The 142368-nt window shown below is 41.4% G+C and overlaps 8 protein-coding genes across 11 annotated transcripts; all 8 read left to right on the top strand.

Moving 5' to 3' along the window:
- Positions 1 to 9363: 9363 nt before the first annotated feature.
- LOC141945364 (serpin B11-like) lies at positions 9364 to 14145 on the top strand. Its single transcript, XM_074873434.1, has 7 exons — positions 9364 to 9531; positions 10034 to 10096; positions 10721 to 10849; positions 12072 to 12189; positions 12519 to 12661; positions 13406 to 13573; positions 13741 to 14145. Exons 1-7 carry the CDS (start codon positions 9364 to 9366, stop codon positions 14143 to 14145), a joined length of 1194 nt encoding a protein of 397 aa, XP_074729535.1.
- Positions 14146 to 22247: 8102 nt separating this feature from the next.
- LOC141945348 (ovalbumin-related protein X-like) lies at positions 22248 to 28793 on the top strand. Its single transcript, XM_074873409.1, has 7 exons — positions 22248 to 22415; positions 23073 to 23123; positions 24378 to 24506; positions 25287 to 25404; positions 26166 to 26308; positions 26621 to 26776; positions 28392 to 28793. The coding sequence occupies exons 1-7, from the start codon at positions 22248 to 22250 to the stop codon at positions 28791 to 28793; spliced, it is 1167 nt and encodes a 388-aa protein (XP_074729510.1).
- Positions 28794 to 42226: 13433 nt separating this feature from the next.
- LOC141945339 (ovalbumin-related protein Y-like) lies at positions 42227 to 46755 on the top strand. 2 transcript variants are annotated; one of them, XM_074873396.1, is made up of 7 exons: positions 42227 to 42403; positions 43055 to 43113; positions 43702 to 43837; positions 44603 to 44720; positions 44956 to 45098; positions 45430 to 45585; positions 46354 to 46755. In XM_074873396.1, the coding sequence occupies exons 1-7, from the start codon at positions 42236 to 42238 to the stop codon at positions 46753 to 46755; spliced, it is 1182 nt and encodes a 393-aa protein (XP_074729497.1). In that variant the 5' UTR covers positions 42227 to 42235. The 2 variants fall into 2 exon arrangements, with proteins under 2 accessions (XP_074729497.1, XP_074729488.1); XM_074873387.1 differs by having other exon boundaries at positions 42236 to 42403; positions 43055 to 43105; positions 43709 to 43837.
- Positions 46756 to 62383: 15628 nt separating this feature from the next.
- LOC141945334 (ovalbumin-like) lies at positions 62384 to 70602 on the top strand. The gene is made up of 7 exons (XM_074873373.1): positions 62384 to 63084; positions 63738 to 63788; positions 64371 to 64499; positions 65167 to 65284; positions 68691 to 68833; positions 69011 to 69166; positions 70210 to 70602. Exons 1-7 carry the CDS (start codon positions 62917 to 62919, stop codon positions 70600 to 70602), a joined length of 1158 nt encoding a protein of 385 aa, XP_074729474.1. The 5' UTR covers positions 62384 to 62916.
- Positions 70603 to 82730: 12128 nt separating this feature from the next.
- On the top strand, positions 82731 to 89657 carry LOC141953950 (serpin B10-like). The gene is made up of 7 exons (XM_074892927.1): positions 82731 to 82898; positions 84226 to 84339; positions 85977 to 86111; positions 86515 to 86632; positions 87000 to 87142; positions 87714 to 87869; positions 88747 to 89657. The coding sequence occupies exons 1-7, from the start codon at positions 82731 to 82733 to the stop codon at positions 89149 to 89151; spliced, it is 1239 nt and encodes a 412-aa protein (XP_074749028.1). The 3' UTR covers positions 89152 to 89657.
- A 2373-nt stretch (positions 89658 to 92030) lies between these two features.
- Positions 92031 to 100589, top strand: LOC141945318 (heterochromatin-associated protein MENT-like). The gene is made up of 8 exons (XM_074873327.1): positions 92031 to 92136; positions 93458 to 93634; positions 94567 to 94650; positions 95043 to 95180; positions 95710 to 95827; positions 96542 to 96684; positions 97837 to 98004; positions 99072 to 100589. Exons 2-8 carry the CDS (start codon positions 93467 to 93469, stop codon positions 99480 to 99482), a joined length of 1230 nt encoding a protein of 409 aa, XP_074729428.1. The 5' UTR covers positions 92031 to 92136; positions 93458 to 93466; the 3' UTR covers positions 99483 to 100589.
- Positions 100590 to 108846: 8257 nt separating this feature from the next.
- Positions 108847 to 131981, top strand: LOC141953753 (uncharacterized). Its single transcript, XM_074892940.1, has 16 exons — positions 108847 to 108945; positions 110599 to 110775; positions 111846 to 111932; positions 113540 to 113677; positions 115623 to 115740; positions 116317 to 116459; positions 119016 to 119183; positions 120082 to 120482; positions 120880 to 120898; positions 121259 to 121478; positions 124235 to 124407; positions 125444 to 125581; positions 126691 to 126808; positions 127040 to 127182; positions 129612 to 129779; positions 130678 to 131981. Exons 2-16 carry the CDS (start codon positions 110608 to 110610, stop codon positions 131080 to 131082), a joined length of 2607 nt encoding a protein of 868 aa, XP_074749041.1. The 5' UTR covers positions 108847 to 108945; positions 110599 to 110607; the 3' UTR covers positions 131083 to 131981.
- Positions 131982 to 132705: 724 nt separating this feature from the next.
- On the top strand, positions 132706 to 141545 carry LOC141945322 (leukocyte elastase inhibitor-like). Of its 3 annotated transcripts, none has more exons than XM_074873349.1 (7): positions 132706 to 132757; positions 134340 to 134515; positions 136483 to 136620; positions 137475 to 137592; positions 138184 to 138326; positions 139043 to 139210; positions 139951 to 141545. In XM_074873349.1, the coding sequence occupies exons 2-7, from the start codon at positions 134348 to 134350 to the stop codon at positions 140350 to 140352; spliced, it is 1137 nt and encodes a 378-aa protein (XP_074729450.1). In that variant the 5' UTR covers positions 132706 to 132757; positions 134340 to 134347; the 3' UTR covers positions 140353 to 141545. The 3 variants fall into 3 exon arrangements, with proteins under 3 accessions (XP_074729450.1, XP_074729460.1, XP_074729443.1); XM_074873359.1 differs by lacking the exon at positions 132706 to 132757 and adding an exon at positions 132869 to 133451; XM_074873342.1 differs by lacking the exon at positions 132706 to 132757 and adding an exon at positions 132869 to 133825.
- The last annotated feature ends 823 nt before the right edge of the window (positions 141546 to 142368 follow it).

Genomic DNA, 142368 nt, shown 5'->3' with positions numbered 1-142368 from the left:
TGATATCAGGGGAGTTATTTTCACCCATGCCTGAGAACAGAATTCAGCCCCAAGTCTCCAGCTGAGTTGCTCAGACACCTGTGCATAGAAGGAAGAAAGAAGGGCCATCATGAAGTCCCATTTTACAAATGAACCCACACTGTTGTGTGTCTCCATGTAGCACAAAGGCTGACAAAGGAAGAATATATTTATGAGTACATCTTGTAGCTGATTTCCAAATACAGGGGGAAAAAATAAACCCCATCTTAACTACATAGTAAACTGCAGCTTTGTGAATGAAGACATGTAGTTGCAGGCTTTCCCCACTCTCAAGTGAGAAAGTTTGCTGGCGGGATCAAAGCTTTGAAGTCACCCCACAAGCATCTGATGGTGTTCCAGCTCCTGTTTACCTCCTGTGGCTCAGTGGTAAAGTTTACTTTGTACAAGATGGAGGCTTAGGAAAAGGGTCAAATGGTACTTTTCACCACCAGCAGCAGTGGTTGTATGTGTTGCTGTAGCACAGGGACACTGTTCCACTGGTCGAAAAATAGATAGTTGTGTGGGAAACATTGTGTCATGATTTCCCAAACACTCTTAATGTCCCTTCATCAGCATTTTGTGTTTAGATATCTGCCTTCATCTGGAACAGTGTGAGACACTTCTGTGAGTTAATAGATTTCACATGCGTGTCCCAGGTCAAATATGAAAGCTACTTGGCATCATGTTCTGTCAAGGCATTCTTGTTTGCATCTAAAAGCATGCAAGACCAAAATAGCAGGGACTACTTTGAGTATTCTGCATGAAATAATGGTTCATGGAAGTGTACTGCTTTAAAATCAGCTTTTCTCTAATATCATTTCTGTGTCGTAAAAGTATTTTGTTTTATGAAGGTTGTTGGTAAGTGATACTGGTCACAAGTTCTGCATTAGATTATACATAAATGTTTACTATCAGCAGGGATACAAGCATCTGTTATTCACAAGGTGATGTATCTAGGTTACAGGCAGGCCAGAAATGAAGAGTCTGTTAAATGTTATCCAGGATAATAAGAGAGCCACAATGTTATCAACGGTAAAAATCAGTGCAACAGAGAGAAAACAGAACTGGGGAGAGATGTAGAGAGCTTTATTTTCAGGACAGTTCAGTAGTCCTTTGTTACCCCAGGCATGTAGGTAGGGAATTTGAATTGCAGAATGATGAAATTATATATTATATGAATTCCATGGCAGGATGGGGAAAACATACCATCTGCACATCCACATTATTCCGTGGCCTAAAGAAGAGCCTTTTTCCATGGGAACAAATTCTCTTTTCACAACTCCTCTGGATCTGGCTCAGTTTATACTGGCTGAAAATTTGACCCTGTGTTTTCAAATTATGCACCTGCCAGTTCCTCACAGGGCTTGGCAGGTTGGGAAGGGTATTTCCAAATTTTATTCTGTTTTCAAAACTCAGTCACTAACAGTATATGCACAATATTGGCTATCACTTGCACTCCACTTCTGGACCACAATACATCTGATTTCACTAGCTGGAAGGTCTGGCAAGAACAACCTCAAACTAACTTTTTAACATATTAGGCTACCAAGCAACTGCATAATTTGACTAGCTGTGGAAATCATACCACAAGGATTGTCACAGGAATGAGGAAGAATAATTACTTTTAACATCCAGTCTGATGGCCAAAAACAATACCTTTCTCCTCAGAACTGTGAAAATTATATAATGCTCTACAGGGCTGAGCAGCCCTGAAGGGCGTCTCAGGTTTCCAAGTCCATAATTTGTTGAAGTAGCTCAGTAGATAACAATACCCACAGTGTTTTTGGTAGTGTGATTAGTGTAGTAATAAGTTCTTGGTCATGAGAACATCTACAATAATTACATTTTATGACCAGGGAGGCACTCCCAAATACTATGTCTTGTGCAAAGAATAAATTGACTAATAAGTGTTTGCATGACTTGGCCAGTAGCATATGTCAAAGTTGAAAGATGCTTGGATGTAACTGCTCTAATTTACAGTCAGGATGATTTAGGACAGAGAGGAGTTAAAACTCCAGGGATATGGAAGCACTGAAGCAACAGAGGTTTGGAAACTCTTTGTCTAGAAGCTTCTAAAAACAGATTCAACAAACACCTATCAACTGTAATCTAGACACCTTTGATCCTGCCTTAGGGCAGCAGATGCACTAGGCAATCTCAAGGCTCCTTCCAGCCACACATTTCTGTCATTTCCAATCAAAGATAATTAATGGCTACATGGAGTTGCAAAAGAACAACAGAGATTTGCTCAATGTATCTGTTCACAGTTATTACAAGATCTGTTGGTGGGAATAGATTTTTCATTCCTTTTTCATACACGTTACTCTTGGAAACTTCATTTGCCATATGGACAATAGATTTTATCATCAGCTTCATCTACACTAAAACCATCACCCATCCATTGTATTTCCCATGGTTGGGCACCAGAGCTCCAGAGGAAGGATTCTGCACACCATGTAGATTGTGGGCAATGGTTGAATGCAGATTTTACAGTAAGTCTCTCCCATTTCTTCAGGTACAAAATATTTACGAGCAGTCCTTTGTTCTTACAACTCAGCTCCAGGAACAATGTGAAAATGAACACTGATCTGTGTTGAAAGTGTTGTGTTCTCCAAAACGTTTAGGAATTCCTCACCAAATTTCATTTAAATTAGCACTGTATAAATTCTTGCAGTAATCCCCAATTCCCTGAAGATATACCTTGTCCTATGATATTACTTAAGCCTCTATAAGTGATGAAACAACAAATATTTGTGATGTGAGTTTATGGCTCACCAAGGTCCTCAGTAACATCATAAAAACCTTGAGGATTCTAAGGAGAAATGCTTAAGTGATAAAAGATGATGAATTTCCTTTTCACAAGTGCATAAACATGCCTAACTCCTACTTCTATCACTTGAAGTTCCCCAAAGTCCACCAGAATTATGGTAGGCAAGTTTCACTTTGAATTTGTGCTCTGAGTTTTCATCATCTTCTGGGCTGCAGAATGACAGGTTTGGAGGATTATCAGGGCCTCAGCAATGAAATAATAAGAACTGATGCCCAGAGAGGCCGCTGCAATATCATCTATTGACTGTTGCCTAGATTGAAATGCCAAAATCCTGATGTTTCATCTCAGCAGGATTTTCATTCATGCATACATTTCATTGCTAAAAAAAATGTAATCAGTCACGACCTTTGTAGGAATGAACTTCAAAATGCAAATCAATATCTTTTGCACTTTCAAAAACCCCAAACAACAGCTCTATTGCATGAAAATATCATCTTTTTCAGTGGTTAATCGATATAGAAAATCAGCCCTTTTTTAAAAATGCAAAGGAAGTTTCTACTATCTCCATCACTGCATCCCAAAATGCTGGCTGACAAGAAGGGCCATGTATTGAGATGGATGGAAGTTTAACTACTTGAGGTAGAGCTAGGAGAGGAATGTTTGTGGACATTCTGTATCTCTCAGCTTTAAAAAATGCTGCCTTTGTTAATTAGGTAAAAAGACCTGGCTTATAAACGATTTAAGTTGCCACAAAGAAATGATATCTTGAGATATTGGTAAATGAGATCAGTCACAAAACCTGGATCATCTGGCATTATCAAATAGGTTCATCATGCAGAAATATTTATCTGTCTAGCCATAACCACCTACTCTGTGGAAGCCAGTTAAGTAGACACATGCAGACATCCTTGCTTACAAATGTAATCTTCTGTTGTTAGTCATGGCTCTTGAGCAGGTGAGAAAGGGTGTGAGCAGAGAAGGTACAACAGGCAGAACTGGCTGCATTGCTAGAACTTTTTTAGGATGTCGATAAGGTAAGTGAATCAAAGATGAAGAATTTTTAGATGCTGTTTTGTGTCATGTCTAAATCTCCCTGGAGAGTAAAGGGGTCTATTGCAATCATGGAAAGACTTCTGGTGGAGAAAGAAGTTCAGGTGGAAGAAAAGAGTGCTGGGCTTACCTTCTCCCCAGCAAGCTGAATGAGCAATATGAGGTGGCTCAAGTCTCTGCAAAGTTGACACTCATCAATTCCTGCACTCTGTTGACAATAAATTCAGTGTTTTAGAGTCAGCAGACAGCAGTGAAATTTAGAAGGTGATACTTTTCACTAGGTCCTTGACTCATACAGCCTGAAAATCACAGGAATTAATATCAGACTTTGCTCATGTGGTGCTTCCCAAATGGGTTGAGACCATCAGCAACATCTGAAATCTCTCCCACTTCTTCATCAACTTCAAGAGGCATGTTTCTGTCTTGCTAAAGTCGCTGTGGATCACCACAGATGCTTTATCACTCTAATTGCTCTGATATGATGTGTAAAGTTTGTTATTTTTTTGTGACACTTACATAGCAGGTGTCTGGCAAATAGGGTGGGCCCTCTTGGTCCTTGGCCCAGTGAAAATGACAGGAGTCGTTGTTTTGTTCTTGATCTTCAGCAACCCTACTTATCCAATGGTACCTTTACTCACAGGCAACCTCAGACACATCAGGTACTCTGTAATTACCACCTGAGCAGTCTCAAAGTGGTAGCAGAATGTGCAGTTTGTCAGATGAAAGGGACAAGAAGAACCTTTACTGTCAAGCTTGAGATCAGCCTCTGGTTCCACAAGAAGAATCTGCTTCCCTGCTGCATCCTGAGTACGTTTTTGCTTGTGTTCTGCTAATTGACATCAGAGTGGATCTCTTGTTCCTCATTTTGGCCTTCCTATGCTTACCTCATCCATGTCATCAGAACTCTTTGTGATTTACAAATCATATGGAGAAGTCTTCATTCCCTTGGTCCTGGCCCCAAGGCCATCAGAAACAGTAATAGAAATGTACCTAGCAAGTGAAAAAAAAGTTTGAGACTTTCAGCCAAAATGACTGCAAACAGGTAAACGGTGCTGAACAAAACTTGTTCCTAAGGGTGTGGCACTATTTATAGTCTTACCTAAATGTGGGGAACTTTAGGGTTAAGAAAGCAGCTCTGTCTGTAATCCAGTCCTCTGTGCCTGAAAGCAGCTTTATCATGACAAGCATCTGACCACCAACTAAAAGGGCTGTCTTTGAAATCTGAGTTCTCTTCAGTGTAGTCTAACTATCTGAAACAAAATCTGTCACTTCTTTTGTACTTGCAGTGCTTTTACATCCTAATCTACCTTTCAACACAAGGCATCTCAGCAACTACTTCTCTAACCTTCCCAAAAAATCCTGTTATTTATCCTTTCCTGTTAGGAGGCTTATCCTTGGAAAGGAATAAAGAGTCTCCTGATTCTGAGACTACCATGACCATCTTCAATCTCTTAATTTTCCTCTGGCCAGCAACAAACCTTTCCATTATTCCAAGAGCAGGAAGGGAGTCACAGGGCTGACAGAGGTGTTGTGAGTCCTAGTCCAGCTTCATGTCCAAAGGCAGGATGAACTATAGTTTTGCCTTTCCCAGCAGAGGTTTGTGTAGTGAGTCTCTTCAGAACCTGTAACTCAGGACATCTTTCAATCTACCTGAACAAAAACTCCTGTGTTTCTCAGACATTCCTATTAGAGACCTATGCCTGTCTAAGCCACTCTCTAAACTTCATTATACTAACCTAGAAGATCAGAAAATATCAAAGGAAGCGACTAGAAGAGCAGCAGAAAATGTTCCTTTCATTAGCTATAATTTGACCACTGGCAGAAAACGATCCATGTGAAACAAACCTCCACCAAATGGAGCAATGGAGCAACAGTTAATCTTCAGGGTAACTCAAAATGTAATATGAACAGAAGTACCTAAAGAAATAGAGAAATAACAGACTACAACAAAGAAACCTGTTCATTTAGGACAGTTAAGACGAGCTCAAAAGTATCAAAACTAAACAGGGCTAGGAGTGTAGTGGTTCACTCTGCTGGCATATTAGATAACCTGAACTTTGTCTTGACAGATTCATACACAGAAGAAGGGGACTTGTGGCTCTAGCACACACCCCTGTGCCTAAAGGACACCATTTATTGTGCTCCAGGATTGTAATTTTTTCATTCACTGTATTAATTTGGATTCAAAATTGCCAGTACTCCTGAAAGAGGAATATGTAGTTGTGTCTTACTGCTTGAAAACCATCTCCCTGCTTCTGTTCTGGAAGATGACTGAATGCTACTCTGACTTAGAGCTGTTGCATCTTGCTGCTTCTACTTGCTCTTATATTCCTAGCTCTCTTATATTCCACATTTTTCCTCCAACTGTGCTATGCCTAGTGCCAAAAATAAGAATGCAGAGAACAGCTCACCACTGCAAGAAAGGGAACAGCATCTGCCTGGTTCTGCTCTGCAGTTTCCTTTAGGCAACAGCATGAGGAAAAGGCTCAGGGCCTGGGTTTTGAAGCGACTGTGTGGAGAGCAGCCACTTCCTCAGCAGAAACCAGCAAAGCAGAACAGACACTTCTTCGGGAAGTTTTCTTGCCCCAGCATTGAGCAAGTAAAAACAGACTCTATGGCTTTCTTCTCTTCATCCTAAGTCTGTGCAGGTCTAGCCCTCTTGTCCTCAGGGCTTGAATGAGCAACACGTTTTTAATTTCTATTTCCTCCAAGAAAAAGATATGAGAAAATTCAAACCAGAGAAGAAATAAACTCATGAGTATCTTCTGACTGATATGAAACTGCCTTCAGAGCTTCCTAAATACCAGAGAAACCTAGTATCTGATTGGGTTGATACGTAAGTATATGTTAGTAGCAATAACTAAGTACTTCTTACAAAACAGTGTTATAAGTGTCTGTGCTTGCATACACTCATGCAAATACTTGCCTACCCACACACTATATCAACCTAAATGTGAAGGAAGAATTTTTTTCAGGAAAATAACTCCAGAAACATAATACTTCTTATAATTATGTTGCTCTGTCCCTGCTGCCTATGCCTTGTTTAAGCAATATAAGGCAAGGACCAGATTTCCTCAGAGACACTGATAAAGATGAGGAGTAATGAGAAGTACTGGGATAAGCTTAGCTGATACATCACTGTCTTGTGGAAAGCCTGTCTGAAAAAACTTATCCAGGTTTCGTGTAAATACATCTGCAGAATGCAAGGTTTTGAAAGAAGACTATATGGACAGGGATAGCTTCTCTATGTTTTGCTCCTTGTGCCATAGATGTCTTCCCCACTTACAGTAGAAATCTCAGGAATCCCCAGGAGAGGAACAGGGCATATTTCCACCAGGAATACCTAAGGAAATGCAGATGACGCATGGGGAGCTCCCAAGTGCAGTGTCTCTGCAGGAAGCATAGCATCCCAGTGTACCAGAGTTAGCCTGCATGTGTTGTGTGGCTGATACGGATGCACACAATCTGTGCCGCATCAGTACAACAACTGCAGAGTGCTCAACTGCAGCGTAGCCAATGTACACACCTGGCACAGTTGTCTGTGTGTGCCTGCTCTTCCAGGTTGTCATGAAAATGAAAGCAAGCTACTGTTTGTCCAAGCTGTTGGATATTCAACAAACGCTGGAACAAGTGGCTGCATTTATCTTCTTCACTAAGGACAAAATTTCCGTTTGAGGAAGAAAACAGGTCGGGAAATCTCCCTAGAAGGGATCTTTAAGGGAGAAGTCTTCAGAGGCTCAGAACTGGAGCAGGCAAAGGGAACTGCCCTACCTCCACTCTGGAGCCACTGCCTTATGTCACAATTGGCCAAGTTTTATATTTTATATTTTTCTTTTCTCTGCTACTATGCCACCTGCAGAGCTTTTAATATTTGATTTCTATTACAAAATCATATGTTTTTGCATTTGATGGTGCCACTTCTGACAGCAACACACATCAAAGTTTAGAGAATTTATCTGTTTACAGGTAAAACCCCTGAAATCTCCTTTGTTTCTAGGAGTTTGCTTTCATTTTTATAACCAGATAGACTTTTTTTACATCTAAGTATGCATTTAAAATTGTGACTTCTTTCTGAACTCCTAGAGATAAGGAAAAATTCAAGATTCCATAGAAGGTCCCCTAATTAGACTAACTGATTGCAACAGACAGAAATGTGACTCATCATGAATGAAAATTATGCTGCCACTGGGAGTGGCAATGGGTTTATATCCCATTGCTCCAGAAGCCCTGTCATCAAGCTCAACAGTCAAGTTGACACCATCAGTCCTGAGGAGAAGGTAAATATCTCCCTGACTTTTAATTCTAACCTCTACATTACAAATAACATAACTATGAAATGTCTAAAGTTTGATATGTGCATTAGTGATGTGCGTATCTGCTTAGCACATATATACTGTATATAGCATACTTTGAAGAAGTGAGAATATTTTCAAGATGCTGTGCAGTGTTTTGGATTACATTAAAATGTATGGGCTGTGTGATGAACCTGTGCTTGACTTGTACAATGGCTTTACCAGGTGTGTTTCTAAAGATTAAAACTAAACCTTTTCCTACCTCTTCTGCATGTCCCAGATTGGTAATTTATGAGAGTATAATCTTTCTATACCATTTCATCTTTTAAATATTTATAGAGATAATTTAATTCTTCTTGTGTAATGGGGGAAAGGAATCTTCCACATCCATGGAGAAAGTTATTCAGACTCAGTAAGAATCAAAACAAAAGCGACTTAGAATGGTGGAAACTCTAAAATACTGACTTTCTAAAGGATCAGATGCCTCTACATCACTTTACTGGATGAAAACACTGTGAAAAGGCTTTCATAAAAAAGGAATTCTGTGCTAGGTGTAAGATGTGAAGAGTTTTGCAGGACATTCAAGATCACCTGCTAGTAATAATTGTGATCATAACTGATGTATATCTGGGAAAAGTGTTAAAGCTGTAGATAAAATAAAAAATATGGCAGAAAAAAATTTCCACTAATACACAGTGTGCCTTTGTTGAAAATCTTGCTAAGTGAGCCTATCTGTAGTTCAATTTTCTGTCAGGTGTTTGTTCAACAACCAGCTGTAGAAGGACACAGTATGTGAGGCATAGCTGATTAATACACACAAAGTTTTTAGAGACACAGAGAGTGAGGTATGATCAAGAGGTGTAATTAATAAGTGCTATGCCTAGAGGACTCAAAGCAAGAAAGATTGGGACATAAAGTGAGCTGGGACTGTGGTTAGGATAAAGTTAAGGCCAAGTGACAAAGCCATAGCTATTGCTTGAGCTGGAGAGCAGCTGAACTCAGAATACTGTTTCCGAAAATGTTTCTCACCTGCCATGCAGGGTGCTGGTTTTCAGATGCAGTGTGAAATCCCAGACGTGGAGAATCAGAAATCTTCTGTGAAGTGCTGAACAATTCAGCCATGCTACTGCAGGAAACATTACCATGCTCTACCAAGGCATCTAAGCTTAGCAGGCATAGGGATGAGAAGCCTAAATCTTTGTTTCCTTTGTTGCAGGCAATAGCAGTGCCACAATGTGCTCGCTCAGTGCAGCCAATGCCAAGTTCTGTCTTGACTTTTTCAGAGAGTTGAGCAAAAGAAACAGAAATGAAAATATTTTCTTTTCCCCACTAAGTCTCTCAGCTGCCTTTGGGATGGTTGTCCTCGGAGCCAGGGGCAACACACTCAAACAGATTGAGAAGGTGGGTTTCCTTTGCTCTGAAAAGGGGATGGTGGCAAGATATGAGCTGAGAGCCTGATCGTACCATCTGATATAGTTCCTAAGCATCCAAAGGAGTGATGCAAACAAAGGGCCCTTTAAAAATACCCTGTCTTTTGCTATTCCTAGTACCAAACTTTTTCAGACTAAACACTGTTACAGTAATTGATTACTCAATGAATACATCAGTGCTAAAGTGTTTTGGAGGTATCCCTCCACACTCCAGGGCTCAGAAGTGGTGATTCCCTTTGATACGGTCTTCTGCCTTCTCTGGATACCCAAAGTCTTCTTTCTTAAGAGGAAAGATTTCAAAGATTTCATGAGCTCTCACAAAAACTTGTTCACTTGAAAGTATCTCATGATAAAGGACAAACAGGACTTTCCCCATTGTCTGTGTCCGCTTGCTTTTTGGGATAGGCTTGCAACACTGCTTTAGTTTTAAGGTACTGTCACTCAGCTGCATTCACCCAACATTTACATTGCAGGTATTTCATTTCAGTGAAGTTTTGAACAGCACAAGTCAGGGAAACAGACACCTTTCTGAGAAGGTAAGACACAGTTGCAGCTCTGAGATGAAGCAACAGGTGCCGGTTTGTCAGCCCTTCTTGCAAATGATCACTTAATCAGAAAGCATGGCAGGGCTGAGCAACCTCTCTGTCTAGATTTGCAGACCTGCTTATTACTGTTCTTTTATTAGCTATTTAAGGGGCCTTGTGAGATCACACATTTCAACAACTAAGCCTTCTCATTACAGGTTTCTAACCAAAACAGCAGTACTAGTCTAAAATGTGATAAGTGCTTAAATTGCCACCTGCAAAGGCTTGTCTACAGGGCATACCGAAGCCACCTTGGAGCTTGCTCCTCCCGGGCTTTAAGCCAGCAGACTTTAAGCCAGCAGACTTTTTGCTCAGTGTGCACAGAGCCATCACTGTTGGATACAACGTGATTTGGAGGTGGAGTAGTGTGGGCCTGAAGGGGAATAAATTTGTCATTCTGTATGTCTGGTACAGGGGGGAGTTGGAGGTGGTGTCGTGATGCATTTATTCCAATGCCTGTATCAACTGGGTGGATTCAGGCTTCTCATACAGAGAGAGGCTGCAATTCACCCTCAGGTCCAGCTTTGCATAGGAAAGCTCAAGCCTAACATGAAACTTCTGTTTTCCTGTCTGAAGTGTGAAGAAGCTGGAGGAGTCCATTCCCAGTTCCAGGAGCTGTTGGCTGCAGTCAGTGAACCCAGACCAGGCTGCTCTCTCACCATTGCCAACAGGCTCTTTGGAGAAATTACTTATCCATTCTTTCAGGTAAGTGGTTGTGGTGTCCCTCTCAACAGCTTCTGGGAGTTATGAGCTCAGCAGAATTTCTTCAATCATAAAGTACAAAGGAAAATGAAACACAATGGCGTTGTCAGGGTGTGCTGCCAAATGCCTGCACTCCACAGGTCTTGCAGTCAGGAAGCCTTTCCATCTCAGCTGCCCAGTGGTTAGACGTGGGAATCAGCAGAGCACTGGGAAGCTGTGACTTAAAAGCTTTTATATAAAGAAACAGATCTACAGTAACAGCTCTCCCTGGGCATTCCAGAAAAATGTGAGAGCATTAATCTCTGTCAATATATCCTTGCCACGCACACCCAGCGTCTAACAGAGCTGGAGCTTGCTGTGTCATTTCTATGCAAGGAACAAAGCTCTGTGACTAGCAGAAAACTTTTTCTTTCCCAGTATCTTCTCAGTTTCTAATAAAATGATTGTACTCACTCTTCCACCTTTCCTTCAGAGTCTATGCAAAATAGGACTCTCTGATTCCTGCTGCCTTTTCAAACAAGGCTTAGAAGAAAGTAACATCTTTCAAATTTTTGTCAATTAATCTAATTTAAGTGGAATTGTCCATCTCAGAACATTCCTGTGGAACACTGACAGCCCAGGCAATGCAAGTGCATGCAAATAATTTCCTCAGGAAACTAGACTTTAGGTGTTTATAAAAGTATCTTATCTCTGTATTTTATCTCTGTAACCACCTTTCTCCTTTCAAGTCAAGATCTCACCTTGCTTTCAAAACTTTGCACTCTAGGTAAAAAGAGGTTTTCAGAGACAGAAAAAGGTGACCAGCAACCTGGAAAAGTTTTATGCTTAATACAAGTTATAAGTTTCACAGTGTATATATCTACACAGAGTAATATGCATATGTGCACACACACACACTGGGGGAAGACATGCAGCATAACAATGATATATAAGCTTAAAGAAAGGTACCATGTTTTGATCTTAGATATTTTTTACTGTGCTGAGACATTTCTGCTGTTCAGTACGGCTTGAAAATACAAAAAAAAATATTTGCAAATATGTTTTTTCTAAATAATCTCTCTCTAAAAACTGAATGCTTGAGTTATTTCAATGAATTTCTTATATATGCCTTTTTTACTCATTCCTTTCTTGCTGATCTACTACATGGAATTATCTTGAAGTCATGAAATTATCTCTTATAACAATCATCATGTTGTGATAAACTTCTGTTATTTGTACTTTCCAGCAATACTTGGATTCCACAAAGAAATTCTATCGAGCAGAGCTGGAACCAGTCAACTTTAAATACCCTGAAGAAGACGCCAGAGAGAAGATTAACCTTTGGGTGGAAAGTGAGACAAAAGGTAAAGAAGAAAATGTGCATATTGTTTGGTTTGCAATTGAACCAGTTAGGAATATCATGTCTGAATTTAAGTTTCCACCTTTTTTACCAAAGGTAGCACGATTTTTATATACTGAACACTTACTGCATTTTTTTTCTCAATAGGAAATAAATGTAGGGAAAGGCACAAAAATGCCTTGAGTTCCTGGCTTCAAAAGCTGTACATAAACTTTTTGTTATTTGTCTGACAGCATTATAGATTTTATATTTTTAGATTTATAGAAATAGTTATTAATTATTTCTGATTGCCCGAACCAAGCAGTAATTATTCTCAATTCATTATTTTTAAAGGTAAAATCAAAGACCTATTTGCTGCTGGGTTTATTGATCCCTCTACTGTACTTGTCCTGGTCAATGCTATATATTTTAAAGGAAAATGGGCAGTAGGATTTAAGAAAGAAGACACTAAGGAAACATATTTCCAACTGAACAAGGTACAGTATGGGCAGGAACTGAAACAGCTGGGGGATGGAAATCAGATGTCTGTCTCCTATAACAACAGATGGGAGCTTTCCTCTTTGTTATCCCAAGATAAAACACTAGTCTTCAGCTAGAACAATAGAAAGCTACATCTTCTCTCCAGTTTGATAACCAAATATGTAACTGTTTCTATCAATTCACATCAGAAGTGGGTCTTGTGCAGCTGAGATCCTTGTTGGTTCAGTCACTGAGCACATATGCTGACTTTGTTGGGGATTACACAACTAAGGATGCTGTTTAAAAAGTAGTCTGCTTTTTGGACTGCATTTGAGGATTCTGTTCCTCTGTGACTATTTACCAACAGAACAGTGTTTTGTTTTCAGGAAAAAATGAGCTAAAGACAAATTATCTCAGGACAATGTATACATTATTCATGAAGAATTTAGATTCATGGTTGCATCAGATGCATCAGTTTCCTCATCTGACATGCCAGAAAAAAGAAGGATATAATGAGGGAGTTGGGAGTAAAGTAATCTGGCACCAACAGAAATGGAAAAGTAGGTTTTAAGCTTCTAAAATGGATACCTTCGTTGGAGTTACAGTTAAGAGAGAGGAACACATCAATGCTACAAGTACATTAAACCCATGACCAGCATAAACAATATTTCTGGACTGAACTCTAATGTCAATACTGAAACCAATTAAAACCAGGGTGATAATTTCTGTATTTTCTGTTTAATATGTTTCATGTGTTCCAGAATGAGAGAAGGACAGTGCAGATGATGTTTCAAGAAGGCTATTTTAACATGGCCATCATAGAGGAACTGAAAATGAAAGTGATAGAGCTCCCATACTTTAATAATGAACTGAGCATGTTCATTCTTCTTCCTGAAGCTGTCTGTGAGGACTTTACTGGCCTAGAGCAGGTAATACTTCCTGTTCTCTCTAGTAGTGTATGTAAGGGGCTGCAAACAGAGCAATTCTTTAACATTGCTCCAGTGTGGTCAGAAGACAAGCAGGAAAAACTGACCCTTCTTATCTTTTCCTTCTGTTCATTATGGTGTCAATCATTATTATCAATACTGCCTTACAGATTGAATGCACCCTCACATATGAAAAACTAGCAGGATGGACCAGCTCAGCTAGGATGCAACAGCTGAGAGTGAAGGTGTATCTGCCTCAGTTCAAGATGGAGGAAAGTTACGTTCTCAACAAAACTCTCGAGGATATGGGAGTGATGAATGTTTTTGACTGGGGAAAAGCTGATTTGTCAGGAATCTCCAGGAAAGATGGTTTGGTTGTGTCCAAGGCCATCCAGAAGTCATCCGTGGAAGTCAGTGAAGAGGGGACTGAAGCAGTTGGTGCCATGGGGCTTGTTGCAGTGCCTCTGTGTCGCCCAATTTCTTATGAATTCAAAGCTGACCATCCATTCCTCTTCTTCATCAGATACAACCCAACCAACACTATTCTCTTCTTTGGAAGATATTCATCCCCTTAAGTGGAGTTTATTTTGGAAATTCGGTCTTTCTCTCCACTAACATCCCTACTGGCAAGCACTGAGGACAAAAAAGGATCACGTTTTCCACTAGGCTTTATCCTAAGAAGTTAATTTGCTGTAGAAAAGACTATCTGATAGGAGCTAAATTAGAGATAAAAATCTAAAAAACATTAACTATTTCCTTTCTAACATTAACTTCAGGCATGTTTTACTTTTAGGAAGCCTCACTAAAATGACATCTACCTTAAAATACACTATGTGATATTTGTCAAAGAGCTGTAGGCCTCTAGAGACATTTGCATAGCAAATCTTATTCTGAGCTTTTCCTAATGTAGTATGTCTCCAATAAACCCATGATTTTAGAGCCCTAAAGATGAGTGATACATTCTCTCACATGAAGGAGACAGGAGGATAGGGATCTGCATTAAAAGGATGAACTCAGGTACTCAGTCTCTTTTAGGTTTTCCTACCCAAACTTTGTATAGATCTCAAGGAAAATGCCACTTTGTATGGGAGTAGCAAAATATTCTTGTGGGACCCCTCATTTAAACATTGATTGGGGGTAATGGTTCAAGCTGGAACTCCGGGGGTTTGTTCTCAGAGAGCAGAGAAAGCAGAAGACTTTTCTGGTGTAATTTTGATTGTTCTCAAGCAGGGCAGACCCATTTCTTATTTATTTATGTGCTAGAAAGTTCTCCAACTTCTTCACAAACTTCCACGTAACAAAAACAGGGTTTCAGAATAACGGACGGAAGCCCTTTTCTGACAAGGTCTGATCTGTGATGGCTGTGAATTAGACACTTAATTCCCACATAAAAGTTTAAGCAGTGATCAGCCATTCTCACTTCTAAAAAAACAGCTCTCTTTGTGCCTCAGATACCATGAGTTTCTTGTTCCATCTGTTTTATTCCTCATTAGCATAAAACATTAATAAAAAAATCTATAGTAATGGTATTTAAGTGGGTAGCCTGTATTTGTTCCATTTATCTTAATAAAACCACTGCAAACTAAATATTAAATGTAGTAGTCTGCAGAATTAAGTAGACAGAGGAATAGTCTAATATAACATGTAAAAATAATGGTAATCCTTTCAAAAATGTGACAGTGAAGTCTACCTCTCACTTTTAAGTATTCATCATGCTAAGTTTAGATGCTGAACAACTCAACATTAGGATAGATAAACCCTGAACCTCACCTACTGCTTCTCTCTTGCATTTGATTTTACCAGAGAATTAAGAATGCAGTTTTAGGACATGGCTGAGCCACTCTAATACCATTGAGGATGCTGCTGCTGCTTCCTTTGTCTCCTTCCTTTTATGTGTTTCTGCTCCCTCCCTTATGTCACCGCTACTACTTGCCTGACTTGGTAGTGAACAGTTCTCTGGGACGTAAATCAGGAGGAAATTTTTTGGTAAAGTTAATTTTCTTGCTGATGACCTAGTTCCCTAAACCACCTCCTGGATGTTGTGGAGTAGGTTGGTGGGAAGGCATAGCGAGGGATTACAGAGAAGAGAGCAGCCTGCCCAGTTTGGCATCAGGCAATGTCCAAAATCCACAGATACATGAAAAATACTTGCTTTTAAAGGAAAAATATTCCACCCCTTTGATGACTCACTCTCCTTTTCCTGTTGCTCGCTGATGGGAAGAAAGCAAATGCTGGGAGCATACTAGTGCCATTTCAGAAATGCGGATTCAAAGGCCTCATCCAAATGCTGATATATACAGGAAAAATTACAGTAAATTACAGTACTCAACACAAATTTAATTGCTAAATAAAGAAGATTCATGATAGTCTGTGGAGCTATCTCACATGGCTGCAATTTCAGTATGAAATACAGACTGAAATAGTAAAATTACCAGTAGAGACAGTTTTTATATCAATTAGCTGGTAAGAGAAGAGAACAGAAAACACAGACTGTGGGCTCTTCTGATGAATAGGGTATGCAATAAATAGCCATGTGTGTTGTTCAATGACTGCCGTTAGTATTTTGTGTATATCTGGTGTGTCTCAAATATAAAATACTTATGTTAAAAAGAATGAAATGAACAGTATTAGAATATATTAGCTTGTATAATCAGACCTATATATTTTCAGATAAAATGTAAAAGAAAAACAATTAATGGCATACGTGATAAAGGAAAGTGCTGTAAAATATTATCCAGAAGAGCGCGACTCTTAGAACAGGAAAAGGAATTCTGTGCGTAAGCAAGGAGAAGCTGTGGCTGAAACAAGGCTTGTCGGTTTACTACAGCAGAAGTAGTCACTTATGATTTTTGTATTATTTTTTTTAAACTTGCTCTATGGATATCTAGATAATTTCAAAACCAGGAACAAAATACAGTATAAATAAAAAAATATCTATTTTCTCTTCACATAATCTTTTTTCTAATTGCCTTTTTAATTTGTAAAACATCTAAAAAATGTGGTGAAAACAACCAGGAGTTGAAAAGTAGCCTCTGGCTGCTAGTGTAGTGGAACCAGCTCCTAGTGTAGAGGGCAGTGCTCCCACAAAATCAGAGACATTTACTTAGAAATAAAAGGTAAACCCTCTACTCTGGCAGAAAGTGATTCTCCTGTGGGGAACTGTAGCTTGTAAATGTGCAATGCCAAACAACAGAGCTTGCAGAGCAGAGAAAAGCCAGAGACTGAGTGGTGCCTGGAGCAGACACGATCCCAAAGGGGATACCACTGCCTTTTCCCCAGGGACAGGCTTGATGCTGAGTGTTGCAGCAGACTGTTGAACCATGCCATCATACCTCACAGCCTACAAATACGTACGCTGCCAAAAAGAAAAGCAAAAGAAATCAAATATTTGCATGAGCGTCCATGGAAACATAATGCACATTTGTCCCACACTAGACAGATCTGTGTCTTTCCACAGTCTGATTACTGAGTAACTCTCAATTTGCACTGGACTCTAATCTCTCTGATGGTTGCAGTCCTCCTCAGTTTTCTCTGATATTTTGCTTTCCTTTAAACTGTTTCTTAGTACCTATGTATAACATTATTATTATTATATCCTCAAAAGATTTGCAATGGATGGACAAGAAGGGCAAAGGAAGATTTTTGGGTTGTCACTGAAAAAAACAAAGAGAGCAGTTTTGAGTAATACTTTTTTTTCCCCATATGAAGACTAGTACTTATTTCCTTCAAACTATAACTGGCAGAAGGTTTTATACCAGGAAGTCCTGTTATTTTATGATCCCATTAAAAAAGGCACTCAGACCCTGTAAGGTATCGCTTCAAATGCCGTTTGTTGGAGCTAATATTATAAAGAAAAAGAAGAAAGCAGAGGCTGCAGAGATGAGTTACTCAGCAGCTGTATGCACCAGGCAAAGAGCAGCACCTTTTGCCAGAGAGCACCATGTGCATGAAACTGTTGCAGTGAGTGAGATTTAGCTACCTGAAAAGTGGCACTTGGGCAAGCCTTTTCCTTCCCTTTGGTAAGCGTGTGCAGCAGAAAAAACCTCACTGTTTTACTGATGTTTTATTATAACAAATTGAGTTATTGCTAGAGCTAACTAGCAGTCAAGGGGCATAGAGGACTGGTGGATGTGCTTGGCCTCCTTTTACCTTGGGTTGCTGTGCAAACACAATACATGTTGACACACCAGCCACTATGAGCTCTGAAGGGGAAAGGACACGTTAGGCATTAACTTTACCCTGGGCCTGGCACACTGACTCTCTGAGGGGTTTAATACAAGGTGCTGGTTGTCTTAAAAGTGCTAGCACCAATATCAACAACAGTCTGCCTCAGACTGTGTGTGCACCACACTGAGTTGATCATGTCCAGCACAGCGAATACCATGACTGAATAAAAACCATCTGAAATCCTGTAAGTGGGACTTTTTTAGCCACATCTCAGTTCATTTAAGGTCATTGAGAAATGCCAGTATAGCCTCTGCTGAGTGTGATGCAGATGGAAGGGTCACCTAAAGTATAACCAAATATTACCCCCAAACACTGCCGTAGTTGCTGAGCAACCATAAGAAAATAAGTGTGAAAATCTGAGCAGAGAAATGATGGAAAGAGCTGTTTTTTCTGCTGCTTAATATCTCCTCAATTATGCCAACATGGGGTAATAGGGGCAAACACCATGAACTGGTTTAGGCACAAAGGGCAGCGGAGTCCTTGCTGACCTCTTTCTTGGGACAAACATGGATATGGAGCAGATTTTAACCTGTTTGTTTTGCTTTACAGTACTACACTCTTAGCTTTTGAATTTCAGGAGAAACATCTGATTTCCCCAGGTCCAATGCCCTATCTAGGAAAAGTTACAAAAGAGCACTTGTCTGCTGATGACTGCATATGGTAGCCCATTCTGATCAAAATTTTCAGCTACTCACAAGCTGTTTCTGCAACCACTTTTGCACTAACATTCAGTGTAGGAAAAAATACAAAAAACCACCAAACTCAAGGGTGTGTAGTGACAGACTACTCTCTGGAGAAGTTGTACTGCCCTGTCCATGACTACTGTCAGAACCAAACTTTCTCTTCCATGAGCTCATTTACTTTGGGTGTTTTAAACTATCTTGCCTGCCTTGTAGTTTTTCAGATTAGAGTAGCTAGCATAATTCAGAAACTGAGCAGTTATCAGACATACAACCAGATTGTGAAGAACTGTTGTGGTGATCATGCTGCTGCAAAGGTATGAAATGTAGAGTATACAAAGAAAGCAAATATATTGTCTGGGACAACACACCAGAAATACCTACATGCCCTCTTCTAGAGAAGCTGGTGCAACAAAATGTTTGTTGAGAAAATCTTGGACATTAGGCAAAGAGCTGCCTGGTTATGTCCTTCAGGTGCATAGGACAAACACATTGAACCAGAGAATACAAAGGAGTGTGAGTGCCCAAGAAAGCTCTCCGTGGAAGTTCCAAAGGCATGTTCAGGCAACTGCTGACTGCTCTAATGTGAATATGTGAAAATGGGAGAATAAGAGAAGACACACTACAGCTCTTTCCACATAAAACCTGTGCCCTCAGGCAGTAACGGTTTGGTAGGATAAAGTAAAAACTACAGCAGCCCGGCTTACAGAATAAGGAACATTGAACAAGGTGAGAGGAAAGCTGCTTATTGTCCTCAGTTTTTCCCATCCTCATTACTGCTATAACATCCTCAGATGAAAAGCTCCTTTTGAGTTGGGAAAGTGAAAGCCACTCCAATTATCAGGCTCTGCATGTACATGACTGCATTTCAGCAAAACAAAACACACTCTTAAGGGTAAAGTAACTCCCTTTCTGTTTCACAGAAAGCATACCTACTGCTGTGTGCTCTGTGAGTTAATATGTACAAATTTGATATTTCTATTATCCACCTCTATGGCCTTTACAGATGCCAGATTTGTTTCTTTACTGCTCATCAAGTCTATTATTCAATAAAGAGTAATAGCTTTTTACAACTGAATTATATTCAATATTGTGCATTATGATTGTCTAACAGACCATGAATGTTCCTGCAGACAGATTCTGTAGTTTATTCACCTGCCATAGTAAAAAGGTAGGTATGGAAGATCTATGAGAATGGTCTGTGCACATACCATGAGCCTTGTTGCCATGACCTGTGGAGAATGAAATTTAAAAGCTGATCCTCAATCATCCTTTAGGTCTTACTGACTGTTTAAAATACATTTCTGAATATCTGAATACTCTGGGGTCTGACTTACAGCCCAACAAATATGTAATTCCTGACTGTTCCTCAAATCTCTTCCTCTGCCATGCCCACCCTCAGACCTCAACACTGCTGCTCTGAATGTTTTAATCAAAATGAAGTTTTATCTGGGTTTGTTCTTACACGGAAAAAAATCATTTTAAAACTCTTTGAATAGAATGACCATCCTGCAGCTGGCTCTGCTTAGAATTGTATTATTTTGGCAACATCAGGTGGTCACTGTCCATGAGGAACTTCCCTCTGTACCACTGCACGGATGCTGTAGTGAGTTATTGCACATATATTAGTCCTTCGGCAGTTAGCCCAGTATCCACTTCTCCCTTCAGGCTTGGTGGGAGTACTATGTTACTTTGCTTTCTGTACTTACAGTGCCTCATAGGTGAGAAGAGAAACAGCTAAGTTTTCAGGGCCTGATGCACTTTTTGCACTCCCTGATAATACAAGACCCTTTCCTCAGCTATACCTGTGGATGGTCACAAATGATGGACTGTGGTGGGAACTGTTTGATTGCTCCCAGATCACTGCACTATGACTAGGTCTTATTTTCCTGTAATATTTTTGGATCTTTAGCTTCACTTGACTGTGAGAATCACCTGATCTGATGTTACAGCTCGGTTTATTAAAAATGTATTATGTTTTGCAGGATATATTTGTAACACTGTTTTTCCTCAGTTTTTTGCATTTCTTTTTCATTTGGCTCTAGTTACCTAGTATAGCTCAATCCCATTAATGTGTAAATTCAAAAGAACTTTATGAAATATAGTTATAGACTTGAACTCAAATTTCTTTGGTACAACCTTACAAGTTACAGTAAAAGCTTAAATAATTATTTTTTTTAATTGGGTTTTACTTCAATAAGTAAAGGTTGACTTGCTGCAGATAGAGTACCAGTCTAACATTGGTCTACTCAATGTTTCAAAGTGCAATGAATGAAAAGGTCATGACGAAAGGTAGTGGTTCAAAAGATGACTCCTTGAAGGCTAACAGTGGGAGTGTCTCAAATGGTACAATATATATCACCAAGACCTCAGAGAATCTGTTTAGATTCAACTGGCAAGCTTGTTTATTACGTGCCTCTGAAGGTTGTGGGGTAAGTATTTCTCCAAGTAAAATATAATTTCTAGTTTGTATTCTTTAATATGGAAAAAAAAAGTGATATTATGTTTAAGAACTTTAAGGTAAGTATAAGACAAATATGTAAAAAGATAGCATATACAGAATGCTTTACCTTGCCTTATCAATTTATCTTATACTGTTTGACTGTCAAATACTTTTAAGTGTGCAAAATATGAGTTTGTACACCACAGCTTTGAGCAGAAATACCTCTTTTTCACTGAAAATCTGGTGTCCAATTAAAATTGTTCTTTTATAATTTTAATAATTATTTTAGGAATAAAGGCATTTTTCTTTTCTCAGTCTCACTCTCTGGAGAACACAGGTGGGGTATGGTATGATGATTCGCAGAGTTTGTGGTTCCATAGTCATTAGTGCCAGATGCCTCTTGTCACATAATCAATCACATCTGCTCCAAACTATGGATATGCTGCTATTCCTCCTATTTTAACTGTCTTAGAGATACAAGAACAGTATGCAACTTTTTCAGTCTCAGATTCAAAAGAGAGAATGACTGCAGGTTTCAATGAATATCCTTAACATGTCACATTCATTTGCAGGCACAGGACTTGCACCTGACTGAATGAATGCAGGTTTACACTGTTTCAAGCTGTACTTCCAAAACCTGTATTTATGATATATATGCTTGTGCTTTTTCTCAATGAAAAAGCATCAGCAGAGATTAAATGTCCAAAATGGGACTACCAAAAAGACCCCCCCCTAAATCGATAGTTCAGTATCTAAGCAACTGGCTGGGTTTAAGGAGCAACTTACTCCGATTATACCTATAAACTACAAGAAAGCAACCTCCAAATTTGTGGCTGGTTGTACTAAGCAACAATAAGAAGTACACTAAGCTGTAGTGAGTTGACTACATTTGATATAAAGATCCAGATCATCATCCAGAGCAGTCAGAGGAGAAATGAAATATGAAGTTTGCATTGTTTCAAACATCATTCAGATTTCTCTGGATGGCCATAGGGAAACTCATCCATTCAGCGTTACATCTTTCATATTGAAGCATGGATGATGCTATTTATTTCTGAAAAGGCAAGTACAAGATACTGTCTTGATGATGAGCTAGTATCTTGCTGAAAGAAAACAAACATGCGTTCAGAGAAAAACAGGTCAAGAGTTACAGTATTTCTAATGATCACAGAACTTGTAGGCTTCACATCATTCATTGGTTCAGCACCACAAAACCAGAAATGAACTAGCAGTTTCTGGGTTATTGACAGTACTTTTTAAAACAGAAGCTACATTTCACCACTATACAGTCATATTTCTGTTTACTTCAGACAACACTGATTTCACAATGGGCTCCATCACTGCAGCAAATGCAGAATTTTCTTTTGATGTATTCAAAGAGCTGAAAGTCCACCATGCCAACGACAACATCTTCTATTCCCCCCTGAGCATCATTGCAGCCTTGGCCATGGTTTATCTGGGAGCAAGAGGTAACACTGAGTATCAGATGGAGAAGGTACGTTACATAAATTGATACAAACTCCTTTTGACCCAGTTTAACACAGCAACAGATTATCCATTTACATTTTTGTGACTTTCTCCAGTTGAGGGGAGAAAGTCACATGGTCACATTCGGCAGTGGATTCAAACCTGCCTAGAAAAAGAATGGCATTCCAAACCGTGAGGTTTGGATCTGGAGCTGGGTTTTCACTTACCATTGCTTTTCCCCATGAAGGGCAAGAATTGCCTTTGGTTTCCATCAAGAAAGAGCAGTCTTGAAGAATGGTTAAGGCAGGTCTACTTACTTCAGCTTATATTATCTCACAGACCTGATTCCTTCCAGGTGGAAAGGACAACTTGTAATATACAAAAGATGAAACATTCAGAAAACAAGCATCACAGTTATACATACAATAGAGTAAGGTTGTAGCTGGTTTATAGACTGAATACCATTAACTGGAAAAGAAGGGATCTAAGCTGAGGATCGTAATCACAAATTTTCGGTGTGGCACATGTAGTAAAAAAAATTATTTAAAGCTCACATGAAATTTCTCAGTTCATCTATGTGCTAATCAGACCTGGTTAGTTGACACATATAGTTTCAACACCAACATCAGTGACTCTCAGTGGACTTCATGCATGTAATTTCTTCTATTGCTACTCTCAATTGCAGGTTCTTCACTTTGACAAAATTGCAGGACTTGGAGGAACTATTCAGACCAAGGTACAGAAATCTAAGGTATATTTATTTACCTTTCTCTCAGATTTTTCCCCTGAGAATAGAATGTTCTGACTGTGCTTCAAGTAGGTTCAACACCTTCCCAAACCTTTGCTAATGCTCTTAATTAGAAGACGACAGGCTGCACATGTTGCACCAGAACGAGTGACAGGACAGGATAGGATGCTTTGGAGACCGGGCTACCTTCTTGTGTAGACGAGCATCTGCACACCTGCAAGTGCTGCTGGGACACAGCACGTGAAAGGAGCTCAGCATCTGCAACCAGGGCACAGCAGTCAGACCTGCAGCTGAGAGACTCCAAAGTGGGGCAGGAAGGTACTTTAGCAGAAAAGACCCCAGAAGCCTCAAAGGCTGGAAAGTAACCACACTCTTCCAAAAGCTACAGGGATTTTTCCAGACTCTGATTCCCACTGCTACCCCAAGAGCACCATGAGGGGTTCCAGTACCTTGATACCACCTATGTGCTTTCCTCCGTGTTAACCTGCTGCCTCTGTAAAGGTAATACAGGCCATTCTCTCTGGCCTGTCCTCATCCACTTGGGATCAAGCACAAGATGAGTCTTGCAAAGGACAAGAATATTTTTTTTTTAAAGAAAGAAAAATAAAGGTAATATCAGCTAGAGAATTTAGTGGCTGGTTAAGCATTTAGAAAGCAGTAGTTCAACACATTTCTCCTTCTCATAAAGTGAAGTACCACCCACTGTTTATCATTGTGCATTTTTCTTACATGCTCTTATCTTGTGTCACCTGGAACACTATTCTTGGGACATTAGACAGCTGATCCATTTTTTCACTATATTATGAATCATTTCCTGACTCCTTTGTCATCTAGCACTCTTCTCCCATCTGCAGCTTCAGCAGAAAGCTGCCATGAAAATGCAAGCAGAAGCTGGGAACTAGAGGCTCCATAACTATGACAACTCACTAATTGAAATAATTGACATCTGAATTTTCCTTTTGTCACCTCACTCCCGAGCCATAGGTTTCAGATTTATCACTGAGGTTTTCTGCTTGTTGTCACCTAGAATGAGTGTCATCATACACTGTGAATTAATTGTACATCATTACTTGCTTGTATTGAACATCCCTCCCATGGAGCTTTTAGAGTATAGTACATGTTCATTTGCAAATGTCAGAACACTGTGTGTTTTCCCATGTTATTTGTACCTTACAAATATAATTCTCTTCCTAGTAAAATAAGATAACACTATATCTTTTTATCTTTTTATCAACAACTCAGTGTGGCAAGTCTATGAATATCCACATACTGTTTAAAGAACTTCTCTCAGATATCACTGCACAAAAAGCCAATTTTTCACTCTACATTGCCAACAGACTCTATGCTGAAAAGACATATCCAGTCCTACCGGTGAGTTGTACATTAGAGTGATTTCTTGCTAAACCCTGTATAGACCTGTAATCCAGGAGGATTGACTGGAGTAGGTGATCTGTTAATCCAGTGGTCTCCACTGGTGTGGATTTCCATGTCTTTCCCTTTGCCACAGCCCTGACAATAGTCTGAATGGAAAGCAATTCCAGGCAAAAAGATGGTCCTATTCAAAAATGAATGGAGTAATAAACAAAACTATTTGGTAATGTAAGTTTCCCCTCCTTACTTGCTCCCCCAAAGCCTTTTCATTTTAATAGATTGTTCGTTATTTTTTTTTCAGGAAATAATTTGACTTCAGCACATTTCTCCACTTGAAAACCTCACCTCAAAAGCAACTTTTGAAAGTGTCAAAATATTTCATTTGACATTTTCAAAACAAAAGATACAAAAATTCTAAATCGAAGGACCATTTTATCTCTCAAAATAAGGAAAAATACTTTAAAAAAAAAGGAGTGGATATAATGAAAATAAAACTCTAAAATGAACCTGAAAAAGGGTTTTGGATCAGGCTTTCTTCAAGAAAATATTTAAATATTTCTAATATATACTCTTAACTAGTCAAGTAATAAAAATGTCAGATCTGAAAATGTCATGAATCAGAATAATTTTTATTTTAATTTTTAATTTTAGCAGGTTCTTCCAGGAAGTAAGCAATGACCGTGGCATCACTATAAAAATCCTTTTAGCCATATTTTATTTCACCTTCATAGTGTTTTTAAAAAATTACTAGTTTAGTGGCTACAATTGCTGTCTTTACAGATCTATGCAAAATGCGTGAAGAAACTGTACAGAGCAGGTCTGGAAATGGTCAACTTCAAAACAACACCAGATCAAGCCAGACAGCTCATTAATTCCTGGGTGGAAAATCAGACAGATGGTAAGGTTAGACAAGATTTTGAAATATACTTCCTCTCACAACTGTATTTGAACAACTTCTGGAAAGACTAAATACTAGAGAAGAAATTTCTTCCTCCCATCCCCATTAGTGGATATTTCACATGGAAAGGGATGACTCTATTGCACCTGTGTGGCAGTGACAGTGTGTTTTAAACTTATCTGGCAAAAGCAGAGGTACCACGATATGCACACTTTATATTCACACTTTTTGTGTCTGGAGAGCTTGACTCATGAAAGATTAGTCCCGGCTTCTCTAGAATATTGGCATAATTTTACAAGGATGTGCTGGATGGGTAAGAAGTGGGCTTCCAGGGGAAAAAGCAACGTGCGCACTAGGCTGATGGTGGGAAGGAAATGTTTCAGGAGCTTGTGTGCATTTATCATGCTGAGGTGGGAGGAAAAACAAGAGTGGAGTGTGAGGAAGCAGCACATTGAGAAACAGAAAATCTATATCACTGCTTCCCTCTCCTGTTCCTTCTTTTCTATATAAGCCTTTTGCCAAGCACTGGTGAGAAATATTGCTGGGGATGTATACCACTCTTGAACCTACCTGTCGTCTTGCAGAAATGTCTGGCTAGGTGCCAGTCGTTCTGTATTAAATCATCCTCATGAACCTGAATTACACATGCAGACCTTTGAAGAAGAGGAAGTCAAGTCAAGCAGCAGGATGTCAACTGACCTCTAAAATGCAAGACTACTGCTGTGAAACTTATCACTCTCTGCCCTGCTTCTTCCTTAAAGGACAGATCCAAGATTTCCTTGAACCAGGCTCTGTTGATCTCTATACTGCGCTGGTCCTTGTGAATGCCATTTACTTCAAAGGGATATGGAAGACAGCATTTAAAGAAGAAGACTCTCAGAAATTTCCCTTCAGTGTGACAAAGGTAGGAGGGCATAGACACGGCTTCTGGCCAGGAAGCCAGGTTGTTGGCTTGCACAGCCAGTAGGGTGGGTGTTACATATACAACATGCTGTGGTCAGTGGTCGGGTGATTTAGATGGGCCCCTCACTGTCAGGTTTGCAAGAGCTGTGTCTAACCAGGCTTCCAGGGCACACCAGCAGGCAAGAGAAACAGCTCTTCTCCAAAGGCAATACACTTGAAGATTGAGTCCTGTCCCTTTCAAAAGACTTGTACATTTGCTTGCTTAAAAAAAAATGCTCCCCAGTCACATCATCTCATATATCTGTTTTTGCAGCAAGAAAGCAGACCTGTGCAAATGATGTGTCAGAACAGTACCTTCAAAGTGGCAGCGGTGGCTGCAGAGGAAATGAAGATCCTGGAGCTTCCATACGCCAGCGGAGAGCTGAGCATGTTGGTGCTGCTGCCTGATGACATCTCTGGCCTGGAGCAGGTATGGCCCTGGCAGGGGAAGCAGAAGAGTTACCACTTCAGTGGGACTTGGCTGCCGTCAGACTTTTTGCTGTCCATTTACATCCCAGCTGCCTACACCACGGCTGTGCTGGGCAGGCAGGGGAGCACAAAAGTCCCCCAGGGGCTATGAGGTGCTCAGGCAGGGACTGGCTTCTTAGGAGAGCCCTGGACTCAGTCCAATAAAACAAAAGTAAAGGAGGATAGTGCTGCTGTAGCCCTACAGAATAAGCTGTATGTATGGACAGACTTTTTTTTTCATTGAGAGGCAATGTCACACCCCCACCCCCCCCAAACTGTTGAGGAAATGTTGCTAAAACTGATGATAATTAGGCATTCTTTGGAGGAATCACTAACGATTCTTTTTTAAAAAAATCCTCATTAAACATCATAAATGGTTTGCTTTCAAAAATTGCCCTGATTATAGCTCATCATAGAATGAAAACCAAAGTTAGATAAAGCATGTTCTTAATGAAATATTATTGATTTTAAAAAGGTGAAACCAATCAAGCTAAACTAACTGATCAGTAATGCTTCATCAGTTAAGTCTCCAGAGAGTCTTAAATATAGAGATGAGAAGGAAATACATGGAAGATATTTAGAAATTACACGTCAGAGAAAACAGAAGAGAGTTCGGTCTAATGAGATCAACATTAACAGCAGAAAGAATCTCTGAACATACAAGGACAGAAAATGAGAACAACATAGAAAGTAAAAGAAAACATCAAAACTACTTTAAGTCAGGTTGAGTCAGTTTTTGCCAGATGTATGAAAACTAGTAATAAAAATGGTTTTGCCCTTTGAAGAAAAAAAAGAGAAAAGTGGCATCAGTATGCAGTGAGGCAAGAATACAAATATAATCTACTGACTGTGCAAAATTAAATTAAACTTTTGTCTTGGCCTTGTAAGAAAACAAAGCTAAACAACTGAATGAATGCAGGACACTAACGGCAAAGAGGAAATAAAAACAGACAGATGCAAGGAAGAAACAAAACTTGAAACCTTAATTTGCCAAAGTCAGGTGGACTGTATTATCTTCATGCAGGATTTCTGAAAGAAGTAACAAAAAAATTGGAATTCCAATGTCAATCATTTAAAATAAAGTTATCAAGGTGTTATCAAATTGCCTATACGTACTCAGGAAAGGGAAAAAGTGATGCAGCCTCCATTATATAAGCCATTATTATTATTTAAGCAGTTTTTTGGGAATTATATTATAAAGTAGAGTTATTAAAGATGTAGAAGAGTGTACATTTGTTAGGTACTATCAACAGTAGGTAAATTTTCATGGCTTTTTTTGCAATCTCTTTCACAAGCTGCCTAATTCGCTAGGCTGTGAAATCATTGGGTTGTACCTCATGAGACACAAGATTAGTTGGCTGGAAAGGGATGTGTCAGGTGGGTGAGGAACTGAATAAAAAGAGAGTGACACAGGCAGTACTGGAGAGGCAAACAATAAACTACAAGAAGGATGTTGATAGGATGCACTTCAGGAACCATTCTGGTTTGCTTTTTTTATGATAGCCTTGATTAAAATGAACGGTAGGAAGAAGTTGTATTTGCATCCCAGACATTTCATTCCCTGCCTCTCTTTGCAGCTTGAGAACAATATCAGCTTTGAAAAACTTGCAGTGTGGACCAGTCCCAATGTGATGGAAAAGAAGAGAGTGAAAGTGTACCTCCCGCGCATGAAGATTGAGGGAAAATATAACCTGACATCTGTCTTAATGGCCTTGGGTATGACCGACCTGTTCAGCCCTTCGGCCAATCTGTCTGGCATCTCTTCAGCAGAGAGCATGAAGATATCTGAGGCCATCCATGAGGCGTACATGGAAGTCAGTGAAGAGGGCACTGAGATGTCTGGCTCAGTGGATGTGATGGGAGACATCCAACATTCCTCTGAGTTTGAAGAGTTTAGGGCTGACCACCCATTCCTTTTCTTGATCAAACACAATCCAACCAACAGCATCCTCTTCTTTGGTAGATATTGTTCCCCCTAAAGAAAGAAAGAGCTGGAAATAATGCTTGCCTTCCTCTCAGAAACAGACCCCTTTTACTGTAACATTGTAGTGTAATCTCATCTCTTCATTATTTTCTCCAAGTGGAAAGCCTAATCTAAGAAATGCCCATTATTGAAGCTTCCATAGCAAAGACATACCTGCAGGTGAGGAAACAGCAGCAAACATGTTTACTCCTTTCCCTTCTCATACTGGTTTCAGGATTGCTTTAGTTGAGCAAAGACTGAGTCAACAGAGACTAGAGGTACCCACCAGCCAGGAAGGGACAAAGTGATTTTCACTCAAGGAACAACTTGCAGGCATGACTCCAAGTTTTTGGGAGTCCATTACATAGAAAGATATGGGCTGTTCTCATCCCATTCCCTGGCAGCAACCTGCTGACAAACCCATGTCATTGTTCCTGAAACATGGGCTTTGAGACCTCCAGTCTGAAGGAGATGTTTATGAATAAGATTCTGCTATGCAGGTTATTGACTGGTGCCCATGAATATTTTAACCTTTTTTACTTAGATGTTGGGAAATGGTGTACATGTCCACTATCCAGAGGCGTCCTCTCACCATGAGTTCCTCACCTGATTCTGAATTTCTTGCAGAGGTTCTCCAAACTCATGGAGAGTCTCCCTTCTACTTCAAAGAATGCGAAGACATCTAACTTTGTGTAGGTGCTGTTATGCCTTCTCAGGCAGTGTAGATTCAAAGCCTGAAACATGGATATACGGATGATCCAGATGATCCAGAACTCAGTGAGAAATGCCAGGCAAAAGAGCTGTCTGAATTCTTGTTTAAAACATTGGAGGACTCTTCAAATTTGAGAACATTTTGATTTTTGTGAAAAATCCTGCAAGTGGTTATAAAAAATCTCACTTCTCAATGGGAGTTTTGTGAAAAACAGCTTTCAAAATAACCTCTGTCTTTGTTGAGCTTGCTTAGCAAGCAAACTTCAATTAGTCCCCAGAAAGCCCTCAGGTGAAGTTCAAAACTCAAGCACATTATTTTTCCATGAATGCAACTGGGCTTCTTTGTTCCTATGATATTTCAAGGCTATATGTCTTGTTTTTAAAAAGTACATGAGAATCCTAATATTCTCTGTCTTTTTCTTCTTATGTGTCCATTGCCATCTGCAAATATGGATATACTGGCTCAATACTATGTCCTGTTTTCATTCTAATCATACATTAATGATTTTGATGCATGCAATTGATTTCTTTTTTTGTTAACATAATAAAAGAAAATCACAAATGCTTGTCATGAGAATTATATTAATTTTCTGGACCCCACACCCTTAAAAATAACATTATATTGGTAACTGTTGTGAGTAAAATAGGATTTAGTACAAAATCCTATTTTTAGAATGAATAAAGCATATAGATATGTTTTCTAGGCATTTATGAAATACATAAATGCACGCATCTAGAGTTTGATTCATCTCTGTACTACAGATTACCAAGAAATAACCCAATCAAATACTAATTTATTCTTACATATTTTTCAATACAATTCTAATGGGTATTAAAGATGCATTGACAGTTAGTCTGGTAAGTATTTCAAGGAACAACTATTCCAGCAGCTTTGTCATTTTATATGATTAAATAATCTGAAAATCATGTAACTCAAAAGACAAAAGAAAAAAAGTAAGTACATTGACAACTATTAGGCAAAGCATTTCTCCACTGAGAGTCTTGAGACAAGGAACTCTGTAATTAATGTTGGCTGTTTCCACATTAGCACATAGTGTGGTATGATAAAGGCAGATATGTAGAGGAAAGCAGCTGGTGCTACGAGTCTGACATTCATATTATTTGAATATCATCAGGATGTTTGTGATACAGACTCAGCTGTTGTTCAGCAGTAAACCCAGCTATTTTACCAAGTATACTTTAATTTTTGTTCTTTAGAAATGAAAGCAGTCATATGAACAGTTCCAAGAGATGCAAAATTTCAACATCTCAATGTTTATCATAAGCAGTTTATTCACCTTTCGCATCTCTTGTAGCCAGAAGCAGTCGATTCAGTCTCATAAATTTAAAAGCCCATATACTTAAACAATAGGACTTGAAAAGGGTTACATTTGCAAACTAGCCTTCCTATGATTATTAAACCGGAAAGTGCTTGAAGTTCAAAGATATGCCTCAGTGACCAGTGTTGTTTCTTGAATGACAACAAAGGTCAAAATGAAGGAATGGGAAAAAAGCAAAGGAGCCATGAGGTTACAAGCAAGTACAGAGCTTCCCCTTTCTCCAAAGGGGAAACAGGAGGCAGCAAAAAGCGCAAATTCAGCAATACTGGACCAAATCTGCAAGCAAAAGCACCAATGGCTAGGTGGCCCTGGCCACCACAGAGCGGGTAGGAGGCATGATATTTAAAGGGCAGTGGAAAAGTATTTCCCGTGAAGGGGGTGGCAGGCCTAGCCAGTGGGATGATGAATGCCTGCTGTGGCATCTGATCTCTCCAAAACCCTGTGTAGATTTGGGAAAAGCAGCCCTTCCTGTGTCCCAGAAAGACAGGGTCTGTGGTTCAGCCTCGCTGTCCTCTCACCCACCAAGCGAGCATGCAGTGGAAAGGTGCAGGTGCTCCAGGAGCATGGCTGCACCCCATGCACTGCCTGAGCACCTCTGCGCTTTCACCTGGCAGGTTTCATTGCCTGGGCATGGTTCTGGTTCTCATGCCAATAGGCAGCTGAGCATATTTGCTTTAAAAATACAAAACGGCCAAAATTTTAATAATATTAAGTGCTCCAAAAGTTTTTATTTTAAAAAAGACAAAAATAAATAAACCTTGAAAACCTCCTTGTTGCTACTGGTATTTTTGTCATAGCCTTCCAAAGGCTTCTGGCATTTGTTTTCTGAAGAACTGAGACCCTGTTTCTCTGGCAGACTGCTGTGCAGCACCAGACAGAAGTATTGGCAAGTAACACATGTGGGGCAAGACAAAGCCTGAAACCTTCGGCACCTCTTGGAGCAACACACCTCCAGAAAGCACAGAGAGAGGTCCAAGGGCCTGCCAGTGAGAGGCAACATTGTTCCCTGTACAACTTAGAAACAGTAGTCCTCTGTGGGACTTGCCATATATTCCCATTCCAAGTGCCTCATCTACACCACAGTACCTTTTTGCATGTTAATATGCAATAACCCTGCTGTCTCCATCTCCCTTAAGATTTTCCTCTACATATAGCACAAAATCACAGAACAGCTGAAATTGGAGGTGATCTCTGCCAATTGTCTATTCCAAGTTTCCCCCTTCAAGCAGGGTCAGCTACAGCAGGTTGTTTCACAGAATCACAGAATCATCTAGGTTGGAAAGGACCTTGAAGATCATCTAGTCCAACCTTTAACCTAGCACTGGCAGTTTCCAACTACACCATATCCGTCAGCGCTATGTCGACCCTACTCTTAAACACCTCCAGGGATGGGGACTCCACCACCTCCCTGGGCAGCCCATTCCAGCGCCTAACAACCCGTTCTGTAAAGAAATGCTTCCTCATATCCAGTCTAAACCTTCCCTGGTGCAACTTGAGGCCATTACCTCTTGTCTTATCACTCATTACTTGGTTAAAGAGACTCATCCCCAGCTCTCTGCAACCTCCTTTCAGGTAGTTGTAGAGGGCGATGAGGTCTCCCCTCAGCCTCCTCTTCTCCAGACTAAACAACCCCAGTTCCATCAGCCGCTCCTCGTATGACATGTGCTCCAGACCCTTCACCAGCTTCGTTGCCCTTCTCTGGACACGCTCGAGTAATTCAATGTCCTTTTTGTAGTGAGGAGCCCAAAACTGAACACAGTAATCAAGGTGCGGCCTTACCAGTGCCGAGTCCAGGGGTAAGATCACTTCCCTGTCCCTGCTGGCCACGCTATTTCTGATACAGGCCAGGATGCCATTGGCCTTCTTGGCCACCTGGGCACACTGCTGGCTCATGTTCAGCCAGCTGTCAATCAACACCCCCAGGTCCCTCTCTGACTGGCAGCTCTCCAGCCACTCCTCCCCAAGCCTGTAGTGCTGCTGGGGGTTGTTGTGGCCCAAGTGCAACACCCGGCATTTGGCCTTATTGAAGCTCATACAGTTGGCCTTAGCCCATCGCTCCAGCCTGTCCAGGTCTCTCTGCAGAGCCTCCCTACCCTCGAGCAGATCAACACTCCCACCCAACTTGGTGTCATCTGCAAACTTACTGAGGGTGCACTCGATCCCCTTGTCTAGATCATCAATAAAGATATTAAACAGGGGTGGCCCCAAAACCGAGCCCTGGGGGACACCACTCGTGACCGGCCGCCAACTGGATTTAACTCCATTCACCACAACAATTTTGGGCCCGGCCATCCAGACAGTCCTTTACCCAGCAAAGCGTGCGATCATCCAAGCCTCGAGCAGCCAGTTTTGCCAGGAGAATACTGTGGGAAATGGTGTCAAAGGCCTTACTAAAGTCAAGGTAGACAACATCCACAGCCTTTCCCTCATCCAATAAGCAGGTCACCCTGTCATAGAAGGAGATCAGGTTTGTCAAGCAGGACCTGCCTTTCATAAACCCATGCTGACTGGGCCTGATCATCTGATTGTCCCGCATGTGCTGTGTGATGGTACTCAGGATGAGCTGCTCCATGACCTTCCCTGGCACCGATGTCAAGCTGACAGGCCTGTAATTTCCTGGATCATCCTTCCGACCCTTCTTATAGATGGGCGTCACATTGGCCAATTTCCAATCTGTCGGGACCTCCCCGGTCAGCCAGGACTGCTGGTAAATGATGGAAAGCGGATTGGCGAGCACCCCAGCCAGCTCCTTCAGCACCCTCGGGTGTATCCCATCCTGTCCCATAGACTTGTGTGTGTCTACGTGATGCAGTAGGTCACTGACTGTCTCCTGGATTGCGGGGGGGTCGTTCTCCCAGTCTTTGTCCTCTGGCTGAGGAGGCTGGATTCCCTCAATACAACTAGTCTTGTTATTAAAGACTGAGGCAAAGAAGGCATTAAGTACCTCAGCCTTCTCCTCATCACTTGTTACCATGTTTCCTCCTGCATACAGCAGGGGATGGATACTCTCCCTGGTCTTTCTTTTGCTGTTGACATACTTATAGAAACATTTCTTGTTGTCCTTGATTGCTGAAGCCAAGGTAATTTCCAGCTGGGCTTTAGACCTCCTGATTTCTGCCCTGCATAGCCTCACAGCCTCTTTGTAATCACTGTGAGTGGCTAGTCCCTTCTTCCAAAGGCTGTAAACTTTCCTTTTCTCCCTGAGTTGCAACCAAAGCTCCCTGTTCAGCCAGGGGGGGTCTTCTCTGTTGCTGGCTTCTCTTACAGCACCTGGGGACTGCCTGTTCCTGAGCCATTAACACTTCCTTCTTAAAGAGTGCCCGGCATTCCTGGACCCCTATACCCTTCAGGACCCTCTCCCAAGGGATCCTGCCAAGCAGGTGCCTAAACAAGACAAAGTCAGCCCTTTTGAAGTCCAGGATGTCAGTTCTGCTTAACCCTCTCCTGGCCTCTCTAAGAATAGAGAACTCTATTATTTCATGATCGCTGTGCCCTAGTCGGCCTCCGACCGCCACATCATCTACCAGTCCTTCTCTGTTCACAAAGAGGAGGTCCAGTAGGGCACCTTCTCTGGTTGGTTCTCTCACCAGTTGCGTCAGGAAGTTATCTCCCACACATTCCAGGAATCTCCGGGACTGGTCTCGCTCTGCTGTGCTGTATTTCCAGCAGATGTCTGGGAAGTCAAAGTCACCCACAAGAACAAGGGCAAGTGATCATGAAATTTCTCCTAAATACCCACAGCATATTTCATCCACCTCTCTGTCCTGGTTGGGTGGCCTATAGTAGACTCCTACTACAACATCTGCCCTGTTGACCTTCCCCCTGATTCTAACGCAAAGACACTCCACCCTGTCTTCGCTACACTTGTGCTCAAGGCAATCATAACAGTCCCTAACATGCAGCGCCACCCCATCACCTCTCCTTCCTTGTCTATCCCTCCTAAAGAGCTTGTAGCCCTCAACAGGTGCACTCAAGTCATGGGAGACATCCCACCATGTTTCTGTAATAGCCACAACATCATAATTTTCCTTTTTCATCATGGTTTCAAGCTCCTCCTATTTGTTACCCAAGCTGTGTGCATTGGTATACATGCACTTCAGATGGGCTGATGTTTTCCCCCCTTCGCCCTTCAAATCTAGTTTAAAGCTCTGTCAATGAGTCCAGCTAACTCCTGCCCCAAGATCCTCTTCCCGCTCTGGGACAGGTGCATCCCATCTAATGCCAAAAGGTCTGGTGTCCTGTATACCAACCCATGATTGAAAAATCCAAAGCCCTGATGGTAACACCAGTCTTGGAGCCACAAGTTCATCTGTTGAGTTCTCCTGTATTCTTTTTCATCCATCCCCCCAACTGAAGGGATGGAGGAGAACACAATTTGTGCCCCCGACCCCTTAATCACTTTCCCCAAGGACCTGAAATCTCTCTTAATTGCTTTAGGACTTCTCCTAGTAATGTCATCACTACCTACTTGAAAAACCAAGAGAGGGTAGCAGTCCTTGGGTCTCACTAGAGAGGGGACTTTTGCCTTGAGGTCCTTGATGCGGGCCCCAGGGAGGCAGCAGACTTCCCTATGAAGCGGGTCCGGTCTGCATATGGGGCCTTTGGTACCCCTCAGAATGGAGTCACCCACTACAATGACTCTTCTGGGGTTCTTTTTAGAACTGGTTTTAATACCTGGTCTAGAATGACCCGGCCTTGGTGGACCTTGGTCTTCCTCCTTGTTTGTCTCATTTCCTTCCTCCTTCTCTTCCTCACTCAAAAGTTCCAGGGCCCCGAATCTATTGTGAAGGGACACCATGGAGGGTGAATTTGAGACCATGTTCTGCTGGGTTTTGAATATTTCCAAGGATGGAGACTGTACAGCCTCTTTGGGCAACCTGGCTTTACGTCCCTCCCTGTAAACAAATGTATTTTCTTCTGTTTAAATGGAATTTATGCTATTTCAAGTTGTGTTCATTCCCTGTTGCCTGTTCACTGGAGAAAGTCTGGCTCCATCTTCTTTTCACCCTCCCATCAAGTAAGTTATGCACATGGATAAGATCCCCCCTGCACTTTCTCCTTTCCAGGGTAACAAGTCCCATCTCTCTGAGCCTCTCCTCTCATGACAGATGCATTAATCACTTCATCATCTTTGTGGCTCTTCTCTGGTCCTGCTCCAGTACATCCACACCTCTTTTGTACTGGAAACTCAGAGCTGGATGCAGTGCTTCAGCTGTGGTCCCACCAGCTCTGAGCAGAGGGGAAGAATAACCTCCCTTTACCTGCTGGCAATGTTTTTTCTAATACAGCCCATGATGCTGTTGACTTTGACACAAGGACACATCGCTGATTCACGGTCAACTTGGTGTCTGCTAGGACACCCAGTTCTTTTCTGCAAAGCCAACATGATGGTATGGAACTTTGCACAGTGATATTTCTCCTTCTCTCCTTTTCTGAAGCAGTCTTCTCCTGCAGAGGAAGCAGGAAACATGCCAGGAATATTATTAAGAATCTCAGTAGGTTACTAGTCAGAGGAGAGGAAGGCTTCATGGAAGGATGTCTGTGTTGAAACACTCCAAGAGATTAGTTTATCCTATTTCATGCAAAAGAAAAATGCGAGTTTTCCTGGGAGCATGTGCCAAGATAACTGGAATGCTGGGGAGCCTTCCAGTGAGCAGTGGGAGGTAAAGTGGCAGGCATGGTGCCATGAACAATGTTAGTCACAGGCTGCCATGAACAGTCTTCTCTGTGGGGAGAGAACCTGCTAACTAAGCTCCTGTATGGCACAGCCAGTCAACTAGTTGTGCCAGTGTCAGTGGCCACCTATGCTGGGTGTAAGGTCCTGACTGCCATGCTGCCTCCTTAGGACCCAGTGAGGTAAGACCATCCACAGCCTCACCCTGGTTGTTGGCTGTTCCCAGGGACTTGAGGGATTAATAAGGGGCTTCACATGTGATGCGGTGGTGACTGATAAAGGGACTGCTGTGTGTGCTGGCCCAGAAGCTGTATAGCAGCAGACCCTGGATGCTCTGTGAGCTTCTAATCAAATGCAGTAAGTGTGAGAGACTGGTGAGGAAGGCCATCATAGGATCCTTCTGAAGATGCCTTCACTGGAGAAATCCCCTCTGCCAACACTGAAGTACGCACATCCCTGTCACAGTCTGTGAATGATCAAGGCAGCACTGCAGGCAACAATGTTCATCTCTTCAGAATGACACAGCGCTGCTGCAGAAAGGTGCCAGGCGGGTTACGAGCTTCTGTCTGAAGAAGCTTGACCAGACACCTCATTTTCTTTAGACTGGGGAAAGAGCACAGTTCTACAGGATGATTGAGACAGAAACCATCATTGATAGCTACAGCACCAAGGTCTGCAATGGCAGCTAACTAAACAATCACTGGCAGTCACTCTGAGCAAGACAAACATAAAAATCAACATGCTCCTTCCTGCTGGCAAACGAGTAGCAACATGGAAGAGAACAAAATCTTGAGTTCTGCCTGGGTTGCTGTGATTGGATGAGAGGCTTCGGTCTGTGAACTGACCTGGACTTCATATCCTTTTGGAAAGGCTCAAATGTCCAAGAGTCTGTTGGTTTAGGGACAGCTCCACAATGAAATGCCCTGCAGAGCAAAGGACAGCAGAGCCTTAGCTGACCTCTTTCTTGGGACAAGCATTGTCGAAACAAGGACTTGTGGCAAAACACATCCTTTTGTGTTTGTGCTGCATTACACAGCTGTGCTGGACAGGGCAATCCATTATCTTTTATTCCAGGAAGCCTTTCAACTACAGAAGATCTGCTTAATCTTACTAGACTCTACAACAGATCTAAAGTCGCCGAGTAGACTATGCAGTACCTCTTACATTATTATCATTCTGCACCAAGGGCTGATCATGATCAAGATTTTTACTTGTGGAATGATTTTGTTGCTTCTGCAACTTGCTTTACATTAATCATTCATTTGACCAATAAAAAATAGAAATGCTAACAAAACCATTAACCTGGGTTGTGTATTAACATGCTTCTGGAGGAGTGTATTGTTCCTTCTCAACTGCAAAACAAAAAATTCATTTCATTAACAATTATATTCAACTCAGAAGTGTTTTGAAAACCATGCCATTGCTAACACCATTAGTGCTGCGAATTGGTTGTTGTGAAACAACTGTACTGACTCACTGGACATCTTTGTAGCTACTAAGTTACAGACTGTCTATAATGATCCAAATGTGACTCAGGTAGATGGTGCACAAATGCCAAGGTGGCTCACAGATGGTAAGCTGGAGTGTACCACTAGACAATTTGATTGCCAAGGAAAAAGATTCAAGTAATACTCAAAAGTTAGAAATGACAGGGTAAAACATATTGGATAATCCTTTGACTTCTGACCTGTGAAGTATACAACAATGGACCATAACCGTTGGTGTTAAAGCCTTTTTGAACAGAAACAAAGCAGTCTTAATCAGGAAAGGCAGAAGGGGCAGCAGCCACAGGAACAGCTTGTAGTTTAGGGAGCACTCCCAGTGGGGTGATTAGAGGTATTTACCATGTATAGACACATTCACCCATTTGATTCGTCTTTCCACCAGCATGGTGATACCATTTTCAGCTAAACATGACTCACAACAGTGGTCACCAATTTACATACCATTCCTGTGAGAGAATAGTGCATTCTCTTTACAACAGATTTGTGGTGATGGGCCACCAACATGTGGCAAGGCCTAAAGATCTTTCATCAAAAGCACTGTTGCTGCATAGCAATGGCTGTAGCAGACTGTCCTGGGCTACACACTATGCCATGTAAAGTACTACTGGTATGTTAAGTGCACCAGTCCGGACTGAGCTCTTCACGGTTATTATTGCACTAGCATCTTCAGGTGAATGGGACTAATAAGGACCGTATGAGGGAGAAAGGTATGGATGATTCAGAGGCTTTCTATTTGCACAGACAACTAAGGGTTAAAGAGTCCACCTCTTCTCTACAGAAGCATAATTTGTTCTAGACAATTTCAGAGCCATTTTGTGTATTGACTTTGGATTTCTATTTTAAAATCACATGGCATTTAGAGAGGTCAAAGCAGTTTCTTTTATTGTCTGTTCATTCTTTTATTTCAAAGGAGTTATGTGACTGCTTTCTGCTTGCTATTGTACATTATAACTGTTCTGCAGACCATGAATATTTCTTCAGCTGGTTTGTTTACCTGATGTGCCATGAAGTTACTTGTGGAAGATCTGTAAGAATGGTCTCTGTATGTACAAAAAGCACATTTTGAACCTAGCGTGTGGTGCAGTGACATATGGAAAAGGAAAAGAACAACTCACCTTAAACTACACTTCAAAATTTTAGCAGTGAGTTCAAATCCTTTTCTGGTAGCAACTGACTGGGATCTAAATATCCCGTTGCCCAAATTTAAAAAGCAACAGAAGCATTGCCTTCTTTGCTCAACTCCTCTTTCCCCAACACATCTTTCTTCAGCTCTGTAATTCTTCTCTATACAGATGCTCTGAATATTGCTTTTGAAATTAAAGTGTACTCCCACAATATGCTCACTGAACGTTTTGTTCCACTGATGTGCTGCGCAGACTGTGACTATGTCTCAGTTCTCTGAGCTAGATGAAAAACTGCTCTGTGAAACACTATGTCTGTTGTCTTTTACAATGCAGGCTGTAAATGACACTAGGCAATTACATACAAGTTTTTGCAGCATATTTCAATATTATTAAATTTGGCAACTAAGATTTGAAGGGTGTGGTCTTTCTCAAGTTCCTTGGTAGCAGAATTTTCTCCATTCCTCAGTAAGAGCTATGGATTCTGATGGGAAGAAAGACTAGTGATATTGGTAGTCCCACCAACAATGGGAGAGAGGAAAGTTGCAACAAGTATAGTGTGGGCATATCATAGCAAGCAATCCTGCATGTGCTGATCTTACCGAATTTTTGAGGTCACAGAATGGTGACTCTGAGAGGGATCTGGCCTACAAGTACTCATTACAGAGGACTAATAAGGAAATTAACTCAAAATTCCTTGGAGACATTCTGCAAGACCGAATTTCTCACTTTTTTTTTTGTTTTATTTTCATGAACAAAATTTATTTTCATGAACCACACTATTTGGTGCCATAATCTAATTATACTTACTATTCAAGTTCTAATGAATAGCTTTTAACATTACTTTTGCTTCAGCCATTTCAATAGGTTCCTTCCTTCTCTGCAAGGTTTCACATGCTATGATGAATGAATCATTTTAAGGTAAAATCCTTTCATTCGGGCATTTATTTTTTTTTTTTTAAAGAATGGATTTATTCCAAGTAAAAGTGCATGTCTGACATTGAGTTCCATCCATCACTTTATCTGGTAAACACAGAACAGGCAGCGTGGGGCGTGTCACAAAATTACACAAGATATATTTCAAGGAGTTCGGCAAGTCTGCCCCAAGTACAGCTGAGAAGCTGTACTGTTACCTTCACAGGTGAAGCTGATAAGGTAAGCATTTCTTTCAATTATGATTTAAGTTCTAATCTGCTATTTAAAAAAAAATAATCTGTTACAAAAATTACAAAAAGATTGATGTAACCTCATGTTTATGATATTCAATATCAGTTAAAGACACAAGTGATTAAAGGATGCTTTCTGCAGGAACCTCATCTCACCTTCATATGTGTGTTCTGCATTATTTTATTGTTTCACATTCTGACATGCATAAAGTCAAAGTATTTGTTTGTATGAATTAAAGCTTTGTTTACTACCTCTTCCACATTGAAAAACTAGTGATATGACAGCCTTTCTCCCTTCTTCCTCTATCCCTTTAATTTTGCATTCAGAATTAAAAGACAAAATTGAATTTGTTTAAATTCCAGAGGATGTGACTAAAGTTCAGTTGCAGGGTTCATGGAAGACATTCTCTGAATGAAATTAAGGAATGCAGCATATTCAGGTGACCCCAGCATACTGCAGCTCTGTGTTATCTTTAATAGTTACATTTTCTAAGATTTTTTTAAAAAAAGCATTTGCTTCATGAATATATTTCTTCACCAAGACCATAAATGGAGCTTAAAGCCTAAAATATAATAGCTAGCAGAACTGGTAAATAATAATAAAAATTTACCTTATAGCAGCTATATAAGTGATTCAATTTAGAGAGAGATTGAGCATCCATTCTAGCAGGAAAACAGCTGGATGCACTGTTGTTCAAATTATCCCACCTTAAGAGATGACTGTCACATGAGTGAATTGATTTCATAGGGACTCTGATACATATGGCAGACTATACTGGACTTTTTTCTCTAGCAGCCACAGAGGGAAACAAATTAAAGTTTGCACTGCTTGAATATCCCCAAGAGCTAGGGGAATCTCCAGCCTAGCAAGGTTCTCTCTGCTTGCGTCAACATGTGGGAAGTTATAAGTGGTATAAACACTATATTGCTGCATTAGACTTTACAGTACCGTATTTTCTACTCTGTGTTGCTGTCTTCACTAAAAAATCCTTCTCTTCAGTGTTAGATGAAATGCAGGTTACTGAAACTACAGGGAAAATTTTACAAGAATATCAGAAAAAGGGCAGAAAAAATATTTAAATATTGAAGACGTGCAGATCTCTGCAAATTAAACACAAGCCTAAACAAGCACTGTCTTATTAAAAGATGGATTTTATGGAAAAGGTGATAATAAAAATTTTAGAACACTTTTTGAAAACAGAGTGAGATATAATTGAATCAACAATGAATGGAATATACTAGTTAGAGATGTTTGTCATAAACTAAATGAACTTGGTAAATCATTTGCAGTCTCCATTGCTGTGCCTTCAGTATTGTATTTAAAAAAATGAATGTAATGTTCCTAATATTTGAGACCTCTGATAAAGTACGTGGTGTAAGAACCTAGCTTCCATTTTCACTAAGCTGAAGTTAGCATAAATTTAGCAAAACTTATGCTATTGCTTCAGACTTGCACATTGTATACTGGAATTAACTGTAGTTCGGATCATAGAGGGCTGATCTGATAACTGATCTTAAAAGTGATGTTAAAAACTATAGTGAAGAACCTGGTTTGGAGTCTCAAAAAAATGAAGATTCTGAGAACAAATCTATGTGTGTTTTTTTCTTTAAAAGATGAGAAAAGACTGTTGGTGAGCTTCCTTCAAGGTAACTAATATTCTTCACAACATTTTCAACAACATGGTATACATGTACAGGGAAGGAGATTTCAAGTTTCAAATAAAAGAATCATCTGCCTATACAAAACTGGTAGCTATCCAGCATTTTGATTGCTCATGAATCTAAAAGCCTGTCTGCCTTTTAAATCCACACCACTGGATTCTGTTCGCTGAAAAAAACCTGTGAACCAAGTTCAGGGATTCAAGGGACTTTGCGTTACAATTAATATATTTCATCATAATAAGTCTCTTTCTGTTTGCTTTAGAAAACACTGATTTCACGATGGGCTCCATCACTGCAGCAAATGCAGAATTTTGTTTTGATGTATTCAAAGAGGTGAAAGTCCACCATGCCAACGACAACATCTTTTATTCCCCTCTGAGCATCATTTCAGCCCTGGCCATGGTCTATATGGGAGCAAGAGGTAACACTCAATCTCAGATTGAGAAGGTAAATTACTTACATGGATATAAAGTGACCTCTACTTGTGCTTGTTGTTCCTTCTAAGTAACATCACTGAAGTATATTATCCACTGGTAAGGTTCTCACCTGTTTTAATGCCCAAGAAATAAGCCAAAGTCACAAAATGGAGAACTGGATTGAGATGGATTTAGATAAAATACTAAAAAAACATATATTGTTTTCACTATAAGGGACAGCTAGTTTTGATTTAGAAAAAAAAAAGAAAATCTCAAGGACAATAACGAAATGGATTACCAGTCAGAAAATTTTGTTATATGATTTTTTTTCTGAATTCTGACATATTCCAGATAATGTGATCAGATTTTTTTAAAAAAAGATTAATCACAGGAAGAGAGGAAGACAGAATATTATTAGCAGTACATAACACGTAACTCAGTTTCTAGACATTCATTAGAAAAAATATAATCTAAGCAAAGAGTGGTATTTAGTTTCCAAGAACGCCACAGAGGGTATAAATCAGTTGCAAGCTTACTTGTAGATTTTTAGTTCAGCTGTTTTCTCAGTTAGCACTGTTTTTTCTGAGCCAACAGCTTTACCTCAAGCACCGTATGTAAATCTCAAATTCACATCATTTTTGGTCATGCTTGTCATTTCTACCATTGGCATTTTCTCTTGCAGGTTCTTCACTTTGATAACGTTACAGGAGTTGAAGACACTGCTGATTCCCAGGTAGAGAAATAACTTGCTCTCCCTTTCTGTCTTATTTTCTTCTCAGAACAAAACTAGAAACTGGCAGTTTCAAACTCTGTCAAAAACTAGGTAATGTTCTCAAACCAAGGAGACCTGTGGAGGGAGGGAAGGAGGGCATAACTCACCTATTTGTTAAAAACCAGGGAAAGAAGTCAGGTTGCATATCTTGCACCAGAACAAGTGACGGTATGGGGCAGGATGCTTTGGGCACCAGGGTGCCTTCCTGGGCAAGTTCTGCTGGGGGACAGCATGTGAAAGGGGCTCAGCACCTGGAGCCAGGGTACAGCAGTCAGACTTGTAGCTGAGACACTCCAAAGCAGGGCAGAGAAGAGCTCAGAAGTCTCAGTGACAGGAACACAAATACATGCTTACAAAAAGAACATTTCAGGGCACTTCTCCAGGGTCAGCTGAATGTACCATGACTATAACACCTGTTGTCCCAAAGGTGGCAGCCCTATGTCTGTGGAGGAGGATTCCACTGCAGCATGACTTAACTGATAGAGACAATCCTTTAGGGTCTTATTTCCTAGATAAGAGGAAGCTAATGCAAAGTATCTTCTTATTTTCATGTCATCACCTCAGTGTGGCACTTCTGAATACATCCACGATTCATTCAAGGATATTCTCTCAGACATCACCATGCCAAATGCTACATACTCACTCAAGATTGCTGACAGACTCTATATTGAAGAAGCATACCCCGTTCTTCCGGTGAGTTGAACTGTGACCTGACTTGATCAAGATTCCCCATAAAGGCCCCTGTGACTCTACCCTAGGGAAGCACCACCACCAATAGCCCACTGTTGACGAAGGGATAGTTGTGAGCCATGAGGGAAACTGGTTCAGAAGGAGTTTGAACCTTCCTGTGGCTCTTGGGTGGAGGTCAGGCAAAAGTATAATGGCATAAAATGTGTCCATGTTGCAACAATCACACAGAGTAGTCAAGATTGCTGTTCGTTTGCTAGAAAACGGCTTTTAATGAAAAATTAAACTTTTAAGGGAAATGAAATACATTTTATGACTTGAAAGCATGAAGGCTGAAATTGTTGAATTTGGATTTTTTCAAAGCCAAATATCTAATCTTCCCAGTGAAAGGAAACTTTGTTTTTGAAACCTAAGAATGTAAGAACACAGTATTCAAAATAAAAAGTGGGCAGAAAGAGAAGGAAACAAACATTGTCTTTCCTTAAAAATGCTTGTTATACTGAAAGTGTTTTGGTAAAACAAAGACAATATTTCATAATTTTAACTTAGAGTCCTATCTGAAAAAAAAGTGCCAGACCTAAATATGTGAAATAACCTTTCTTGTACAGCTTTAAGATTCAGTTACAGGAACACAGCTGTGACTGACAAGTTCAAACACGGGAGTAAAGGTTCATTTTTTTAACCATTCTGTTTCATTTCACAACCTTGCATTTCACATTCATACATTTCCAATTCTCATCAGTCTGACAGCTGCAATCCTTCTGCTTACAGGAATACTTAAAGTGTGCAAAAAAATTCTACAAAGCAGAGCTGGAAGAAGTTAACTTCAAAACAGCTACAGAGGAAGCAAGACAGCTCATTAATTCCTGGGTGGATAAAGAGACAAATGGTAAGGACAGAAAAATAGGTAGCAGATATTTCCCCCTACCTACCATAATCTATACCCTTGTCTTCCTCACCTCGTAACATCTAGAAAAAGTGGGTCAAGCAAGATCAGGTTGCTTACTGCTATGAAAACAAAGCACAAAGCAGCACCCCCCACCTCCATGCCCCTCAGTGCAGGCATTTGTGCACACCAGAGGACTTGTATCTTACCACTCTCTGCCCTGATTTCTTTCTTAAAGGACAGATCCAAGATTTCCTTGAACCAGGCTCTGTTGATCTTGATACTGCGCTGGTCCTTGTGAATGCCATTTACTTCAAAGGGATATGGAAGACAGCATTTAAAGAAGAACATACTCGGGAGGTGCCCTTCAATGTGACAGAGGTAGGAGGGCACGGACACAGCTTCTAGCCAGGACAGCAGTTGGCTTGCACAGCCAGCAAGCTGGGTGTTATGCATACAACTTGTTGCTGTCACAGGTTGGGTGTTTAGACAGTTCCCTCACTGTCAACACCTGAGCCTAAGGCCAAGGAGTGTTTGCAAGAGCTGTGTCTAACCAGGCTTCCAGGGCACACCAGCAGGCAAGAGAAACAGCTCTTCTCCAAAGGCAATACACTTGAAGATTGAGTCCTGTCCCTTTCAAAGGACTTGTACATTTGCTTGCTTAAAAAAAAATGCTCCCCAGTCACATCATCTCACATTTCTGTTTTTGCAGCAAGAAAGCAGACCTGTGCAAATGATGTGTCAGAACAGTACCTTCAAAGTGGCAGCGGTGGCTGCAGAGGAAATGAAGATCCTGGAGCTTCCATACGCCAGCGGGAAGCTGAGCATGTTGGTGCTGCTGCCTGATGACATCTCTGGCTTGGAGCAGGTATGGCCCTGGCAGGGGAAGCAGAAGAGTTACCACTTCAGTGGGACTTGGCTGCCGTCAGACTTTTTGCTGTCCAGGGGAGCCCAAAAGTGCCCCAGGGGCTACAAGGTGCTCAGGCAGGGAGGGACTGGCTTCTTAGGAGAGCCCTGGACTCAGTCTAATGAACAAAGGTAAGGGAGGGTAGTGCTGCTGTAGTCCTGCAGAATAGGATGTTTCTATGTGCACCAATCTCCCTCAGGTACCAGAAACAGATATGCTAGCAGCATTTTTTTTTCTTTTCAAGTGATTTCAATCTTCCAGGGGAGTACTCAATGGTTTGCTAAACAAGAAGAGTTTATCCAAGGGGAAATAAAAAGCAGAAGTGATGAGGAAAGCATTCCAGGAGCTGACTAAAAGGAAAATGGGAAAAGTAGCATTAGAAAGGAAATAAAATGAGGGAAGAGATGATTAAAACACATTCCAGGAAGCACAGGTTTGGGGCCAATTTGATTTGAAGATTTCAATAACTGCATTTTCACCAATAAAGCCTTGATCTGATGAAGAAATTTTCAGATGTCAAAGTTTTAGACAACTTCATCAAGACAGATGAGATATAGGCCGTAATCAGAAAGAAATATATAAGATAAACAAATACATTTAAGATTAAGTATCAGTTCTATTGTCTACACAAAGTAAATGGAAAAAAATAATAAAAAGTGGTATGAAGACAGCTGTTAAGACCATTACACTCTTTGTCTCAGGCATTTCATTCCCTGCCTCTCTTTGCAGCTTGAGAACAAAATCAGCTTTGAAAAACTCATGGAGTGGACCAGTCCCAATGTAATGGAAACGAAGAGAGTGAAAGTGTACCTCCCACGCATGAAGATTGAGGGAAAATATAACCTGACATCTGTCTTAATGGCCTTGGGTATGACCGACCTGTTCAGCCCTTCGGCCAATCTGTCTGGCATCTCTTCAGCAGAGAGCATGAAGATATCTGAGGCCATCCATGAGGCGTACATGGAAGTCAGTGAAGAGGGCACTGAGATGTCTGGCTCAGTGGATGTGATGGGAGACATCCAACATTCCTCTGAGTTTGAAGAGTTTAGGGCTGACCACCCATTCCTTTTCTTGATCAAACACAATCCAACCAACAGCATCCTCTTCTTTGGTAGATATTGTTCCCCCTAAAGAAAGAAAGAGCTGGAAATAATGCTTGCCTTCGTCTCAGAGTACTGTAGTATTGTAGTGTAATCTCATTTCTTCATTATTTTCTCCAAGTGGAAAGCCTTCAATATCTAGGGAGATATTCTTGACAAAGTGTGTGACTTTTTGGATATTTAGGTGCAAGTATTTCTGCTCACACAGCTTGTATTCAGGATTTATTGCCAGGATTGAATGAGAATTTCAGAAGGTAGCTTAGGATCCCCATCATCATTGAATAACTTGAGAGACAGGGCCAGTGTTTTGATTTTTGTGACAAATCCTGACACTGTTATTGAGTATCTGTCTTCTCTATAGGAGTTCTGTGAAATAAACACAGCTTTCAGAATAATCCCGTTCCTTTCTTTTGAATTTGCTGGGCAACCACCCCTGAATTGATGCCTGGACAATTTACAGATGAAATTCTAAACTTCAGCAAAGCATTCTTCTTCCAGGAATGCATTTGGGCTTCTTTGTGCTTCATGTACTATAAGGCTGTGTCTCTTGTTCTGAGAGAGCATACAGAAAGTCTGCCATTATTTCATAAATCATCATCTCCAAATACAACATCTTCCTGACTGATATAATTTCCCGTCTTCATTCCAGTGATGTATCATTGATTTTGCGAATGTTAATTGTTGGTCCTTCTATTTATTTTAATAAAAGCATTGCAAACTAAACATGCCATTACCTATTCTGGGTTACTGCACCATGCAACCTGAAACATGTGATATAGTGGGTAGTGATTATTGACAGAAGTGGTTTAGATTAGGATTTAGATCCTATTTTTAAAACCAGAATGTACCCGTATATAAAGTCACTAAGGAGCTTAAAAACTTTTTTTTTAATTTTTGAGCTTAAGCAAAGTAAACCCTACAGCTCCTATTCTTACCTTGAGCTTATCTCCACATGGCATATCAAATAACTAAATTTTTTGAATTTGCTATTATATTTCCAGATAGCTTTAAAAGATTTCCTCTAAGTGTCTTCAGTTAATATATCAAGATGATGCCTAAGGGATATAACTTCAAAAACATGAGAAGAGTGTTTGTCTTAAAAGATGGACTGCTTCGGCTCTCTAATACCCATAAGAATCATATGAGGAAATCTTTTTTATTGCCTCTCGATGTAATAATTCTCTAGAGATGTTATTTCCTATTTCACAGTCTTTAGAGGAAAGATTCTTTAGGTTACAATTTATCCAATTAAAAATATTATAAAGTCTGCCAAAAGATTATTAGTGTTAATTGCTGAATTAAGCAATCTTCATTCTGCTGGGATGCACACACAGAACTGCAAATTACAGTATCAGTACTTTAAAAGTGCTTAAAAAAGGAGACACATGGTATTTGGAGCTGCCTCAACCATTCACAATGTCAGCATTAAATATAACTTGAAATGATGCTGGCAGCAGGGAAACACATTTTCATAGCTCCTATGAAGTCTATGGGAGAACTGTAAATACTGGTCTTCCCAAGACAGTCATAAAGGATTAGCTACGGTTAACACAAGTGTTCAAGTAAGAAAGTATTTCAAGAGATATGACATTTCAAGGTTTACTGTGTACATTATGTTCTGCTTCCCTTATAGTCAAAAGCAGTCAACAGAGTTTTGCTGCAACTAAAAAAAAAAAAAAAAAAAAAAGGCAGGATTTGTAAAATATTGTCCTAAGAAGCAGAGTGTGTAAGATTCTTAAACAATTATAAAACTGTTATTAAACTGAAATAAGCACGTCTGTCACTCTGCATTTTCTACGTACAATGACAATAAAATATCAACATTTAAGGAAGTATTTATTACCTAACATGAAAGAAAAAAAAAGCTATTCTCTTGTTTAATTGTTCTTTTGCTTGATGGTTATTTTAAAGCAAAGAAATGGAGAAAATGAAGACTGAAATGGCGTTTTCCTAAAACTACACACAATAGAGGTTTTCAAGGCACAGAGCCCACCTCATGTCCTCACTATGAAACAGAACTATTTGACTCGTTTTAATTTGGCCATTAGGTGTCACTAGGGATATGAAGTGATGTCTATCGGTCTCCTGAAAGACAGATATATGTTGAAAACTAGGTTTGGGAGCTTAATGTAGGTTCCAATTTTGTTCTTAATTTAATTTTTGTGCTAGCAGATGATTTGGATCGATATACTGAAAATGTAGACCATGGCACTGTGTTTGGAAGCCTGTAATTTTTTAAGAAAAAGACAGAAATATTATTTGGTGAAAGTCCAGAGGTATTTTAAGATGTCTGTGTCCTGATTGAAAAAATATCAGAGGCAAATACTGTAGAAGAGATAGATCTCTGTTGTTTATGAAGGAGAAAACATCCTCCATAGAGGCTAAAATGAGAGATAAAAGCTCAGATTCAGCAAAGTTGAATAAAATCTATACCTCCATATCAACGTCTGGGCTCAGAACTGTGTCTGTGCATGGCTGGTCTGGGCCAGCAGGACCTGCTGTGAAGGTGTTGCCATGCTGAATGTGGCTGCTGCAGCCCCCGTGGGAAGGAATTCTGTGAAGAGCAGCATGGAGGGTGTTAACAGCCATGAAGGGAGCAAACACTGACTGCTCCTTCTGATCTCTAAAGTCCAGCAAGAGTTTAAAAACACAAATTCCAGTTCCTGTGAAGTCTGGGTATTGTCCGATAATCCTTTTTGTTCCCTGGCAACATGACTGAAGTTGGTATGTCAATAAATTGCTATCTGTCCATCCGCTACACTCCATTTTCACTATGTGCTGTGTTGTTTGAGATACACAGTACTGCTAGGGTCTGTGGAATAGAAACAGCCACATGCAATCACATTCTTTTTAATGCTGCATAGGACAGCATTAGAAGTGCTCTGCTGTCTAAGTGTGCCTTTCCTTCTCATGTCATTTGGCGAAGGGTTGGAGCTTACATATATTCTCTGCCCTTTGGGGAATATAATTGTCTGAGACCATTCCACACTCCTCTGTACATTTCACTTGCAAGAAAAGCCCACCTTCTCCTAAGCAAACCAAATCCAAGGCTGAAGGCATAAGACTTTGCAGGCAATATGCTCTAATCATAATCATCAGAGGATGAGCGCTCAGACAACCTCCTGGACTCCAGGAGAAAAGCTGTCCTGGACTCCCAAATGATATTTGAGAAAGCACAGCATGCTGAATAAAACCAAAACTTCATATCTGTTGGGAAGGCCTTGACACGGAGCAGTGGTTTAGTTTTCTGTTTCCTGTGGCTAGTGAGCTCAGATTCTTCAATCTGGAAAAGAGACAACAGAGAGGGGATTGTCAAGGAGGCAAGGGTGAGGTTGCTCAGCAAGGGAAGGGGACCCAGGGCAGCAGGTAACAGCAAGGCCAGCAGGGCAGAGGCCTCCCTGATAAGGTGTTCAATGCTATAGTTCCTAATACTACTGCTACAGTCCAGTGATGCTCAAACAAGTCTGTAGCGATGAGGTAGGTCAAATATCAAGCCTGGAGGTTATGTCCACATGTCAGGGTCTGCAATGGTCCTAACCTGAAGACTGTTGTATATCAAGGAGTTAGTGACCCACATAAAAATTGACCTGAACAGGCACAGGTGTGTGCTGTGCTGTGCTATGTTATGCTGCACATATCACTTGGCCTCCAGGCCTATACTGTGCTGAATATATCATGTGGTTGAGGGATAAACTTTGCCTGCTAATCATAATGGGGGAACTTGTAGATTGTCCCGAACTGGCACCTGGTGATGATGCTGCTGGTACATCTTTGTCTTTATCTTGAAGTGAAGCAGCATGTTTCTATATAAATATACTTTTATTTGACAGTAAAAATGGTAAACAGTTTTACTTCTAAGAACATACCTATAAAAGTTGTAAAGGTCACACCACCAGTGAACCTCTGCATGCAATGGGATATGCAGTGTGATAAACATAAAGATCCATCCAATGCTGCACATCTTGGAGTTCCCATCATCTGAAGGGACATGAAATTATCTATGATATCTCCTTTTTCCCCTCTCATGTTATCTCCAATAAATTGCATTTTAATCATTTTCTTACTAATGTCCAAAACAAACACTTGCAGTGGTGCATTACAGGATCCATCTTGGTGAGGTTCATAGCCAGATACAGGCATGCAAGGTAGCAAGGACCACAATCAAGAGACTCAGGTTAAATTTTTCTCTCAAGTGAGGGGGATGTCAACCCCCATGGAGACATCTCACAGCTCTATCACAAACAGCCCTCTGATTCAAGGCTGGGCAGTTTCTTCAGATGTGCTTGAGCCCAGGCAGCCAAACCTCTAGAAAAGGGATGATGTTCTCAAGAGCAGGGGTTTCTGAAGTCCTGGGTGATATGGAGACAATGACAGAGATTGACTGTTCAGTATCTCTTCTGACACAGGAACTTAAGAGTATTAAAGCAAGTTAGTAGAAACCAGTTAAAAAACCCCACAGAGGTAGCTGACAACAGGTAGCTGAATGATGGACCTCATGGTCAAAGGATGCTGGAGATGATAAAATTTTACATAGTTTTAAAGGGGATCTGGACAAAACCATGGAAGAGAAATCTAATGAGAGGTAATAAATATATAGAAAATCCTATTAGCTAGTGAAGTCTGAGGACTGAAAACAGCCAATGTTAAGACCCTGACAGCATGACCAGCCTCAGCAGGAGCTTTCCCCCACACCCTCTGTGCATGGACCCAGTAGCCTGTATTGGACAATAGCACCATTTTGGTACTAGGGGTGGTCTTTGTGAGAGGAGGACATGAACTGTCCTCAGTCAGTCACAGACAGTTGCAGCTGGCCCTGTAATGAATGAACTCTTTGTATGCCAAATCCTCAGACAGTCAGAGGAGCACATGGCATTTCTGCTCAAACGTAATTAAGAAAGGGTGGCAGAAATGTGAGATATGTTTGGAGAAACAAAACAGAGGAGACATATGGAAGGAAGTGTTATTGAGACCACAGCTGAAGGCACACTCTTGGGAGGAGGTGCTCCATGCCAGAGGAAGGACTTCTGAGGGACTGCAACTACAGGGAACCCATGCCAGGACAGCGACACACCAGAGGGAGTGCAGCCCGCAGGTGACCAACACTGGAGCAAGGACAACTTCAGCCCATGGCGCAGACTAGAGCACAGGAAAAAAGTGAGCAGCAACAACAGGCAGATAGAAACAGTTATACACCAACCCCAACCTCTTGCATTGCCTGCTGCTTCACTAAAGGGACTTGGAAGCACTGAGTGTAACAAGAAACTAGGAAGTGGAGAAGAACACTTTTTGGACTGAAGTTGAGTGTGGGGAAGTGGGATGAAAGGTTTAAGTTTCATAGTTTGTTACACTGGTTTTTGACAATACCTGAATCAACCACAAAAATTTTATCTTAATCAGCAAGAAATTATGTGAAACCCCCCAAGTCAAGACTGTTGCCCACAACAGAAGCCCATTTCAGCTGAGCCTTGGCATTTCAGTCCCTGCCTGAAGTACACTGTAGGTGCCTGTCTCCAGGCATGCCTCCTGATGGACCTCAGACACAAGCCTTGAAACATTGTCTCTAGGCCCATCTCTTTTGCTTATAAGTGGCTGACAGGGCTCTGAGTGCACTAAATCTTTAATGGTCCTGACTAGCCAGCCACACATGGAGCCTCTACCCACACCTATGGGACCAGGAGCTCTAAGATATGCCCTGGACCTTCAGTCCCTCTCTGTGCCACATCAGGTGCGTCAGTCTCCAGCTCAAACACAGCTGTGCCCATGCCTGGCCAAGGACTCCTAGTGTGACCTTGGTCCTACTTGTGATCACTGGACCTGAGCCTAGCTCTGACTAGAATTGACTTTGTGGTTTGTCTTTGGACCTGCCTCATAGCCATGACATTGTTTTATGATCTGGACTCTTGGTTGGAGCTGTCCGTGATCTCTGGGCCTTCTCTGCTCAGGTCCCATGGGACTGAGACCTGGCTGGGGAGGCTCCTGCCCTGCTGGCTGTGGGATCCCCCTTGCCTCCTGGTTTGCCTTTCTTTGGGGAGAAGCTGGCCCTTGCTGCTCCCTGACAGTGAGCTCAGGCCTCCTGAAGACCTCTGCTGAGCACTGAGGAGCCTAGTCTCTGGTCACACAGGGCCTTGTCCTTACAAAACTTCCTGATCTCCCCAGAGCACTTGCCCATTACTCAGACCCAGGCTCCTGACTGAACCCCCTTGAGCCCAGCCAGACCCTCCCTCCCCCCCGGCTTGTGCCCAACCAGCCTCCGGGGACTGTTGTGATGGCCTGCCCTCTCACTCAGCCCCCAATCTCTCATGCCATGTCCCTTTCCAATCCACTGTCCCTGCCCTGGTTCTATGTCCCCTGAAACAGCACACTAACACCCCGCTGCCACTGAGTCATTCTAACGCAAGTTGCTCCTGAGCCCAGGTCTCTGTAAGGAGCAAGGATGCACCTTCCTCAGAGGGGAGGCTGCTGTGTCTGAACCCTGAGGGTGCTAACAGCCCTTGCTGTCCCTGACCTCCCATGCGACCTCTCCCACCTGCCCACAGCCCAGGACCCCATGTTACCCCCAGGGGCCATCAGCCTCTGCCCCAGCAACACCGCATCAGGGCCGATCTCCAGCTCCCCACAGCCCTGCCCTGCCCGACCATGGGCCTTCTTGGGCCAACTTGTGGACTGATTTCCTGGCTTGACCTTGGCCCTGCTCTGTCACTGTCATGACCCGGGCTGGAAGCCCAGTGAATCGCAACAGTTCTGTGATCCCCTCAGGTTAATTAAGGTGAAACGATACTAAATGACTGGTTAAAATGTTTTACTTGCAGTAGAGAACAATTTAAACTTGGAAAAGGATAATAAGCAATGTCTCTTATAAATCTAAAAGAAGGAAAAGAAAGGATAGGAAAGAAAAACAAAGGAGAGAAAGAGAGTCAAAGAAATATGAATCATCACCCCTGGATCCAGCGTTGTCTCAGGTCCAGTAATCCTGGGTGGTGGGTGCACACGGAGCAAAGTTTTCTGTTGCCTTTTTAAGTTCATCGTATCCGCTGATTAGCATATTTGCCCACCTTTAGTTTTTTTTCTCTGGACCCACAGGTTTTGCTGCATACAGCTTCTGGGGCAGAAAGCTTGCCTCTTGCCTCTTACCTCTTATCAGTTCATTAGCAATGCATGCATGGTGTCTTATCTAAGGGGGGGGTGGTGGTGTGTGCATCCTTCAATACACTCCCGCTTCCTTGGGTGACATTCCTTAGACTAATCCAAAGGCCACAGCTTGCCCTTGAGGTTTTCTGTGTCAATGAATGTTTGAGGCATTACTTCTTTCAGTTCCTTACAGTCACTATGATCTGCCTGGTGGTCACTGGACCTGATCCCAACCCTCACTTATGGATGGACTTCCTGGCTTGGTTTTGGACCTGCCCTGTCTCTATATTGCCTTATGATCTGAAGACTTGGTTGGATCTGTCACCATTTCAGTCTCTGTTCTGCTTCTCTTGCTCTGGTACCATGGGGTTGGGCCTTGGTCAGTGAGTCTTTCATCCCACAGGTAGCAGTCAGCTCTCACTGTTCCCTGACCCTGGGCTCTGTAGATGGACCCTGGCCCTGGTCCTTCTCTTGCTGTGTCCATGGCTGTTGATGGACACTGTTACTGGCATTTGGTTCTGTCCCGCTATGGTCAGATCTTGTGGTGTGGTACTGGCTGGTGAGCGCACTGCCCACCCTGGGGCGGCTACCCTCAGCCCGGCTCACTGTTCTCATGGAGGAGTCCTGTGCCTGCTGCTTCTGCCAGTCTGGCTAATTTTCCACCTACAATACTGTCTGCTCACTCAGTCTATAGCTCTCCAATCTGACTACAAGGATATTCTTGGAGATCATTCTGAAGGCCTTACTAAAGTCAGGGTGTACAATATCCTCTGCTGTCCCCTTGTTTATAGAACAAGCCATCCCATCCCAGAAGACAATGAGGTTGTTCTGGAGACATTTGCCCTTGGTAAATCTGTGTTGGGTTTTCTCATTATGTTTTATTCCTTCATGTGTCTCAAAATGGTCCCAGAAGGCTTTGCTTTGAAGCCTTCTGTAGTGATTTGAACTTGAATACAATTGTACATCAAGGAGTTAGTGATTCACGTAACAGTTGACATGAGAAGGCACAGGCCTGAGCTGTGCCAAGTGTATGGGTTGGCTTCCCATCCTGTGCTGTGCTGCACATACCCCTGGGCTGCAGGGTAAACGGGTGATTACACCACCTGTGTCCTTGTGTTTATTGTAAAGTGAAGCAGCATGTTTTCATGTGAACATTCTTTTGTTTCACAGTAGAAATGAATTTAATTGTTTTCTTCTTAAGAAAATCCTGCAAGAGCTCTAAAGACCAAAGTGTCAGTGAACATCTATCTCCATGGATGGGACCTGCACTGGACTTTGACTCGTGGTCTGTCCAGTGCTGCACAACTTGGGGTTCCCTGCATCTGAGGGAATTTAAGATTATCTATACTCTCCTCTTTTTCCTTTTAATGTTAGTTGCAATAAATGGTATTTTAAGCAACATCTTACAGAGTCTGAGTGCCTTTCTTAAGGCAGATCATAAGGAACAGTAGCCCTAGTGCCTTGCATCGGTGCGCTACACCTTTCAGCAACTGCAAAGATGTGTAGTCTCCTGAATTTTTGTCCTTTCCCATTCTGAACATTAGTCACTTTTTCAAATCATCAGGAACCTTCCCTGATCATCCTGACTTTTCCTTAGTCATCTTCTTGATGTTCTACCTAAAGAAGCTTTTCTTACTGCCCTTCACATTCCTTGTTAGTTTTCCCTACAGCAGGATTTTTGCTTTTCGAATTCCATCCCTGCATGCACAGGGAAAGCTCCTACACTCCTGCCTGCTGGATTCTCCTTGCTTCCAGTCTCGTACACTTTCTTTTTGCATTTGAGCTCAGTCAGAATGAAGGCACCTTCATCATCAGAGGCAGCCTGTATATTGTTTCAGCAGCAAGATACGTGGCATGTATGGGAGCAAGTAAAAGGCAGTGCATGTAGGTGGACGATCCTCAGGTTCTGTGTCAAATACTCTCATCCAACCTGTTGCTGGCTGTGGAATATGATCATTGAAAGTTATGCCATGAAGGCCACATCAACCTGTCAGATCAAATATCCATGGGGAAGCATTAAGAAATCATCAGCTGTACAATGAAGGTTTAGTCCATGTCAGGTTAAAATGAATGTAGGACCTAATATGGGATATTACAATGACAATTAAGACCAATGACAAATGCTCCTGTCGCAGTCTGTGAACGATCAAGGCAGCACTGCAGTCAACAATGTCCATCTCTTCAGAATGACACAGCGCTGCTGCAGAAAGGTGTCAGGTGGACTACAAGCTCCTGTCTGAAGGAGCTTGACCAGAGACCTCATTTTCTTTGTACTGGGGAAAATTCTCTCTGTGAATGACTGCTCTGTCCCTCATCAGAAGACAGCTTCCAGATTCACAATGTGGAATGAAGACAAACACAAAATAATTAACATGGTCCTTCCTACTGGCAAAAGAGCAGCAGCATGGATGAGAACAAAATCTCGAGTTCTGCCTGGGTTGCTGTGATTGGATGAGAGATTTTGGTCTGTGAGCTGACCTGGACTTCATAACCTTTTGGATAAAAAGTGCCTTTTATACTCTCAGGTGTCCAAGGCTCAGGTACTCAAGAGTGTGTTGGTTTAGGGACAGCTCCACAATGAAATGCCTGGCAAAGGAAAGGGCAGCAGAGGCTTAGCTGACCTCTTTCTTGGGACAAGCATTGTCAAACAAGGATGTGTGACAGAACTGTTTGTACTGCTTTGCACAGCTGTGCTGGACAAGGCAATCCATTACCAGTTGTCCCAAGTAGCCTTCCAACTGCTGGAAGGTGTGCTTACTCTCTCTAGACCCTATGTCAAGCAGACTATACAAGACCTTTTGTGTGTCAATGCTATGCTGATGGCCTGTTCTGATCCAGTTCTTCATTGGTCATGGGTAGATTCTGTTGCTTAAAACTAGCCTTGCACTATCAGTTTGAGCACAGAAAACCAAAACAGGCCTCTTAAGAAAGAACACAGCATGTCTTTCTCATACACTATCAAAGCAGAGCTTCTTATCCTCCATGTCACATTGTGGGTATGTTCTGAACCCAAAACTCCAGTTCTTGGAGAGAAAACATGGCTTTTGAATAACTCATGAAAAAAAGCTCGGTATCAAACACATTCAAAACTGTTGTGCTGGTCTGGAACTAGGACACTACACAGAAGTCAGATTCACCAGGTATAAAAAAACCAGCTCTGGGAACATTTTTATTCTATACTTGCAGTGTGATGATGTGAAAAAATGATCACTGCAAAACTGCAGCAGCTTCCTGGATATGTTTGTAGGTCCTAAAATACACGCCATTTTTGATGACCTGGGCCTGTGACACAGGTCTGGACACTTATATAATTCGTATAAAATAAATCAGATTAAGGGAAGTGTTGTTTAGGATAGAGGCTTGAGGGACAGCTGGAAGGCAGATTTGTCTGACTTAAATGTACTGTCCAAGTATTATATGCAGCAATGCAAGACCAGTGTGATAGAAATAGAAATAAACCCCTGTGAACACAAGATGGCCCTGAAAAAAAAAGGAATAAAGAGTGAAAATAGTGGCACAAATCTGAGCTTCACTATAAACTGTGTGAGAAAACAGCTTATTAGGTGTAAACACATAGGTTCATAGAATCATAGAACATCTCAAATTGGAAGGGACCCATAAAGATCATCAAGTCCAACTCCCTGTTCCTCGCAGGACTACCTAAAAGTAAACCATATGACTAAGAGCATTGCCTAGATGCTCCTTGGACTCTGACAGGCTGGGTGCCGTGACCACTTCCCTGGGGAGCCTGTTCCAGTGACCAACCACCAGTGAAGAACCCCTTCCTAATGTCCAATCTGAACTTCCTCTGATGCAGCTTCATTCCATTTCCTCAAGTCCTGTTGCTGCTCACCAGAGGCAGGACATCAGCACCTCCCCCTCCACTACCCCCTTAAGGAAGTTGTAGACTGCAGTGAGGTCCCCCCTCAGCCTTCTCTTCTCCAAGCTGAACAAGCCAAGTGACCTCAGCTGCTTCTTGTAAGTCTTGCCCTCGAGGCCTTTCACCATTCTTGGTTGCCCTCCTCTGGACACACTCTAACAGTGTGATGTCCTTCTTACATTGAGGCACCCAAAACTGCAGACAGTACCAGAGGTGGGGCCACACCGGTGCAGTGTAGAGTGGGACAATCACCTCCCTCGACTGGCTAGCTGTGCTGTGCTTGATGCACCCCGGGACACGGTCCTGGCCCTTTTGGTTGCCAGGGCACAGTGTTGTCTCATATTCAGCTTGCCATCAACCCAAACCCCCAGATGTCTTTCTGCAGGGCTGCTCTCCAGCCTCTTATCCCTCAATTTGTATGTATAACCAGGATTACCCCATCCCGGGTGGAAAATCCAACCTTGCTCTTGTTAAATTTCATATAGTTGGTGATTGTCCAGCTGTCTGCCTATCCAGATCTCTCTGTAAGGCCTCTCTATCCTTGAGGGAGTCCACAGCTCCTCCTAGTTTAGTATTGTCAGCATATGCCCGCTTCAGCATGTTCTGTTCAGCCTTTTCATCTTCAGCTTTGAAGAAATCCTGAGAACCATTATTTTGTGGGCATGAAGCTTAAAAGCAAAGCAAGGTGTGATACACTCCCTGTGGCTCTCGGGGTCCAGGCACACCTCCCAGTATTTATTATGTGCCAGATATTCTTCTGGCCACCTAGCACTGGAAAGTACTTCTGCCTCTCCTGATGTGTGTGGTATCACGTCACCTCCTGAGCTACACAAATGAAATGGGGGCCCACTCTGCCAGTGGATGCAAAAGAGAGAATGTGGGTACTTGTGTTAGTGTTCAATGCTTTGGCTCACTGGTACACCAGTGGTGTTGGGTGAGAAACACCCTGTTGTTAGTCACCACTCTTAAGACAGGTTATGGTAAAGTGTTAATAAAAGCATTTATTCAAAACATCCAAAGGAGGTAACACTGAACTATATTCATAAAAATGTAAGTAATAGAAAAAGAAAAAAGAAAAAAGAAAAAAGAAAAAAGAAAAAAGAAAAAGAAAAAAGAAAAAGAAAAAAAGAAAAAGAAAAAGAAAAAGAAAAAGAAAAAGAAAAAGAAAAAGAAAAAGAAAAAGAAAAAGAAAAAGAAAAAGAAAAAGAAAAAGAAAAAGAAAAAGAAAAAGAAAAAGAAAAAGAAAAAGAAAAAGAAAAAGAAAAAGAAAAAAGAAAAGCTTAATTATATATGCCAGAGTTACTCTGAAAACACCTTGCCCTTACTGACCTGACCTGGTGTCTGCTCAGACAAAATGACTGACAGTTTTCTGTAGTGGAGAGACAGAAATTATTCAGGATACTCCCTGTGACAACTCAGCCAAGGATAAAGATTCTCCCTGAGAGTTTTCATTATAAAAGCACCATATTCTCCTAGTTTCACAATGCTTGTTCACCCTCACAGCTGCTCTCCCTCTGAACGCAGGGGAGGGTGAGCTAGGAGTTGAGGCACTAGCTGAGCTGCCCAGTCCCCTGGCTGTATCCATGTGACGTGCTCTCAGACCAGGCCTCTAGAAAGATTGAAATTTTCCTACTAAAACTGCCTCCTTACTGCCTTCCTCTCAAAGAGATCTTCAGCCATTCTTCTCAGCTATGGTAGTACTGTCTTAATGCTTTAAAATATCTGGAAGCACCCCTTTGAGGCTGGATGACTTCTCCAGCACCTGTCTGGCTGGTAAACTGTTCCTTGACTCAGTGAGAGGCAAAACTTCTTTTCCTTGTTATTTCACCAGGATGTTTCAGTATGGCAGGACCACCTGGTATACATTGATCTGTATATTAACGAATGGATATGAAGAGCTAAGTAGAATACATGTACACAACTCGTTACTGGTGTTTGATTGACCAGATGGTGGAGAATTTTTGATTAACAACACACATGAAAGACTCATTCTCCACTTCCTTTCTCCATCAACATACTAATTAATATTCTATAGGTAGGGATAATGCTTACTGAGAAGCACTTCTATCATCAGAAAAAGCAGACAAGATTTTCAGGCTTTCTTAAAGGCTGAAACAGAAGCAGCAGACCTGACTTAAAATAAGAATGAGAATTATTCTGTGCATAAGTATAGATATGTATATGTCAGACTATTTGTGGGAAAACAAAAACCCCAACCCAACCCAAAACACTTGGCTGATACCTGTGGAGTAGAAATCTAACAAAAAATAACAGTTCCACTACAGTCTTGTCTTGCTTAAGTCCTCGGACTGCCCTGGTGACAACAACTCAGCAAGGAGAATGTAGATTTGTACGGCACGTTTATTTTCACAAAAGGAAGAAGACTGAGGCAAAGACAACTGCACTGTCTAAACTTTTGACAGCAGTATAGGAGCCTACCTCTTCTCCTTAACAGAGATCACATCTCCATATATGTTCTAAAGTATTATGTCATACTGACTTTGAGATTTCCCCCCTCCCTTTTTTTTAAAAATCACATAGTGCTTTACAGAGGTCAGAATGGTTTCTTTACTGTTTGTCTATTCTATTATTATACAGAACAATAGCTTTTATAACTGAAATATATATGCCATTGTATATTATGATTGTCCCACAGACCATGAACACTCCTTCAGCTGGATTTCACAGTTCCTCTGTCATCTGCCAGGCCACCCATGGAAGACCTGAGAGATACATTGCAAGTGCATATCACAAACACATTTGGATATTACTACTTTTTACTTTGTCTGGGGCTATGTTTTGCAATTACTCCCTGAGAATAAAATAGTTTGCTATAAAACCTGCACACTCATCAAAAGATCTTTTTTAAATATCCCAACTTTTTAAAGAAAATGTACCTGCTTTTGACTTTCATCTCAGCTGGTTTTCTCACATGTACCCTTCTTTATTTCCCCAGTTTTGTTAGTAGAATGATAGACCAGGTCCTGCTCTCACTTATCTTCTGTTTAGTATGGCTCAGCTGCATTTTGTACATTTGTACATTCAAAAAGGATCAATTGAAAGAAGAGTCTGTTACTACAGTGATTGACTAATTATTGACAGATTGACTAATTACTGCTAATTATGTTTTCCATCACTAAGGTTTTCAGATTTTTTGTTTTTATTAACATCCCAGTATCTAGTTGCAAATGAGGCTTAAAGGAACGTGAGCATTATTTTCCAGGCTTTTCTCCAATCCAACACTTTGGTGTGGTGGAAAACACTTTGTTATACAGAATAAAAAACCAATATTTGCTCTTCCTTGAATCAAAACCGGATCCACTGAAAATAAAATCTGACCTAATCTCATTAAATTATTTTTATGGTGTCAAAGGTCAAACTTCTGAAGGGCAGCAGTGGGTAGTTCACAATTCAGACTGTATAAATTCCCAAGGGCTCAGCCAGTCTGTCTACATACAGCTGGAAAGCTGTATTGCCCTTGGTGCTGAAGCTCAAAAGGTAAGCATTTCTCTATAAAAATTTACCTTCTCACTATATTATTTCTTGTTTATGCCTAAACTTAGAGCAATTACTGTGTTGTGTTTGGTATCTTTAAGGACAAAATATTTACATGATATTCTCTACAAATCTTCTCATCTGTGTGTATGCGTTCTACATTATTATGTGTAAAACCTGAGTACTTGTTTTCAGGAGACTTTTAAAAAGTTTATTCTTTGTGCTTAAAATATTATTTTATTTCAGAGCAGCTTATCTTCTCTTTTGGCATCTTATAAGTTTGATTTTGGCAGCCAAAGAATAAGTCTGCTTGATTGACCTCCGGTTCAACAGAGTGCACTGAGGGCAAAACTGTGGCATTCAGTGAATTTGCTAAGTTTATTTCAGTGGGAAATTTCTCTAACAGTTGCATCCCTGGAAAGTACAGCTGGTGAACACTACACAAGATAAAAATGTGTGAGGGTGTACAGACATATTTTTACAATAATTTATAAATGTGAACTCATATACATAAAGGAAAGTGGGAGAAATGTGTGTGCGAGTGTATGTGTATACTCATGAGCATGGTCATTAAAAACCTTGGTTGAATTTAATACTCCAAAGACAAACTTGAGATCCCAGTATTAAGCACCTATATAAGGGCATGGATTTTGAAAGACAATGAACTTTCACAGTTTTCTGTATATCACAGGAAGGAAACTAGATTCATGGTGATCTCAAAAGTTGTGCTTTATATAAGCACAAAGACTACACAGGACTTATACTGTCCAGCACTTTACAGCAGCCTCAGACAGAAACAAATATAAAGCTTCTACTGGTCTATGCCACAAACAAATATTCATTTAACAGTGCTGTATTATGGTAGATGTTGCTATTTTATCATGTCTGCATTTCTATTCTATCTGAATGTGACTAACAAAATTTAATTTGTCAGAAAGGTTATAGTGTAGTATATATAGATATATTTAAGCAAAGCAAGTTACATCTGAAAGCACAGTAGGGTGGAATATGAATTTTGTGTATCAGTCTCTTTCCTAGGTTAGGTGACCTTAGACATATTATATTTCCTATCCATGCTTCCATTATTAAAACAAGGGTAAAGATATAAGCATTTGAAGATCTACTGACAGTAAGAACTGTGCAACAAATAGATATTTTACTGCATTTATTTATTTTTACAGAATAAAAATAGTCAGTCAGCCTCTGCTTTTACTTTTATCTGTCCAAACCTAGAGCAAGACTACTAAAATTTACACTTTAAATTTCCACCTTTTCAAGTGCATCAAAGACAGCTCATATTTTATTGTTTTCATCAAAGGTACTATGAAGTACCAAGGAATTCTAGACTCCACTGAATGAAAATAAGTGCAGGCAATTGTTGTTTGACTGCTTTGAAAAGGTAAACAGAAATCACATACATATTTAAGACCTCTGAGGAACTGTACTGCCAAAAAGGCAAATGAATACAAATGCAGAAATAAAAAGATGTGTGAATATAGAATTTCTAGCATGCACGATAGGTGAGCATAGCAATAGGCATGTTACTACAGAATGGCTTCAAAGCTAGTTGCTTATTTTTCATTGCCTAAAAACTACTATTAAAATGCATTGCACTGTGTTTGTACGGTATTCGATCATTACATTGTCATTGTACTTCTACTGTTTCCTCTAGACAATACTGGTTTCACAATGGTCTCCATCAGTACGGCAAGCACAGAGTTTTGTTTTGATGTATTCAAGGAGCTGAAAGTCCAGCATGTCAACGAGAACATCTTCTACTCCCCCCTGAGCATCATTTCAGCTCTGTCCATGGTCTACCTAGGTGCAAGAGAAAACACCAGGGCTCAGATAGATAAGGTGAGGCTACAGTTAATGATTTACACCTTCCTGCTGCTCAATAGAATCATAGCACTTAATATGATAATGTCCCTTGTATAGCTCAGAGGCTAAAAAATCTGGATCCAAAGTTATCAAAAGCTGTGGCCACCTCAAACTCCCATAGCGCTAAACAAATGCATCAGCCAGAAATCTTGAAACTGGATTTAAATTTTAATTTTATCACTGTTAGCGGTAGGATTCTCAAAAAGAGAATCATTCCAGTGGTCCATACATTTCAGTGGTCCTTTGTTTACAGTAAGGGAAGTAGATAAAATCTCCAGGGAAAGAGCCAAAACATGTCTCCAGACTGTAAACTGTTTCACATGAGTTTCCTACAGCTCTCACTTCCTTCACAGAGAGTGGCTGGCTTCTTATCTGGAAGAAAGTTAATATTATTAATAGCACACATTGGAGCTGATTTCTAGATGCTCAATAGAAAAAGAGATCATCTAAGCCGGCAACAGTAGGCACCGCTATTCACAGATGGTACAGATGAATTGTGCCTTTTGAGTCATCCAGCTTCTCAGCCAAATTAGCCAATAGGTTTACTTCAAACATCATGTGTTAACCTCAGTTGTATAACCCTTCTTTGTCATACCTGCTATTTCGACTACTGTTATTTCTATTTACAGGTTGTCCACTTTGATAAAATCACAGGATTTGGAGAGTCTATTGAATCTCAGGTATGGCAATAATTTCATCTCCTTCTCTATGTCACTTTCTCCTGGGAGCAAAATCTAGAAGATAAAGCAGTCTCTTAGCAGTTCCAACCCCTCCTCAATGAGCAGTTAGTGCTCTGCATCCAGCATTGGGGGAACGCTTCATTCATAAGAATAGAGAGAGAAAGGAGGTAACAGAGGATTCAAAATAAGCATAAGATGAAACTCAGCACCGTAATATTGGGAAAATAGGGAAAATTATAGATATTTGTATGCTTAGGCAAGGTAGCTGGATGTTGCTGGTTAAATGGGACTGGTTGGGAGTGGAGGAAAGCCTACCTGATCTGCTGGAGCTAGATTACTGTAGTGGGTAATCAAGTCTTCCGGAGAGAGGTAAATTACAGTAGGAAAAACAGCATAGAATTTTACATATTAGAAAATTACTACATCAGTGTAGTTATAGCAACAAGACATACAGGATGAACGACAGTTTTGTGAGCAGAAGTGTCTTCTCTACTCTTCTCATGTAGTATGAAAAACCTACCAAGTACTAAAACTAGAATAATATCATCTTTCTTTTTATTTGTATTCATGCCAAAAATTCAGTGCGGCACATCTGTAAGCGTCCACACGTCACTTAAAGACATGCTCATCCAAATCAGCAAACCAAGTGACAATTACTCATTCAGCTTTGCCAGCAGACTTTATGCTGAAGAGACATACCCAATCCTACCGGTGAGTTGCTCTAAGATCTGATTGGAGTGTATTCCCATGTCAAAGCTGTACCATTCTGTAATCCAAAAGCATTGTCAGAAGTCTAGGTTCTGCTGAAGAAATTTTCTTCCATATGGAAGACAGGATGCACAACTTCTCTCTATCACAGCCCTAACCCTTTACAGTCTTGAGAAAAATGTGCCTAGCCAAAAAGCTGTGCAAAGTACAATCATGATCCAATCATGTCAAGGTATAATTGATAAGGGTAACTTTTGTCAGAAAGAGTTAACTCCAACTGTTTTCTCAACTTGTAAAACAAACCTGAAAAACAACTTCAGGTTCTCAAAAATATTCCAAGTTTTCCTATTGAAAGGCATGTTCAGTTTGAAATTAAAGGAAAATACCATTGCAAAATACAAAAAGTTAAGAAGTGGGCAAAATGAAAAGTACTTCAACTGAAGTGAATGTCATTTTCAGATCAAACTCAGTTCTGGAAAATATTTTTAAAAATTTGAGCGCATACTCTTGCTTGAAGCAATGAATCTTAAGATGCTTATGAGCTAGAATCATGCCTTACTGATTAGCCTTAATAAAGCAGACTATTCATATCTGTTAATTTCAGTTTTGCATTTCATATCTATAAAATGCTGACGTTCTGATCTGAAAACTGCATATTCTTTCTTTGCAGGAATACTTACAATGTGTGCAGGAACTGTATAAAGGAGGATTGGAAAGTATCAGCTTTCAAACAGCTGCAGATCAAGCCAGAGAACTCATCAATTCCTGGGTTGAAAGTCAGACAAATGGTAAGAACAAGCCAACTATCAGCATAGGTATTTTCCCTTCTGCCACCATGTTTGAACAGCATATGAAGAATGTCAGGAGACAAAAAAAACAGAACCTCTTCCTCTGTTCCTTCCTTAGTAAAACTGCCACCTTAGACTTCCGGAGGGCTAACTTTGACCTGTTCAAAAGACTGATTAACAAAATCCCTTGGGAGGCTGCCCTGAAGGATATGGGAGTCCAGGAAGGCTGGACATACTTCAAGAGCGAAGTCTTAAAGGCACAGGAGGAGGCTGTTCCCGTGTGCCGAAAAATAAGCAGGCGGGGAAGGAGACTGGCCTGGCTAAACAGGGACCTTTGGCTGGATCTCAAGAACAAAAGGAGAATCTGTTGCCTTTGAAAAAGGGGCCAGGTGTCTCATGAAGACTATAAAGATGTAGTGAAGTTATGCAGGGAGAACATTAGGAGAGCCAAAGCACAGCTAGAGCTCAACTTGGCTACAGCAGTTAAGGATAACAAAAAATGTTTCTATAAATTCATTAACAGCAAAAGGAGGATTAGGGAAAATCTCCCTCCTTTACTGGATGCAGAGGGAAACATGGTAACTAAGGATAAGGAAAAGGCTGAGGTGCTCAACGCCTACTTTGCTTCAGTCTTTAGCAGTGGAACTGGTTGTTCCCTGGACACCCAGCCTCATGAGCTGGGAGATGGGGAGGGGAAGCAGATTGAGGTCAGCACAGTTGAAGAGGAGATGGTCAGAGACCTGCTACACCACTTGGATGCACACAAGTCTATGGGACCGGATGGGTTACACCCAAGGGTGCTGAAAGAGTTGGCAGATGTGCTTGCCAAGCTGCTTTCGATGATTTACCTGAAATCATGGCTAACTGGGGAGGTCCCAATGGACTGGAGGGTGGCAAATGTGACACCCATCTACAAGAAAGGCAGAAAGGAGGATCCAGGAAACTATAGACCTGTCAGTCTGACCTCGGTGCCAGGGAAGGTCATGGAGCAGGTCGTCTTGAGTGCCATTAAAAGTCATATAATGGACAACCAGGGGATCAGGCCTAGTCAGCATGGGTTTATGAAAGGCAGGTCCTGCTTGACAAACCTGATCTCCTTCTACGACAGGGCGACCTGCTTATTGGATGAGGGAAAGGCTGTGGATGTTGTTTACCTTGACTTTAGTAAGGCCTTTGACACCATTTCCCACAGCATTCTCCTGGCAAAACTGGCTGCTCGCAGCTTGGATGGGCACACGCTTTGCTGGGTAAAAAACTATTTGGATGGCCGGGCCCAAAGAGTTGTGGTGAACGGAGTTAAATCCGGTTGGCGGCTGGTCACGAGTGGTGTCCCCCAGGGCTCGGTTTTGGGGCCACCCCTGTTTAATATCTTTATTGATGATCTAGACGAGGGGATCAAGTGCACCCTCAGTAAGTTTGCAGATGACACCAAGTTGGGTGGGAGTGTTGATCTGCTCAAGGGTAGGGAGGCTCTGCAGAGAGACCTGGACAGGCTGGAGCGATGGGCTAAGGCCAACTGCATGAGTTCCAATAAGGCCAAATGCCGGGTGCTGCACTTGGGCCACAACAACCCCCAGCAGCACTACAGGCCTGGGGAAGAGTGGCTGGAGAGCTGCCAGTCAGAGAGGGACCTGGGGGTGTTGATTGACAGCCGGCTGAACATGAGCCAGCAGTGTGCCCAGGTGGCCAAGAAGGCCAATGGCATCCTGGCCTGTATCAGAAATAGCGTGGCCAGCAGGGACAGGGAAGTGATCTTACCCCTGTACTCGGCACTGGTGAGGCCGCACCTCGATTACTGTGTTCAGTTTTGGGCCCCTCACTACAAAAAGGACATTGAATTACTCGAGTGTGTCCAGAGAAGGGCAACGAAGCTGGTGAAGGGTCTGGAGCACATGTCATACGAGGAGCGGCTGAGGGAACTGGGGTTGTTTAGTCTGGAGAAGAGGAGGCTGAGGGGAGACCTCATCGCCCTCTACAACCACCTGAAAGGAGGTTGCAGACAACTGGGGATGAGTCTCTTTAACGAAGTAACAAGTGATAGGACAAGAGGTAATGGCCTCAAATTGCACCAGGGAAGGTTTAGACTGGATATTAGGAAGCGTCTCTTTACAGAATGGGTTGTTAGGCGTTGGAATGGGCTGCCCAGGGCAGCGGTGGAGTCCCCATCCCTGGAGGTGTTTAAGAATAGAGTCGACATAGCGCTGAGGGATATGGTGTAGTTGGGAACTGTCAGTGTTAGGTTAATGGTTGGACTGGATGATCTTCAAGGTCTTTTCCAACCTAGACGATTCTGTGATTCTCCTGGATAACAGATCAGTTCCCAGATATGGAACTACCATTTAATGATTGTTTTTTTCCTCAGACATATCCCTTTTAGAGGACTTTCTACCTGTAGATGCGTTGTGGGTATATAATACTTCCAGCCCTGATGGAAAGGACAGCACTAGAATATGCTTTGTACACACTGACAACTGGTTTGACACTAATGTTGAGAATCTTGTATCCTTTGATCAGTGCGGTTTGCCCTCAAGCTTCCCAGAGTTGTTGTGTGCCTGTTGAGTAGGGCATGAACTCATAAGGTACTTGAGAAATCTTAACAGGTAAAGGGCTATGGAAAACCCCAGAGTTAAGGAATGGTGTATGAAATGCATAGAAAGAAGTATACCACAATTGGGATTTTCACTCTACTGTGTCTCCATGTGGTTCCTCCACTCTTGCATTCTCTTCCAGGTCCCTTCAAAACATTCTTTTCCCTCGTGCTTGAAATACATGGCCTGAAGAGCAAACACAGAAAAAAGATGATTAATTTTAACTGAAATGAAAATATTCACACTCACACAACCTCGGGTGTAGTGTCATACTTTGAAGGAGAAAAACAGGCCATGATTACCCTTGTGGTGGGAAAGGACTAAGGGAGGAGTTTGATGTGTTCATGAGGGCTGCAGAACAAACAAGAACACAGTAGAAGAAGAAAGCAGAGTAAAATTCTGGTTTCATTTCCTGCTGTCTTCTTTATACAAACATCTCCTTTCAACTTTGGTTTGAAGCAAGAATTATTTATGTTTACCATTTGCATTGGAGACCATCCTGGGATAAAAGGTTCCAATGGTTCTTCCCATTGTCACAAAATATACAGGTTTCCTCACTTAGTAACAAGTAAATCTCCAGGTTTTATATTACTCATTATAATTCTTTACAGTGAGAGAAATAACAGCTATTGCAAACAGCAGTGAACAAATCAACCTCGGAAGTGCAAGATTACAGCTGCAGAACTGAAACAGTGTCCCTGCCCTACACCCTCCTCCTCACAAATCTGATACCCTTCATTTAACATTGTGATTGTCAAGATGTGTTATACACAGATGTGTTATATACATGTGTTCTCTTTTCTGACACATTCTTAAAGGAATGATCAAAGATATCCTTCAGCCGAGCTCTGTGGATCCCCAGACTGAAATGGTCCTTGTCAATGCCATTTACTTCAAAGGAATGTGGGAAAAAGCATTTAAGGATGAAGACACCCAGGAAGTGCCTTTCAGAATGACTGAGGTACACGGGCATACATCACCTTAAAGGTGTCATCTTCTACAGTTTATGAGGAGAGTAGACAAGTTGTTTTACAATCTTCCTCAACAAGAGCAGTCAGTAGTTTTAACCATAAGTAGACATTTCTACACTCTAAGAATAATCTTTATGAAAACTATATTATCTTATTTGGTTTTGCAGCAAGAAAGCAAACCTGTGCAGATGATGTATCAGATTGGTTCATTCAAAGTGGCAGTGATAGCTTCTGAGAAAATGAAGATCCTGGAGCTTCCATATGCCAGTGGGGAGCTGAGCATGTTGATCATGTTACCTGATGATGTCTCTGGCTTGGAGCAGGTATGGCCCTGGCAGTTAAGTTTCAGAAAAACCATAAACACAGTGAAATTTAGGTGCTGCAAAGCCCTTCACAATAAAGCTATCCTAAAACACTTCACCAGCACAGATCTGAACACTGACAGCATGGGATTGTTGCATAGAAGCATGCAGCTGTCTCAATAGTCCTGCAATAGTTTGTGCTGAGCATTTAAGGAACTGCTTTAGTGGGTTAAATATTGGTCACTGCAGAACAGATTCTTCTCAGCTAAGCAGCTGTTACTCCAGCAGCTTGAACTTCAAAGGTTTTGTATCTCAATTTTTGCACACTGATGAGCTTCCTGGGAAGTTCATGTTAGCTTTTCTAGTTGTAATTATTGTTTGGTTTGGCAGTGCTTAACATGCTTTTTTCATACCTTCAAAACTTAAACTATCTAAAACTTGTTTGAATATAAGAGGTACTGGAATGGTTAAAGCAATTTCAGAAAATAAGATGTGCATGGCATACTATTGTTGATACGAACAGAATAACAGGAATGGGATAGTGTCATTAGAAGGACTGTAGTTAGTCTGAACAGGAAAAGTTATGTAATAAATGAGAGTTCATTGAAATGTTTGTACACTAACTCAAAGAATCTAAATTATAAAAATGAAGAGGTGTTTGAACACAGCTAAATTTCCTCAGTAGTAACTAATAACACCTGGTTACTTGCAGGTCTTAAATGTAGATAGAGTTTACAACTTAAAAGCACAGAATGATTTCTGGAATACATTTCCCAAGCAAAGAAGATAAATAGGGAAGCACTTTAGGCGAAATTTGCTGAGTAGCCATCTCATTAAGAAAATTAATTGGCAGTGCACCTATTGAAGAAATAGAAAGCAGGACAGATCAGAGAAGAAAAAGTCATAGTTTGCTTTCCTTTCCTAGATACATCAATCTGTATATACCTAGAAAAAATGCCATGCCAAGAGCAGTCAGTTTAAAAAAAACGTAGCACTAGTACTGCATTGCCACAAAGTAAGTTGTGCTCTCATCCTAGAGATCTCATTTGCTTGTCTCCTTGCAGCTTGAGAAGGCAATCACCTTTGAAAAACTCATGGAGTGGACCAGTTCTAGTATAATGGAAGAGAGGAAAATGAAAGTGTACCTCCCCCGCATGAAGATAGAGGAAAAATATAATCTCACATCTGTGTTAATGGCCCTGGGTATTACTGACCTGTTCAGCTCATCAGCCAATCTGTCTGGCATCTCTTCAGCAGAGAGCCTGAAGATGTCTGAAGCCATCCATGAGGCATTTGTGGAAATCTATGAAGCAGGCAGTGAGGTGGTAGGCTCAACAGAAGCTGGGATGGAGGTTACAAGTGTCTCAGAGTTTAGGGTTGATCATCCTTTCCTCTTCCTGATCAAGCACAACCCAACCAACATCATCCTCTTCTTTGGTAGATGCGTCTCCCCCTAAAGAGAAGAAAGCTGAAAGAATTTCTGTCCCTCACAGCAAGACCCAGAGCACTGCAGTATCAAGGGTAAAAAGAAATGCATACTCTCTCTTTCATCCATATTTTCTAAAACCAGAAGGCTTTATTTAAAAAAAAAAGGTTAAGTCAGAGAAATTATACCATGAAAACAGAGGCCCTTTGCCTTTCCTTTCTGCAGAGTAATATTATTTAGTCATGGATGAAGAGTTAAGGGAAGGAAAATTGGACCCAAAGAAAGCATGAGCGTGAACAGAAATGTTCCTGGTGCAAGTTAATAATAATAGTGTTGAATCATCACACTGAAAAACACAACCCCATTTATCACCAGAAGTTTTATGGAAAAAAATGCAGGCTTCTAATTAAGCCAGGTTTCTCTATGGCCAAACTTTAAGGTGACCCCTCTGGAATTAGTCACTCAAAAGCTCCACATTAAACTCATAACTGTCACCAACTATTCCTACTCTGACAAGGCAATTGCTTTTTCTTTGTGCTTCTGATACTGCAAGGCTCTTCCTCCCTTTCTGAAGATGCATTATAGAAATCTTATAATTCATATTTCTCCTTAAATCTTTTTGGCTCAATTGTCATGACCAAATATGGCATGTTACTATTCAAATTCTTTTCAACATATCCATATGTAATAGGTCTTGTGGTTGTACTCTTTTGCTCCTTTAATCATAATAAAAACATGTTTAAGCAAATTAATTTCATTTGGAGTATTTCAAGTCCACCCATCCATGGGGTAATCCTGGTTATACATACAAATTGAGGGATAAGAGGCTGGAGAGCAGCCCTGCAGAAAGACATCTGGGGGTTTGGGTTGATGGCAAGCTGAATATGAGACAACAGTGTGCCCTGGCAACCAAAAGGGCCAGGACCGTGTCCCGGGGTGCATCAAGCACAGCACAGCTAGCCAGTCGAGGGAGGTGATTGTCCCACTCTACACTGCACTTGTGCGGCCCCACCTCTGGTGCTGTCTGCAGTTTTGGGCGCCTCAATGTAAGAAGGACATCACACTGTTAGAGTGTGTCCAGAGGAGGGCAACCAAGATGGTGAAAGGCCTCGAGGGCAAGACTTACAAGAAGCAGCTGAGGTCACTTGGCTTGTTCAGCTTGGAGAAGAGAAGGCTGAGGGGGGACCTCACTGCAGCCTACAACTTCCTTAAGGGGGTAGTGGAGGGGGAGGTGCTGATGTCCTGTCTCTGGTGAGCAGTGATAGAATACGAGGAAATGGAATGAAGCTGCATCAGAGGAAGTTCAGATTGGACATTAGGAAGAGGTTCTTCACTGGTGGTTGGTCACTGGAACAGGCTCCCCAGGGAAGTGGTCACGGCACCCAGCCTGTCAGAGTCCAAGGAGCATCTGGGCAATGCTCTTAGTCATATGGTTTACTTTTAGGTAGTCCTGCGAGGAACAGGGAGTTGGACTTGATGATCTTTATGGATCCCTTCCAATTTGAGATATTCTATGATTCTATGATTCTTTTATCAGAGTTGGTTCATTGCTTACAGAGAGATAAGGAATGACCATCTGTCCTAACTCTGGGCTAAACACAATATTGAGACCAATTTTCTGCCAGGAAGGGACCAGCATGACCCATAATCCTTCATGCATTCAACTCAAACTAGTCAGATATAAGGCTTTCAGCACAAACCATGATTCATCCAGTCTCTCTGAAAGAGGAGTTGACAAGCAGTTTGGAAGGCAGCTGGATACGTGCAGAATCTACATCCTACTGAGACACAACATTGCCTCAGAGAGCACATGGGAATGGAAAATGGGAAAGAGTTTTCTAGTTATCTTTGTGGTGTGTTCATAAAGCCGTATAGGTTCTTATTTTGTAACTAAAGAGAATAATCCTGCTAAGAGAAGCAATGTCTATGACAAGTTATAGTTTCTATCTGGAATGAATTATTCTTCTCTTTGTCACTGAAGCAAGAAAGGAAACAGACCTGTGAGGAACTGTCACAGAGAAGTACCAGAAGAGTGAAAGAGAAAGGATTTGGGGAGTGAAGTTACTGCAAGAAAGCTATGCTCTTTCCTGACCCCAGTATGCACAGCATGCTACCAGTGCTGAGGGTTCTGTGGTGAAATGTTTTTTCAGTTTCAGCACACAGTATTTTGCTCGTTCTACCTGTTTTGGCTTCCCCCATCCCCCAAGATAACACATACTTTGGCAGGACCTAGAAGGCATAACTTGCTGGTAGCAAACATGATCTTGAAAAAGAAGAAAGATAACATGACACCACCTTCAGTGGTGTGTAAATAGTTCAAATATTTTCCTTCACTTTCCTGTATCTTAATCAATTGCTGGTCAGGAGATAACAAACAGGGGAATTTATTGCAAGAGGGTAAACAATATGTTTACTATTGTGCTGGAGTTTCTGTTGATTTGGTCATGGAAATAGGGCATCTAAAATCCTCAGGACAATTAATTTTCAGCAGATTTGTTCTAAAACTGCACTATTTATACACTGTTGTAGTTCTTACCAATTAAAACATACTTCTTCACAAATGGAAGATGGTTCCATATGCAGACAGATAGATTCAGTGCTGCCTCCTGATTTCTGCTGACTTCTCCTGCCAGCACATGAATGAGAAGTCATATTCTTGTCCTTAGTAGTCACTTTAAGCAGCTGTGCAGTCCATCCATCTCTAATAGACAAATGAAAAAAACCCCAAACAAACACATGCATTCTTAGTCCTACGTTTTCAGAGACTGAAAACTTTGTAATCATTTGAGGACTTAGCAAATCACACACCCACCAAGGAATGGATGCTGGAGTCCTCAAATCTCAGACAGAGAAATATTTGTCTAATAGCTAAAAACTTCAACTGCCTTCCGCACCTAAGGCACTGTAGCTTCTGTAATAACAGGTACCTAAAGAACAGACCTCTAAAGGACAGTCCTGGATGTAGCCCCAGTTGGGTGACAGATATCAGACCTCCATCACCCAGCATGGAACAAGTGCTCTCCTTTGTGCCAACAGAGGAGGCCACAGTTTCTTCTCTCCATCCCCAAAGAAGCAAGATAGTCAGCACCATGTCCCAGAGACTTTGGCCCTCTGCTGTGTCATGAAGTACAAGTGGATTACCCTCTATTCTACCCCCAGTATTTCCTTCAGCACATGTATGGAAGAAAGCTCAGACTCACAGCTTTAGGACCCATCATAAGAGTCTTTTACTGTTCTGCCACCTGTTGTGGTTTGAGCTCAGAGGGCAACTGAGCACCACACAGCTGCTCACTCCCCCCTTCCCCCCCAGCGCTGAGGAGAAAATAAGCAAAGATGTCACTCACTCCTCCCTTTTCCCCCAGCACTGAGAAAGAGGGAAGCAAAAGGCCCAGGAACTTGAGATAAGGACAAGAAGGGATGATCTTATCCTTTAAGGCACAGGCAAAAGACAGACTCGTTAGGGGAAGAAAAAAAAAGAACATAAATTTAATACAGATGCTTACAACAACAACACTTAACAGACAGAGTAGGACTGTGAGAAGCATTACCATATCTTGAAAACACCTTCCCCCATCCCTCCCTTCTTCCCAGGCTCAGCTTTTCTCCTGATATCTCTGCCTGCCCCCCAGCAGGGAATGGGGGGTGCAGTCAGTCCTGCTACTTCTTCCACCTTGGAGGGGGAACTTCTGGCATTCCTCCCCTGTTCCAGCACGGTCCCCCTCTCACAGCAGACAGTCCTCCACAAAACAGCTCTGACATGAGTCACTCCCACGGGCAAGTGGGTCACCCTGCGTGTTGCAATCCTCCCAGTGCCGAACTACAACAGCGGGGCCTTCTTCCCATGGGGTCTGGCCTTCTTCGGGCACAGCCACCTGGTGTGGCATGGGCCCCCCCACAGGCTGCAAATCAGTATCTGCTCCACCATAGACCCCCACGGGTGGCAGCAGGGGGTGGACCTGCTGTCTCACCACAGGACACAGGGGAGTCTCTTCTTGGTGCACCTCCACCCTTCTCCTCCTTTCTTCCACTGACCTCAGTGTTTGCACAGATGTTCTTGCAAATTCTCCTTGCAACTCCCACAACTCCTCCCAGGTTCCCCTTCTTAAATACGTTATCACAGAGGCACAGCCACCGTTGCTAAATGGCCCTGCCTTGGTGCAAAGGTGAATCTGACTTGAAGCCGGGGGAGCTTTGAGAAGCTTCTCACAGGGGGTCACCACTGTAGCCCCCTCCTCACTACCAAAAAACCCCCGACACTCACTCAGACCAGGACACACCACACCCCATAAATGTTTTCAATTTCACATGTTGAAAAGAGACACAATTAATTCAAAGGATTAATGAGTTGTACAAGACCACACTTGTTTGCTTGCCTGCAGTCTTACAATGGGAAGGTAATTCATGTAATGAATTTCCATAAAGATGACAGACTTTGACCCTGGGGCCCTAATGTTTATTCCACTCCTAATTCTTCAAATACATAAGAAAGCACATAATATTGCTCAGTTGAACAAAGTCAGTTATTTGCAAAAATTGGTGTCCTGAAGTTCACAGAGTTAAGAGAGTAACTTGGGTTGTAATGGGCAGCTGACAGTCATCTGGTCTGAACTTCAAAGATATGCTAGGCTGCTCAGGGCCCTCCCCAGTTAAATGTTGCATACCTTTAAGATTGGAATACTCTGCTTAATTTGATTTTAAACATAAATCCAAATTTCACTAGCGTAGAAGTAGTGTAAGACAGCCAGCCAGCGTAGCTTTCTCTCACCAAATTAGAGTTGGCCGCATGTGAGAATAAGCCCCACCAGTTCCTTCATTTTGATTCTCCTGTGGTCAGCCCACAAAGCTCTCACTGTTTTTCCTCACTTTTAACCCTCTTGGAACCAGGGTCTACTGAATACCTCTGTAAATCCCAAGCAGTGCTTAGTCACCCTGTGAACAGCAGATTCCTAGGATAGGAGCAAAGGTGAGATAATACATAGCTTCATGCTACACATTTTTAATTCCAAGTAGCATAATTTATACTTTTGTCTCCATTTTATTATATGTGGATATCAATGGGCTATCATTTGTACCTGGCCTTCCTTTCCTCACTCTTATACTGTTAAACATCACAAGATAAAGACTTTAACACCATATGGCCTAACTGTCTTGTGACATGAGCAAATGCTCACAATTGCATGCTACTCCTGGGAAAAAAAAGATTATAAACTAATATTGAGGTTTTATTTTTTCAAGTCACACAGCACTATCCTACTTTTTCTAAATGTCAGCAGTAGCAACCCACAGTCTAAAATCAATGCAGGTAAACAATTAACTTCTGTTAGTGGCACCTTACGGACAACAGGACAGGATCCTGGAGGTGAGCAAATCCTTACAGTGGAAGGCTGACTTCTTAGTCACACAGGTAAAATTCCAGTGTGGTGGCTCTGATAAGAGGTCAATATGAAGTGGGAGAATAGTGAGGTATCAGATGAGTTCCTGTAAGGAAGGCAGAGATATGGGAATTACAGATGAACAAAGGGGGTGGAGGAGGAATCCTTAACCTTCACAGGACTGTGTATAAGAGCAGTTCCTCTTTCCTCTCCCCTCTTTTCTCTTTCATTCTGCCTCATTTCCCTTGGGCATGGTTCATTGCTACCCAGTAACCCTCTTTCCCCAAGGTCTTGACTATTCCCACCCTCACCATGTCCTCCTTTATCAACATTGCCCTTCAGCAATCTCTACTTCTTGGGGCAGTGAGGGAAGAGGGCAGGGCTGGGGTCAAGCCTTGTTTCTAAGAGGAGAAGACTAGAGGAAGAAAGTGGGAGGAGAGTCTTGCCAATCCTACTGCCTAGAGGGATCACCTGCCATGCAATAAGGCTGTGTCAACTACAGAGTCCAAGCTGCATCTCTGCTGCATCTGCAGGAGGTGGGGTGAGGGGCCATTTCTCCAGCTCCAGTGCTCTGCCTCTCCTTACACATACTCTGCTAACTTTTCTTAGCCTGATGTTGCCTCTGCACCACTGAATTCAAATTAGACTTGGTCTATGGCTTGGTCTATGTTCCCAGACAAGGAATTAGCAACCACAGAAGCAAGGGATATGAAGAAAGCCTCAGAGGATAAATCCAAATGAAGGGAGATAGACCAAGAAGAAAGAAAAGTCTAAAGCAAATGAAAGGGGACAATCACCCTAATTTTAACATACACAAAGAGAGTTCTGCTTTTGGCTTTGAAAGAGCTAAAAGAACACAAATACCAGTCCAAAAGATAATGGACCCATGAAGATCTGCATACAACTAAATCACAACTGGAAAGGGCAGTTCCAAAGAGCTTGGAAATGCTTTGGTAAAAAAGACCAGATGATCATGAGGATATTTTAAAAGAAAGACCTCAGTTCAATACCCTGCAAGTTCACACTTTTGCATCTCTCACAAAAGCCTGAGGAGCAAAATCAAAACTTTCCATTTCATTTTGTCTGACAACAGAGAGGAACACAAGATCATCTTGTCTTACTTGTCGTGTATCACATCATTTATTTCTACTTGGTAACTTTTATGAAAAGCTTGCTAACTTGAACCACGTAAACAGATGTCAGGTCTCAAGAGACTGAGCTCCTTTGTGCAACAGGCAGGGAACATGAGAGATTAAAAGATGGAAGAATCTTGCAATGGCAAAGTCGTTGGTAAGACATGTTCAAATGATGCTAACAACATTCCAGCTCACCCAAGGTCCTTGTCAGTCTGAGGGGGAAATGCCACTCCAAGCGCCCTTTTTGGGGTTACTCTCTTCCAGGAAAAAGGCTTACTGCCTTTGTACGTGAACTTAACCAGGTAGTTCAGAGCAGTCCCAAGGGTAGCCTAAAAAGAGTGAAATTACAAAGGGCCAGCAGGTGCCAAGCAGATCAGTAAATAGCTAAGATTTCCAGTACATTTCCATGAGTCAGTATCAGGGAAATTCTTCTGATGAAACTTCTGAAAATGCCAACTGCCTTGTGAAACCCCTGTATGAAAAAACAGTGAATGTTTAAATGGGTTTCTTTAAAAAGAGCCCTTCCTCTATACCCTGCTCTTGCACACCAGCAGGGCTCCTATTTAGGATGCATTCTTGTTTAGAAATGTGTTTTGAAGATACATTGACTTGATATTCACATTCTTAATCCCACGACATGGCACATTTTGCACTATATCACTGCAGCCTGGGAAACTCCCATTAACACAAAGCAGGGATCAGCTTTCTGATTCAGTAGTCGTGCAGTTGACATACAGTTACACCCTTTGATAGTTTTCTTCAGCAAAATGACAAGTTTCGGCTAAAGTGCATAGAAGCTGCACATATGTCATTACTCATAATGCAATACTGTGTATCATGATTGAGAAAGCCAGGCCACTCTTCATATTTTTGATGTTAACTGCTACCTGGGATACTTTTAAAATGCTCACTGCCTGAGTCACTCAAAGGAAAACTGCACCCTTGCATATGTGAAAATAGTGTGCATATTCATTAACAGATAAACAATCTCTTTTCAGATATAGAGATCAATCCTTTCTCAGAAGTGCTGTGCTTCTTAACAGAACTGAATTTCTCAGGATGAACACTGCCTTTATTAATTACAGTGTCTAAGCCAAAGCATGTAGAAGTAATAGTAAAGTATGATGAATTGTGCCAGTACTGTCCGATTTCACCACACCTTTGCTTTCTGCAGGTGTGGAGCAAAATGCCTCAGTAATATTTATACAGGAACTTCACCACACCCTCTGGCAACTCATAAGATTTTAAATACTGTTAGAGTATGTCAGCAAGGATTGCTTGGCAAGGGAAGGCTTGCAAACTTACTCGTAGGAGGTACACAACAGATAGCTATCTATCTACTCTGTTTCAAAATAAAGACACGTGTATTCTCAACCAAAGCTTTAAAGGGAAAAAAGATACTCAGAGAAGTAATCTCTCTTACACTTAAAAATTATTTGAGATTTCAGGTTGATACAAACTTATCCCACATAAAAATCTGTTACAGCGCAAATCAAAATCTGTTATAGCCAGTCTAGGTGATGTATATAATTTTTTTTTTTTTTAAGTTGACAAGGTTAGGAAAAGATCATGCTGGCTCTCAAGTATACTATGAAGAGGCATCACCCAGAAGAGTCCTCCTTAGCACAGAAAAGTTCATATATTTAGTCACTCAGCACCTTTACTATTTTCTCGGTTTCTGTGTCCCTGTCCTACTTAGAGTTTTTAACTTTAAATCCCACAGAGATTTAAAAAAAAAAATTCATCAGACCTCTGAAGGGATTAAAATATTCTCAGATCTCAAACCCCCTTTTCCTCCCCATGCTTCTTGTACCTCCTGAAGTCCTTTTAAAGGTCTGGGGACATTTAAAATCCTTTCATGTTTAAAATCTACTGGCCTGCTCTGGCTGAGTCAAGAACCTGAACAGTCCTCTGCTGACCAAACCAGAAATTCTTCCTTCCTAGGAAAATAAACAGTGCTTATACTGGTAAAAAAATATCTGAAATGTCAGGGAAACTGAACAGCTTTCCTTCAAACATCACTTTTTCTTTTGATCTACCTGAAATATAGAACATGTTAATTAAATTGGATTTCCATGAGCTATACAGAGTTCATAGCTAAACTAAGCTACCAATGAATATGAAAACCAGCCATGGAAAGCTGTATCCTAAAATACTATGTGAAAACAGAAGCTATCATTTTTCTGTGACAGAAAGTTTTTCTCTCAAGACTCTCAAGAACCTTTATAGAGCATTTTATAATGTTCTGTTTAGACATCAAGTATTTCACCTACTCCTGAACCCAGGTGCTAATGAACAGAGCAACATACTGTGTAGAAAATTCACAATGGCTTGTGCTAAGTACACTGAAACTGGAGGAAAATGAAATGCATTTATATAGCTGAGATCTGGCCAGGGCACTGATCTGCTACCAATATTTGTCCTGACCAAATGGAAACATGGATGACTACAGTGAAAGAGCCCACAGGTTTACTTCCCACAGGAAGGATACTATTAATACAAATATAAGTCTTTTAGTGTGCTGCTGTATTGACTTAGTATAGAGTGGGAGTGAGAGTACCACTGCTACTGAGTCAGCAGTGGCACCACCCATTGAGCCGTGTCCTCTGGTGGTGCTAATTTAAAAGGACATTGGAAAACGTTATCAATCCATCACATTGATTTAGCATATGTTGTCCTTTGAGACAAGTATAATTTTAGTTACTTGGTAGGCTTTTTTTTTTTTTTTTTTTGCTAATGACCAGCCATGCCATTCAAGAGGTGTTTTATAAAGGTAGCTTTTAAACCTTGTACAAAGGCACAAGCCTCTCATTCAGTCTAACCCAGCATTTCTGCATAAACAGAACACCTCAGACACTTCTTGTAAAGCAGCAAGCAGTATTACAAGTTAGCAAATTAAATTCACCCCTGCTTTAAAACCAGAAAATCCACAGCAATTGCTTTAAGGGGTGAAGTCTATCCAGTGTATCTATCACTCATTCAACAAGATGGCTAAATTTGCAAAGATTACACAAATCGTTTAGGCTTTGGAAATCACTTAAGACCAATGTAAACAGATTAAAACTTTCCCAGGCGCAATGGAAGCAATTAATTCTGCAGTGAACACCTCTCCTACACTATGCTGCTCTCTGGAAAATGTAACAGATGCATCTAATTACAAGTCACACTGAAACATGCTGGCTTTGTGTAGCTACAATTTCAAAAGACCGGAGGGCCAGGAAAACACCATCTGATGAAAGTCCTGCAGTTTGCATAGGTAGGAAAGCAACTTTCATAAAGCTTTCAGTTCCCAAATTATATTGACGTAGAAGGTTCACCATTAGCAAGGGACCCTCTGAGTTGCACCCTCCTATGCCCTACACCAAATTTTGCAGGTACTCCCACAGCTCCTTCCTCATTACAGGATCCTCTGTGCCAGCCACTGGCCTACAACAGAAGTCCATGTTAAATGTATGCTCATAGACAACAGGTCAGAAGAAAGCTCTCAGAAGGCAGTTTATGCCAAGGAGATAGAGCTTGTGAGTGAGTCTTGCTTAGTCAAGGAGGCAGCCCTGGAGAGGCAAACAGCTCCTATCCAGGTTTTCAAGATGGTATTAACAGTGCAGAGAGGTAAAGAATGAAATGAAGGGCAAGGGTAGGATTACACAGGGTGTTTCAGTTAGGGGTCAGGGCGGGGATGGACAGCTACAAAAAGGACATCAGAGGAAGGGACAGCATAACTGCAAGGAAAATCAGGGAAGGAGGTATTTTAGTAGCCAAGGCAAGAAGAAAAAGAGCATTTGACAGGATATCCATTTTTGGAATAGAAAATAAGCACTAGATCTCTGAGGTGCTACATTGGTCAAACCGTAGCTTTCAGATTAGGGTGGGGAAACAGAAGCAGAAGAAAAACTGTCTAATTTAAGACCCACACCAGGTTCTAGTGATGTCGCTACTGATAACAAAAGCAAGAGTCTGGTACCTGTCTCTCAACATTCTCTATCTCACAGTGACAACATTTCCCTGGTTATACAGTCTTAGAATCCTCCAAGATTAACAAAAAACATTTTTCTAAAACAGAAACCCACCATGAGTGACAAATACTTTCTCAGTAGGAAACGGACAATTGAAAATCTCACACATAAGAAGTCACTGTCTTTTCTTTGTTCTTCAAAAATAATTTCTACTAGTTGAATTGTAAAAGAAGTAGGTCAACAACTACTTTTTTTTTTTAAACCGTCCAAACCACAAAAGAAGGGTTGTTTAAAGTAGTATGGGTTCAAGTTGTTACTAGCCTGTTGCCACAAAAGTGTTTATAGAAATACTTCTGCAGTCAGTTTTGTAAGGTTCTTGTATGGTATCATTCTCACCATCACTTCACATCCTACTCTGAGATGATTCAGTTCTTCCACAGGGATGGGGCTTCCAGGACATACTAAATTGCACAGGCATGAGTCATAAGTACCTTTGCAGAACTGGCCAGACACACTATAAATTCACTGTACCCTTCATGTGAACTGCAGAAACCTTGGAGACACCCAGAGCAGCAGTGTTTCTCCCTACACAAAACAAGGTACTGTAATGATTTCTAGAGATTTTTATTTCATATACTCTTGGATGATGTTGCCTTGTTAACAAATGCATAGAAAAAAAGGATGCAGGGATCTGAATTAGAAACAACAAATGCTTGGGAAAGTAATTTACTAAGATGACACAGGCACAGTCTAGAAGGTGGAAGTTTTAAAAATGTACAGGAAGAGCAATTTATTGTACAGAGTTCTACAATTTCTAGAGCTCACTGGCTAGCACATATATCATAGCAAAGTAGGAAACAATGTGTTTACTTAAGTCAGCTAATTTGTTCTTCTGCTCTTTAGTTCTTACGAACATCAGGTCAGGTCCTGGTTTGCAAACTACTCAGGACACAAACTTCCTTTATTCTAAGGCCTTCCTGTACCAACCTGAATAGCCCTTAATCCCTGCCTAGAGCACTCAGCTAAACCTGTAATGCAATTGACAAATAGCAGCATTTGTGGTGTACTGAATATGGAAACCTTGTCCTGCAGAACTGTGAAGCTAGGACCTGGGCTAGTGCCGTAAGACAGAGTTTCAGGACATTTTGAAAGTCAAAAAAGAAATCCAGCATGCTTAGCATGTAATAGTTGGGGTGGTGCTTGCCCAAGCATTGGAAGGAGTATTTTGTCCTGTTCTAAGAGAATAGTCTGACTGTTACTGTTTCCAGAATATTTGTTCACTACAATTGTGAGCATCAAAAGGCTTTTGCACAAATTGAAGCATAGAAGTTGTCATAAGAGGTGGTCTCTCAGTATCCTTTAGCCCAGGCACTGGTGAGTAACATTATCAACTGTCACTCCAAGATGCTGTAAAGGACAGTGCAATAAATGTCCTGGTGAACAAATACAAGGTTGGAGGCTGCTTTTTCTCTAACCTAAATGATAGCTGGTGTCATCAGTGAAAGAGGACATGATAAAACTTATATGACTTTATAACAGTTAATCCTCCTTGTTCTTCACACAGATAAATATTTTTAGAAAGTCTTTAAATCACAAAAGAAACTTCAAAAACTGAAGAGAAACTTGCAGGCACATAGCAGTCATAATTAGTGGTTCGCTAATAGTATGTTTTCTCCCTTTCTGTGCAGGTTCAGAACAATGGAAGCTTTGAATAAAGCAAACACAAGCTTTGCTCTTGACTTTTTCAAACATGAGTGTCAGGAAGATAGTGACAAGAATATTTTGTTCTCCCCTTTGAGTATTTCATCTGCCCTGGCTACTGTTTATTTGGGAGCCAAAGGTAACACTGCAGATCAGATGGCAAAGGTGAGTCTGGCCTTCAAATGGTAGCTGTCTGAAAGGGTTGATCTCTTGGAATAACATCCTCTATACAAGAAATTTACTGTGATGGAACAGAGGAAAGCCATAAGCAGAAAAATTACTCTCATCAGAACTCTACACACATATATGCCAGCTCCCATTTCATCCCTGATGTGCACTGCAATAACTAGACCAGTTCTCCATTTGTGCAGGTCAAAGAACTAGTCTACTCTAGCCTCTGGAAACAGGCCCCCTACAAATGAGAGAATTGGCACTAGTGACATTGTCTCCTTTTAAATCCTTTTAAACCTTTTAAATGCTTTAAATAAATTAAAGCAGAAGTAAGGGATCTTTATCACAAAGTTCAGTAACTTGAGCACTCACTAGGGAGTGGGAGACCTGGATTCTCCTTCTATTCCGCCACAGACAATTCCCATCTCACGTCTTACCTCTTTGGAAATGACGCCCCACAAAAAGACTCTCCCCTGTAGTTATTAATAAGTTTTGCACTTTACTAAACATAAATCCACATCCATGAGATCAGAGAAGAAACACGGTGAGACTGCAACCCTTTCTTTGGGGTATTTTACAGGCACAATCACTTACTGAAATCCCTAAATTGTATTTGTGCAAAGTTCATAGCTTCATCAGGCGGCAGTGAGAGCAGCTCCAACGCAGTTACCTAGCTTCTATCAAACGAGGTGAGGCCTGTGAGTTTGCACGTGCTAAGGCAGAAGTTGTCCCACCTGCTAAGGCAGTGATCTAACTCCTGATTTACAGGACAAAAGAGGGTCAGTAGGGGAACAAAGAAAGGAGTGAACTTCTGTTAGAAAGAAGGGAAAACAGTAAAAAAGGCATAGCTCTTCTGAAAAATGTTCCAAGGTTGGATGCACCCCTCTGTAGCCTGGGTAAGGTGCATGTGCCCAGAGCAAGGGATTTAAGGCATGAAAATACCTGCACCATTTTCATGCTTTCTGACACATAGCAGCGCTCCATTTAGACTTCTGCTTTGGTATTTCCCACCTGGAGATACTTGTGTCTTCCCAGGTATTAAAAGGTCAGCCCAGGGCATAACTCAAAGCAGGCAGATTCCTCTAGAAAGGCCAAGTACATGAGAGTTTTGCCCTGCAGCCCTCAGCTTAGTGTGTGCAAGCCATTTTGTATACACGGGCCTCAAGACCTAACCAAAGATTTCATATTCAGTCAGGACTGGACACAAGAATAAAATCTGAATTTGACTCTCTTCATCACCAGTCCCATGATGTCACTGAAAGATTTTACCGAAACAGAAAATTTTCTTTCATTGCATTTATTATTGCTTTTTCCACTATAGGTACTTCATTTTAACAAAGCTGAAGGAGCCAGAAATGTCACCACAACCATAAAAATGCAAGTCTATTCCAGAATGGAAGAGTATCTATCAAATCGATGTGCTTGTTTCCAGAAGGTATCTCAGCAAGTGTAGTGATCAAGCTGTGGGCATGGTCACATCTTCTCTTCCTTGTTTTTTCCTTCCATATTTGCATTTGCTTATGTTTGCTTTCCTCAGTTGTAGTGTACACAGTTGGTTGGTACAGCATCCTGTGATACTGTCACCTAATGCAATACCTATTACATGCTTCCCCTTTTTAGGCAGAATTGCAAAAACTAACCTCAAATTTGCAAAATCTAAAATTTAATGTTACCATTTTCTGTCAATAGATCTCTTGATCTTTTTCCTTTCCTGGCTCTGAGGAGAGATTTCTTTCTCAAAATATTATTGTTGAATAGCTAGCTATTTACCAACAACATGTTCTTTGAACAGGCACAGTTCCTACTTCAGAGAGCTAACCAAAAGAACAGAGCTGGCCTTCCACACATTTGATTGCAGCATCAAGACAACAAAAACCAGAATATTCACTTTTCCAGGCTACCTATGCTTGATATTTTTCAGGAATTAGTCTTCATTTCAGTTGAATAGTTAAGAAAATTGACGTTGGAATTTCCCAGGGTAGACCAGTTGCTTGCAATAAATCTTAGAGAAATGGAAATCATTATATTCCTGAGATATTTATTTGACATCTTATACCAAAGTATACTTAATTTAACATAGCAGAAAAATACAGAAAAGCAAATGTAATCCTCCTGATTGCATCAACTGAACAGTCAGTAAAGGCTGTTTTTCCTCATTGACAATATGGTCAAGCTCTTCTCCCTGCTCTTTCCCATAATCCTTATTCTTTGTGGGAGTGAGCCATTTCCCTGCAGTCTGCCCACAAAGACCCAGCAGCCACAAGTTCTGATGAATGGGAACTTGGATCCACATCCCACAGCCAAATCCCGTGGTGGGAAGATATATTTTAGGGGCTATGTCAACAACCCATTTGCACTGCATGAACAGGAGAGGGATTGTTCCTCATGAGTAATGCTTGTCCAAACTGTAAGAATTACCGAGCGCTGTGGGTAGGGCAAAGGGACTGTTCTAACAGTTTAGAAATGTAAGAGTCTGTTTGTATCTCTGATTCTGATGTAATGACAAGATGAATACAGCACAGGTCCAGATTTTTAGTTTACTAATTCACAACTTAACTTCCTTGAGGTCATTTGAGCCCACATTCTTTTAATCCTGTTACTTCAATTACTGCAACATAAAAAAAATAAATCACAAAATATTAACATTAAGAGCAAGATTAAGAAATTTAGGGGCAAACTTTCCAAGTAACACACTTGACTTTCATGAATGAAAGGAGTCACCCAGCCAAATCTCCATGTATTGTTTAACAATTACAGTTCGTCTCTCATTCTCTGGATATACTTAGTTTCACAATCTCCACTTACGAACCCTTAAATGTTTTACATAGTTCAGGCTCTTAACGCTTGTATTCTGAGACACTTAAGGTGCCTTTACCACATCTGCAACTTTTAAAACTTTCAAATGATCGTTTTAATAGCTATCCAGTTTAGAACACCTCTTACGTTGCAATCCAGGTAACAGATCGCCTGAATGGAAATACTTTACTTGGAACTCCATGAAAGAAAAAAATTAGAAATTTTGAACTATTTTACACAACAGATGAATAAGGTCTTTTCTTCCTTTTCTCCAAGACAGAAATTGGCAAATCAGATAATATCCATAGCGGATTTAATGCACTCAACTTCGAAATCAACCAACCCACTAAAAATTACCTGCTTAAAAGTGTCAACCAGTTATATGGAGAAAAATCATTGCCTTTCAGTAAGGTAGGTAGGCCATTTATTCAGATTATGTAGTGCCATTTAACCTTTATGGTCTATCTGTGACAACATACCATAAACCATGTACTTTTAAATATTTTTCATTGCATCTGCAAATCATGTTGTTATCCTTAACATAAATGTTTTCTATGAGACTTTTCCTAAGACTTTGGACACTAAAATTTTAGTTTTATGGGATGTCTATCTAATTTCAGAGTGATTTGGAGATGAAGTTAGGTGACAACATTTAAATTGAGTATTTCCACTAAAAAAATACTTTGTTCCTTTGACAAAATGCTGTGCTTGTAGTCGATGTAATTTTTATCATGTTTTCCCTCTGTTTGGCTGTAGTTATTTATTAGCATTCATATTGGCAAGCAACAACCATTTGTGTCTCTCTTGCATGCAGGAATACTTACAGTTAGCCAAGAAATATTACAATGCAGAACCACAATCAGTTGACTTTGTGGGAGCAGCAGATGAAATCAGAAGAGAGATCAATTCCAATGTCGAATACCAGACTGAAGGTAAGTTCCAGTCTCTCCTCTCCTGATTCAAAAAGAAGCTGTTTCAGCTTTGAACAAAGTCTCTGTACCCAAGGGGCCCAAGGCAGGTAAACAAATTTACCTCAGAAAGGTAAATCAGATCAGTTTTCCTAAAGTAGTCATCTACTGACAAGCCTTACTAAAATTAGTGTCCTCCATCTGAATGTGGGATGGGAATCTTTGTAAATTGAGATTACCCCAGTAACCACATACTTGCAACTAATCTCAAGCTCGATGCATGCTATATCGGCACTTACAATTTCCCAGGCTTATATACGCAGAAATTGCACCACTTATGTCAAAACAATAAAACTGCACAAATGTGTAAAAGTCCTTCTGTTTTCTCTAGGTAAAATACAAAATCTGCTGCCTCCTGGATCCATAGATTCACTCACCAGGCTAGTCCTGATAAATGCCCTCTACTTCAAAGGAAATTGGGCAACAAAGTTTCAAGCTGAAGCTACCAGGCAAAGGCCTTTCAGAATAAACACGGTATGGGAATATACTGCCCAATATCCTACACTGCAAGTGGAAAAAAACATGAAAAAGATAGGGGAGAGAAATTCCTGTCAATCTTTAAATCCATGAGGCATGAAAGTTATTTAATTTAAAGCATACAGTATATTTTCTTCATCACATCTTCAGCAGAAATACTGCATACACATACTACTACCTGAGCCACAAGTAAAATTGTCAGAAGCTGACTTGAAACAAACTTCCATTCTCTGAAGGCAGGGAAAAAAAGAGGTGAACAAAACTGTATGGGTTAGTTCTTTACATTTTAATTTTTAGCCATATGACAAATCAGAGTGGAATACAGCTTCCTATAATGGGTGTCATCTGAGACAGCTTAGATACCCTGCCTAGCCTCCAAGTGCCTTTCCAAAAGACCAGTGGTCCTGTACAGATCCTATGTCCTACTGCTTGGAGCTATAAGGATGTCTCAGACACACTGGGCAGCTTCTACAGCAAATACAATAAACATCCAGTGTGCTACTTTAACTCAGTCCTTTACTGTTCAGTCAGAGTACAGATGGCAAACATTTAATTTGATTTGTTGCAGCATACAACTAAACCAGTGCCCATGATGTACCTCAGTGATAAATTTAACTGGACCTACATAGAATCAGTACAGACTGATGTTCTTGAACTTCCATATGTCAATAATGACCTCAGCATGTTTATCCTGCTACCAAGTGACATCACCGGCCTCCAAAAGGTAAAGCAACTGAGAATATAAATAATCTGAAAAAAACAAGAATATCATTATTTACTTACTTTATGCATGTGTGAGGTAAAAGACCAGACTGCAGTCATGTTTCTAGGAAGAAGGGTACTAATCAGGTTCAAGAAAAGAGCAAATCCCAAACTCGGTCTAGCACTGTGAACTTGAACCTCTTGGAGCTCAGACTAGATTTCTTACTCTTGGCAGCTGGTACTTCTGTGGTTCCTAATCTTGATCAGTCCTAGAAACGGGTAATCCAAACCTCACAAGACTGCCTCTTCTTCCAGCTGAACAAAAGGAAGAGGACAGAAAGACAGCCCTGCTGAGGTGCACTGTCTGTACCAATTGAGAAAGATATGATTTAATGAAAAAAAACCCCAACAAAACTCTAATTGGGCAGCCTCCATTACTTTCCAGGATGTCCAGAGCTGATACATATGGACACTGTCACCTTCTGTAAAGAAACCAATCCTGCCTTTGGATAATAAACTTACATTCTCACTTACGTTAGTGGGTGTTCTGTAGAAAAAAGCTCTTTTCAGTAAATTCTAAAATGTAGGGAAGACAGAAATGTGAACAGCAAATCAACAAGACTATTGTTACTTGACACTGATGTTTTTGTTCTACAACTATTTAATCCTGCTATATTCCCTGACAATTAATGAGAACAGTTCAAATACTGCATTGACCTACCATAGAGCAACATACTCCTCTAGTCAAAAAGATCTCCAAATTGGTCTTTCACTACTGTTTTTCTTGTATTCTTAAAACAGCTTGAAAAGTTCTCCATTTAAGAAAAGAGAAGAAATACCCCTTAGGGCACAGGTTTCTGAACACTGTAATTTTCTGATTTTCTTTTTACTAACTGCAGCTAGAAAGAGAATTGACTTTTGAAAACTTGTCTGCATGGACCAGTCCAGAAATAATGGAGAAAATGAAAATGGAGGTTTATCTGCCCAGGTTCACGTTAGAAGAGAAATATGACCTCAAATCTACTTTGAGCAGGATGGGGATACAAGATGCCTTCACTGAAGGTCAAGCTGATTTCACAGGAATGTCAGAGAATGGTGACCTGGTTTTGTCACAAGTTTTTCACAAGTGTTATCTGGAAGTCAATGAAGAAGGCACAGAGGCAGCAGCTGCCAGTTCAGCATCACTGGCATCACGAAGTCTTGGTGCTACTGTTATTTTTGTGGCAGATCACCCTTTCCTCTTCTTTATCAGGCACAACAAGACCAAGAGCATCCTCTTCTTGGGAAGGTTCTCTTCCCCTTAGAAACTCAAACATTACTGAACAGGTTCTTGCAACAACAATAATGAGCAAAATACGTACCACGAAAAGCATCTCAATAGTCTGTGCACTTCTTCATTTTCCTGTCTGTTAGAAGAGAGCACACATTAAAAATCACCTGGAATTCATGCCTCTGATTCATTTTCCTGTCCAAAGAACCGGAAAATGGTAGCACTACACTATAAGCACCAAACTGTGCACAGAACAACATTGATGCATCTTTTCTTTCAAACAAGAACTGCCACAATGCAGAACAGACGAAGTTGATCTAAAGCAGTAATTCCCAACACACTTCCTTTGGTACATAAGAAAAGAAACAGGAAAAACTCCTTCCTGTAGAATGCTGCTGCATCTCCATTGATTTCAGCTCACTAAGCTGGTCATCCCAAGAGGGCTACCTTGCCCACATTCTTGTCAGTTTTATATCAAATTTGCAGCCTGGCATAGCTAGTAATGAAATAAACTTGCAAAATCCTCTGTGTGTCCTGATACTGGTGTTTCTTTCTTGCAAGCAAAGGGACTAACACATGTACTTTCTAATCTTTGTCACACAGCAATTGGAAAATATTGAACTACACTTGAATTGGAGGAAAACAAACCACATATGCTTTGAAACCTTCTCCTTTATCACCTTTCATGCATTCAACGCTGTTGCCAGCCCAGCACTGCACTGCTTTACTCTCATTTTGCTTTGCCATTTATTTCACTGGTTTGAGGCAAGATCAAATTGAAGAATCAACCCTGTAATACTAACTCCCTAAGTGCTTTCTGGAAGATTACACAAAAATCTCCCAGTACACATTTACTCCTGTCACAGCTCTTTCTCCTAAGGAGACCATCCTAATCAGTCATGTATGTTTGTAGGGCATGCTCCTAACTCTCTGAATTCACAACCGAGAGCAAAGGACTGGGTATCTTGTAGGACTTGCACACACCAACAGCATCTTACTAGAAACATCTCTTCTTGGGATGGCAGGACTCCCTCTTCCTGACAGAGACTGCTGGCTGACACTGAGTTATTTCTGTTTTCTTCCCCGTGGCTAGCTGCTTCCAGGGTCCCCTCTGGCTCTGCTTCCCAAATGGGAAGGAGCATAGGAAAAGTGTTGTGAAGCAAGTGCTTTATTCTATCCCCATACAACCTCAACAGCACCGCCTTCTGTCCGTCTCAGTTGTGAAACATGACACAGGATTCCTGTACGGTCAGGTGCAATCCTGCCATGCCCTGCTTCACCTAATGCAAGGGCTTCATGTCCCCATGGCTTAGCCTCTTAAGCACTTCCTGATGTGCCTCAGGAATAAAGACAAGAAATCCACATCTGCGAAGCCAAGGAGGAACAAAACCATGGCAACATGCACCCAAACTCACTCACAGACCTTTAAAGTCAATGGAAATGTGAGTCACCTTTTCTCTCTCCTTCAACTATTTTAAGCATGATTGCAAAGATGACAAAGTTAATGTCATCTTGGCAGTGCCAGATCATTACCAAGTGGCAATGGCCACAACACTTGAAGGGTGAATTGCACATTAGGGAGTAACCTTTTCCCAGGGTGAGGCAGAACAGCACTGCAGAATGTTACCCAGAAAGTTTGGGGAATCTCCATCCTCGGAAGGGCTGTGGCTGATCTTATCTACTGATGGCCCTGCTCCAAGCAGGAGGTTGACCTCTGGATGTCCCTTTCAATTAACAAGTGTGTTTTTCTCTCTCTTGTCAACAGCCTTTCTGCCTTGCCACCTCCCTTCCTCAATCTGCCTGTCATCCTTGCATCTTGACTAGCAAAGAGAGCTAGCTTGCTCACTCTCAGCATATTTCTTTGGGACTTGGAGTCTCCTGGCTTGGTCTTTCCCTCCACCTAATCTTTCAGCTGACCCTTCTCCTATACTGATTTCTTGAGGACTTACTCATCATACTAAAACCAATACTTGTTTAATTTCTGGCATTTCTTCATTGCCTTGCACAACCTTGTTTTCTGTCACTTTTTAGAAGACTTGACCCACTCTGTTCCTGTAATCAGGCTTGCAGCAAAATGCTTAGCACACTACAGTTTCCTTCCCTTCCTCCATTCCCCTTTCCCTGTCCCCCAGGGTCTTACAGTTGTTGCCAACACCTCCTTCTTCCACCACCCAACAGCAATCCAGTTCTCTTCTGGGACCGCAGAGTGACAACTACTGTGCCATGTTTACCCCTGTTGTATTTTTTCACTCCACCTTTGCTCGAGCCCTCCCAGTGGGTTTGTTTCAGTCCTTGCCCTCCTTTACTACACGCAAGTATTGTGCACTAACTTAGTGTTTTGCAGTGTTTCTCTCAAATGATTCCCAGCCGTGATTGTAATGATTGCAACACGACCAGTGGGGTGTCCATCCCTTACCCTGAATGGTCTTCTTGGTTTTACCTCTGTCTATGCTCCTAATGATCTTCAATCTGAAGCTGGACTCCCAGTGTCTAATTCAACCACTAAGCTTGACGTTTTATGCTGATGCAGTGCCTTTGAAACCTAGGAGTCACAGATGAACATAGACGGAGAGGAGAATCAGACCAGCAATATCTGAGTATATCCAGAAATCAAAGCCAAGCATTCTAGTTGTGTAACCTTTCTACTAGTCATTTATTTTAAACAACAGACCAGTTGTGTCCACAACACCAGAAGACCATTGGAATGGGTGAGCTGTTCTGCTATCCTGTCAGTAGGCTATTGTGGTGTAACAATAGAGCTGAGATTTTAATTTCATTGTCCTTTTGAAATGTCTACAGCTGAAAAGTGAGCAGGTCAACAAAGAGGACAAAATTATGTAAGATCTTTTGGGGATGTGGTAGAAAGGACCTTTGGGTAGGCAGAAACAACCTGGATGTAGGGGAGAAGGAAAGGGAGGTGCAAGCAGTACTACATTTCTACATTTATTCATTGCTTAACACACAAACGCAGAACCTGGCCAAGGACAAGACGTAAGACTTCTCTCTCACTGGATCAGAGGTAAATATTTAAACCAATTTAAGTAACTTTACTGATGCTTTTAAAAAGTTATCATCTGTGGCTTGCATAACTGTATAGGTAATTTATAATATACCAGTGTTGTAGTGCATTATTCTTGCCTCATGTTTTTCTAGATGTCAACCCTTATAGAAAATAAATCTGTGAGGCTAAGGAAAACTGCTAATTTGGGTCAGAACTGATCACAAGAAGGAAAGTTTTCTTAGGACAGTAACTGTCTTATTAATTAAAATTTTCAGTTTGGTAAAGGAGTCCCATACTTCAGGTGAAGAAAAGGTAATTTTCATCCTGCAAAGGTACAGCACTGCACATTATCAGGCCAGGGACTCAGAGAAGTATTAATTAGCGGAAAACAGAGAAATTCTGATCCTGATGCTCTCTTAGTTGTGTTCTCCAAGGAAAGAAAATCACTCTGTAGTACAGATTTGGTACTGACAGCACACTGACTGCCAGAAGAACTGTAGTGGTTTGGCAGCTAAACATTCGATAAATACCTGTAGACTTCAGAGATTGCCCCACAATTTCTGTTCCTCCATTCCATAGATATAAATCTTAATAATAACAATAGCAATAACAATAACATTTCTGGTCTCTTGACTGGAAAAAAAACATTAGGCAGATATCTTAAAGTCTGAAATACTCATAACCTCAAGGAATCTTCCAGTTTCTGGGGCAAATAAAATTTCTGGAACATACAGAAGAGGTGGTAGATACACATCATGAATAAAACTCCACCAACCTAAAAGAAAATAACAGCTTTGCTATTCATGATACTACTCAGAATAGGTGGCTGGCCAGGAAAAGCACATGAGCCTAGGAATTATGCCTACATTCTTTCTCAGTATCAGCTCTCAATTCTATACAGATCCAAAGTGAAGTAGTGGGAGACTCAGGCATGTTGTGAACCTATGTACTAAAACTGCATTTAGATTCCCTTGGGAACATTACTTCGATAAATCATTAGTTAAGGACAAAAAGGAAGAAGAATATGCAGCTTACAAATCTGCACATTTTTGAAAACCAAAGGCAGAAAGAAACACAAAGAAAACTGCAGCTGTATAAAAGAGGACATATGTACAATTATAGGAAAATATTATCTGGATAACAAAAAACCAAAAAGAAATTGCTGCTTGTAAGAGGTTGCAAACAGTATCTGTGTGGAAGATAAAACATACAACTGGGCTATTAGTTTTAGTGGGTGCCAATGCATTGTGTTGTACGTGTAAGATTTCTCACTAATATGCACTGTGGGTGTAATTTGAAACATTCAAATAGTACAATTCTGCCTGTTGCCTCTTTTCAGGTTCTAGAAATGGAACTGGTCTCAACATCAGTTGGCAAGTTTACAGTTGATCTTTTCAACAAGCTGAATGAGACCAACAAGGGCAAAAACATTTTCTTTTCCCCTTGGAGCGTATCATCTGCTCTGGCTCTGATGTACCTGGGTGCAAAAGGCAATACAGCAACAGAGATGGCAGAGGTAGGTTGCTCTATGAAGCATACACCCCATAGAATACCTGGCTCCTGTACTGGCTGCAAAATTTAGTGTTAGACAGAAAAACTTGCCACTACAATGACAAGAAACCAAGGCAGACCAGAGAATATAACAAGTGAATGGTAAATTTTATTAATTTCATAGCAGATCCCTCACTTTTCCACTAAGAGAAAGTGTCCTGTGGGTATCACACGCTGAGCACAGAGGTTCTCTGAACCTGACTTCTCCTAAATTATTCTACACCTTCTAATTTATCCTGTGATTCTATGATTCTGTCACAGATGGGATATTCCCTTTGAGAAGCAAACGGATGATGCCCATATCTCCTAACTAATTGGCAGGAGGCTTGCAAGCCCCAGCACCCTCCCTCTCTCCCCTGGCCAGGATGCATCTTTCTATCTTGGTTTATGCTTTCCTAAACAACTGCCTGACAATCCAGACAGAAAATAGGAAGGGCTTTGGTATCTCCACATCTCCTGACTAAATCCTTCCTAATGCCACATGGGCACACTGTTGGCTCAAAGGGAGCTGTGGCGCTCAGCTCTGCCCAGCACTCGCTGTCACCGCACTCCTGTTCAGATGCCTTTGTACCATTACCGTGGGGAGAACCACTTGGGTTTGCACAAACACATTGCTATTACTGAGAGAAACAGCCGTGGAAGGGAGTTCAGCCTTGCAGTGTGCAGACAGTAGCACTGTGTTGATGCTCTGGGAGGGGGACAGTGCTACTCATTGTTACTCTATGGGATTTATGTATACTACAGCTTCAGCATCTCTTTGATTATTCACCTAAGCAGCAAATAGCACAGTGAGTTATCATAAGGAGCAAAACAAGACAACCATTTGATCCTCATTTGACTTTAAGTCACGCCAGTTCCCTCATGCCTACTTCTTACCTTTGGAAACTCTGCTTGCAGGTTCTTCACTTCACTCAAGCAGCAAGAGCTGAAGGTTCTTCTGTGGCCAAATCTTCTCGGGGAAGACCAAAGAGAAGAAAAATGGTATCTATTAGAACTGAAATTCCAAGATAAAGAATCTCCAGAATCAAAATATCCAGATATACCTTTAGGACCCCACTATTTCTTGTGTGCACCCCTCTTTAAAGTACAAACAACAACATACTTCACAATAGGTTCACGTTCAGTTCCTTTCACTCACTCAGACTCTGAGAAGCATGGAAGGACTGGTTACTGGGATAGTCTGGAAGGTTTTCTATGTGGAAAATGAGTTAAACCATTCATAAACAGAGCCCTGCAAATTGCAGTGATGGTAAACTTGGAAAAATAAAAAGTAAGAGAGGAACCCAAATTCCTCTCTCATACACATCACTTAGCATGTTCTGAAAACTTAATGCAAAAACACAATTGCTGAATTTATGGTTTCTCTTTCCAAGGATACTGAGCACAAGGAAGCTGATGATATTCATTCTGGCTTCAAAGAGCTCCTGACTGCCATCAACAAACCCAGAAGCACCTACTCTCTGAAAAGTGCCAACCGCATTTACATGGAAAAAACCTTCCCATTACTGCCTGTAAGTTAAATCTCAGACAGGAGTAAGAAAAGGTGCAAAAAATATTTCTCATTTTAATTACTTGCCCTTAATAGAGCTGGTTTGAAGCTGACCCTAAATACTGCAAATAAGAGCCCTGGATTCCAGTGATAAACTTAACTCGAAAATACCAGTCAGTCTGCTTGCAGTATTCAAGGATGCATTGCCCTTTGACTGCAGTGTAGGGATTCCTTCTCATGCAATATGGCTTTATTACTGGAATGCCCAAAACATACAATTGTAAATGAGACATTAAAAGAAACACATCCATGGGATGTGCACAGCCTTCCTTGCTTGTCCAAATAAAAGTGGGAACAAAAGAAGAGAATTTCCTGTCCTTTGATTATTTCTTAACTGTTAACTCACAGTCCGACAGAGAGTAAAAAGCAAGATCCTGCAGTCCTCTAGACCCAAGAAGCTATCAAGTCCAAGAGCTAACAACTTCCCTTTGGGACTGAAAACTTGACTATAGCATAGAACTTATTTCTTTTTTTTTGTTGTTATTTTTCAGATATACATACAGCTCAGTAAGAACTACTACAAAGCAGAGCCACACAAGGCTAACTTTCAGACAGCACCAGAACAATCCAGAAAGGAAATCAACGCTTGGGTTGAAAAACAAACTGAGGGTAAGCTGATCTTAACCCCAACATCTTTCTTCTTCTATTCAGTCAGCCTGTCATTTCCTTTGGGCAGGTGCCCTTGCCTCCCCACATGTTACTGCAGCAGTCAGGTCGTGCCTTCCGATGTAGACAGTGAGCAGAGATGGAGTGGGAGGACAGAGAAAGAGCAGCACACTAAAGCAGCTTCAAATACCTGATCCAGACCTCAGTGAGCTCCTTGGGGAGAGTCCTATTGTCTCCGCTGTGCTCTGCATCAGCTGGACCTCAAGCACAACTGCTGCCCTGACCCTGCACCCAGGCACCACAGGCAGAGTGGACATAAGGAAGAAACACCTCTGCCTACCAGTGTGCTCCAAGGCGGGTGGGGATGCCTACCTAGCTGTACCATCCTGCACTGGCCAGAGGTGCTGGCCTCCTTTTACCTGGCTTAACCAGATGGCAAGGCAGTATCTGGCTTTCTGCTTCTAGATGCTTGCCATGAAGCTGTGACGTTTTTGGGGAAAGGAGTCAATCCCTGTCAGCTAGCCAGGAGAACGAGGTGGCAAACAGCTCTGGAAACTGTAAACAAACTAACTGATTTACATCAGGGGAGTATTTTAGGGAGTAGGGCATTGAGGCTTGGACTTTTTCATGAAGAAGTTGAACTGAGAGAAAAAACAATCAAAGTATGTCCTCACTGCGCTGCACTGGAATGAAACCTGACTCTTCTGATTTCAAAAGGCAAAATCAAGAATTTGCTGGCTTCACAAGATGTGACATCCGCCACCAAGCTGATCCTAGTAAATGCCATTTACTTCAAGGCAGAATGGAAAATGAAATTTCCTGCAGAAAATACGAATCTGCAACCATTCCGACTGAGCAAGGTAAGCTCCTCTGGCATCCTTCTTACCATAAACAGCCTGGTAACAACAGCCACTGTGGAACTCTTTCCATTTCATAAGTCTTTTAGGTATCCTTGTGGTAACTAGACTCTATGAAAAGCTGGCTACAGCAAAATGTGTCAGTCCTCAGCTCACTTCAACATTAAGATACTGCTCAGGTAAATGTTAATGAGCTCCAGATAACAGCTACTGTTTCCAAAAGCGCTAGAGTTAGTTAAGACCTTTTTGTAAAACAGTGCTAAAAGGTCTAGATTGTAAAAAATGATTTTGAGAGTACAAGCTTCATGGGCAGGACCTACATGCCATGTCATGGGTGAGCACAGTACCTGGGCCTTTGTGCTGCGCAGCCTAGCTAGGTGCAAACATACCTGTTCAAATACAGCTGCAACAGGGTACTCTGAGTGGAGGCATGGTTGGGCGAGACCAGAAGAAATGTCAACAACATGTATCCAGAAGAGATGCCAATGAATTCACATCAAAAGACAAGAGCTCTGTGCAATTTCCACCAACTGTATCTTCTGCCTGTATCATCTTTCCACCAACTGTATCTGATCAGCACGTATAAACCAGCTGCTTCCATGAATGAAGGGATGTGGACGTTAAGAGAGGTTACATACTCCTGCAAAGGTGACTGCTTGACAGGAACTCCCCTCATCATGAGTCCCTTTGCTCAGACATTAGTATTATCTTCTGTTAAGGGCTGTGACACAGACAGCAATCAGCTAGTCACTTTTTGTTGCCAGAAAGAGAGGAGACCACAGAAAAGCTGCACAACACTCTTCTTCTTAAACCATAGGTGTTTCTCTGCTGTAGTGTTGTAAGGCCATACCCCATAGCTGCTCCATCCCCTTAATCATTGCAGACATTTCTAACTCTCTTCCTCCCTCCTCTGTGGGCTGCTGTGCATGTTTTGGGGAGAAGAGAAAAATCAGTTAGTTCAGTCCCCAGCAAAATGCTCTGGGACAAACACCAAGATAATCAATATTGTCCTGTCAAGAAAAGCTTTGGAAAATGAATGACAAATCACTGTTGTAAAAGCTGCATACAAAAGTTTCCTCTCCCTCCACTGCACTGAGTCATCATCAGCCTTCCTTTCAAGGAATGATTTCTTACTTATAAATAAATACTTTACAGAACAAGACCAAGCCTGTGAAGATGATGTACATGAGATGTACATTTCCAGTTCTCATCATGGAAACAATGAATTTCAAAATGATTGAGTTGCCGTATGTGAATCATGAACTCAGTATGTTCATCCTCCTTCCCAATGACATCAAAGACAGCACTACGGGTCTCGAACAGGTAAAAAAGTATGCTACATCCATTTTGTATCACCACTCACTCATTAAAAGAAAAAGGATAGCCTGTCAACCATATCTTCCCCTCTGAGGACATGTTGTTTGATCTCTCCACTAGCTCAATTAATTTCCATTAATACTTATCTAATCCCAAGAAAGTTCCTCCGCACTGAGTGCCCTTAGTTTGGTAAGAATTGAAGACAGTCAGCACTGTCCATAATCAGATGTTTAGCTCTCCAACAGCCCCGTGCCTAACACCCAATCCTACATGATCTGTAGGGGTTAAATCTCCCTTCACTGCACATTCAGGAGGGCCAGTACTGCACAAGCAGTCACAGCCTCTTCCTGAGATAACAGACACCTCTTCTCCATGGCCTGGAAGTTTATTCACCATCTTGATCTCATTCTATTTGCCCCCATACACATTCATTTCCTGTCTGAAAAACTAGGATTTTAGTGAGACTGTGTTTGCTACAATAATGTGATCTGTCACTGTAGTTACTACAATTGCAAGATTTGTTAAATTCTTGGCATCTATCATGTCAAGAATACGATTCATTGCTCTCCTCCATTTGATCTGAGCTGAACCCTGCTGACATAGTGCCCAGGACACAGCGTGGCAATGAAAGGTTTTGCTGGAAGCAGTTTGTTTTAAAATTGCCAAGGAAATACATGCAATATTAACACCTGTTTCTATGGAACTGGACCAAACCACCTGCTACACATCTGGGAATCTCTCAGCAATTTCCTTCACATCAAGACTGCATTAAAAGAGAGAAAAGAACTACCTCAGGGGATGGCAGCTGCAGGTGTTGAGTGCCCTGTCTTTCTTTTGCAATTAATTTCGCAGGGGTGGTGCTCAAAACTTTGCAGCATTAAATCTCAAATATTTGTTGTACACCCTGCCTCTGGTGATCAGTAAAGTCAATTTATATTTCATCCTTTCAGCTAAATGTTAAATTTGCCATTTAAAAACTGTTTAATTCATTAAATTGTCATAAAATCAATTGATAGTTAATTATTTGTTTTTTCCTTGTAAACATCAAATTCCTTTTCTCTCTTAAATGATAGCTGGAAAGAGAACTGACGTATGAGAAGCTGTCTGAATGGACTGATTCCAGGAATATGACTGAAACTCTTGTGGATCTGTACCTACCTAAGTTCACAATGAAGGAGACATATGACCTCAGTAATAATCTGAACAGCCTGGGAATGAGCAGTGCCTTCAACAGCAATGCTGATTTCAGTGGCATGGCTGAGAAGGGTGATCTGTTAATCTCCAGAGTTTTTCACAAGTCTTTTGTTGCAGTTCATGAGAAAGGCACTGAGGCAGCTGCTGCTACTGTAATTATATCAGTAACAAGTGGACCTGTTGACCAAGCTCTGAAATTTAAGGTTGACCACCCTTTCCACTTCTTCATCAGACACAACAAATCCAAGACCATCCTCTTTTTTGGCAGATTCTGCTCTCCCTCAGAATGAGTTGTTACTTGCTCCCAGGCAGCACCTAAGGTTCACTGTTCAATGGAAACGTGAACTACAGTATTAAAAGCTCAACCTTAAGCCATGTAGCCATATGTACTGAAAATGTATGTACTTTTTCTTCCCCCCTGCTCCCGCCAAGTAAGACAGCACCCAGAGACCACTCTGTGCCTCAAAGACCACCCCTCTACTGCTCCTTTCCATTGTCCTAATGAGACAGCCCTCCACAGAAAACAGTGCAGAATTCTGCTCCCTTGTATCAAACCTGCTCTTCTGGCTTTGTTGCTTGAGAGTAAGGTGGAGCCATAAAAGCTCTCTGCACGTAGGCCATCATCCAGCCCCATGCCAAGTGCTGACTTCAAGGGAAATGCAGTTCATTCTTTTGAATCTTGCAGAGAGGAAAAAAATCCCTGAAAGAAAAAAGAAAAGAACATGTAGAAATCTATATGGTCTCTTTTTCTCGCTGGGAAACCTGCATTTGCATTACAATGCAGTTTCCTTATGTTCATTTCAAATTTAAAGACTGTTGAAAATTAACAAAATTTAATACAAACCCAGAATAATCTCAAAATGTCCCTCACCTTGCCCTGTCTTATCATGTGTATACAGACATATTACATTCATTCTCTCCTGCCCTTGCAGCTTCATGAAAAAATGAAAAAAATGAGGCAGTGAGGGAAAATGGTTCAGCCCTTAACATTTAATCGCTGATTTCTAATCACCTTGCATTTTTTCCTCATTATGCTAAACTCTGTAGGTTAAGGTTGATGAGAGTTCCGATCAGCAAGAATGCTAAGAAAACTATGAGCACCATGCTTCTTGCTACCTCTTATTGATAGGCAAACTAAAATCTCCAGAATTCAAATCTGCTTCCTCTTTTTAACATAACTATAGCTGTTTCACGGCTAATATCTGCACAGTTTCCTTGCTACCTGTATCATTGATCAATGTATGATTTATGTGATGATTTATGATGAATTATGTAACTTATGAGTGCATCTCAGCCAAGATAGTCATGGTATTGACAGAAACACCAGTGAGATTTTGACTGATGCTTCATAAATTTACTGTGATCTGCATTTAATCCAATAAATGAATTTGAAGTTGTGTTTGTGTAATTCAAGACACTGACTTACCTGGTTCTCTTAGAGCATCATGTAAGGTGCACAGGTGGAGTACATTTCCATTCTTGACATTCCAAATCAACCATCACATCATCATGATTGACAAAGCTGACACACTTAAGTGTCTTATTTCCACTAGGCTTCAAACAGCTCCAAAACCACTGTCATTCAGTCTTATATCCTAGGCATTTACTAAACATACCAAATCAAATTAAACTCTGTGATGAGCAAGTTTTTGCTCACAGAGTCAAGGCATTTGAACTTTTCTTTTTAAGCATTCAGTTTCCCATTTTTGATCATTGCTTATTGCACTGTCGCCACCCCGGGACTTATTTCAGAAGGCTTTTTTTTTTTTTTCTGTCACAACACACTATAAATAAAAAGTGTGACTAGAGCCTATAGCCCAGAAGAGCAGCTCTCAAACATCCCTTTTGCCCATGTACAATAGTGAACAAGCAATGCTGCACTGGCAACATCAGTTCCCTTCGCTGGCTTGGGAGGGCAGCACTTGTGCTTTCCTGTGGCCGTGAGGAATAGCATAAAGTTTTGTAGCGATTGTGGTTCTCAGTAACCGCATGTCAGAGATCATTATCTAAGGAATAAGATTTGAATGCAGGAGGGAGGTACTGTAATTACAACTCACTCCACCTCCATAAAAGGTATTCTATTTGGAAATACATCTCCACCCAAAAAAGTATACCTGCATCTTCTTCCCTGTACAAAGTGCTGCTTCTAAAATCAATGCCCTCCCTTGCCTGTAACCCTCAGCTCAGGGTTCAGCTGTCTGTCACCCAGAACCTATGCTGGTGCAGCCCAGTTGTGTGGTATTGACTCAACTTTACTGAGAAGTTTGTTGTTTAGGTGTGGAAAAGCACACAAGTGAAGGCCATGCAAAATAAGAAAAGTAAAAACACAAACAAGTTATTGTCAGGATGGAATAGTCAGCATAGCAAGGCTTCAGGAGGAGAAACACTTGCATGAGGAGGTACAAAATCTCAATTTTTTTAAAAAAAAAATAAGAATTGGAAGACAACTAGCAACATTGAGGCTAAGCCTCTTCTAGGGAGCAATGAAGGCCAGCCCTCCTCCACTTGAGTGAAGCCTGGCCAGCAAAGACTCATCAGGGTGGTAAGCATGTTAATTCCTAGCCTTGTAGCATGTTAATCCTATCTCTCTGCTGTGTGTATTCAACAACAAGTAATTACTGGGAACTCCTAAATTGTGTATACCCAGTTTGAAGAGTCACTTCATGTAAGAGTAGATGTCGCCCAAAGAGGTGGGAAGAGTTCCATGCCAAACCAAATAAAAGGTCTTCCCATGCCAATTTTTGTGCATCCCCTCACTCATACCACACTGCAGGGCTCTGCAAAGCAGTACCTCTGAAGCTCTCTGAGGAACTACGGCACAGTGTCCGCCAGCTGGTGAGAGTGCAAAGGGTCAAACAGGCTGGTTTTGGTACCAAGATACTCCCAGCCTCAGCTTTGCTTGGGAGATGATGCCAAAGAGCACACCTTCCAGTATAAGACTTGGGATGCAGGTGAAAAGGGTGAAAGAGAAGGAAAGGAACCCATCCAGGGGGAAACACTCTTCAGAGCTCAGCTACTGCAAGCAACACTCTAAGCTGCTTCATTTATGCCTCCCTGTACTATTTTCATGGTAACCAGTGTCTGGCTCTCAAGTCAGGCTAACCCTTACAGAACCACAGAATCATTCAGGCTAGGAATAACCACTTGAGGTTGTCTGGTCCAACCCCCTGTGCAAGCAGGGTCAGCTAGTACGGGTTGCACAGGACTGTGTTCAGCTGGGTTTTGAATACCTGCTTCTGCCAATGGAGACTACACAACCTCTCCAGGCAACCGGTGACAGTGTTTGAACATTCTCACAGTAAAGAAGTGTTTTCTTGTGTTCAGATTGAATTTCATGTTTTTAACCTGTGCCCCTTGCCTCTTGTCCTCTCACTGAGAACTACTGAGAAGAGTCTGGTTCTTTCTTCTTCGTTACATCCCATAAGGTATTTATGTACATAGATAATATTCCCCTGAGCTTTCTTTTCTCCAGCCTGTAAGTCCCAACTCTCTCAGCCTCTTCTCATATGAAAGATGCTCCGTTCCCTTAATCATCTTTGTGGCCCTGTTCAGGTGGAAGATATGGAAAACTGTGTCTTCCTTATATTGAAGAGCCCAGAACTGGACACAGCACTCCAGCTGTAGTCTCATCAGGGCTGAGCAGAGAGGGACCTCCCTTGACTACTGGCAACACTCACCCTCATATAGCCCGCGATGCTGTTGGTCTTCTTTGCTGCAAGAGTCCACTGCTGGCTCATGCTCAGCTTGTTGTCCACCAGGACCTCAAGGTCCTTCTCTGTAGAGTTGGTTTCCAGACAGTCAGTCCCCAGTGTGTACTGATGCCTAGGGTTATTCTTCCCCAGATGTAGAACTTTGCATTTCCCCTTGTTGAGCTTTACAAGACTCCTCTCCTCCCAATTCTCCACTGTGTCCAGGTCCTTCTGAATGGCAGCACAACCCTCTGGTGTATCAGCCACTCCTGCCTGTCTTCTATTGTTTGCAAACTTGTTGAGGGAGCACTCCGATGCAGCATCCTGGTCATTAATGAAGATGTTAAACAGTACTGGCCCCAGTTTTGGCCTCTGGGGTACATCACTAGTGACTTGTCTCCAACTGGACTTTGTGCCACTGATCACAACCCTTGGGTCTGGCTGGGTTCACTTTTTAAACTCCTACTTTGTCAGCTTGTCCATAAGGATGTTATGGGAGACAGTACCAAAAGCTGTACTAAAGTCAAGGTAAACAACATTCACTGTTCTCCCCTCATCCATCAAGCTAGTTAACTCATTGTAGAAGGCTATCAGGCTGGTTAAGCATGATTTCCCCTTCATAAATCCATGCTGATTGCTCTTGATCAACTTCTTGTCTCTCATGTGTTTGGAAATGGTTTCCATGAGGATTTTCTCCATCACCTTCCCAGGGACTGAGGTCAGGCTGAAGGGCCTGTAGTTTCCCAAATCTTTTGAATCCAGTTCTGACATTTGCCCTCTTTCAGTCTTCAGGGACTTTTTCCAGTCACCAAGGCCTTTTGAAGACAATTGAGAAAAGACTCGCAATGATATCAGCCAGCTTCCTCAGCACTTATGGGTATAAGTCATCAGGCCCCATGGACTTCTGTATGTTCTATTTCTTTAAATGCTCCTGAACCAGGTCTTCCTCTGCGAAGAGTAAGCATTCCTCTTTCCAGAATTTTTGCTCTGGTCTCAGGCATTCCTGAAGGTTGGTCTTACCAGTAAATGCTGAGATACATAAGGCATTGAGTATCTTGACCTTTTCCGTGTTCTCTGTCACCATTTCCCCTGCACTATTCAGAAGCAGACCCATGTTTTCCCTAGTCTTTTTGCCTTGTACTTGTCATCTCTTCTACTGCTGCCCTTCACATCCTTTGCCAGATTCAATACCAGGTTGACCTTGACTTTCCTAACCCTATCTCTGCAAGAACAGACAGCAACTCCACACTCCTTCTGGGTCAGCTCCCCTGCTTCCACATCTTATACACCTCCTTTTTATGTCCGAGTTCAGTTAGGAACTCCTTGCCCATCCATGCAGGCCTCCTGCCACATTTGCTGGACTTACTCACTACTTGTCAGAATGGACTATTCATGAGCTTGAAGGCAGTGATTATTGAATATCAACCAGCTCTCCTGGACTCCTCTCCAGGACCATATCTCATGGGATTCTTCCAAGCAGAGCTCTGAAGATCTCCTGAAATCCAGGGCTGTAGTTCTGCCTTTTGCCCTGATCCTTCCTCTTAGGATCCTGAGCTCCATCATCTCATGGTCACTGCAGCCAAGGCTTCTTCTGACTTTCACATCCATGACCAGTTTTTTCCTTGTTTCTCAGTATCAGGTCCAGCAGAGCATCATTCCTTGTTGGCTCCTCAATCACTTGTGCCAGGAAGTAGTCATCAATCTACTCTAGAAATCCCCTAGTTTGCTTGAGCCCTAATGTATTGTTCTTCCAGCAGATATCAAGGTGGTCCCCCATAAGGACCAGACTTCTTTCAGTGGCTTGAAGAAGGCCTCATCTACTTCCTAATCAGGAAGTCTATAGCAGATACCCACTACAACAGCATCTGTGTTGGCCTGCCCACTATCTTGACCCATAAGCTCTCGACTGACTCCCAATCTATGCCAAGGCAGAGCCCTGTGCATTCCAGCTGCTCTCTCACACAAAGGGCAACTCCCTCTCCTTGCCTTCCCAGCCTGTCCTTCCTGAAAAGCCTGTATCCCTCCACTGCAGCTCTCCAGTCCTGTGACCTATTCCACCATACCTCTACGATCCCAGTGAGGTAATAGCCCTGTAACCACACACAAACTTCTAACTGCTCCTTTTTGTTGCCCATGCTGCCTGCATTAGTGTAAGGGCATTTCAGAGAGGCACCCAAGTGTGCTGATTCCCCTGTACATGTTGAGAGGTTTTCCCTTAAGGCTCTTCTGCAGGCACTTCATTCTTTACATGCCTATGTTGGAAGTGGCTCCACTGTAGCTGTTTTGTTGATTGCTATGTCCCTCCTGTTCCCATCACCCCAGACCTTTGGCGTGCCTACCATATTCGCAACCTCCTTTTTTGTTGAGGAGTCACTCCGTCCCCCATCCATTTCTAGTTTAAAGTTCTGCTTAGCAGGTAGGCCAGCCTGTTGACAATGATACTTCTCCCTGTTCAGTCAGGTAGATCCCTTCTCTGTCAAGCAGCTGGTGACCCTCAGAGAGATCCCATGGCCATAGAAACTGAATACCTTCTGCCAACAACAGCAGTGCAATGAATTGTTAACCCACAGGATCTGTCAAGTCCTCCTCAGGCCCCCAGCAGGATTGAGGAGATCACCACCTGGGCCCCCATGCCCTTGACCGCTTCCCCCAGAGCCCTGTAGTCACACTTTGTACTTCCTAGGTCACCCCTGGCAGTATCTTTTGTGCCTACATGGAAGACCAGCAGCGGAAGGGACAGATAAGCCTCAGTAGCCTCTCTACAGCATCCTGAATGTGTGCTCCTAGCAAGCAGCAAATCTAAATGGATGAAAAATTAGGTCGACAGATGTGGGCCCCATCCCCTGCAGTTACTTCCACTCTTCACACTTGAGATCTGGCAGGTGCATCTGCCAGTGCTGGAAGTTAAGAAAAGTTTTAAGTCTTTTAGTTTCCATGGTTTCACAATTATTTCCCCCTGTTAGGTTGGGATGCCACACTTGGATATAGCAAGGGAGGCAGTCCTGAGAATTTGAATTTCCAGTGCAATGTGTTTGCTTGCTGTTGTTCCAGAAGGCCTTGGGGCTCCTGGAGGTGACAGGCTTGCTGGCAACAGCCTTGGATGGGGGAAGGGGAGACAGATCTGGGGCAGAGCAGCTCCTATGCCATGAACAGGTCATGGTGTTCCAATGCTCCTCTCAGCAAGGGCTCTCCCAAGCACTGTCCTTTCTCTCCTGTCTGCCACAAAGGGTGGCTTGAGGCTTTTGAAAGACAGCTACATTTTATTCTTCCATACTGGGGAAAATGCTATTCAATCACTTTTCTAAAATACTCCAAGGTAGCCAAGCAATAGGTGTTATATGACTGCATTTCCAAATAACTGCTTTCAAGAAGCCTTGAGTTTGTTCTGTATCATCAAAATTTGTAACTTCAGGCCCACAAACTCCTCTTTGAAAGGTCCCAGGACTTTGAAAACTATAGAAAGAAGTATCTACAGGAAACTGATGAGATAAGCCTTGATACATACACGTTGTGAGCATGGATTGCTTGTCACTTAGTGATTTCATGCCTGTCAAAACACAGTAGATTAACATGTTTTCAGTTTATCCTACAATGAAAGATGGGGCTTTTTCTCTACCAGTGCAGATCTCAGCTTCATAAAATAATCCCTGACACCTCTGTGCTAGACTGACCTCATGACAAGCAGAAATGGCAGACACAGCACACAATAATAAAGACAAAAAAGTTTACAGTGCTGGTGTAGTGTTAGTATTCAAGACAAGGACAAATAAAAAACCTGTGCTTTAGAATGAAAATGCAAATGCATTCATATTTTTAAAGGTTTTATTTTGCCATCAGCAACAGGCACAAGAAAAATACCTTTTAAAAAATGATCCCTTTTAAATGTTATTTATAGTCCAATCCTTTAGAGCTCTATTGCAACAGATGTGATACTTGGTCTCATTTTTTTCCTGGGGGACACAGCTGAATGGGATTTTCTGCAGAGTAAAAATCTGTAATTGGACTTAATCTAACACTGATTGTAAATTGCGCTGCTTTTTACTCAACGTAACTGAAAGAGAACTGGTCTGCAAGAAATGCCCAAATGGTCCACTTAGACTGGACCACTTACAGAGTACAGGTGTGGGAGTCCGACAATCGAACAGAAAGATACAACCTCACATCCATGCTGAGCAAGATGGGGATTTAAGATGGTTTCTAAAAAGGTCAAAATGACTTCATCATTATGCCAGAGGAAAATGACTGGTTTTATCAAAAGACTTTTTATGACCATTTGTCAGAGGTCAATCCACTTGAGGTCAACAGGTCAGGTACTGTGATGCTGTGAAACCTTGTTTTTACCATCCTGGTTGCAGCAATCCACTACTTCCTCTCACTATTTCCATCCAGCTCAGCAAAAACAAGAGCACCTCTTCTCTGGCCAATTTGCTTCCCTTTGAAACTCCACTCTCTCTTACTAAACAGGATCTTGCAGCAGCTGGAATATACCACAAAGAGTGTCCACACAGTTTGGGTACCCTTTCTTCATTTTCCTGTATTTTTGGCTAATCTTTGTAGCTTGTAGTACCCCTAACTGTTGTTCGGTTTTTTTTCTTCTCCTGTTCATTTAGCTGAAAAACAGACAACAGCAGTTTCAGATACATAGCAGAAACATTTCTTAAGCACATAACTAAACATAATAGTTCCTAATACACTTCTGAAGCAAGAAAATAAGATGGATATTCCAGGTACAAAACCTGCATGCACTTAAAAACAAAACACATGAAAAAAAGAGAGGCACATATATCACTCTTGAACCCTGTATGGCATATGTACCAGTCAGACTTGAAGTGAATGTAAGCACAAAAAATGTAATTCTAGTTCAAAATATGGACTTGTACTCTTTATACTGATGCTTTTTCTGTATAGGTTGACTGCACGCTGGTAATTGGTTTACTCTGCACATATCACACTAGGGAGCAGAGGCCATTCCTAACTAACCATAAATGTAGCAGACAAGACATATAATGATTGCAAAGGAAATTTATCAATGCAGTTTAATCTAAGTCACATGGGTAAGAGCAGAGTAAACCAGCAGAATTGCTAATTACACTGGTTTAAAGTAAAACGTTTGTGTACATGTAACTGTTTTGTATTACACCTTTGCTGATGTCCATTTTTATACATTCTGCTGTTTTGGCTCTCTACTCAAATACAAAAAACCAGTTTCAGTAAAATAAATCATTACAAGCAGAGCTTCCAAGCTGTTTTGCAGCTTTTGGTGGATGATCCAAACTCCCTCAATCCATCACAGAGGAATAATAAGCTCAGTACAGTGTAGGGCCTGTAAGTATCTAAAGCACCTTCACCTCCTCAGCTAGGAGCAGCAGTCTTTTAGAACAACATCCATCAGTTCAAATGAGTCCAATGTTTGCTCTTATTTCATCACTTATTTTAGGCGAATGTGTAAATACCTTCTGAGCTTTGTGATCTGATTTCTGAAACAGAAGAGCAAAAATGTAAAATATCACAAAATAAGGGCTTTATGTGACCTGAGAGACCCAAGTATTCAAATTCTCCCCTCTCAAAATTTAACCACAGGATGAGTAAGACTAACAGCCTATTTCAGTATTCCCTTTTAGCCGTATCTTTGAGATTAATTTCTATTCATTTCCCCAGTTTGTAGAGTAAAAAGAAAAGGAAGCTGTAAAATTATTTGTCTCTTGCCAGCGCAGGGTGGCTGAATTATTTTCTGTAATTCCTACATTTTTGCAGGCCGTATGCCAAGGTTGTGGAGGACACCTGTGGGAGAAAGGCATACTGGCCTTCACATTTCAGGACACACACCCACTAACAGTGGCCTTGAATTGAGGAGGTGTCTCTCTCTCTCTAAGTTCTGAAAGCAGGTGATAGAGAGGAGAAGTAGGAATAAATGAAGGAACATGCGCATTAATACAAGAAGAGGATGTAGAGAAGAAAAGGGAGGCGCAAACATTTCTACATTTCCAAAACTGTTCATTGCCTCACAGACCACCACAGATCCTGACTGAAGACAGATCTTAACTCTTCTCTCTCAGGATTTCAGGTAGTGTAAATATTCATATCAAAATAACTAGCTTTATTTCATAAGTCTTAAAAATGCACATTAAATTCTTTGGAACTGAGTGGTTTAATTATGGCATAAAAGTCACCCAGGGGAAAGGAGTGCTCTTTTTTTTGTACAAAGTGTAGCCCTTAGGAAAACCCTGGGTCAAGGCACAGTGGTCAGAATGCAAGCCCAGGTTGGCCAAAACCTACACAGTCTGGGAGGGCAGAAAGTTTCCTCCCCTGTAGGAAGGGTGGCTTAATCACCAGGCTACCAGTCAATTTAGGATCAGAGGGCTGAGAACAGGCTGCAGGAGAGAATACACTCCTACTGATTCTGGAACTGAACATACAAACCAGCACGACTCTGTGGCACAGTGTTTTGAATACTCAGCATGAGGTGTATTGGTTCAAGCCTCTGCTTTATAAATATCAAATAACTACTGGATCAGGCATCCAGACTTTCCTTCCCAGATGACTGACGTGGCTAGTAGACCAGTGAACCTCACAGAAACACACACATGTTCTCTCTCTCAAGCCTAAGAAATGCTTGATTGCTGCATGTAGATTCAGTTCAGGTACTCTCTGGGAACAGGAGATGGAGATGTGGGTTTGAAATTCTTCAGGCAAAAATGTTCAGCTCAGCCCTGTTCCCTAGATACGCTCTGGGAGTATCAGCATCTCCAGGCACAGCAGTAAAAGATATCTGATTTGTAGTTTCTAAAAATGCTTAGGTATGACCTAGGCTGCAGGGCATTCACCTCTGAAGCACTCCTGAGAAGGCTTTGAAGCTGTTGTGGAGCCCTGGAAAGCTTTGAAATCAAAACTCAAGAATCCCTGTGGCTCCGGGCATCTCTAACACTGCATGGCATGTGGCTTTAAGGATTGTAGCTTTTGATTTAAGCATGTAAATTGTGGGTGAAGATAGACTTAAATGTCCAGTTGCAGTTGTTGATCTAGTGCTTAACCTTTCACCTGATGCCATCTTACACTGACTTTAGTACATGTTTTAGTAGTCCTTATACTGCTCAAGACAATGAAAATTTCTGAATTTATCCTAATATTTGTCAACAGTATTGGACTGATCTAAAACATGCTAATAGGAAGCACAGGTTTGTTCTGGATCCACATATGGAAAATCAGTTTAATCGTGGGGTTGGGTTTTTTTGTTTGCTTTAATTTTGTTTTGTAAAAACAGAAGACGAAGCATGAATTCACCATGGTTTTTTCAGCAGCAAATAATAGCACAGGAAGTTTAAAGAAACAGGAAAAAGCTTAAAGCAGCACAGTGAGAAATGATTCTGTTTCATCCCTCAGAATTTAAGAATAATTCTATGAGACATAAGTAAATGAGTTTTTGAAATAAGTTTGGTCTGTGAAAACATTTCCAGCTAAAATTGTGGTCATCTAATGAAGAATAAAAAAAAGCTGAGGACACTGAGGAAATAAAGTGGGGAAGGGAGAAATAATGCAGGTCTTAAAAACAGACCTACTAGCTGACTGTACTTGGTCTCTGTGCAGTATTTTACCCATTACAGGGACACCCTCACACCGTATCTGAGAGGCTGCAGGCAATCTCCCACTAGCAGCTTTGTATTTTTTAAAAGAAGTGAAGAAGTAGTCATCACCTCTCTCTGACACTCATTTATCTCAGGCTGTATCAATGGAGTCTCTCTCAGTGTCAACCAACAGCTTTACTCTGGACCTTTACAAAAAGCTGAACGAAGCTTCCAAAGACCAAAACATTTTCTTTTCTCCTTGGAGTATTTCAACTGCTCTCGCCATGGTCTACCTGGGTGCAAAAGGTGACACTGCGACCCAGATGGCTGAGGTAAGCTCTGAAATTAGCAGTATATCACTTTACAGATGGTTCCCACATAAATTGCATTATTCTTCTGTCTATGGGGAACAGAAAGGAACAACATGGGAGAACAGTGACCTGCTATAATGTTGATACAGGAAACAACCCCACTCACGCTGGCAGCAGTCCTGCAGTTCACTGTTCTTCCACTTTATTTCCAAGATCTCCCTGCTCTGCATTGCCTCTAGATTTAGCTTACACTTACATTTCCCAGAGCATTGCAAGTGGTCTGCCAGGGGAAAGTTATTGACATTAGAGAGTACTGCTGGTCTTTCTCAGAACTCCACCTTCCATTTTAATTGCCCTTTGAACAGAATAAGTCACCTGATATAGTGCTCAAATAGCAATGAAGAGACAACTTTACTAATAAAATTCATAGGGAGCTAAGATACGCTAGAAAAAGGAAACCCCAGCTGGTTCTGGAATCAGTTTATCTGCCCTCTCATACTGCATACCGAAGTTAGTAAGCTCTCCTGAATGCTTGTTTGGCTGCACAGGAGCAGCACAAAAACCTTTGCTTGTGACACAGTTAGTCCATAAATAAGGTAATCCTCCTATGAACAACGGAGACATGCTAGTACTGAAAATGTGATTTCATTTATGCCCACTTTTGCAGAACTTTGCAATCTTTGTACTCTTTGAGGTTATACGCATTTACTTAAAACACATTAAATGTAGTTTTACATTTCTGTACCAGTAGTAAGACTTGGAAGTGCACTATGCTCTTTGTTGTGTTTGGTCATGATCTGAAAATAAATTCCATGCAGCTAAATATAAACTGACCATTTATCTAAATAAATTCATGTTTGAACCATAATACTGATCTATTATTAAGCAGTAAATGTGACTAAAATTTATATAGCAATGGTACAGTTATAGAGACTAAATCGAGAGTAAGGTCATGTCCTCAATAACTTTAATAGACTCTCATTGAGCATGACTGGTGAATTACTGTAGAAAACTAACATCCTTTCATAACCCTTGGACATATTTATCTTCAAAAAACAAGCCACTTTTATGAACATTTATCATCATCACAGGTTCTTCATTTTAACCAGACTGCAGAAGAAGAAGGTTCATCTGAGACAACAAGGCCTTCTCTGGGGACACCAAAGAAAAGAAAGATGGTATTTATTACAAGAAAAGACTCAGAGAAAAAAATCTCCAAGAAACGGATAGTTCATCACAACTACTGCTTTAGCCTTCTAACATTTGCTTGTCTTCAATCTGTATCTACTGTCTCACTTCAGTAAAAACTACCTATAGAAAGAGAAAAAGTGAACAAGCAGATAACATTACCATAAAACTCATGAACTCAGGCCTTCAAAAGCAGAACTGAGACATTAGCAGCATTTTTATTAGCCCTAATACTGTGCTACTTGGTTTTAGCTGGTCTATGGCAATATCAACAAATCAATTGTGCTAATGTGCTTAGTACAATTCTATCTCTTATCAGCTTCAGGGTTTTTTTTTTCTGTAGTGAAAAACAACTACTGCATTCCCACCTGACTCCCAATAAACTCCTGTCCACCTTTCTCATGCAAGGGCACATCAGTCAAACAAAATTCTCCTTTAAGCTAACGTGTGCTGATTCACCCTTGTTCATCAGCTCCCCAGAGACTTGCCACCAGGAGGAATTGCCCAGATGTTTTTCATCAAATAAACTCCCTGAGCAATGAAAGGCTTGTAAACTCAAACAAGCCATGTTTCTTTAGCACAGAAACTAAAAGAAAGCTCAAAGAAACTAGATTAGACAAAGTGGAAATAAAAGCGGGGAGGAGGTTATAACATTCTCTCCCTAGATGGTGGGGGATGAATCTTCAAGATGCATCATTACATCCACATTCATTTTAGCAACTCACTGATTTTCCGAGTTGTAACAAAGTCTGCCTAATCTGGTCCTTCAGACATTTCCCTCCATTCAGTCTGTTTCCAACTCCTTGCAGAACCCAATATCCCCTATCCTGAGTCCTCCAGCTACCAAATTGTTTCCCAAGTGTCCTTCCTAGCAGCCGAATGTCTCAGCATGAGTGAGAAAAGACTAGAGCAAGAAATGCAACCTGACCAACCTTAGGACAACTCACCATGAGTCAGTGGCCCAGACTCTCAGTGTCTCACATGCAGGGCATGGTATATGCCATGGAGGAGGAGACTGTACCCAAGCAGCTGGAGGGGAGCAGCTGACAGGTAGCAGCTGACAGGTAACAGCTTATTCCTCCATTAGTGAAGAAACAGCTGGCAAGGAACGTCACACTCCCTAAAACCATCAACATCGACCAGGACAAACTCCCTCCAAAATCCAAACAGCAACAGCAAAATTCATGTGAAAACGGAGAAAATCTGATCAGTTGGTAAATCCATGCCCTGGTATTAGTGTCTGTCAGAACAGTGCACCTCCTCAAAAGCCACAAGGCTGCCCTGATGGGCCCTTGTGACACTGAAAATTAAGCCTGGCCATGACTGAAATAAGGAGATTCAACTTCCTGGGTGCACCATCAGCTGATGTCCTCAAAGGCCTACACAGCACTGCAGAAACAGATCATTGCCCTACAGACAGAAAACGGTTTGTTCAGTTATACATAGTACTGCAAATATGCAACATACACAGAAAAGAGCTCCATCCCCTGAAATTCCTTTTTAATTAAAACAACCTGGGCATTTTAAATAACCACAGCAGGTGCAACACTTCAGAGAGAAAACAATTATTGCATATTAATTGGTGTCTCTTTCCAAGGATCCTGGGCACAAGCAAGCTGAAAACACCCACTCTGGCTTCAAAGAGCTCCTGTCTGCCATCAACAAACCCAGCAGCACCTACTTGCTGAAGAGTGCCAACCGGCTGTATGAGGAAAAGACCTACCCATTACTGCCCGTGAGTTGAACATTTTTACTTAAGAATATTTTGACATTAAGAGGGATTGACAACAAAGATGATAAAACTTTCCAGATGATAGCACTGTGGTTTCAGTGAGAGCATGAGGACAGCTGTATGGGGCCAGCCTTCCACAGACAAGATTTGTCCCCAACAGCAGTCAACAGTTCAGGAAGCGTACGGGAACAAGGCATGCTGTGTAGTAATGCTTTGCCAGAATTTGCTCTGGTCACCACGCAATCTGTAGCTCAGGGACTTCCTGAACCAGAGGGCATGTCTACTTAATAGACCTTGATGAGCCATTATTTCATGAATTTGCAGACTTGTCTTTGGAGTCTACCACAACCCTCAGCAGCAGGAGTTCCACAGCTGAACTAATCACTGTGGGAAGCATCCATGTTTCTTGAGCCTGCTACTTGTTAGCATCATTATTGGTTTTTTTTTTTTGACCTCTAAAGGACACTTCTCCATATCTTTGGTCATCCTCATCCCCTGTCTTTGTATCTTCTATACTCTAGCACTTCTGAGACTGCAGATGCCAGAGCTGCATAGAGAACTCAATGGGCACACCATAGCTTTATACAGTGGCATTCTGATATTCTCTCTTTTGTTCCCTACTCCTTTCTTTGTAACTCTTAAAATTGTATTTGCCTTTTTGGATGCTATTGGGCAGATTTTTTTCATGCAGCTGTACATCACAGCTTCAACACTTCATTCCTGAACAGTAATAGTCACTCTCTGTAGCGTACTCTTCACTGGATTGTTTATAAATATTTTAAAATACATATTTTAATGTAAATATTTAGACCTGTATTTTATAGAATAAATATTTTAGCACAGATCCCACATATCCCTGTGGTAGTCCAGTAGTAATAACCCCTTACTGTGAACATTATTTCCTCCTACTCTTGGTTTCTAGTTGTTTAAACAAACAAGACCTATCTGTGTAGCTCCATGGATGCTCAGCCTTTGGTGAGAAGTCTTATGATATGCCTTTTGGTAATCCAAATAGACTGTAATGGCTCAACCTTCTTACTCACGTACTTCCTAACACCTTCAAAAATTCCAGCTGATTTCTGATTTAGGATTTCCTATTACAAAATGCTGTTGACACTCCTCCAATTTGTCATGTTTACCTATACACCCTATATGGACTCATGAGTTTGTAATTACCTGTACCTTTGAAATCTTTTTTTAAAAACTGATGTTGTATTAATCATCTTACAATTTGTTGGAAGGTGGTTTTAAATGAGATTACTGTTCTTTGGAGTTTGTTCTGATCTCTTGAGTAATTAGTAATTTGTCCTTCTGAATGCTTATTGCTCATTTTCTTCATAATCCCATGTACCTATGCTTTACAGAGAATCTAGAGAATTTTCTGCCGGGAATCTCCATGAACTGTTTCACTGCAGACAAGATTGCAAATGTTAATTCTGCTTTTCTGCCATGACTTTATTCTACCAGAACATTCCCTTTATACCTGATCCTCTATTGTCCTCACAAACTCTTGACAGGTTCCTCACCTCTGAAGCAAACTAAAAGCCTTGTTTCAACTTCATATGAGACTATTCCCTTTTGTACTGAACTCTACATCCTACAGCAGGAAAAAAGTATTTAAAATTATATAAAATGTAATTTTAAGAAATTTTTAAAAATTGTGAAGAATGTTTGTTTCATGGGATATTTAAAAATTACAAATTTGTACTTTGGATTTCAAACAAAATTTGAAGTATCAGTTTCCTTGAGACTGAAGTTTGATCACTCCTTACTTAATATTTAGCATAGAATGTATCAGATCTTATTTTAAAGGCTATCCCATTTCAAACAAATTACATTTTCTTCAATTATGTATTACCAGACTGTATAATCTGTTGAAGCGATTATTTCTAACATTTTATAACTCACAGTTAACTAAATAAGCATACATTTTACAATTCTCTTTCAGAAATTCTTAAAGCTCATTACGAGCTATTACAATGCAAAGCCACAAGCTGTAAACTTTAAGACAGCTGCAGAACAAGCCACAGCACTGATCAATTTGTGGGTTGAAAATGAAACTGAGAGTAAGTAGCACTGTGATGGCTTTCTTCTTGTCCCACTTTCAAATCATTTGTATTTCCACGTTTATTGCTCTTGCAGCCAAGGATCCATAAAAACTGGAAACTCAGGGGAGTTGATGAGCAAAGTGCAGTTAAACAGCTTGAAGAATGCCTCTCTCCAAACCTAACTGTTGCTCCTTACAAGGTCTTTCCCTTGATTCTTCATGCCGTACCCTCTTCTGAATTACTGCTGTTCAGAGGGAGGCACAGGTAGATACTGAGTGGCTCCACTCTGATCAGTGAGGGTTTTACTTTGGCATTCTTCAGGTGCTTGCAAGCAACTCCACAGAACACCCAAGTTATTCCACTTTACCCGCTTTCCAATGCCATTTACTAGCAAAATGGCAATATATTTTTTTAAAAAAGATTTATACTTCAAAAGCCATTTTTACCATATGTACACCTTGAAAAATATACAGTAAGAAAACCTCCCAAATGCAAACACTTTTGCTACACAGGTAGGCACAGAGAAGGCACAATTAAAATTGAAGAGTTACACAGTCACACTGGAATAACAGTCCTATTTGTCTGATTTTGAAGGGAAAATACAAGATCTGCTGCCTGCAGGATCTCTCAATTCTCGCACTGTGTTGGTCTTAGTAAATGCCATTTATTTCAAAGGAAACTGGGAAAAGAAGTTTCTGGAGAAAAATACTTCTGAGATGCCCTTCAGACTGAGTAAGGTAAATTCCTTGTCTATATGCCTATTGTCATATGTTAATATGTCTATTACTGAACAGCTAGAAACCTCTAAATATTTCACCTGCATTCCGTATGCCACTGCAACACTACTCACAGCTGGGCACACAGTATAAAATCAGTGGTATAAACTCAGTGAGAACAGCAATTGTGAAAGTAAGTCAGTATTATCTTATTTATGCATATCCATGAGAATAGGATTTTCACTTTAATTAATAGCTCTTTGATATCAAAACACTTGAGAACACCACGTAGCTTAAGGACAAGAGGAAATTGCCCTAAGTACCAAGGTCCCATTTTCAAAAGGAACTGAGTTGCTTTTGAGAGCAGTACTTACATACTACGTCTCTTTCCTGCTTTTGAGACACAGTCTATACTCCGAGTTCAAGGAAACTGAACCGGCTGTTCTTTCCTCACGCACCCTGCGTGTTGCATAAAACCTCAGAGGGAATTTTCATGGGGGTTTGTTATTTTAGCTGAGTGTGTGAGGATGATGTGTTCAGTATACACTGAGGGCATGTTACTGAGCTAACAGTGTTTAAATGATCACGCGCTGACGATTCACAATAGCTGACTGCATGCATATTTTTGGACTGTGTCAAAGGCAAGCAAAACTATTTGTCAATGGAAGCATGTATCTTGTTTGCACTTGTAATCTATACGTCAAACACCTTTTGTATGCCAGGCAATGTGAAGCAATTGTGTTGATGATGTGACTGTGTATCCCAAACCTACTATGCTACATGTGTGGTTTTAGGATCTGTCATGGTACATGGTTGTGGTGGGTTGACCCTGGCTGGGCTCCAGGTGCCCACCAAGCCTCTCTGTCACTTCCCCTTCTCAACAGGACAGGGGGAGAAAATCAGGGCAAAAAGCTCATCAGTCAAGATAAGGACAGGGAGATCATTTACCAATTACCATCATGGGCAAAACAGACTCAAACTTAGGAAATTAATTTAATTTATCGCCAATTAATCAGAGTAGGTTAATGAAAAATAAGACCAAATATAAAACACCTTCCTTCCACCCCTCCCCAGGCTCAACTTCACTCCCAGCTCTTCCACCTATCCCCCAAAGCAGTGAAGGTAGATGGGGAATGGGAGTTGCAGTCAGTTCATCACACATTGTCTCTGCTGCTCCTTCCTTCTCACACTCTTCCCCTGCTCCAGTGTGGGGTCCCACCCATGGGATACAGTCCTTCACGTCCACTGAGGGTCCTTCCCATGGGCTGCAGTTCTTCAAGAACTGCTCCAGCATGGGTCCCTTCCACGGGATGCAGTCCTTCAGGAACAGACTGCTCCAGGGTGGGTCCCCCACGGGGTCACAGGTCCTGCCAGAAAACCTGCTCCAGCGTGGGCCCCTCTCCATGGGGTCACAGGTGCTGCCAGGAGCCTGCTCCAGTGTGGGCTCACCATGGGTTGCAGCTTCCTTCAGGGCACATCCACCTGTTCCAGCATGGGGTCCTCCACGGGCTGCAGGGTGGGTATCTGCCTCACCATGGTCTTCACCAGAGGCTACAGGGGAATCTCTGCTCCGGTGCCTGGAGCACCTCCTCTGTTTTCCTCCTCGCTGACCTTGGTGCCTGCAGAGTTGTTTCTCTCACGTTTTTTCACTCCTCTCTCCCAGCTGCTGTTGCACAGAGGTTTTTACCCCTCATTAAATATGTTATCACAGAGGTGCTACTAACAGCACTGACCAGCTCAGCATTGGCCAGCGGTGGGTCCATCTTGAAGCTGACTGGAACTGGCTCCGCCTGACATGGAGGCAGCTTCTGATGTATCCTCATACAAATCACCCCTGCAGCCCCCCCACTACCAAAATCCTGCCATGTGAACCCAAAACACTGGTGCACAGAGAGGGTTTAATTCACAGGGTACCTGACAGCAAAGTCTGCAAAGAGAGAAACTTTTGCACTAAAATGTAAGAATGCAAAAGGAGAGAGTGGATATAGTAGTAAAAGCTCTGTGAGCATAATACAGCATAGGATTTCAGAAAGCTGTGGGGTAATCCAATTCCATTTGGTAATCCAGTCCTCCATGGTTTGGGGAAGAGGAAAAGCCAGCACAGGTCACAGAAAATATGGTTCAGAAGCAAAGTGAGACAATCAGTATAGCTTGGAAGGATAAAATAGGCAAAAGAGTTGATGGCATCCAGGGGAAGAAAGTCCACATTTCTTCCTCTCAATCAAGGCCCTCACTCCAAAAATGTAACCTGTGGGAGAAAACATGAAATACTTACAGTAGTTACTTGATTATCAAAGCTAACTCCTTTAATTTAAAATGAGAAATGTATTACATGTGATTCAGTCAGCAGGTAGATAGCATATGTGTCTATGATGATTTTTTTGTAAAGATCCCAATGACTTTGAAAAGGGGGTGTATGTGACACTGCCCAAAGAAAAGGGTCCTGAGTATCCAAATGCAGCTGAGTTTTGTACTTGTTTACAAATTTTTTCTTTCAGCTCAATGAAGCAAGTAAACTTTATAATCCATTTTAAGGAATGAAATAACACTATTTTTTATATCTGAATTTTTTCACAGACCAAGACTAAACCAGTACAGATGATGTTTCTGAGAGATGCATTTTTGATATTCCATGAAACAACCACGAAATTCAAAATCATTGAGGTGCCATATGTGGAAAATGAACTCAGCATGTTTGTTCTCCTACCAGATGACATCAGTGGTAACACTAATGGTCTGGAGCAGGTAAAAATGATCTACCATTACATCACGTACACTACAAGACAGTAACAGAAACAGATGAAACGAATGAGGACAAACGAGCTTCAAAATCACAGTAGAATAGGTTCTGACGTGTGCATACTCTGTTTCAAAAATTGTAACACCATGATTTCTCAGTTTATGATTCAGGGCATCTGATAACATCGCAAACATGGTAATTTACGTAGGGATACATCTTAAAAACAATGTCCACCCAACTGTCTTAGCCTATTTTTATCCTCTTTTCTATTGCCAGAATAGCACAAGGAAAGCAAGGACCAAGTCTGAATCACTATGCCCTAGAGTTATCTTCTCCTGAGGGCTGTATTAATTCATTTTTATATCATTTGCAGTCCAGATTTGCACCTGATACTTTGTGGTGAGGTTTCTCAAAGTAAGTGCTGACTATCCTGGCCCAGAAGGTATCAACAGTCACTCAGGACCATGCCAGGATCAGTTTCAGATCCTAAATAGATCAGGGAAAACATATTTTTATTCGTACTGGAGGTTCCATGCATTCCACTTATTTACCACTACTAAGAGAAAAGTTATCCATACACACACATAGTAAGTGCCTATTAATATCGTAATGAGTCACACATTGCAAAAAAGCAATATTCTTCACACCACAAAAAAAAAAATTAACTACTCTGAGGGTTCAGGTCTATATCTCACCACCTTGAAGAAAATAAATAGGAGTATAAGTCACTCGGCACTTTGCAGGATCATGCCCTATGAATATGGCACACATTCCATCTGTACCCACGGCTGGTAGCTGGGCTTTGTTTTACATGTTCTTGATGAGCCTTAAGACACTGCTGTGTGTGCATGTCTTGTCTCTGTGCCTCACATTCCAACTATTTTATCCCTCAACTCATTGCAGGTGGAAAGAGAGCTGACCTATGAAAAATTGGCTGAATGGACCAAATCGGTCAATATGATGAAAGCTGAAGTGGATCTGTACCTGCCCAAGTTGAAGCTGGAAGAGAATTATGACCTTAAATCCACTTTGAGCAGCATGGGGATACGAAATGCTTTTGACCCAGTTCAGGCTGATTTCAGAGGGATGTCTATGAAGAAGGATCTTTACATCTCAAAAGTTGTTCACAAAGCTTTTGTGGAGGTCAATGAAGAAGGCACTGAGGCAGCAGCTGCTACAGCTGTCCTGGCACTGAGATCAAAAGCACCAAAAATGACTTTTAAAGCTGACCACCCCTTTCTCTTCTTCATCAGACACAACAAATCACAAACCATCCTGTTCTTTGGCAGACTCTGCTCACCCTAGTTAGTTATTCCTTGCCCTGCAGAACAGGAGGTTGCTTGCCAGCACGGAGGCAAACAGCAAAATCTGAAGCCTCTGCTGCAACTGGGGGGAGCCGAACCTGAACCCTTTCTCCATCAGACCAAACACCCCAGGGCCTGAGGCACAGTTCCTCCTATGCCTCCCTCCTACTCTGAAGAGACAACCATGGCAGTGTTAAGGGGAGTGCATGATGCCTTGCATCCACAGAGCAATCCTGGTTGTCATTCAGACCAGGCCATCAAGGGTAGCTCTGTCCTAACCACTATTAGCTATGGCATATCTAGCCCTTCCCTTCACAGCAGTGTGTCTAAAAGTATGCTAACACAGCCCCTTTCCTCACCCTCATGACTAGAGCCCCTGATCCAGGTGTGGTTTTAGCACTTACTCCCAGCCTGCAGTTAGACCCAGCTCCTATTTAGCCCCTGATTAGGTCCTTGCATTACAGATGGAAGCAGACCCTCCTTACCCCAGGCCCCAGCCACCCCTTTGCCTTCCTTCCGCATCCCTGCTGTAAATTTTCATCAGCTCCCAATTTAACCTCAAATTAGCTTCACATGCCACTCCACAGATTCCCTTAAATAAATAAATAAATATATCTATAAGAGCTATTTGCCTCATGCAGACCCTCACGTATGCGAGGAAGGGTCAAGCCTGCATGGTCTCTGGCTACAGCAACAGATCACTTCGGTTCAAAACAACTCCTGCTTCAAGAATAATTAATAATAATCTCTCATGGACTAGGGGTGTTTTCTGTCAGCTCTACCACGAGAGGGAGGCAGAGGTGGAAAATCACAAGCTGTGGCGAGGCGAGGCCTGCAGAGATATTAAGCGGGGGGGCGCTTCGGGCGGCAACCATTTTGTGCGCAGGGGCTACGTTGCCTCCCCGTTCGGGGCCGAGCTGCCGCCCTTCCTCACCCGGCAATGCTTCCGGGGAAAGGGAAGGGCCTCGGGACGAGGGCAGCGCGGCGTCCGGCTGGGTGAGTGCGACGGCTCCGCTGGCCTGGAGATGTTTTTTTTTTTTCTACGGGAAGCTTGCTCTTGTGGTTTTTGGTTTGGTTTTTTTTTCTTTTTTTTTTTTTTCCTTTCTCTAAAGAAGTAGAGGCTTCACGGCGTTGGTGTTGTTATTTTTTTTCGTGACGTGGTGTCTGCTGCTTCTCAGCTGCAGTCGCAGCGGTGTGTAGCGGAACGCTTTTTATGTGTAGGAGTGACGGGGGAACCACGGAAGTATTGAGTTTTAACGTCTCTTACGGTGCTAAGTCCAGCGCCGGAGCAGTGGAGCGTCATTTCGCCCTGGGAAGTGCCAGACCCTCTGGCTTCTTGTGCCTGAGCGGGGAGGGGCAGAGTCGGCGGTGGGCAGTGGCGGGGCTGTGTCACCCCCCGTGTCCCACCGCCTGCCCCCAGAGAGGCGCCATGTAAAGAGTCGTTAACTGGAACTGTCAGCGATCTTACCCTGCAGATGTTTTAACATCACTCCTAACTCTCCAAATCCTAAATGCCTTTTTGCCACAAGAAAACTTGCTTCGGTTCAGAGGGTGAGAACAGGGATGTCCGTGCCGCAGACGCGGCTTTCTCTGTGGAGGTGGACACCGCCTGATGCTCATCGCCCTGAGTTCCCCGCCCCCGGCTGTGTTTGAAACAGTCGGCCTGGGACTCCTCCAAGGCACCTGACACGAGTGGAGGCATCCGCATGTACCGGGCGCTAATCCATATTGTAGTCCCGGTGGGGTGTGTCTCTTGGGCTGCAGGCTGGAGGAGAGCTGCACCCTGCTCTGGCCAGGTTCCCCTATGGCAGAAACGGTAGTTGGGAGAGACACTGCGGCGTGTATCTGCTGTTTAATCTAGATACAGCCTTTCTGTTCACAAAGACTGTCCTAAAGCATAGGTGTCTACTGCTGAGGATATAGGCTTCAAATTCATGGTGGTAGGAACACACGGGGTCAGGGCATCCAGAAAGCTCCACAGGAGTGCCTCACTTCTGGCCCGCAGAGCCCACGGGGAGACCAGAGTGAGGAATGAGCTGCTGTCAGTAAACCCTCTGATCACTGAGGATTTTGAAGCAAACAGTTTACAGCTGACTGACAACTATGTGCTTGTATCATGTGTTTTTTGTTCTTTAAAGTGCAGTTACTGTGCATCATCTCCAAAACTGCTCTGATGAGAAGGGTATCTATTGGTAGTTATGTTACTATTCCTGAGCTGCAGAGAAGGCATGGATAACTATAGATGTAACTCCTAGCCTTGTGTCCCCCCTGTTGAAATCTTACTTACAGTTTGGTTAAATGCACTGATTTTCATATAGACAAATAGCGTGAGTTGCGTCCTTTTGTCTGTAAATTATTGCCTATCATGGAAGCCCTACAAAAATTTTCTAGATAATAACTGCTTCTGCTGTTACTATTCTTGTGCATTTTGACATCCAGGTCAAAAAACCTTATTGCTAGCAAACTGCAGGTATTAGGACAGCAGGAAAAATCTGGTCTTCACTGTAAGCAACATGAACTGAAAATGCCAAGTGCCTTCTACTTATGTGGTAAAGTACATGTAGTTAAATTACTCATTTCAGATAGAATTGGAGGATTGTTTCCATCTAAGCTTGCTTTTTTATTTTTTTAGTTATGGGAGAGAAGAAACAGGAGAAAAGTTGCTACTGTTTACAGCAAAGCCACTAATAAGAAATTTTCTTAGGTGGAAGATTGTGCATGCAGAAACTTGTTCTTTCCACCTATCTGAGATAATGAATCAGTAGTATGAATTAGGTGTTGGTTTTGTATTTTGTAGCAACGTATCAACACTAGGCACTGCCTTAAGGGAGGAACAAAACACATAAACTTTTACCACCAGCAGATCTCTTATGATGTCTGATGATACTTATCTGTAGTTAACTCAGCATTCTAGTATTTATTGCTCCTTTTATAAGCGTGTGGTTTAATCTCAGGTTAGTTAAGTACCTACCCAGCTGATGTATGTAGACTATGACAAGGCACCAAGTTGCACATGTTGAAGTGTGCATGTACCATAAAGTTATCTATAAGCAGATTTTTTTATTGTGTGTGTTTCCGTGTTGCAGGCAGTAAAATGGAACTGAAATGGACTTTGATTTTTTCTTTGTACTACAGCAGGAAATTACAGTAATCTGTCATGCTGACCAGGTAACTTTTTTTTCTGTTTTAATCTTGTAGGTCAAGTCATTCTGCTGAGTTCTACCAGACTGACTGTTAGGTTTAAAACACAGCATACACACGTATAAGTAAGCTGAAGGTAATACTGAAGATATACAAACTTAGAGAAGGTAAGAGTTTATAATTCTGCCATTCTGATGCCTAATGTTTTGCTCTGGTTTTTCTAGAAGGGCAAATAATTGTCTTTGTGAAGTCAAAAGAGAATTGTTTTAATAAGTCCTAAACAAAATAGTGTTGTATTTGATCATGTCAAAAGTAGTAATACCCAGTGAAGAGTCTAGTGACACTGGTGGGAATTGCTGTCTCTGTTACGGCTATGGGATTGAAATACAAAGCCAAAGAATAAATCCATAAAGTAACTCAAGTGTCTAGTATGGGATTTAAGGTGCTTGTTCCAGAAAATCAGTTTATCTGTGAATTGATAATCTTCCAACCTAATTATGACATTTGTTGCATAGTTTGTACTGGGAAATGTAAAAGACAGAAATAACTTTTCAGTTTGTATTCAAATAAATTTGAGCCATTCTTGTTCTGTGTTTTATTTCCCAGGCTCTGAACCATGGACAGCCTCTGCGCATCAAGTACCACTTTTGCACTTGATCTCTTAAGAATGCTGTGTGAGAACAAAAGCAGGCAGAATCTGTTCTTTTCTCCTTTTAGTATTTCTTCTGCTTTGTCTATGATTTTACTGGGTTCAAAAGGTAACACTGAAGCCCAAATAGCAAAGGTATGTCTAAATAAACTTAGTGTATTGAATTTGATGGGACTATATGAACAACAAACCTATATATTGTAGTCTGTGACATGCACTTATGCTAAACTATATTGTCATTCTGGTCTCAGAGAGCAGAGGTCTTCCTTTGATATGTAGTAAGCAGTACCTGGTTTTGTTTTTATAGGGGGAGCTTCCTTTTGTATGAAATTGAGAGGTTCCTGTTTTTTGTTGTGTGGGGGTTTTGTTTTTTTGAGACTGAGATCTTTCTTCAATATGTCATTAAGAGATACCTGCAATTTTTTTGTAGGTTTGGTGAATCTCTGACTACATAAAATACTTTCTTCTACTATCTTCTTTGGGCTTAATGTCAGACTATACATGTTTTGAAAATGTAGCCAGGCAGATTAAAAAAAAAAAAAAAAAAAAAAAAAAATCCAGCCTGCATGCACGTCAAAATGGTAGCTGCACCTTGGCTTAACTTTTTTAAACTTGCTTAGGTGGCAAATATCACTTGGCGTATTTTTTACATTTGCAGTGTTAAATGCATGATCAGTCATTTTTGTTTGCCTCTTTTGTGAAGTGGAAGAGGAGTATAAACACACTTCATTGTTGTTTAAATCTATAAAAGTTTATCCAAAATTATATTATATTATTGCCGTACTCTGAGATATTCAGAAACTGCCTGGATATAGTCCTGGGCTACTGGCTGCAGATTGCCCTGCCTGAGAACAGGGCTTGTACCAGATGACCTCCAGAAGTTCCTTCCAGCCTCAACTATTCTGTGATCCTTGGATGCTTGGCTTGAGTGAAAGAAACTAAATACTGCCGACTTTTCTACTCCCTGATTTATTACTTGTACAGCATCTGGCTGGGTGCGTCATATGTGACTTGCATGATAAACTCCAGATGGGAAGTGTGATGAAAAATCTTTTGGCTTCAAGTCACAGATTTTAAACCCAGAAGTAATTTTTAAAAAAATAAAGTTGTGCTGAAGCAACTGTGTTTAAAGGAGGCATGGACTCCGCTGAGGATGTTTGTCTTTCTACAGGTGCTTTTTCTGAACAAAGCTGAGGATGCTCACAATGGGTATCAGTCACTTCTCTCTGAAATTAATGATCCAAACACCAAATATATACTGAGAACTGCTAACCGACTTTATGGAGAAAAGACATTTGAATTTCTCTCGGTAAGTAACCATTAAATTTGTGGCATTTTTTTAGTGTAATGTACTTGCCACCTATTTCCTTTGGAGTTCAAAGGCAGGCTTTGGATTTTACTTTCCAGATTTTCTAGGCTGAGACCTACCAATACAATAGATTATGCCAGAGCCTGGTATCTGAACTTGGTGGAGAGGGAAGCTCCTTTAGCTAACCTGTGATCTGAATGCACAACTGGTGCAAAGCACTATAAAATCCATCAGACTCTAAATCTTCAGAGTTCCATGATCCATTTATATTTTTGGCTGTGGGACAAATAGTTGACATATCTCTTTTCTCTGCATCATGTATAAAGATGATGAAAAAAGAACTGTTATTGCTCTTCAGCATGGGCAGTATTTTGTAGGTTTTCTGTTATGTAAGTCATCCAAAGGTTGTACTGAGAGGAGTACATGACTTTTAAGATTTTCCTTATCAGAAGATCTAAATAAGGATAATAGGTATTGTTACACATGTTCCTGTAAGTGCTTCCCTAGAAGAAAGAAGATGTAAGTCTTTATTATTTTTTCTTTCCCCCGGGAGTGATTTACAGTGATTCTTCCTATGAAGAATGCTAGCGTTTCATTTGTCTAGTAGATAAAAATTACATGGACTGTACTCTAAAACTTTGCATCTGTGTAATAAAGATCTAACTACATTAAATCAGAGAGAAGGTATGTTTTTTCCTCTCTAAAAAAAACCGATTTACCCTCTAAACTAAAAGTTTTCTATTAGTCTGGGAAGTTTAACAATGAAATTTATGTAGAGAGAAGCTTACAAAATCATATGTTCTCTCAGGGAAGCAAAAAAAAAAAAAAAAACACAAACCCAAACCCAAAACTAGGCACATAATTTCTTGATTAAGTTATGGAGAACTTTGTAGCATAGTAAACAAGCCATTTGACTTAACAACATCCAGTGGACAATTCTTAGTTCAAATAGGTGGTATAAGACCTAATAGGAATGTATCAGACAAAACTAATGGCTCTATATGAAGCTGAGGAAGGAAAGCAGGCAGTCTTTCTTGGTGTATATAAGAATCATCTGTGGCTGAGAGTAAAATATATTGCTGAAAAGCTGTTCTCAATGTCCATGTTAGTCTTTTATAGAGTCAAGTCAGAAATTCTACCATGCTGGACTAGAACAGACTGACTTCATGCATGCTTGGGAGGATTCCAGAAAACAAATAAATGGCTGGGTAGAGGAAAGGACTGAAGGTGAGTGTTTTGCAAAATGCCCTGTTGTATTTAATGGCTGCCAGGGCTTGGGTAAACAGCTATGTCAAGATGTAATATTGTGAATTAAAAAACCCAAACATTGAGCTCTTGCTCTGGTACATAATTCTCCTATCTATTGTGTATTAATTACAGAGTAAATACTATATTAGATAATAATTAGATAAATGTCAAACTGTTTAAAAATGGCTTTTTTTTCTATGTGTCATAAAGGTAAAATTCAGAACCTGTTGGCGGAGGGGATTGTCAGTTCACTGACCAGACTTGTGCTGGTGAATGCCATCTATTTCAAAGGCAACTGGGAAAAGCAATTCAACAAAGAGAGGACAGCAGAAATGCCATTTCAGATTAACAAGGTACGATGTGCTAAAATGCTGACAATACACTGTTACTCAAGTACTCTGAAATTAATACATTTAACAAAATCGTTCAAGCAGGGTTATCTTGGGCAAGCTGTATGAAATTCCTTATACCCCCTTCCTTTAATATAAACACTCCCTTTGTTTAGTTTCTCTTGTTTCACATAATTACTAGAAACTTTAATATAACAATTAAGTATTTCTTTTGTTCTGTCTCTTCTTTTTTCCTTTTACCCTTCTTGTTTGTTTGACAGAGGTAGCCCTCTACATAGTTACAGAACTTAGAGCTGAAGAGACAAAAACAGTTGAGTGAAGCTGTCAGGCTATTTGAGAGTTGTGAACAATTGTTAGTGAACTTGATTATTTCAGCATAAAACTGATGTGAGTAAGAAAATAAATTTTCCTTTAGGTTGTAGGCAGAAAAGAGCACTTATGTGCAGAAACTTCTGAATGTAAATCTTCAGTCAGTGCTTTTTTTTTTTTTCCTGCATTTCTACCACTGAACTGATCCAAAATAAATGTGGGAAAAAAAAAAAATCGCCTTTGAAGACCTCCATGCTATACTTTCTTGCTTTTAGAAGTAGATCAGTGCTATTGAAGAAGACTCGGCTACTATCATTAGCAGGCCATGGCTGCCCCTCAGGATCACCTCAAACTCTGTGTATGCCTCCAGATGTTATTAACAAGAACTTGTAACGTGACTTCCTTAACCCACCTGCTTAAAACAAACATGCAAAATTGAAGCCATCATGCCTGACTTCAAACCGTGAGCTATATCCAAGAATGCTTGAAACTGCTAGTACCACTATTTACACAGGGACTGTTACTGCTTACGCCATACTACCTACTACAGCACTTCAGAAACCGCTGAACTGACTTGGTTCCTGACACCTTGCTGTCTCACTGTTGAAACATGTTGAAAAAGCTCGCAGAGTATTCGGGTACACTATTCCATTTTCTTTTCCTTTCACCAGTGCAAACCTAGGGCCAGGTTTTAAAATGCAACACTAACAGCATGTAGTGCTGCTGAATAATCTGCCTTTTAACTTGTGATGGAATGTTGTGTAGTGCTACCACACATGGAAGGTTTGGCATCAGTTCCCTAGAGAGATGTCACACAAAGCTCAAGTTTACAGATTTGCTCTTTCCTTTCTCTCCTGAGGAGAGGCAAATTCAGTGATGTTTCTGTACTGGATACTGTGCCATGGTGAGCTCATGACCCAAATCTTAATGTTTCTGGAATAAGGCCCAGTCTAGCTCTGAGATTACGTTTTCCTTTGTAAATATAGAGTATATATTTTTTTAAAAAAAAATTAAGAGTCTTTGGGTTCCAGATAACTACTGGAGAAAGCTGTAAGATATAAGGTTAGGGCATGTTGCCTTGGCTCACCCAAGGAACTCACTTTTAGATATGCAAACAACTGCAAATCTCTTTTCTTGTAAAACTAAATGGCTTAAATTTGTATTTGCATGATTGCAGCTCATGCTGCAGAAGCGTGTGAGTAGGCTCAAATGAGCAATTGGAAATTCCACGTGTAACCTGAAGATTTAAGCTAGTTATTGTACAATCTGTCCAGTAACAAAGAGTTACTTTAACATCCCAGGAGCTTTTCCAGCATCCTGTGGCTATTTCTGTGACTCCTGCATTTCGTATGACTCACTAGATGACTTTTCACATGCTGTGTGGCCTTTTCTTTGCTTATCCATCCTCTTCATGTGTCCCTGCTGCTGCAAAATAATTCCTGCTGTATCCTCTATGGGCGTTGTTTTGATGGGCTTTAAAAACAAAAAAACCTACTTGCATGGTTATGTCATGAAGGTGAGGGAGAAAGCAATGGAACTCTTAACTGAAAAGGAGGAAAATAGTGATGTCAGGAATAGTAGCTGATGCTCCATGTGAAAAGGGAAGGAGATAGAGGAGAATAAAATTGAGAAGAAAAATCTTTCCCCTCCTTACTTTTCATGTGACTTTTAAGAATTCAAAATAATGCTCTTGCTTTCTTGGCATTTTTAGTATCATTTTAAAATATTTTCATTCCTCTTTGTTATGGCACTTGGAGCCACATGGACTGAAAATGAAAATACCTACATTGAAATTACTTTGTATTCATTTAAAGCAAGGAACACAAGCCCTGCTTTTTTACCAGCTCTATTTAGTGCTTGTCACTAGTTCTTAAGTGAGCAAATATGTGTCCTTGCCCCTTTGCCTTAAAGACACTTCGCAGACATTTCCACATTAAAAATTAAATCTCGCGGGTCCTTACTTCTTACCTCTTGCTTTACAAAAGACAGTGGTGGAGCTGTACTCTATGGTGTATTTAGTTCTCTTTAGTCAAATTCTAAAAAGCCTTGAGTAACTGGATGCCTGCTTTGTATTTCGAGACCAGCATACTACCTCAGTACTATTGACATCTCTTTATTTTTAGAAAGAGACCAAACCTGTGCAGATGATGTTCAAGAAGGATAGATTTAACATGACCTATATTGGGGACTTCCAGACTAAAATCCTTGAGCTCCCTTATGTTGGTAATGAACTCAGCATGATCATCCTGCTCCCCGATGCAATCCAGGACGGATCCACTGGCTTGGAGAGCGTAAGTTGTTGAGCTAAATGCAAAGACAGTCTGTATCCTTCCAGGGAAGAAGGTTTGATATTGCCTATAGACCTGCAGTTCAGTTCCACGCCTATTATGTCACTGGTGCTCAGCACCAGCTGAAATGTCCTCCACCTCCCTGCCCCCACAGGGACTGGCAGGCCTTGTGTCACTACTGGTCAAGCTGTGTGCTGCCCCATTAGCCAGAGGCTCTGGAAGACGACCCAGCCCTCCTCAGGAGTGGAGGTTAGCTGTGGTTATGGTGAAGGCCTAGTGTGGTGAGCACCATATGTGGCGAGGGGGGATTTCGGGGGGAGCTCTTAGGAAGTCCTGTAGCTTGTCCCATAGATCTTCTGTTCTGAACAACTGAGAGATTGTCTCTGACCCACCACCTGGAAGCAGGCTCATGGAAAAGTGTAGGATTTCTTCTGTTGTGGAGATGTGATACAAGTTTTGGCTATTTCATGCTCTGGACAAGGTATTTATTAATATGGTTTTCTGACACTGACTGCAAAGGGTGTTGTGAGCTGACTTTTTCATCAGCCTGTCAACCTGAAGGAGGACCCTTTGGTTAAGAGGCAGAAGAACTGGGTTCAGTTTCTTTATGACCTTGTCATCAATTCAGCAGTGTCCTTGCTTCCCATATGTAAAAATGTAAAAAAACCCTCAGTCTAACATGCTTTATAAAAATAAACTTTACGTAGAAGGGACTGATCCTTATTGTATCTACCAAAAAGCATATGGGATCGATCTTAGCTGGGGGCGTAGTGTCTAGTGAGAAGTATCCTGGGAAAAAGACGCATGTTATGCACTATGTAAACAAACACAGTAATCACTACTTTTGTCTGCGTAAAACTGACTCTCATTTTAATTATGTAACTTTTGGGTTTTTCTTTAGCTGGAAAGGGAGCTTACGTATGAGAAGCTGATCGATTGGATCAATCCTGAAATGATGGACTGTACAGAGGTGAGGGTGTCTTTACCCAGGTTTAAACTGGAAGAAGATTATGATCTGAAACCCCTTCTGAGAAGCATGGGGATGCCTGATGCGTTTGACTTAGGGAAGGCAGATTTCTCAGGAATCTCAGCCGGCACCGAGCTGGTGCTCTCTGAAGTGGTTCACAAATCCTTTGTGGAAGTCAATGAAGAAGGCACTGAAGCGGCAGCTGCCACCGCAGCAGTGATGATGATGCGCTGTGCACTGATCGTTCCAGAATTCACTGCAGATCATCCCTTCCTCTTCTTCATCCGGCACAACAAAACTTCCAGCATTTTGTTCTGTGGCAGATTTTGCTCTCCCTAAAAAGGGGATGTCTTGGCAAAAGAGCCACCATTACACAGTAACTTTGTTTCCTTAGAATAGGGGTACTCTTTTTGCACTAACTGTCTCTTTCAGCTGTGCCTGAATCCACTTCTGTGGCCTGCATCTCAGGCTTGGATAGAGTAACAGCTGCTTAGACATACACAGCAACTGCCATTTAAAACAACTCTTGCCCTGTGCACCAGAGTGCAGAGGTCTCTGACTTCTTGCTGACACAAGAACCATCCCACTTGCTCAGTGAATACTTCCTCTGTCCTTGCCGCTCCCCTTGCAGCTTCACTTTTTGTGGCCATCAGGCAGCGAGTCAGGCAGCGACATCTCATAGGAAAAGAAGAATTTTGTTTCTGAGGTTGCTGGAGTACATCTTTAGCTCCCCTTCCTCTCTTTCCACCCATCCTCAGTTCTCTTCCCCCCCCCCGACTTACCTGTTTAATGTTTTGATACATTCCCTAGAGGTTAAAGGAGTCTTTGTCGGCCTGTTCTGAGTCTTGCGAAGCATCCTGACTAGGCAGGATTTTTTGGATAATACCTGGACAAGCACTTAGGCAAGAATGGGAATAAAAGTATGTCTTTGCAGCAGATGTCTTTACAGGGTATTTGTGGGGTGAGAGTTGATTGCTGTTTTATCAGCACAGGACACCTGGGTTTATTACCCATCATCTAGTTCTAGTCCTTCAACAAAGAATGTAAGGGAAAAGCATATGGTGCCTATGCAGTATTTAAATGACAAAGCTTTAACTTTTTGCTATTGTTTATGTATTTTTCCTATTCATAGTTTCTTAAACAGTTTAACTGAATAATACCAAAGATGTAGCTGAAATAGCTTTCTAATACAGTGTTTTGCTGTTTGTTTCTGAAATAATAAAATAACTGTAAATGCTGTAGGACTCCGTTTCTCTTTTTCAAGCGTAAATTATGCATATTTTTTTTATCTGTAGTATGAGGAAAACAATTATTTCTTGATAGATTACAACGAACTTCTATGTAGCTAGTTGGGAATTCGTTGTTAAAGATGGAATTTTTTTGGAATAGTGCATACCTGAGGTGCTGACTTGGGTGGCCGTGCAGTTTGGGGTTGGCCTTGCAAGGATTTGTGGCAAAGAGCCTTTACAGCAGCGGGGTCTGGGGCCAAGCGCTGGTGTCTGGGCAGGACTGGGGTGCTACCTCTTGGCCTTGTGGGCGACTCCCCCTCGAGGTCGGTGGTCACCGTCCGGATGGAGCTCGATGGCCCTGCGCCTTCCTCGGTGCGCAGTACCAGCTGTCTCGGGTGAAGAGAATAAAGGCATTATTGGGGGGACACCTCCTCTCCGTTTAGCCACCAGCATGCAGGTCGCGCACTCCTGTTGGAGGGGTGGTCCTGGGGGCCCGGCCGAGGGAAGAAAAAACGTCGGGTTAAACCGAAGGGAACCCTCCGTGGTGTCACCTGCTTTACATTAAAAAATTAACGATAACCGCGACCTAAAACCTGAGCGTAAATCGAGCAGCACAATGGAAGGGAGACAGAGACCTGCGGCCCGTCCGCGGGCTCCCCCCCGCGCCCCTGCGGGCCTCCCCCACCCCAACGCGGCCTCGCCCCGCCCCGCCCCGCCCCGCCCCGGCGGGAGCGCGGCGGGAGCGCAGCGGGAGCCTCCGCGCCGCTCCGCGCCGGCCCGGGCAGGTAGGCAGAGGAGCGGCCCTTGGCTGCGCTGGGGCTCCGCGGGGCGGGAGGGGATCGGGGCAGCCTCCGCCCTTGCCCCACCCCGCCATATTTTTTGTGGGAATGGGGAGATAACGGGACGAAGAGCAGCAGTTTTTCCTCCCCTCTGCCCGTGCTCCCCTCCAGCGCTCCGCGGCGGCGGGGTTTGCGCGGGGCGGCGGGCGCTTCTGGGGCAGCCTTGGGGCGGGGGCTGTACAACGGCTGCGTTCGGTGAGCCGCTTGTCCAGTGCGGTGGTGTAAGCAAATGAAAGTAAAAGTTCGCTTTTGGGTTTCTGTTTGGATGTTTTGGTTGTTTGGCTTTTGCTTGTTTAGTTGGGCTTTTTTTGGTTTTGTTTTTTTTTTTACCATAGAGCTAGATAAAAGAACACTGCAAAGATGTGGGGTGTTTATCTGTCTGGCTGTGGAAGCAGATGGTATTATTTTGCAATTCCTGTAGAAAGACTGTGCTGGAAACGCCCGAGTTCTGGCGCAGGCTGCTCCGTGTAGCTGGGTCTGGCCGGTGCTTGCAGCAGTGACACTGGGCTGCGGCCCTGGTCGCTGGGGGCAGCTGCACCCCTGCCTGCGTCTCAAATTAAACTTGAGGAGACAAGCTAGAAACAGCTAAACCCAAAAGGCCCGCCGCAAGCAAGCAAAGAGAAGCAGGAATCTGAGCTGGGTGAGCAGGAAGGTTTTGCAGGATCGAGCGGTACTGCCACTAGCCTTTGGGGAGGTTTTTGCCCCTGACCCAGCCCTCACACCTTTCACCGCACTCCAAGGGCCTCCTACGGAGCATCTCGCCAAAATGAGTCACGGCTCTGGCTGTGTAGTGTCAGCCCCGAAGCTCTGCCTGCTCTGTGCTTCACTGCTGCCCTCGCTAGCTGGGACGTCACCTTCAGTTAACAAAACCCCGGGTGCTCTGCCCGTCCGTTCAGGGCCGCTCAGCCCAGCTGGGACCCGGGCGCGTTTGTCCCTGGGCACAGCGCGCAGGTAGCTCGCTTGTTCTCGGCAGCGCAGGCTGGTGAAGGGAGCGGTGCTTCACACTGCTTGAAGGTAAGCGTGCGTCTAAGCCTTTCGCAGGATCGACACCTTCTTGTGGCACGGTTTGTGCCGTGAAGACGGGCAGCTTGCTGAAAGGTGTCTAAATCTCCCCAAGGAGTTACTGTGAATGTCCTCTGTGTGGGATCAGGGTAGAAGAGTGGGGGGAAAGCTGCATGACTGAGCAATATCTGGGGTGTGCTGGGTCTGCGAGACTGAAGGACTTTAACTTGCAATCCTGCCAGCACTTTCAATTTCAAGTTAGAAGGCAAGGAATTTTTTCAAATAATGTCTTTAAAGTTAATGTGATAGGGAAAGTTGGGATATGCAATTTATGCGGAAAAAAGTTATGCTTTGTCAATGTGACTGATTTATTTTGAAGAAGATGATGCACTGAATTAAATTCTTGCTGTTTCTGTACCCAGATGCAACCACATCAATCCAGTCTTTACTCTCTGAGTCACATTAAGTTATCTTAGGTTTCTGAAGAGTGTTTCCTGGAGTCCTTACTGACTGTTTTATTTTTCAGCTATAACCATGGAGAACCTGCATAATGCCAACAGCAGATTTGCACTCGATCTGCTCAGAAGGTTTAATGAGACCAATCCAACAGGGAATGTTTTCTTCTCTCCTGTCAGTGTCTCTGCTGCTCTGGCCATGGTCCTTTTAGGGGCCAAAGGTAATACAGAGGCACAGGTGCTGAAGGTTAGTAAAAAAATAAAATTATCTTTTGCTTTGTATTTTATTTACATTAAAAATTGCTGTGGTTTAGAGGAGGGAAAATGAAAGGCGTGTATTATTTTTATGTGCTCAGAAGACTTCTGTCATGCACACTGGGTCTTCCTTGGGCTCCTTTCTGCAGTTACCTTCTGCCTGCTCTGCTCCAGAGTCCTCCTTCCATATTTGCTGTGGCCCTTATTTCTCATTTAATTTCACTTGTTAATTCTTGAAGTAGGAAACTGATTTCATTACTTAATAAGTCTCCATTTAAACTGACTGGAGTTTCCAGCAGCAAGGCCTTATTAGTTTTCATGAGACATTTCGACAAAGAAATATTGTTTTGTAATACAAGCTCACCAGTGGTATGCTTACTGCTAATAATACTGTGTATTTTGTAAGAAACACAATAGTCCTTTGTAGTTTTATATTTAAAGTGTAACAACTATGATGATGCTACCGAAGTATCGGTATCTTAGTAACAGCTAGGCACTCGGATATCTCGGAGGAGCTGAGCTCACATATTTATTCTTACCGTAGCCTTCGGTTAGGTAGGATAGTTTAAGAAACATTATAAATTGCAGAAATGGTGTACGTAGGAGTGTGCCAGTTTCTCCTAAAGCCTCCTGCATGAAAGGGACTCAGTTACTATTTTTCCCCTTTGTTAGGCCAACGCCTGCTAGTGCAAAAGGGCGTATGAGACTTCTCATTGCAGTCATCATCATGTGTTTGCCTATGAATAATTTCACCTTTGTATTCTGGACTTTAGGAGGAACTGTTTTATACTGTTGAGTGGTGCTGTGCTTACTGAATCAGACAATAACATTATTTTCTCACTACTTGTACAAACAGACTTTGAACATATATTTCATGTAATCAAACTGACAGCCCCACCTAGGATAAACTTACTGACAGCAAGAATCATGCAAAAGGAACTTGGGGGAATAAAAAAGTGTGTTTCCACACAGTCACCTTCAGTAACGCATGTTCCCATACCATAATGCTTTATTTGTCAAAACATAGCTAATTAAGGATGCAGTGATTGGTAACTGTCAAGGGCTGTTCGTGAGCATATAGAAATCTCTTTCTGTGATCATAATCTTGTTGCAAGTTGCCTCCGTGATGTTTTTGCTCAGCTATTTGTATGTACAACACAACTTCCGTTAATGTGGGCAGCAAGGTCTGAACAAAACACCACTGAGAAAAAATGAGGGCTTTCCTTTGAATCCAGTGGGTGTTTCACAGCAGTCTTCCCTACTGAGAAATAAATGGTTTAAGTTTGAATGTTTGAATCCCTGCTTTGGTTTAGCCTTCCTGTCAATGAGGTCTGGCAGCTTCTGCTGTCTCATATCTGTAAGCTTTGGCCAGCCAGCTTGCCTCTAGCTAAGGAGGTACTGGTAAAGAGAAACTGCAGTAATGCATTTGATTTTTAAGATGATGCAGTTTTTTATATATATAAGCAATTATATATTCATAAAACCATAAAAGATAATTGTTCTACGTTTTCTCACCTCACCCATGCTAGTTTTGATTTTATGTTCTGAAAAGCAAAACCCCAGGTTCCCTTGGGCCAAAGGGGGAAGCAAGAAAGCTAAAATGTCTCTATGGCATCATCTCTCTTTTCAATTCCCCACCTGGGAGTGAGTCCTCGTGCCCAGAGGTCCATGGAGGGGAGGTGTGCAGACCTCACGTGGACAGGACTCGGGGTTATGATCAACAGCTTCAGTGGTGACTATGTGTAAATGAGGAGCTTAATACAAGTGGCTGACACAGGCAGCGTAGCACCAACAGACAGTTTCATTCATTCTTTGAGGTTTACAGAGGTCTCTAAGCAGCTTCCGGCCTCTTCTCTTTCTTCAACCTGCCTACCTGCTGGATCGGACCCACCCTATAGATATACTGTATGTTCTTTTAAGGCAGTATTAGCAGCAGCTAGTTCACTTCTTTCGTTTCAGACACTTCATTTTGACGAAGTTGAAGATACTCATTCAAGATTTCAGGCTCTGACTATGGATATAAACAGAAGCAATGCTCCCTATCTCTTACGGCTGGCCAATCGGCTTTTTGGAGAGAAGTCTTACAGCTTTTTGCCGGTACGCAGGTGCAGATCATGATGGTGTGCTGGAACCTGGTGGGAAAATGCAGCTATTTGAGTATTTATGACACAGAAATATTTCTAGGCATGTTTCTAAATGTTACTGGGCAGTTGACAAAAGTGTTGCGTACATGCACATGCATTTCTGTATCTGTAGGCATCTGTGCATCTCACCTAAAGGATGGTACTCAGCAAATCCTTTTCATTACTTGTTCAGTTCTGCTACTCTTGCGCTCAAGAGAAAAATCATTTGTCTAGGTTCTTAGTTTACAGTAGCTATCATAACATCCCACTCTGTTGCAACCAGCTTTTTAGGATGCAACCAGCTCTGTGTCTGTTGCAATCAACTTTTTAGGATGCAACTAGCTCTGTGTCTGTTGCAATCAGCTTTTTAGGATTTTCATTGGTCTAGTACCACATTAAATATTTTTGAAAACACTCTATTTATTTGGGAGGGGATGCTCAACATGTCTAAACAACATACCTCTTCACCAGTGAATTATACCTTTGTGGGTACCCAGGTTGCTATTTTTATCCCTCTTCAGCTCTTTTGGAGAGTTTTGTTTTATCCTAGCTGTGCTTGAGCCTGTTTCAGGAGAATGACATGTAAATATCGCAACACCTGCAGTAAGCACCCCATCACCTGTTTACGTGGCACATATAAAATGAAGCTTACTCTGAGAGCGGAAAAAAAAAAAAACCAAACCAACCCCAGAAACCACCTCAGGCACTGTTAGAGCCCCACCTCAAAGTGGGTGATAAGCTGTTTGACATGCACCTTATCAACATCATAAAGAGATGTTTTCTTTATCTGCATGCAATGAAAGTTATGCTTATCGTTCCAAAATCTAGGATTTCCTGACTAATACTCAGAAATTATATGGAGCTGATTTGGCTACAGTTGATTTTCTTCAGGCTTATGATGAAGCCAGGAGAGGAATTAACCAGTGGGTAGAGGAGAAAACTGAAGGTAAACTACTTTGGTTAATAAAGTAACTGGCAGTGTTTCATAGTTTGGGAGCAGGAATAGGCTTTATTTTCTGCCACCTTTAGAACAGTTTAATTTTGCCCTGCAATATGCAATTGACGCATTGACAGAACCAGAAAATGCCTAAGCAAGACACTTAAACAGTTCCATAACTTCAGAGACACTTCCATTTTTTGTGTTCAGGCCAATGAGTGCAGGAGAGATGCCTAAATGTAGATTTATACTCATGAGTTGAGAGAATTTGTTTTAGACCATCCCGGTCCAGATTGTATATATATTTCCAGATCCAGTAATCCAAAATGTGGGTGTTTTCTAGTTCTTGTATGATGAGTCATACATGACAGTTTAAACTAAAAATACAACATTTTCATCAAGTTACTGTATATCAAAAGTTATAGTAGTGTGTACTATTAGAAAGTATGGTAAAGTACTGAAACACACTGTATTATAGGAATGGACCAGAGTTTTATATGTATAGTATTTCTATGGCATCAGTTTCTTCATGTATGTTTTATGTGCCATCAACTTATGACAAGATTTTGTTGTGACTTTTTTTTCCTGCCCCCTCTGAAGGTAAAATCCCTAATCTGCTGCCTGAAGGATCAGTTGATAACATGACCAGGCTTGTACTGGTGAATGCTATTTATTTCAAAGGGAACTGGGCAGAGAAATTTAAAGAAGCCAACACCACCGACGTGCCATTTCGGTTAAATAAGGTGATACAGATATGTCTTGGTAGTATATATCTAATGAAAAGGTCAAGTAATATAAGTGCTAAAGTGAAGCTTTGCTTACATATAAAATAATAAACAAATATAAAGTCTTGCATGAATGTTTTCAGTTCACCCGAAGGGCTTTCTATCAATTTTGGTATTTTTCTGTATTCAGCATCAGAGACAATTCTCACATATAGATTAGGACCCCCCTGCCACCTGTGCCTAGCAGAGTTTCTGTCTGCTGGAAGTTTCAGCTGCTGTGAACTGTGCCTGTTTGCTAGGTAAACAGTATTAAAATGATTTCATATTTTGGTTAAGCCCCATTTTCTCATTCTATATTCTGCTTATGTTAAGAGCTTTACAAGATATTGTATAATCTGCTTTATCCTAAACAGAATTGATCTTTGTTGACTTTTAACGTTGTCATTTTTGGGGTTAGAACAATATAAAGGTACAGCAACTCAAATTGTTTCAGTTTCTGTGTGGACTGTGATATAGAAGCCAAAGGAGAACCAAATACAATACAAACCCATTATGTCTATAGAAGAAACTGTTATTAAACAGGCAGTCAGGAGTCTGACGAAAGCAGTCTCATAATCATCTGATATAATGGAGGAAGAGTTTTCAAGAATGCAATTTTTAACTTACTTGTTTCCTATCAGTTCTTTAAATTAGTATTTTCTGAACTGTTATTTTTGGTACCTTTTATCCTCCAGAATGAAAGAAGGACAGTGAAAATGATGTATCAGAAAAACAAATTTCCTTTTGGGTACATCCCTGAAGTAAAGATCCGTGTTTTAGAGCTGCCTTATGATGGAAGAGAACTTAGTATGATCATCCTGTTACCTGATGACATTGAAGATGACTCCACTGGACTGCAGAAGGTGACTCATCTAAGCTAATGCAGTTATTTAATGGATAAGTTCAGCCATTCAAAATTAAAGCCTTAATGAACCCGTGTCCTCAGAGCCCCGTATCTATCAAGCGTATTTTTAGACAATGCTCTACTAGCACTGCAATAAAGAATACATGGACATGCTGCATCAGGAAGAGAAGTTGTGTTCTGGTTTTGTAGATTGTGTGCACGTGTCCTTTTGCTTGCTGAACTGAACAGTGAGGGAGACTGCAAAAACAAAGTTAACTGAGAATTAACTCGTCTTGCTTATTTTTTTTAATGACAGAACTTTTCTTTCATTACCTTTGAAAGTCTTTATTTACTTAGTCTTAAAGTAGTGAGACTGTTTTCCATTAAAGGGACAGGAACACATCAGTTTCTTTGAGCTCTCTGGTGACTATTCTTCTTACTTGTTTTTAATTATGTAATTCTGCTTAGTTACATTAAACAGTAGGAATGACTGGGTTTCCTTGCTATCAGTGCATGCTTCTCCCTTCTGTACAGTGCAGCAAGAAGCAAATGCCTGCATTACTTTGTGAAGTAAGAAATGCACTGACTCCACTTAATAGCATTTGTTTGCTCTATATGAAGCTATCAAAGATATGGGTATGGTAATTTTTGTATAGTTGCTTTATAGTTGTTTAGCTCTATAAAGCCTTGTAAATGTTACTAGAAATGAAATATTTCTACACTGGTGATATGTAATGATTGCTGTCTTTTTAATTCTAGTTGGAAAAGCAGCTTACCTTAGAGAAGCTCCGGGAATGGACACGTCCAGAGCATCTATATTCTGCTGATGTTCGTGTGCGTTTGCCAAAGTTTAAGCTAGAAGAAAGCTATGACCTTAAATCAGATTTAGCTGCTATGGGCTTGTTGGATGTATTTGACAGTGGCAAGGCTGACTTATCGGGAATGTCGGGGGCACGTGACCTCTTTCTCTCTAAAATTGTCCACAAGGCTTTTGTAGAAGTGAATGAGGAAGGCACGGAAGCTGCAGCTGCCACTGCTGGCATTGCTATGCTCTGCATGGCTATAGAAGAGGATTTCAATGCTGACCATCCTTTCCTTTTCTTTATTCGCCACAACCCAACGCAAAGCATACTTTTCCTTGGCAGATATACTTCTCCATAAAAGAGAATTTAGCATTTGCAGACCACTTCCTGCTGTAGTCAGTGAAAGCTTTGCTCCTGAATGAGTTGGATTCTTGTGTAGAAAGTCAGTGCTTCTGTCTTGAGTTCCTAGTAACTTTGACTCAGATTCTGCCTTTCCCATTAAAATAATCCCAGAGAAACTGAGGAGTAATTTATTTTTCTTTCTCGAGATTGACATTATGTTTAATAACTAGGAAAATCTTAACTGTAGGCAGAAGAAATCTTTTGAAATTGGACTAGAAATAGAAATACTCTTGGAAGAAACTTGTGTCTTAAAGCACAGGATCACCCTGTATGCATCCTCACATGGGCTTCTCTGTGTTGACAGCCCCCTGTTGTAATAACATAATAAACCAGTCATTCCTTATGCATGTATTCTAGGATGTTCTTGCAAAGCTATTCCTCCCTTAAAGTCTTGCTTTTCAATGATACCTTAATAAAATACTTCTAGGCACCAAAAGGCATGCTTCTGAACAGCTGAGTTTACCCAGTTCTGTCGTGAAATAGAAGGTCAGATAACATTTGTTTAGAGACCTCTATTAATAGAGAAAGGATTAAGCTATTTAAACAAAAGTAACTCCTTCCAGTCTTTAGTCAGAAAACTTGCAATACAGCTTTTGAACAAGGAGAAGAAGAAATAATGAGTAACAACTTTAGGTGACATGTCTACAGAAGATTTTTTAAATTTATATTCTGGTGCCATTTTAGTTACTGAAAATGTGTCAGGGTTTAGAGGTTTTAGGTGCTTGAAGCTAATGGGTGCCTTTCTGCAAATTCAGAAGCGTTCAATATGACATTAGATTCTGGACAGAACCTATGTTATCCCCCAGAAATACTTCAGTTTCCCCGAGGATGACTGTATAATCTGCAGTAAAAATCTGATGTGTCTCTTTATGTACAAGGATTCAGCATTTACTGAGCTGACTTTCACTACCTCTTCAAATATAAACCTTTTATACTGTACAGCAGCCTTATGCCTGGAAGCCACTGCAATTACATACTGTTAGTGTTCTGTGTTTATTTCTGGAGGCGATTTGCTTGTATTATGTGCATCTTGGGTACTGTAATGTTCACCTGTACAACCTTAGTTCTCAGTAGGGCACAACAAATTCTGTAATTGCAAACTGTATATTAATTTTGTCTTCAAGCAACAAATAAAAGTTTTTTCTTAAACTTGTGTTCAAAATGAAAATTTCTGCACACAATTTCACGTATCACAGTACAAAAATACCTGTCTACCTGAAGACTAGCTCCAAAGAAAACCACTGGTGCAGCAGATGTAATCAGCTGTATGAAGTCCTTGGCCTGTTCAGGTAGGTGAAAATACTGGAAAACAAATTACTCAGTAGAAGAGCTGATTGCATGAACCACCAGTTTCCCCTGTAAGTGTAATGAGCCCAGCTGCAAGCACCTACAGAGAACAGGGAGAGAGTAACAGTACAAGCACTTGGTCTGCGTATTAGTAAACGTGTTTCCCTGTGCTAGCAATACTTCAGTTGCAAAGGCTCTGGTAAATTTGTAAAGGAGAGCATGTACTGCAGAGTGCAGATGTGAACGTAACCCTTTCCTTGATGAATGCTCTGAAAACCCAGTGCTTTGCAAATGAGAAAAATAGGAGCAGGAAACCCATATAAAAATTTGTAATGGTGTAACATTGCGTTAGTTCTGGGTTTCTGGGCCTTCAGCCTTTTAGCAAATAAAGCTGCTGCTATCATGGACGGGTTTTGACTACGGCTCAAGAACTCCATTGTAATTACATCCTTATCTTTTATATACTTAACCTCAGTCAATGCATGCAAGATATATGATGTCTGAAGGCTTTTAGGGCTGTAATTACCAGGAGATCATAAGAAAGATAAAGCCTTGCATAATAGTACAAATCAGCATAGCTTTATGAGGACGCTCATGTATTTATTACTTTAGTCTCAGTATTCAGTAACCAAACTATTATATTGAGACAAATTTGACTTTCTACAGACAGGATGCACAAAATAAA

The sequence above is a fragment of the Strix uralensis genome, chromosome 1 (assembly GCF_047716275.1).
Source record: "Strix uralensis isolate ZFMK-TIS-50842 chromosome 1, bStrUra1, whole genome shotgun sequence".
Taxonomy (NCBI): Eukaryota; Metazoa; Chordata; class Aves; order Strigiformes; family Strigidae; genus Strix; species Strix uralensis.
Note: the sequence above shows the minus strand (reverse complement) of the source record. Positions and strands in the feature narration are given on the sequence as shown.

Coding starts and splice junctions, on each gene's coding strand:
- LOC141945364 (XM_074873434.1), top strand. CDS start 9,364: ATGTGCTCGCTCAGTGCAGCCAATGCCAAGTTCTGTCTTGACTTTTTC. Junction 10,850..12,071: donor TTACTTATCCATTCTTTCAG/GTAAGTGGTTGT, acceptor TGTACTTTCCAG/CAATACTTGGATTCCACAAA. Junction 13,574..13,740: donor ACTTTACTGGCCTAGAGCAG/GTAATACTTCCT, acceptor ACTGCCTTACAG/ATTGAATGCACCCTCACATA.
- LOC141945348 (XM_074873409.1), top strand. CDS start 22,248: ATGGGCTCCATCACTGCAGCAAATGCAGAATTTTCTTTTGATGTATTC. Junction 22,416..23,072: donor CTGAGTATCAGATGGAGAAG/GTACGTTACATA, acceptor TCTCAATTGCAG/GTTCTTCACTTTGACAAAAT. Junction 23,124..24,377: donor GAGGAACTATTCAGACCAAG/GTACAGAAATCT, acceptor TCAACAACTCAG/TGTGGCAAGTCTATGAATAT.
- LOC141945339 (XM_074873396.1), top strand. CDS start 42,236: ATGGGCTCCATCACTGCAGCAAATGCAGAATTTTGTTTTGATGTATTC. Junction 42,404..43,054: donor CTCAATCTCAGATTGAGAAG/GTAAATTACTTA, acceptor TTTCTCTTGCAG/GTTCTTCACTTTGATAACGT. Junction 43,114..43,701: donor GCTGATTCCCAGGTAGAGAA/ATAACTTGCTCT, acceptor TTTCATGTCATC/ACCTCAGTGTGGCACTTCTG.
- LOC141945334 (XM_074873373.1), top strand. CDS start 62,917: ATGGTCTCCATCAGTACGGCAAGCACAGAGTTTTGTTTTGATGTATTC. Junction 63,789..64,370: donor GAGAGTCTATTGAATCTCAG/GTATGGCAATAA, acceptor CCAAAAATTCAG/TGCGGCACATCTGTAAGCGT. Junction 68,834..69,010: donor TGCCTTTCAGAATGACTGAG/GTACACGGGCAT, acceptor TTGGTTTTGCAG/CAAGAAAGCAAACCTGTGCA.
- LOC141953950 (XM_074892927.1), top strand. CDS start 82,731: ATGGAAGCTTTGAATAAAGCAAACACAAGCTTTGCTCTTGACTTTTTC. Junction 84,340..85,976: donor GATGTGCTTGTTTCCAGAAG/GTATCTCAGCAA, acceptor CTTTTCTCCAAG/ACAGAAATTGGCAAATCAGA. Junction 87,870..88,746: donor ACATCACCGGCCTCCAAAAG/GTAAAGCAACTG, acceptor TACTAACTGCAG/CTAGAAAGAGAATTGACTTT.
- LOC141945318 (XM_074873327.1), top strand. CDS start 93,467: ATGGAACTGGTCTCAACATCAGTTGGCAAGTTTACAGTTGATCTTTTC. Junction 94,651..95,042: donor GACCAAAGAGAAGAAAAATG/GTATCTATTAGA, acceptor TCTCTTTCCAAG/GATACTGAGCACAAGGAAGC. Junction 95,181..95,709: donor AAACCTTCCCATTACTGCCT/GTAAGTTAAATC, acceptor GTTATTTTTCAG/ATATACATACAGCTCAGTAA.
- LOC141953753 (XM_074892940.1), top strand. CDS start 110,608: ATGGAGTCTCTCTCAGTGTCAACCAACAGCTTTACTCTGGACCTTTAC. Junction 121,479..124,234: donor GCAGCGCGGCGTCCGGCTGG/GTGAGTGCGACG, acceptor TTCCCAGGCTCT/GAACCATGGACAGCCTCTGC. Junction 127,183..129,611: donor TGCCATTTCAGATTAACAAG/GTACGATGTGCT, acceptor CTTTATTTTTAG/AAAGAGACCAAACCTGTGCA.
- LOC141945322 (XM_074873349.1), top strand. CDS start 134,348: ATGGAGAACCTGCATAATGCCAACAGCAGATTTGCACTCGATCTGCTC. Junction 134,516..136,482: donor CAGAGGCACAGGTGCTGAAG/GTTAGTAAAAAA, acceptor CTTTCGTTTCAG/ACACTTCATTTTGACGAAGT. Junction 137,593..138,183: donor GGTAGAGGAGAAAACTGAAG/GTAAACTACTTT, acceptor CCCCCTCTGAAG/GTAAAATCCCTAATCTGCTG.